Source organism: Ailuropoda melanoleuca, chromosome 1 (genome assembly GCF_002007445.2).
Source record: "Ailuropoda melanoleuca isolate Jingjing chromosome 1, ASM200744v2, whole genome shotgun sequence".
Classification (NCBI taxonomy): domain Eukaryota; kingdom Metazoa; phylum Chordata; class Mammalia; order Carnivora; family Ursidae; genus Ailuropoda; species Ailuropoda melanoleuca.
This window is the reverse complement of record NC_048218.1, coordinates 151,780,671-151,900,269: the sequence shown is the minus strand read 5'-3', so window position 1 is coordinate 151,900,269 and position 119,599 is coordinate 151,780,671. Positions and strand designations below refer to the sequence as shown.

General features: G+C 38.5%; 1 protein-coding gene across 1 annotated transcript; it reads right to left on the bottom strand.

Moving 5' to 3' along the window:
- Positions 1–26,552: 26,552 nt before the first annotated feature.
- Positions 26,553–102,767, bottom strand: SCIN (scinderin). The gene is made up of 16 exons (XM_002923815.4): positions 102,466–102,767; positions 95,872–96,026; positions 90,635–90,796; positions 76,501–76,650; positions 56,780–56,872; positions 52,977–53,109; positions 52,412–52,500; positions 51,374–51,589; positions 49,047–49,168; positions 43,130–43,220; positions 40,714–40,884; positions 34,647–34,824; positions 34,247–34,368; positions 31,045–31,122; positions 28,667–28,727; positions 26,553–27,400 (listed from the first exon to the last, which is right to left on the bottom strand). Exons 1-16 carry the CDS (start codon positions 102,662–102,664, stop codon positions 27,273–27,275), a joined length of 2,148 nt encoding a protein of 715 aa, XP_002923861.1. The 5' UTR covers positions 102,665–102,767; the 3' UTR covers positions 26,553–27,272.
- Between the last annotated feature and the right edge of the window lie 16,832 nt (positions 102,768–119,599).

The window sequence follows — 119,599 nt, the reverse complement described above, 5'->3', positions numbered from 1 at the left end:
ATATATATGTATATGTATATATATATGTATATATATATACACACACATTATAATATGTTGTATATAATCAACATTGTGTAAAGAGATCCAAAAAATTAGAAGATACTTGAAAATAAATATGGGGTGAATCATATGAGATGGATTAATTTTACTTGCAGTTACTAATATACCCCTCTGCTCCGACATGGTACTAGAATTATCCTTCTCTGGGCTACTTGCTTATTTTTCTCAGAGGTATCATACTCTGGTGTTAGTATATTTAAAACAGATCAACGAGATTCAAAAGAGCTAGTTACTTTGAAGACATGAACAACTAATATAAGGATCAGAATTAAAGACTATATCAGGTAATGGATCAAAAGGGGATTCTAACATTTCTCTGTCACTTGGGCAATGAAAGCTTCCTACCTAGGAGAAAATAAACTTATTTCCACTTTATAAATTCGTACTCATGTTTTAAACTATCAACATCAACTTTTGAATGTTATTATGCATCCTCTCACACTTGCCAATATCTTAGCAGATACTAAATAAGTATTTTTTGGATGAAATAGGTACCAGGAAAGTGGCCTTTCCCTCATATTAGGAGAAAAATAATGGAGCTTTGATAAAACTTAGCTTAGAAAATCTTGTCTAGGGATTTTCATATTGCATCGTGCAGAAGGCTAAGACTCCAGCAGGCTTTTTAGGCCTAATTTTTTCTCAGTGCAGAATTCTGTACTTCTTTGCTAATCACTCTCTTATGATCTGTACTGATGATTTAACACAGAAATCCTCCCTTTCGCTAAACATGGGCTCAAAATCTAGATAAATTACTTATGAATTAATGCTTTCTGAAAATTAAAGAAAAATTAAAATATAAACTGAAAAGTAAGATTCAGGACATGTTTATATTTGCTCACTTCATTCTAAGTGGGACAGCCAGCAGAGAATAGGCTTTGGAAACATGAGCCTTAGCTTCAAATCAAATAAACAATTTAACTCTAAACTTTCACTAATATGAACAATGTAAGGCATTAAGTGATGACATCGGAGGCAAAGCATTTGTATTTTCAGTGAGCTATCAGAAGGTCGGGAACACATGATGAAAACAATTAAATAAAGAATAACTTGAAGGTATAAGTGAAGTCAAAAGCCAACTCGTAAATAAACCATTACTTATGCATTTTATATATCTTCATCTAAATTTCTCACATGCTGTAATATGAGGGGTCTCCCGGATTTTTCTGGGCAAATGTTTGCTCCCAAACCTACAACCAATATTTCCCCATTTTTTTCTCTCATTTTGTTTTTCTCCTTTATTGAGGTATAACTGGCACCTAACATTGTGTAAGTTTAAGATGTGCATGTTGATTTGATACATTTATATATTGCAAAATGATTACTACCTTTTTTGTGGTGAGAACATTTAAGATCCACTCTCTTAGCAAAGTTCAAGTATATACTACAGTATTATAGCTATAATCCACATGTTAAATATTAGATCCTCTGAATTTTGTTTAGTTTCAAGTTATTTCAGTGGACTATCACCAAAGTGCTCAGAGCCCTTATTAGCTTCACTGGCCATTGGAAGGTCTACCTCCATGCACATCATTGCTTCCCCATAGAACTTGCCAGACTCTGCCTGGGGAATTATTTTTTGTGCTTTTATTGTTCTTTAATCAACTCTTTGCTTTGGATTCTGCTCATTCTCTTAGACTGTTTTCTACAGCTTTAATTCATTCTCTAATTATGCTTATGACACTTTCAACTCAACTTCTGAGCCAGGCTGTGCTTCTCAGCTGCAACCCGTTTTCTACTAGGGGTTAAGAACTGCAACTTCAGTTTCCTATCCTTATGCTATTATTTGCCTGGTGTCTTAAAAAGAGCGCAGAGGTTANTAGCTGCAACCCGTTTTCTACTAGGGGTTGAAGAACTGCAACTTCAGTTTCCTATCCTTATGCTATTATTTGCCTGGTGTCTTAAAAAGAGCGCAGAGGTTAGCAGAACCTTGCTCCATATTTGCTAACAGGAGACCAAACTATTGGTAGTTTCTCCCTCTCACTATCCAAAATGTTTTACTTCTTCTAGTCCAAATAAATTCATTCTCTTATAACTAAACCTCCCTCAAAAAAAAAAAAATCTGCCCACTGATAACACGCAAGAGCCTTCCTTTTCCCTCCCTTAGATGCTCTTGTGTCATAAATACATCACTCAGGCTTGTCTCTGGAGAAGTCAGAGTGATACGTGGTAGCCCTGCTTTGCCCAGGCTGATTACTGGTCAGCAACACCCTTGGCCTCTCAGAATCCCTGAAATATGTATTTGGGGACACATGGACTCTGGATGCCAAGCCATACTCACCCCTCACCTTGTCCAGTCTCTTTTCTTAGAAGGTTTCAAGGACATTTTTCATGTTGAGCTGTTACAAGGCCACAGTCTTCCTAACTTCTGAGAGATAAACATATAGATGGTCCACCGTTGATGTGCTCAGGATTTCTCAAGTTGTTGAAGCAAATCCCTTCCTCTCCTGACAAAGGCAGGGATGGGACAGTGGTACCAACTTAGTCCTGGCTGATTGAAACTATCTTGATATAGGAAGACACTCCCATCTTTGAACTCCTGCTCTGAACTATATTCTGTATTTCAACTACAGAAAAAGCGTTCCAAGTTCTCGTGTAGGTCTGGGTAGTGGAGAGTTTTAATTACCAGGTAGAGCACTTAGACAGTCACGGGTCTTGGCTAATGATGGGGCACGGAGGACAAAAATAGATGCTCTGAGTTCAAATCACAGCTCAGTCAATTTGACTAGCCTCCACCCTGGACATTTTTAGGGAAGATAACAGGGGAAGACATATATCCATCTAGGCTTTCACTCTGTGCATACAAGGAAATTTGAGTCGTAGTGTTCATTTGTACCTGTGAATGTGACCTCATTTCAAAAAAGGGTTCTTGTGGATGTAACTAGGCTCTTGACATTAGATCATCGTGCATTAATGGGGTGTGCCCTAAATCTAATGACAAGTGTCCTTATAAGAAGAAAAGACACAGTGAAGGAGGCCTTGTGAAAGACTGGTGATGAGCCAAGGAACACCTGGAGCTTCCAGAATTTGAAAAAGGAGGAAGCATTCTGCCCTAGATTCTTCATAGTGAGCATGACCCGGAGGACAACTTGATTTTGGGTTTCTGCTTCCAGAACTGTGAGAGAATAGATTTCTGTTGTTCTAAGCCACCAAGTTTGTGATAATTTGTGATGGTTGCCTTAGGAGACAATTTGTGAGAGTAATAAAATAAATACAATTAAATTATAAGATTTGCAATCCTCCCGATTCCCTTCCCTTCTAAGGAGGCAAGCATCTTGGTGTCAGCTCAGCTGACTATTGTTGCTTGTTTGTTTTTGTTGGTTTTGTGCTTGATCCTGTTGAAGGGTGAAAAGGAGAGTGGCATTAAGAGCAGGAATTGGGCTGGAGGCTGTGGACTGGGAGGGTGGGAAGAGAGTAAGTAAGAAATACAGCAGCTTCTGTGAAGAGCAGATTTTGGGGGTGGCCTGCTCTACGCTCTACTATATTAAACCCCCTTTTGTGGCCTTCTCAAGAGAGTGTCAACAAAGCCTGGAACTATTTCAGAGGCTTTCTGGAGCTGGGTCTCTGTCTCTTTAGGTTGCATTACTAGCTGAGATTAGTGTGGTGGTGAGGGGCACTTCAATTAGGTTACATTTTTATAACCAGAAAATAAAGGTAATTTCTCCTTGACAAAACAAAATGGTGTGTGTGTGTGTGTGTGTGTGTGTGTGTGTGTGAACACCAGGATACTCTTACCATCTTGTATTCAGAGACGTCTACAGATGTTCAGGAAAAGAAAAGATTCTTTCACTTCCGCCCTGACCAGGGGCACCCTGACCCATCCAGACAGACACCACCAGGATCAATACCTCCAATTGGACAACAGATGTTTTCTGCTAGTCTTGAGAGCTTCTATCCCTGCATGATTTGCCTGGGAAATTGGCTCTGAGTGTATTATTCCCTTATCTAAAAATGGAAATTACTGTCAAATCTGCCTTCTGGGCTCTGTAGCACTAATCCAGTTATCATCTGTTGTAGCCTAGAGCAGCTGCAGATAGCCACCAGACTCCTTCTTTGGCCCCATAGCTTGCATATATTAGCACTGCCAGTGGGCCATAATCTACAGGCAGGACGTCTCCCCAAAACAATAGCGGCAGCAATAGCTATATTATGGAACCCCTTAAATCCCAGCAGCCAATGTACCGATGAGGCCCAAACATGAGAATACCCGTGCTCTGAACAATCTGCTTTTGTTAATTCCCATTTGATTCTGAACGAGTGAGGCATCAAGCGTACCAAATACTCACATACAGCAGGCTGCATATGTAAAAATTCCAAGGCTAAGTGTGGTGTGACCTGTGTAAAGTGGGGGGCTGTACACTTTGCATGGGGCAACCTATGGCCAGGATTTGCCACAGTGCCATTTTAGCCAACGGCTGTATTAAACATATTAAACGTGGTTTAGAATAGGGACAATGGCTTGTATTATGTTTACTCGTGATATCTGTCTCCAGGTCAAGTAGTAGTAAAATGGATTATTTAAACCATTTTCTTCCCCTGGATGACCATAGAGACACTTATTCTGGATTTTCTCTCCTTCATTAATACAAAGCTATCATGGTGGTGCTATGTATTCACACCAAAATGGCTCTAGAACACTTCTCTCCACCCCAGACATCACCAGTTCAGCTAATCTCCTGACTCCACGGACAGGTCTAGCTATCCAACGTGTGGCTTCTGATTTTTAAAGGTGGTGTTCAGATACAGTCAAGTCCATATTTGCCTGTCTACTGTTTACCATCCATAGAGAAGTGGGTTCAGTCCATTGACAAATGGGTCAGTAAACGTGCTCTCAAAAAGCATATGCAGTGGTACTGAATTAAAAAATACAGCAGCTCCACCCAGAATGGGTTAAGCTCTCTAGCAACTACTATTTCTATTTCTCATATTCCATGAACTCTCTGACTTCATTGATACCGTGAGGCAATTTGTATCTAAAAGAAATGATAGGATTGATATGAATACCTCCAGGACTCCTTCCCATAGGCAAAGGGCAGGGAGAAGCAGCAAGCTAGAGACAGATCGTAGGAATAGCCTTGACATCAGCTTTCATCACAATCCCCCTTTCCAAGCATCTGATCCTTCTAAAATGAGGGAGACAGCCTCACTTCAATTGCCTGCCTGCCTTTTTTCATCTTATTCCCTGAATTCTATCTGACAAGAGCTCTGCGATGCATAACAAACACCTAAAATGTTAAGCAAGACCATTTTCCAGAAGATTTGTTACTGAAAACTCCATATTCAGTTACTATTTCCACTTTATTGGAAAAGGAAGAGGCAGGCGGGATTTCTACCTGTATAGCATCTTTGGTGGGTCAACGTTCCAGTGAAAACTTGTCCCTATTCATCTCTTCCTTTGACCATTCTAAGGAGTTGAGGGTCATCCCCTGCTGTTCTTGCTCCACTGAAGCCAGGGATCATCGGTCCCCTGGGAGGAAAGATTTTATAAATATATCCCAGCACAAGCTAAGGCCAATGTCAGATAATTAGGAAAATTGAAATGATCTCATTCTTGTTTATTAGTTTACTTAGGAGTTGTCATTAGCCAGAATAATTTGGATAGCATCAACTTTAATCTTAATTCATGAATTATTAAAATCTTAGACTGTGTCATAGTAAATTTGCAGGAATAATATTTTAATTCATTACTGTTCCCAATCAGTATGGAAATGCATTTTATGATCACACAGTTTTAATAAAGGTGTCATTTTTATCATAATATCATATCAAAGTCAAATGGACTTTGTCACAGTAACTACATCAAAAGACCTGTTTTTTCAGAGGTTCTAGAAAACATTATGACTACTGAATTCTCATTCCGGCATTAGGAGGAATATGTATTGGAAATCATCATTCCAAAGAGATGGAGACCAAATGAAATACATGCAAACATCGTAGTCCATTCTGTGCTGAAAATGACATTTTAATACAGGACTAATGTTGTCAAATAAGTCAGCTGCTGTTCACATCAATATGAAAGAGAAAAACACAAGTTGCAAAGCACAAAGCAAATAATACCTCTGATTTGCCTTCCACTGATTGCATTATACAAGGAAATTGCTAATCCGTATCTTCATTTCTTTGCCCGTGCAAAAAAATAAATTTATCATTTAAAAATTCAGTTATATTTTTTGGCGCACTTTTGTATGCATATCTGTTGGGTATATACCATGGAGTGAAATTTCTGGGTCCTGGGGTATGCATGGATATGTTCATTTTAATTGAAAGCGAAAGTTTTTCAAAACCAAGGTATCAGTTGAAACTTGAACCAGCAGTGATGAGAGTTCCAGATGCACTACATCCTTGCTAGTAGTTTTACTCAGTATTGCCAAGTAAAATACTTGATTTTAGCCATTCCCTAATGAACACTGAAGTGGAAGCACTTCTAATAGGTGTAACGGCTTCCTTTATCGTTTTTCATGACATGCATTTAAAGGCCTCTCGTCCCACTCCCAGGTTGCTTGTCTTTCTCAGGGACAACAGCCAACTGGAGTGAATGGTCATTCTACATAGGCTGGGCATAGGCAGGCCTTTGAATTCAAACCCTCTTCAAATGCATTAGGCTTAAAGTTTTGTTTTTTTTTTTCCTTCTAATTCAAAGTAAGTTTCCACTTACTAATTCTTAGTCGAAGGGCTGGTTGCTCCATACGACAGTATCCGTTCACAGCCTGGAGCTTTGGGAAATGGCTGGCAGAGGCGCTGCGTGCCTGAATGTTGAGCCTGGTGGACAGATGCTTAATGTTTGAATCTATAGTGGGCTTCTCACCACTACTGGAGGCCAAACGTTGCTAAAAATACAATATGGAGGCCATTCGCTTTACCGGGACTGTTAGAAGTAGGTGGTGTGAAGAATAATTTGCTAAACTACTGAGACAGGAGATAGGAATATCAAGAATTATGCTGGAATAAGTACAGACGATCTCTAAATGGCTCTCCAAGGCAGAGCACTTCTGACTGGCTGTATTTTCTTGTGGGAAAATGTATCATATTTTTTTCTTTTATGCTTTCTGAGAGCACATGTGTTTGCTGTGATGCATTCAGAAATCATATAGCTGTGCTTTCTTCTCTTCTTCTTTTGGGCAGGTAACAACTTTGCAACAAAACTGAATAATCATCTTAAGCTTTCACAACCTTATCATCTTGCCACCTATCCTGTCTGAGATCTTTCTATATGCCTAGAAATCAGAGATAAGAAAAAGCCATGAGATAAACTACAGAACCATAGTCAAACAGAATTTACACTGAGTCACTAATCTTGCTCTTTATTAATTTTGTAAAAAAAGTACTCTATTTCCTTCTCACCAGCCCTAAACAAGTATAACATTAAGCTTGCCTGATATTTATAAATATATTTTTATTATTTTTCATTCCATTATTATTCTTAGAAATAGTTAAATGCCTTCCTGTATCATTTTTGTCAAATGCTCAAATGCCATCTTCATTACTATACTGGTTAAGCCTCTGTAGCAAGATTACTTCTTAGGTAAACGTCTATTAGGTAAACGTGGCTACAGTGGGCTCCAAGTAAAGCTGAGAAATGTCAGTTCTACCTGGTCAGCCATGTATTTGCTAAAATTTTGGTCAGTTCTATGATTAGAAGGAATTAAGGAATACTGAATACTAGGGGACACTAAGTAGCTTCTACCATGACCTATTTGTATGGCAACCCAGTTATCTCCTGTCCTTTTCATCCCACACACATCTCTTCCAAGAGTGAACAATGTAGAGTCCAATCCAGTTTGGCTCAAAATCTAGAATGGCTACATTGCAGGATTTCTTTTCCTTTAGTGCCCGTGGTTCTTGGTCATGCTGTTGGGAAGAATGAAGAGGTAGACCAGATGAAGAGTTGTGGGCAGCAAAGCAAAGTTTATTGAGTGATAGTGCAAAGCTTCCGAAGACAGAGGGGACTTGAGAGGATTACCATTGGAGTTGCTAAATCTAGGGGTTTTTATGGGATTGTTAGCAGGCTGTTTTAATCTGATTAACTCTCCCTGCACATGTCACACAGTCGGGTTTTTGCCCACACGCTCATCTATCTATCAGGTAGTTGCTCACATAGGAAACGGTGGAGGGCTCCTTCCAGGGTGGAGTAGAATAACAGGATGGGGTCTTTTTCCTTTTAAGAGTAGTTTCTTCTTAGGATGGGATCCCTTGCCCCTGCCTGCCTTTCTTCCAACTATCCTCCATTATCTAGGTGATGCAAAATTATTTCCATGAACCCCAGTGAGATTTTGTCTGATTCCTGTGACCTATAAACTAGCAGATACTTTCCCTGCCATTCCCCCAGTCCCTAAGTCCCCACACAAGTGTAAATACCCTCACATACACTGATGAAATAGAACCAGAAAAACTGCAAGAAAAAAATCCTACTTGGACATGCAAAGAATGGGAAACATACAGAATCACTTGTCTAGAGCAGTGCTGAGATCTTGCTGGGCAGAAAGTGTGAAGACTACCCTCATAGTGGTGGAGAAAGTTCCTTAATGAAATCCTGCTCTGCTCTCTGAAAAAATCCCTTGTCCTTTTGGTCTCCAGACTTTGTTCTTTGCAAACTCTCCTCTGGCTATAATCCCCAGGGACACAGCTACTATGCATGCTGGAGGGCATACCTTCTTTTCCACTCTAGATGGAACGATAGACAAGGAGTTCTAGGTTTTGAGTAGAATGTAGCACGAGTTTCTCAGCTCTCTGCTGAGAGGCTCTCTGCTGAGAGGATCTCAGGAGGCGCTTTATGGTTAAATAATCGCAAATGTTTGTAGACTAGACTTGTTAAGTTCTTTAGTGGTATAATTGGCTCAAAACCAGAACTCACTCCTTGTCTACTTGGTTCCAGGTAGCTGTATATGAAAGAAACCACAATCAGAGTCTTCATCTGGATATCACCGTAACAATCATCCCTCTCTCCCTTAAATTAAGAGCAGCTATATTGAGTGGAAAAACACCCTTTATCTGATTTTGGATTGGCTCACATTCCTAGTTGAGAACACTTAAAGGAAGGCTCTTGAATAAGATCCTGAGTGACAACTTTATCTACTGTTATTTTGTTTATAGAAACAGTTGGCTTTTCCAAGTTACTAATCCCTTAGTCAATTTAGATTAAAGGCCACCTGCTGAGAAGAGAGCAGACTAAGATCCCCTTTCATCTCTGCTCTAAACTGATTAATTCTTGCCTGACTTCATCTCTCTCTTAGAGAACACCACTAAAAGCTGCAAGGAACAGCCCACACATATTAACATTCTGCATTTTCTCCACCTTAGCAGGCATCTGATCTGCCTTCTTAGTTACTACTGGTAACAGTTTTATTTAATGTTTTACCACATAAAGGATTATGGGCATCTCAGCCTACAATATCTATTTATTCACTCTTCACAAGTGTGTCATTAAGGCAGGATGCCATATATTAAGACATTTTTAGGAAAAACTCTACTTCTGATATCAGTTTTTATATTAATGAGGGTACAGGCTGAACTGCTCTAAAGAGACTCCACAATACAGCGGCTCAAATATGACAATGTTCTTTCTTTTTATCCCTCAATCTTAAAATAAGCAGATCCAAGTCATAGTGGACAAAGTCTGTCATCTACTAAACGTGGCTTCTGTCTTTGGGCCCACGGTAGCCATTCAAGCTCTCATCACTTTCTAGCTAGTAGGAAAGGGAATAGAAAAGTAGAGGACAGAGAATTTCTTTTTTAAGGAATTGAGTAGAAACCTGCCCTAATAACTCAAAGAACTTCTGTTCATATGTCATTGGCCAGAATTTAGTCAGATGACCATAGAAGAATATGGACTATGAAAGCACGTAGGTGGGTTTCTATTACTGAAAGGAAAAAGGGTAGAATGGATAATACAGACTGATTAGCGGATACATATACCACATTAGTATGTTTTGTTTCTCCCTTGCTTGTGTTTTTCGCATCACTTTGAGGGAAATAGCACACATATTTAGAAACAGTATTTTTATCTCCCAAGTTACATACAAAATTACATATTTACAATCTAGATTTCATCTTTTGAATATTCAGACTGTTTATCAGCACCAAGTCACTATTAATAAAAATATGTATTTGCAATACATTCTGATTTTTTATTGCTTTGTCCTTTCAGTTACACTCCGTGTTTTTCAGAGCTAGAGAGAATACCTCTCTAAACTTCTTCTGAATGTTCAACATAACTGCAAAATCTTACTCATGTGCTTGTTGGTAGAAGACTGTATCTGGTAAATGCAAAAAGTGAGTGGATATATAAAATGGTTAATAACATTTCTGTATGAGATGGATATTTTTCTTCCAACAAATACTTTCCCCAAAAATTTCTTCCATAAATGAAGGAATTTTCCCTACCTTCTGCATAGGTGTTGTTTATTTAATTTTTTACTTCTTACCTTTGCATACATAAAAAATCTCATTGAGCACAAAGTACTTCAAGTCAGTAAGAGAGTTTCTGGTGCTCAGTTTTCTTCATCATCGCCCCACCCTCACCATCATTATTGTTTTATTTACTCTACTTAATCCTTGAGCTTCTCCCAACACCCCGTCCTTTTCTTGCCAAGGTTTCTGTGAGTCGTGAGTAATCAATCATGTTTATAACTCCATTCCTCAGCATATCCACTTTTTGACATGTCTGTTAATTTTGGTTTTGTACACAGTTTATCTTGTCTTCTCTATATTCTGTACATGGGAGACTGGCCACGCTCTCATTCATTGTCTCCTTTTCTTGTCATTTGGCTTAGCCTGGGGCTGCAGCACAATGACCTCTGACTTTCCAGAGTTTCTTCCCCCGCATCCCCACTCCACAGTGAAGGCTATCTTATATGCGGATTGTAAGGTCAGTAGGCAAGCAAGTGCATGCTTACCTATTAGAGAACCCGAGGTTAAAAAGTAATTAAGCGATTTACCTAATATACCCGTCCCAGCTAGTAATGATAGAGCCAGGGTTCTTCCTAAGGTCTCTTTTAGTTAAAGGGCCTATCAAGACACTATGTAGTGTTCTTTAGTGTGGTGTTGGTCTCATAACCAACCACAATGCTTTCTGACAAAGCAAAGGCAGTCCAATAGATCAGTAATCCGTCCATTATATTTGTATTAGGTGTCATCATAGGGATGCCCAGGAGGGAAACTGGTTCTCCTGAGAAGGAATAGTTTTCTTTCTGTGGGAAAAACTATGCCTGGAATGAAATTACACCCTTTCCTTTTCAGTCTATGTAACTATCAACCTGAAAGTCAACAAGTACTAAATACACTAAAAAAATAAAAACCCATAGAGCTAGAAACTTTAGGAGCATGAAATATTTTGACTAACTACAGAGTACCTGTAATCCTTACCAGGAAATAGAACATATAACTTTGCTATTAATGTTTTTCCATTAAAAGCTGTGGAATCATTCTTCTGTGGCTATTTTTGCCTACACATTCTTCTAAGCTTGTGGCAGTTTTGGTACTAGAATATGAAATGATTTGCTCCTATGGATCATTTATAAAATTCCTTGAGAAAAATATGGTATTTGGCAGCAGCCTCTATTCTGAAGGAATATCATCATGGGAACAGAAAGCAGAGGATTGTGCGGATTCTGTATGGACAGTTAAGCATTATATAAATTTTCCGCTTTGAGGAACTGATGACCTCTTGGGGCCTAAAACATTACAAGGCAAGTATAAAATACAGACTTAAATGAGCAGCTGATTCAAGGATTGTAAAACCAGATGCTATCTGTAGGGCCCTCATAAAGGTTCATGTAAAATAATACTTGACCTAATAAAAAGATGACTTTTTCTGAAGTACTTCTATATTCCAAAGTCAAAATTTCAAATAATGATTCTTCTCATTCAAACCCGGGTTGAATATTAGGTACCATTAGAAGCCTGTTGGCTAACCTCACTGATGACCTGCTGAGACTATTATCATTCTAGCAATGCCTCTACTGTATCTTCAAATACAGGGAATGTGCAGATAGCCTGTGCCTGAGAATAGAAATATGCCACTCTCAAAAACTAAAGCTCAAAAATCTCTTATTAAATTGGATCCTTAGTTGTTCAAAATATTTTGTTTTTGACTAAAGCCCAGTGAAATATTGTATCTACTCCTTGGTCCCCAAAATTGTCCCCTATTTACTCTTGTCTTTTCAAGTAGTATTACTATAATCACACAGGCAGTGACTACCTTATGGAAGCCCAGGGTGAGGGATTTTTTCTGCCTCCATAGAAGATTCTCAGGTTGGAGCAAGAACAGCAACTTGGCAAGAATTAGGAAAGAGATGAAAGACTGATTAGATATCATGCTAGCTACAATTATATTTATTTTCTATTTTGGAAATGAGGGTCTAAGGCTGAAGGTGGAATAGATGGAAGAGAGTCAGAAAATCTATCAGTTTCTCAGCTTTCCCCCAATATGCCAACCACAAGCATACTGATTTCATTGTATACCTTTCTACTCAGTGTGGGAGGTGGAATAACCAAACCCTCAAAGATGACCACAACTTGCCTGGAATCTGTGGATATATTACCTTACGTGGCAAAGGAACTGTATAGATGTGATTATATTAAGGATCTTGAAGTGGGGAGATTATTCAGGAGGACCCAATGTAATTAGAACAGTCCTTACAACCGAAGGAAGAGGGGAGGTAGGAAAGTCAGTCAGACAAGGAGACGTTACTTACGGTCACATAGCAGAGGTCAGCTAGGCAGAGAGAGAAAGATTTTTGAAGATGCTACACTGCTAGCTTTAAATATGGAAGAAGTGGCCACAGGCCAAGGAATGCAGGAGGCCACTGGGAGCTGGAAAAGGCAAGGAGAGGGATTCTCCCCCCAGAACCTCTGGAAGGATCATAACACTGATGATCCATTTTATAATTCTGAGCTCTAGAACTGGAAGACAACATATTTGTGTAGTTCTAGGTCACTAAATTTGGGATAACTTGTCACAGCAGCAATAGGAAATGAATATACCATGATTCAACATCAATTTTAAATATAGAATCTCAAAATTGTAGTGTTTTAAAAAAATGTATCTATACACATGCTTGTGTTCATGTATTTTAGTATCTGCTAAATAACTAAGTCTTAGGTATAGGGTGTCCATTTCATGATGATAAGAATATGACAAATTTTAGTTAATTAATTTGAAGATCTTATTTGTCCTTTATGTGAAATATGTTAAAAAAAGAACGCAGCTGTCCTATCATGGGGTAACATCTCATTTTAGCTTTCCTCCTTAAAATTTCTCTGTGGTAACTCACTACTTTTTTTCCATTTTGAAATACAGTTCCTCTAGGTTTGGGATTCTTGGCCTTGGTGATGTTGATGTGTTGGACTAAATAATCCTTTGTTTCGAGGGGCTCCTCTGTGCTGTAGGAGGCGGGGTGCCATCCTGGGTCCCACCCACTAGATGCCAGTAACACTTGATGTTCCCTAGCTGTGACAACCAAAAATGTCACCAGACATTGCCAAGTGTCCTCTGGGGAGCAAAATTAGCTCTGGTAATGCACAATTTGGTGATAAATGCCCCTTAAGCATCCACTACAACATTCACAAGAATATGATTATATTGTGGGAATATTATCAGAAAGGCATGGGTTGTTGTGTGATAAAAGGAGGCCGACATCCTCACCATCATGGACACCCTTGGATTTCTTGCCTCGCTGAGATCTTTTTCTCATCCTCTTTGCTGCTCCCCCCCACCTCGCGTGCCTCTCCATGATGGAACATCCTGGGACTCAGTTATCCTGTCAGATGCCTTCTTTATCTACACTCACACCCCATGTCAGCATGTCTGCTCTCACGTCCTTAAATGTATCCATGCGCTGACTCATAGCAACTGTATGTCCCTGGCCATGAATTCTCTATTGAACTTGAATAGCCTACCTGACAACTTCCATTGACAGTCCAGTAGGATAAGCATCTCAAAAAGGAACATTCTCAACTCCTGTTTCCCAAACTTCTCCTCCCACAGCATTTCCCAGCTCTGTAAATGGCAACTTCTCTGAGAGTCAATTGCTCTCATTTTCTCACACCCATTATCAAATCCATTATCCTCTTATTGGCTTCATATTCCAAACATATCAGAATCCAGATTCTCCTCGCCACCACCATCAGCTCTGGTCTGGATTATAATCAAAGCTACTCGCCTGCCTCTCCTTCCAGACTTGCTATCCTCAGTCTCTTCTTGACTCAGCAGCCAAAGCAATCCTCTTAAAATGCGAGACAAATCATGTCACTCTACCACAGCTCACCCAGAGGGAAATGAAAACTCCACAATTTCTATGTGATCTATGCTTCTACTACTTTTCTGCCTCATCTCCCACACTTCTCCATCCCTCTCAATCCTCTCTAGTAACACGGGCCTCCTCACAGTGCCTCGAACAAGCCAAGCAGCTTCTTTTCCCTCTGCTTGAAAGACTCTGCTGGATCTGCCCAGAGATATGTCCAGGGCATTAGTCATTAGTCATGATTCTCCAGAGAAACAAATCCAATAGGAGATGTGTGTGTGTGTGTGTGTGTGTGTGTGTGTATAATTGGGAATTACTTTTAAGAAATTTGCTCACGTGATTATGAAGGCCGAGAAGTCCCACGATGCTGTCTACAACCTGGGGACCCAGGACAATTGCTGGTGTAAATTCCCATCTGAGCACCAAGACCCAAGAGAGCCAGCCGATAGTATAAATCATAGTCCTAGGACAGGGGCACCTGGGTGGCTCAGTTGTCAAGCATCTGCCTTCAGCTCAGGGCATGATCCTGGTGTTCTGGGATGGAACCCCACGTCCGGCTCCTCCGCTGGGAGCCTGCTTCTTCCTCTCCCACTCCCCCTGCTCAAGTTCCCTCTCTCGCTGGCTGTCTCTCTGTGTCAAATAAATAAATAAAACCTTTAAAAAAATAGAATAAAATAAAAATAAAATAAATAAATCATAGTCCTAGGACAGAAAACTGGTACTTCAATTCAAGCAGTTAGAGAGAGCCACTTCAACCTGCTGCCACATTTTTGTTCTATTAGGGCCCTCCACAGATTGGATGAGGCCAACCCATACTGGGGAAGGCCATCTGCTTTACTCAGTCTACCAGTTCAAATGCTAATTCCTTTGAGAAACACCTCCACAGGGGTACCTGCATGGTTCAGTCAGTTAAGCTCCTGCCTTCAGCTCAGGTGATGATCTCAGGGTCGTGGGATCAAGCCCTGCATCAGGTTCCTTGCTCAGCAAGGAATCTGCTTCTCCCTCTCCTCCTGCTATTTGCCCTGATTGTGCTCTCTTACTTGGGCTCTCTCTCTCTCAAACAAATAGATAAAATCAAGAAAGAAAGAAAGAAAAAGAAGGAAAAGGAAAGGAAGGAAAGGAAGGAAAGAAAGGAAAGACCTCCACAGACACACCCAGAAACAATGTTTAACCAGATATCTAGGCATCTCATGGCCGGGTCAAGGTGACACAAAGCTAACCATGACAAACTCTCCCCTCACTTTACTTCTCTGATCAAATGTCACCTTAGAGAGACCTTTCCTATTCACTCCATCTAAAATAGAATCCCTCATTCCACAAATGCTATCCTCTCTGGCCTGACTTTTTTTTATAACACTTACTGCTATACAGCAAAATATGTATTTGAGTATTTGCTTCTTTTCTGTCTCTATCCACTCAACGGGAGCTCCACTGAGGACAGGGCATCCTTAACTATCTGCCGTCTGCTGTATCACCAGGTCAACAATATATACCAGGATCGATCGATTGATTTATCTATCTAGACATCTATCTATCTGGACATCTATCTATATCTATATTACATAGACATATTATACTATATAGATATAGATTGGTATCCTATATATATATATACACACACACACACACACACACACACACACATATATCTATATCAGATAGATAAATACATACATACATAGATAGATATAATAGGATATACATGCCAGGCTATATTGGCATGTAGTAAATACACTTTAAAATCAATATATGATTGCACTCTGTTGAACCTCAAATTTAGAAGATAGTATAACGTATTTTTAGAGTGAGAAGACAGCCACATTTGACCTGCCTAGAAACACTATTCTTTTTCAATCTAAAACAAAAGTAAATATGACTGTATTTCTCAGTGTTTTGACCACCTAGGCGTCTGTCTTTATTAACATGGAGAAAGAGTGCCCTCTACTGTGCAGTTTAGATGTACACCATTCTGAAAGTTTTTAAAAAATGTCTTAATTTTTGTTTTAATCAGGCAGAACATTGTTTTAACGAATATGAGGAGAGTTACAAATAGATAATTTCCATTCTTATTGCTTTAAAGTAAAAATCTATTTCTAGAGTAAACAGAGAATAAATCTTATGCTGTTGGGGTGTAGATTTCTTACGGAGTACTCACTGCCTCAGATTTGATTCGAGGCTAGAGTAGGACATGCACAGAAATTTTAAGTCAAAGGGCTGTTTGGCAGTTATCAAATACTGTGTTTGAAAGATAAATAATTATTATTTTTGCTGTTCCTGCATACGAAAATAATAAAAGTATGCTCCCTGGTTAATGAAGAGGGAGGGCTCTAGAGCTGCAGAGAGCTGTGTTTGATTTGCGGAAGGTTCTACTAGGTCTCTACACTAGATGCATATTATAATCACCTGGGAACATTTAAAGACTACTAATGCTCAGATCACTTTCACCAAGAATACTTCTTTTTCAATATTTAAGCCTTTTAGTTCTTTCTCTTATTAAAGTGGTACTGTCGGTGGAAGAGGTGAGTGCTACTGGTATCGGGTAAACAGAGGCCAGAGATGCTACTAATTATCCTGGAATGCACAGCACAGCCCCCCCGCCAATCCCCTTAAAACAAAGAATTATCAAAATGTCAACAGTGCCAAGGTTTAGAAGCCCTGTGTCATCAGACTGCTTGTAACCTCCAGTAAAATATGGAATAGAAAAGAAGAGAGCAAACAACTGTATTTTGCTCCAGATCTTACTGGGAAACATTTGTTTTCCTCTCTCAGGATGTACATTTTTTGCAGATATCCCTTTCAAAATCGAGGAACCTCCATTCTATTCCTACTTTGTTGAGAGTTTTTATTATGAATGGTTACTGAATTTTATTAAATGCTTTGCTGCATCTATTCAGATGTTCATATGGTTTTCCTTTTTAGTCTGTTAATACGGAGAATTCTTGACACATTTTTAAATGTTAAGATGGGTTCCATGATAAACTCCTTTAATTTTTATGTATTGTTGGATTCAATTTGATGTATTTTAAAGGTTTTGATATCTGTTTTAAGAAATGCTGGTATGTAGTTTTTCTTTCTTATAATCTGCTTCTTTTTGACAGCAGGGTAATACTGGCCTCATCAATGAATCAGGAAATGTTCTCTCCTTTTTCTTATTGTCTTCTAGTATGTGGAAGACTTCGTACAGAACTGGTTTTATTGCTTTCTTAAATGTCTGATAGACGTTACCAGTGAAGTCCAACTAAGTCTAGGCTTTTCTCTGCTAGGAGGTGTAACTATGAATTCAAGGTGGCTATGCTCCTTTGAGTTAGCCTTACTAGTCTGTCTCCCAAGGAATTTGCCTATAAATGGGTGTCAAATCTATAAGCATAAAATTATGTTTCTTATTTTTTTAGTGTCCATAGTTTCTACAGACTCATTTTTTTCTGATATTAGTAATTAATATTTCTCCCCTTTTCTGGAGGAGTCTGTATTAGTCATTCCCGTCTCCCTACTTTCTTTGGGCTTAGTTTGCTCTTCCAGTTTCTTAAGGCGGAAGCCTACATCATTGACTGAAAGTCTTTCCATTTATCTTATGTTAACATTTAATGTTATAAATTTCCTTTTGAATACTGAGTTAGCCATACTTTCGATAGGCTGCATTCCAATTTTCACTGAAATAAAAATATTTTCTCATTTCCCTTTCATCCAAAGGTTTGGAGATTAGCCAGATATCTCCCTGTCATTCATATCTAGCTTAATTCCACTGTGGTTAGAGACCATTGTATGATTTTTCAATACCTTAAATTTGTTGAAATTTGTTTTCTGGCCCAGAGTATTATTTTCTCTCTTGGTGAATATTTTAAATGCCCTTACAAAGCAAATATGCATGCTGCTATTACTGGTGGAGTGTTCAGTATGTATCAGTCAGTTTAAGCTGGTTGAGAATGTTGTTTGAGACCTCTAGGTCCTTACTGATTTTCTTCTCACTCTATCAGCTATTGAGAGATGATTTCCCCATTGAAATATAATTTGGTGTTTTCTTCTGTTTTTTTCATAGTTTCCTTTTCAGTTTATCTTTTTGAACCATATGAACTTTATCTAGGCACATGCACTAAAAGGTAGATACCACCTTTTCTTTTTCTTCTCCCAGCACCAAAGTAGCTCATCATCAATATTTTAGGTAGCACGGTAAGGATGGTATTTGAGAGAAAATTATTTTAGATAATTTGTAAAATACATAGCATACTTTAAAAATATCTAATGTAAGTCTTTAAAAGGGAAGAAATCATAGTGCAGAAAAAAATAAGAACAAGAAAAAAGTTTCGATAACACATTTTTGAACTACAACATATGCATCCTGTATATATAAAATGAATATTGTTATTCTTTTCTTTATTTTGACTAGAATTCCTTCCCTCTGAATAACTTGTGCAATGTGGAAATTATTCTGAAGCCAATTCTCTAGAGGTCTTGCAAAATAAAACAAACAAACGGTAAGACAAAACAATAGTTCATTCTCCATAGGTTCCGTGTTTCCTGGTCTTTTGCTCAAAGTTAATGTCACAATCTGATTTCTTATTTAAAATTTCTGATATTGGGGGGCGCCTGGGTGGCACCGCGGTTGGGCGTCTGCCTTCGGCTCAGGGCGTGATCCCTGCATTGTGGGATCGAGCCCCAACATCAGGCTCTTCTGCTGTGAGCCTGCTTCTTCCTCTCCCACTCCCCCTGCTTGTGTTCCCTCTCTCGCTGGCTGTCTCTATCTCTGTTGAATAAATAAATAAAAATTAAAAAAAAAAAATTTCTGATATTGGGGCGCCTGGGTGGCTCAGTTGGTTAAGCGTCTGCCTTCAGCTCAGGTAATGATATCAGGGTCCTGGGATTGAGCCCCGAGTCAGGGGACTCCCTCTTTCCTTGTGCCCCTACTTCCCCCCGTCGTGTTCTCTCTCTCTCAAATAAATAAAATCTTTTTTTTTATTATATTATGTTAATCACCATACAGTACATCCCCGGATTCCGATGTAAAGTTCGATGCTTCATTAGTTGCGTATAACACCCAGTGCACCATGCAATACGTGCCCTCCTTACTACCCATCACCAGTCTATCCCATTCCCCCACCCCCTCCCCTCTGAAGTCTTCAGTTTGTTTCTCATAGTCCATAGTCTCTCATGTTTCATTCCCCCTTCTGATTACCCCCCTTTTCTTTATCCCTTTCTTCCCCTACCGATCATCCTAGTTCTTATGTTCCATAGATGAGAGAAATCATATGATAATTGTCTTTCTCTGCTTGACTTATTTCACTTAGCATTATCTCCTCCAGTGCCGTCCATGTTGCAGCAAATGTTGAGAATTCGTTCTTTCTGATAGCTGAGTAATATTCCATTGTATATATGGACCACAGCTTCTTAATCCAGTCATCTGTTGAAGGGCATCTCGGCTCCTTCCATGATTTGGCTATTGTGGACAATGCAGCTATGAACATTGGGGTGCATATGGCCCTTCTCTTTACTACGTCTGTATCTTTGGGGTAAACACCCAGTAGTGCAATGGCTGGGTCATAGGGTAGTTCAATTTTTAACTTTTTAAGGGACCTCCACACTGTTTTCCAGAGTGGCTGTACCAACTTGCATTCCCACCAACAATGTAGGAGGGATCCCCTTTCTCCACATCCTCTCCAACAATTGTTGTTTCTTGCCTTGTCTATCTTTGCCATTCTAACTGGCGTAAGGTGGTATCTCAGTGTGGTTTTGATTTGAATTTCCCTGATGGCTAATGATTTTGAACATTTTTTCATGTGTCTGTTAGCCATTTGTATGTCTTCATTGGAAAAGTGTCTGTTCATATCTTCTGCCCATTTTATGATTTGTTTATTTGTTTCTCGTGTATTGAGTTTGAGAAGTTCTTTGTAGATCTTGGATACCAGTCCTTTATCTGTGGTGTCCTTTGCAAATATATTCTCCCATTCCGTGGGCTGTCTCTTAGTTTTTTTGACTGTTTCCTTGGCTGTGCAGAAGCTCTTTATCCTGATAAAGTCCCATAAGTTCATTTTATCTTTTATTTCTCTTGCCTTTGGAGATGTGTCGTGAAAAAGGTTGCTCTGGCCGATGTCATAGAAGTTGTTGCCTATGTTCTCCTCTAGAATTTTGATGGATTCCTGTCTCACATTGAGGTCTTTCATCCATTTGGAGTTTATTTTTGTGTATGGTGTGAGAGAGTGGTCAAGTTTCATTCTTTTGCATGTAGCTGTCCAATTTTCCCAGCACCATTTATTGAAGAGACTGTCTTTTTTCCACCGGATGTTTTTTCCTGCTTTATCAAAGATTAGTTGCCCAAAGAGCCGAGGGTCCATTTCTGGGTTCTCTATTCTGTTCCATTGGTCGATGTGTCTGTTTTTGTGCCAGTACCATGCTGTCTTTGTGATCACAGCTTTGTAGTACAGCTCGAAATCCGGCATTGTGATGCCCCCAGCTTTGTTTTTCCTTTTCAACAGTTCCTTGGAGATTCGGGGCCTTTTCTGGTTCCATACAAATTTAAGGACTATTTGTTCCAGTTCTTTGAAAAATGTCCTCGGTATTTTGATCGGGATAGCATTGAAAGTGTAGATTGCTCTGGGTAGTATGGACATTTTAACTATGTTAATTCTTCCAATCCATGAGCATGGAATATTTTTCCATCTTTTTATGTCTTCCTCAATATCTTTCAAAAGTGATCTATAGTTTCTAGCATATAGGTCCTTTACGTCTCTGGTTAAGTTAATTCCAAGGTAACGCATGGTTTTTGGTGTTATTGTAAATGGGATGGATTCCCTAATTTCTCTTTCTTCAGTCTCGTTATTCGTGTATAGAAATGCAACTGATTTCTGGGCATTGATTTTGTATCCTGCCACCTTACTGAATTGTTCTATAACTTCTAATAGTTTGGGAGTGGATTCCTTTGGGTTTTCCATATAGAGTATCATGTCATCTGCAAAGAGAGACAGTTTGACTTCTTCTTTGCCGATTTGGATACCTTTGATCCCTTTTTGTCTTCTGATTGCTGTTGCAAGGACTTCTAGTACTATGTTGAATAATAGTGGCGAGAGTGGGCATCCTTGTCGTGTTCCTGATCTTAAGGGAAAGGCTTCCAGCTTTTCCCCATTGAGAATAATGCTTGCAGTAGGCTTTTCATAGATGGCTTTTATGAGATTGAGAAATGTACCCTCTATTCCTACACTCTGAAGGGTTTTAATCAGGAAAGGATGCTGTATTTTGTCAAATGCTTTTTCTGCATCAATTGAGAGGATCATATGGTTCTTGAGTCTTTTCTTGTTGATATGATGTATCACATTGATTGATTTGCGAGTGTTGAACCATGCTTGCATCCCAGGTATGAATCCCACTTGGTCATGATGGATAATCCTTTTAATGTACTGTTGGATTCTATTAGCAAGGATCTTGTTGAGGATTTTGGCATCCATATTCATTAGAGAAATCGGTCTGTAATTCTCCTTTTTGAGGGGGTCTTTGCCTGGTTTGGGGATCAAGGTAATATTAGCCTCATAGAATGAGTTTGGTAGCTTTCCTTCTGTTTCTATTTTTTGAAATAGCTTTAGGAGAATAGGTATTATTTCTTCTTTGAATGTTTGGTAGAATTCCCCAGGAAAACCGTCTGGGCCTGGAGTTTTATTATTTGGAAGGTTGTTTATCACTGACTCAATTTCTTCATAGTTAATTGGCCTATTTAAGAAATCTATTTCTTCCTGTTTCAGTCTTGGTAGTTTATAGGTTTCCAGGAAGGCCTCCATCTCTTCCAGATTGTTTAGTTTTTTGGCATATAGCTGTTGATAAAAGTTTCTAATAATCCTTGCAATTTCAATGGTGCTGGTCGTGACCTCTCCCTTTTCAGTCATAATTTTAATAATCTCAGTCCTTTCTCTTTGTTTTTGGACAAGTTTTGCCAGTGGTCTATCAATTTTATGGATTCTCTCAAAGAACCAGCTTCTAGTCCTGTTGATCTGCTCTACTGTGGTTCTGGTCTCTAATTCATTGATTTCTGCTCTAATCTTGGTCAACTCCTTCCTTGTCAGTGGGTTAGGCCTGTCCCTCTGTTGCTGTTCCAGTTTCTTGAGGTGAGAATATAGAAACTGCATTTTAGATTTTTCTATTCTTTTGAGTGAGGCTTGGATGGCTATGTATTTCCCCCTTAGGACTGCCTTTGCAGTATCCCATAGGTTTTGGACCGTTGTGTATTCATTCTCGTTGGTCTCCATAAATTGTTTAATTTGTTTTTTGATTTCCTGGTTTATCGAGTCATTCTTGAGCAGGATGGTTCTTAGCCTCCAAGTGTTTGAGTTTCTTCCAGGTTTTTCCTTGTGGTTGAGTTCCAATTTCAGAGCGTTGTGGTCTGAGAATATGCAGGGGATAATTTCAATCTTTTGGTATTGGCTGAGACCTGTTTTGTGTCCCAGAGCATGATCTATTCTTGAGAATGTTCCATGGGCATTTGAATAGAATGAGTATTCTTTGGTTCTGGGGTGTAGTGTTCTATATATATCTATGAGGTCCAACTCGTCGAGTATGGCATTCAAAGCCTTTGATTCTTTGCTTAGTTTTTGCCAGGGTGTTCTGTCTATTTCTGATAGTGGGGTGTTGAGGTCCCCTACTATTACTGTGTTCTTATCTATATGTCTCTTTATTTTGGTTAAGAGTTGGCTTGTGTATCTTGCTGCTCCCCTGTTGGGGGCATATATATTAATAATTGTCATATCCACTTGTTGAATACTTCCTTTAAGAATAATATAGTGCCCTTCTGTATCTCTCTCTATGGCCTCTAGTTTAAAATCCAGTCTATCTGATATGAGAATTGCTACTCCAGCTTTCTTTTGAGGTCCATTTGCGTGGAAGATGGTACTCCATCCCCTTACTCTAAGTCTGAATGCATCTTTGGGTTCAAAATGAGTCTCTTGTAGACAGCAAATGGATGGGTCATGTCTTTTTATCCAATCTGCAACCCTGTGGCGTTTTATGGGAGAGTTTAAGCCATTTAGATTGATAGAGATTATTGACAGATATGATTTTAATGATGCCATTTCTCTTTAAAGTCTTTGTATCGGTTGTGACTTGCTGCTCTGTATCACTCTTGGGGCCTTTTTACCTTTATAGAGCCCCCCTTAATATCTCCTGTAGGGCTGGTTTCGTGGTTACGAAATTGGTTAATGATTGGCGATTTTGGAACGTCTTTATTTCTCCATCAATTCTGAATGACAGCTTTGCTGGATAAAGGATCCTTGGCTGCATGTTTTTCTCTGAAAGAGCTTTAAAAATGCCCCCCCAAGCCTTTCTCTCATTCCAGGTCTCTGTAGACAGGTCTGACGTAATTCTGATACCTTTGCCTTGGTACGTGAGAAAAATAAATAAAATCTTTAAAAAATAAAATAAAATTCCTGATATGTGTTACTTCTGACTAGAATGCTTATATCCGGTTAGCACTTGGTTTTCCTGGATTCACTAAATTTTGTTTGTTTTCTAGTCATACATTTTACAGAAAAAGGATGTGCTATATTATTTGAAGCAAGGAAAAGTCTGTAAAAGCGCTAGTCACTTAGGACCAACTGTGTTTGTTTTGGTTTTTCCTCCCAAAAATCTTTGAGGAAAATCCAAGAGAAGAAAGAAATCTAAGGTTCATATTAAAAATTAATAAGCAATAGCTCCATTCGAGAAAAAATAGAAAGTTATGGAACTTTTATATCTATCTATTAGGCTGTATGAAACTGCATTTTAAATCCAGAAGACTAGGGGCGCCTGGGTGGCACAGCGGTTAAGCGTCTGCCTTCAGCTCAGGGCGTGATCCCGGCGTTGTGGGATCAAGCCCCACATCAGGCTCCTCCGCTATAAGCCTGCTTCTTCCTCTCCCACTCCCCCTGCTTGTGTTCCCTCTCTCGCTGGCTGTCTCTATCTCTGTCAAACAAACAAACAAATAAATAAAAAAATAATAAATCCAGAAGACTAATCTCTATGAGGGTTTACATATAATTGGAATTTTAAGACTACACAGTATCATAGAATAACCACCCTTCCATAATCCACCAATCACCTTTTTTAGAAGTAGACGGTTCCCCGCTCCTCATAATGATTTTGCGTGATTTGCAGGTGTTTCTTCAAGCCATCGCAGTTTTGGGTGTGAAACTCAAAAGCAGCAACTCCCTAGCTCACCCTTTCCAGGTAATTTTTATAAATCCTATTTTTTCCATCCCTCCACCAGCTGCCCTCCACTTACTAAAGGTAGGGCTTATACGTCGTCTTGATACAGCAGCTGTAGTTGCGGGTAACGTCTGTGGCCACCTCCGTGTTCGAGCTGGGCACTGCTGCCCAGGAGACCCGTCCTCCCCACAGCGCCTGCGCTGACGACGCGGCTGCTGCTTCCGTGTCACCACGTCTGCCTCTGAGTACTTGGGTTTCGCGTTTAGGAAGGCAGTCTTTTCATAGCTCAGGCTTAAAACAGCAGTTCCGCTTAAGATGAATTTGTTCTAGTCCACTGGCGATAGGAGAGAACCGTAAGGGATCTCCCCGCTTCTTCAGAACTCAGGCATGACGGAACGAAGGCCATTTTATCAGGCACGCTCCCACCCCTGCGCGCGTGTACTTGGGATTCCTTCCCCCTCAAGTCCGGGTTTCCTTATCAATCTACCCAACAAGACCTTCCGTAACCACCCTATTAAAATTGTACTCCGCCCCACTCTCACCTATTTCCTGTCCTCCTTCCCTACATATTTTTCTTCCATAGAACTTATATTCTAATATATTTTATAATACACAGTAGTCCCCACTTATCCGCCGGGGATACATTCCAGGATCCCCACTGGATGCCTGAAACTAAGGTTAGTGCAGAGCCCTATATATGCTATTTTTTCCTATACATACATAGGTCTTGATGAGGTTTAATTTATAAATTAGCTCTTAGGAGCGCTTAACAACAGTAACAACAAAATAAAACAATTATACTGTAATAAAAACTGTTTGTGTGGGCTTTCTCTCTCTCAAGACCTCGTATTGCACAGCACTCACCCTTCTTCCCGTGGTGATGTGAGATGATAAAATTCCCGTGTGACACAAGGAAGTGAAGCTAACGGCAGACCGTTGTGTTGCAGCCTTAGGCTACTATGGGCCTTCTGAATATACATCCAAAGGACGATCATCTGCTTCCAGAACACAGCTGACCACCGTTAACAGAAACCACAGAAAGCAAGGCCTAGCGTAAGTGGGGATGGCTGTATCTACTTACTGGCTTTGTTTTTGTTAGTTTCTTCCCTGGAATATAAACTGCATGACAGTTTGGATTTTGTCTGTTTCGTTCATGTTGGATCCAAAGTGCCTAGAATAGTGCCCGAAAGCCAGCAGATACCTAATAAAAATACTTACTGACTGAATGAACAGTCTCGGGAAGTGCAGCTTCTCGCTGCTTCCTCACCACTCACACAAGCTGCAGATCCCCACGAGACCACTCACTTTTCCACCATATTGGTACTGGGAATATGGATGCCATATTCTCCACGCCAGGACCCATGCCAGCACCTAGGCTGAAACACATCCACCATTCATCTCCCCCAGAGACAGTGTGCGAGTTCCTCAGATCACTCCTTGGCTCTGATTGCCCATTCACGGAAATGTGGCTCCACTCCTCCACCAGCACCTCCTAGAAACCAAAGTTGGTTTCTGCTTTTCTGGCACTCCACCTTCTGCCCTGACTCCTGTTTACTGGGGTCTGCTGAATTGTTTAAGCAAGAAGGCCAGTAGACTGATGTGGCTCTAATGCTGTGGAGACCTATGTAAGCAAACCATAAGCCTATAAATTCCTCAAGGTCACAAAATCAAAACCTGAGCACAACGAAGTACAAACAGCCAACTGGACTTTCAGCCTAGCCAATCAAGAATTTCTGTACTTTGCTTTACTTTTCCTCTAGAAAAGTCTTGCTCTGCCCTCCTGCTGGTAGAGTGCTCCTAACCACTTCTAGTTTGGCATTGCCCAATCCAAAATGATTTTTGCTCAACTAAACTCTTGAAATATTTGATACGCCTCAGTTTATCTTTTAACAGGGCCCAGATTTCATATGCACTGATATTTAAAATCTTTCATAATTATGTAACCTTGGAAAAGTTGTTTAATTTTGACTACTTAATGAGGATGAATTAAGAAATATTAAATTCATATTTATTTATGCATAAAAGTATTTAACCTTAAAACTAATTGTGTAATTAACTCGCATGTCATATTTAAATAAAATGTCACAACAAAAAACCTTTCCAAAAGAGATGCATTTTAATGATGAAAGACAGCATTAGTGAATTTTTTTGTACATAACCTTTATGGTATTAAACTTGTACTGTCAAATACATATATCCAACCGGATAAGACTATAATTATTTTGTCATGAAAAAGCTGTGATTTCAAAGGCTTTTAAAAATTTAAGGCAAAAATGGTAGTTACTCTTAGAAAATGATCCTTAGCAGTGAATGGTAGCAGAGTCACATTGGCTGAAGGTGGCAAATAACAACAAAGTTTTAAACCATCTTAACATAAACGTTACTGCAAACATACAATTCTTTTGAACACAGCACATGGAAAGGAGAATAACCTCAAAGGCATTATGGCTTACTTCTCTGGCATATTAAAGAACAAGTTTGGCTAAACACTCCTGAATTACAAAATTCCCTGCTAAACTCCCCTAGATTATGTGTGGCTTTTCAAACTTTTAAAAGGTCGTATGAAAAGATAAAAATCAGTGTCCAGCAGAGCGAATATTGGTCCATAATAGAAATTTACTTTAGGTTATTTAAAAATACTAACATAAAAAAATTCTAGTTTAAAATGAATTTCACACCAAACCTAGGCGTTAAAAAATAGTCATAGGGCCGAGCTTAATTTTCTAATCAAATAAAGAAGAAAACCTTTCTTCCCCTCAAAACAGCAATGGGACAGTGGCTCCAAATATTTGTTTGTTTTTTCCTACAAAAACCAGTTTACCACCTTCCAGAATCCCAGCCCAGGAACCAGCCTGTGAATGTGGGTGGCTCATGGCCCTGCTTTACGATGACAATTGGTGTCCTCTTGTCTCTTCCGGAAGGGTCTGTCTCAAGATACATTTTGGCTATACAGAATTGAAAGACAAACACATTCAGTTAGTTGTATTTTTAAAAATTTTTTTATTTAAATTCAATTTAATTAACATATAGTGTATTATTAGTTTCATGAGTAGAATTCAGTGATTGATCAGTTTCATACAACACCTAGTGCCATTACTTCTAGTGCCCTCCTTCATGCCCATCACCCAATTATCCCATCCCCCCACCCACCCCTCCTCCAGCAACTCTCAGTTTGTTATGAGTCTCTCTTATGGTTTGCCTCCCTCTCTGTTTTCCTCTTACTTTATTTTTCTTTCCCTTCCCCTATATTCATCTGTTTTGTTTCTTAAATTCCACATATGAGTTAAATTTTATGGTATTTGTCTTCCTCTGACTGACTTATTTCACTTAGCAGAATACACTCTAGCTCCCTCCATATTGCTGCAAATAGCAAGATTTCATTCTTTTTGATGGCTGAGTAGTATTCCATTGTGTGTGTGTGTGTGTGTGTGTGTGTGTGTGTGCGCACACACACATCTTTATCCATTCATCTGTCAATGGACATCTGGGCTCTTTCCATAATTTGGCTATTGTGGACATTGCTGCTATAAACATTGGGGTGCATGTGCCCCTTCAAATCACTGTTTGTATCCTTTGAACAAATTCCTAGTAGTGCAATTTCTGGGTCATAGGGTCAGTTAGTTTTGATTAAACTAAAATAACTATGGAATGAAAAGTCTCCCAATAAAAATAATGAATCAAATTTTCATTGCCCCTGAAGTAGCCAAATGCTGTTCCATCTGAACAATTCCTTATTGATTTCTCTCATCTGCATGAATTGCACATGAGACTCTAATGATTGCTCCCCAAGATTTCAAACTTTATAGAATTATCCTTATGGCATAATTAGTCTTATATTTTTCAAAAATTAAAAAAAACTGTGCCAGAAAGAACAGCATTACTCAAAAAGAATTTTAAAAAATCTAGTTTATCATAGTGATACAGGTTTTACTATTTCTATAATAAAATATTGTTTAAGTGAATTTAAAGTTTTCAGAATAAATTGATGTAATTATGTTCTAAATTAGGTAACAAAACATTTTTCTTATTCTTATTCTGAAATTCTTCAGTTAAAAAAAATTCCATTACACTTTAGTTCTGAAAGTGAAAGCTTATTAGATTCAGCTCTGTTTTAATATGTGGTTTTGAAGAATGTGGTGAAAAGAGCAGTCAGGAACTTCGTAATAAGCACTCAGGGTAAATGCCATCAGTGTCCATGGGATCCCACTTACCCGACTTCAGAGATTCTGTTCTCTCAACTTCGTTGGCATCTTTGCCAACCCAAATAAATATCTGAAAAATGAAACAACAATATGTACTGTTTGGGGAGTATTGGCTCAGTGCAAGCCCTGTGTCAAGTGCTTCTCACACATTGCTCATTTCATCTTCCCAGCAAGTCCCCAAGTTAGGGATGTGGGGAAGGAGGTGCAGAGAAGTTCTATCACTTTCCCAATGTTTGCACTTACTAGGAGATACTCTAAACTGATATCCAGCCAGTTTGATTCCAGAATCCACATTCTGAGATTTCAGGCTTATAGTATTTTCTAGTTTATACACTTTCTCAAAACAACATATTGGCTGTTTTCTGCAGCTGCCCCTTTAGGGTATGGAAGGCAGTCATTATCCCCATATTATTATCATCATCCTGAGGGGACCTCAGCCTCCCTTGCAAAGCCTCTGCCTTAAGCCTGTAGTGTACACCTAAAACTGTATTTTCTAACACTGTGGTAAAAGTGCTACAATGTTTAGTATTTAAATACTGAGTGGTTTTTTTTTTAAGATTTATTTATTTATTTATTTGACAGAGAGAGAGAGACAGCCAGCGAGAGAGGGAACACAAACGGGGAGTGGGAGAGGAAGAAGCAGGCTCCCAGCAGAGGATCCTGATGCGGGGCTCTATCCCAGAATGCTGGGATCACGCCCTGAGCCGAAGGCAGATGCTTAACGACTGTGCCACCCAGGCGCCCCAATATTGAGTTTTTTTAACTGATATAATTATATATTCTGTATGTATCCTTCTTGTTAGATGTATAGGCTAGGAACTTCAATGCTGAAACATTCTCTTGAATTACCTTATATTTATTTATTTTAAATATTTTACTTATTGATTGATTTGAGACAGAGAGAGAGAGAGGGAGCAGGCACATGCAAGTGTGAGTGCACGCACGAGCTGGGGGAGGGAGAAGCAGGCTCCCTGGGGCTCAAACCTAGGACCCTGGAATCATGACCTGAGCAGAAGGCAGACGCTTAACCAACTGAGCCACCCAGGTGCCCTTGAATTACCTTACATTCAAATCATTTTAAAATAACTTGTTGACAGAGAAATTCTGGCCAGATTAGTTTTGATTGTATTCTAATTCATACCAAAAGTACTGAAATATTTGCTTGCAGGGCACAGAACAAACCATGACAGCTTGGTCATGTAAATGAAAAATATGACTTAGAAAAATAAAATGTAGCAAGGGAAATATTTCAAGTATCCATGACTATAGAATTGACTACAAATGGAAATAATTAAATTGTTCTGAATAAGGAAATGCCATTCTTATTTTACAATTTTTTTTAAAGATTTTATTTATTTAAGAGAGTGAGACCGAGCAGGGGGAGGGGGAAGAGGCAGAGGGAGACGGAGAAGCAGACTCCTTGCTGAGCAGGGAGCGCAATGCGGAACCTGATCCCAGGACCTGAGATTACGACCCGAGCCGAAGGCAGACATTTAACCGTCTGAGCCACCCAGCGCCCCTTATTTTATAATTCTTAATACACAAAGATGTTTTATTGACATGACGTTTTAAATTTCACATCTACAAATAACTGTTCCATTCACCTGGGGAGAATCTGTGACTAGATTCCAAATTCAAATATGGTAATTCTAGACTAAGAAGCTAACATGTAATATAACCAAATGACTTTAGCAACTAAGAACAGACCTAGAAGTAACAATTACTGGGGTTGACTCTAAGAGTAGGCCTAATTCAGATACAGGTTTCATAATTGTTCTATACATTTTAGTTCCAAATATATTTATTTTCCCTTCCACTCTTATCAATTTACACAAAGGCTAAAAAACAACAATAAAAAATATAACCAACTATCAGATATGGCATTCCAAAGCCCCATTCATTTTCTCACAAAAAAAGATATACATAACAGCAACGTATTTTCCGTGTATATTCAAAACTATTCTGTGTCTGTTTCTTCCCCAGGGGAAAGGCTCCCTATGGAGACTTCTTGTCAGATTTCAAGAAGAATTCCGAATCTTTGACTTCCCCATGGCACTGTACCCCCACGGCATTGTACCCGCTAATGCATTTACTAGTTAAATGAATGGATGAATACATGAAGAAATTAGGAGTGAATAAATTTTACACATAAATGAAAAATAGAAGTTTTTCGCCTGAAACTATACAGCCACAGACGGTAGCATGGAATTTTTTTTCCACATTAAGAAATCAATTTGCTACACGTACCAGTTTTATTTTTTGCCAAACTGTGTTGAGTCTTTTTAAAATACAGCCTAAATCCATAGGTCCATTTATTATTAGACTTGCCATTTTACAAAGCAGGTTTTGCCAGCTCCCAAGTATAAGTGCACCAAATACAGTTTTACCTGTTCCCAAGCATCCAGTAACATGACATCATCTTCTGCTAAATCATCCTGGGTGAACTCTCCTGGAACTTCTTCAATCTGAAATGCATGAAAAAGCCTTAGGATCAAAGAGTAAAGCAATCATTTTTCTAAAATATAGGATACCAATGCATTGTATTATTTTAGAGCACCACAAAAGTAAAGTTTGGTAGTCATTTTTTTGTTCTTTCTGGGTAATAAGGATTTAGATAATTGCTGGGCGCCCAGGTGGCTCAGTCAGTTAAGCATTTTCCTTTGGCTGAGATCATGATCCCAGGGCCCTGGTATCGAGCCCCACTTCTGGCTCCCTGCTCAGTGGGGAGTCTGCTCCTCACCCTGCTCTCATCCTCTCTCTCACTCTCTCTCGCTCTCTCTCTCATAAATAAAGTTTCAAAAAAAAAAAAAGATTTAGATAATTGTTTCTTTGTTTAATCGTCTATCACAAGCTGATGGAATCTTCTCTGGGAAGCACTGTGCTGACTACGAACACGACGCCTGAACGCCTCAGGGAGGCTACAGGCAGTTGGACCACAGTTCCTCTTCCAGTCCCTTGGGACAAGCTGCTTCATAGATTTCCATTATCTTCCTCAACCCTAAAGACGTTTCAGTGTATGGTCTAAGTATTCGGGTGTCTTTTATTTTGTAGGTCAAGACTATTTTAATAAAATCAATAGTCATTGGTCATTTTCTAAATCAACAATTTTTGACAAGATGATATAACATAATATTCCATATGCAAAGTTTTATTTTTATTATTATTTTTATTATTTTAAATGTGTTAAATCATGTTCTCTGTAGTTAACTTTAAAAGATATGTTTCTTTTTTTAAAATTTTATTTATTTATTTGACAGAGAGAGAGACAGCAAGAGGGGGAACACAAGCAGGGGGAGTGGGAGAGGGAGAAGCAGGCTTCCCGTTGAGGAACCCAGGACCCCAGGATCATGACCTGAGCCGAAGGCAGATGCTTAACGAATAAGCCACCCAGGCGCCCCTCTGTAGTTAACTTTGAAGTTGACTAGGGAGGGTTAGTTTAATGCACCCATTACCAGTGGGCAGGTATTAATCCGAAGTTCCAAATTTTTAAAGGATTCTGGATAAGGAATCCCCTGAGCCTTAGGAAGGTGTGGTAGATGGGGCTATAGTTCCTAGTACTTCACTCCTTCCCTCTGCTGTGTGACTTTGTAGTACAGTTGATTAAGTGGAGGTGGCCTTGGCCTTGGCCATGTCATATTAACAAATGTGACTCATCAGGGGCCCTCCTGTGTTCCTGGGCTCAGTTGTGGGAAAAACAGGCATGAATCCAACCTGCAGCCCAAAGGAGAACCTCCCAGCTGGGCTGGGCCTAGATAAACTTGGTCCCAGGCAACCTGCAGCCTTCTGAGCATAACACGTATTTACTGTAACCTGATGAAATTTTGAGACTGTTAAACAAAAAACAGTCAAAAACTACTTATAGAAGGCAAAAACTTAGTTTGTATTATCTTTTTTTACATTATATTTACCAATCACATAATGATTTTAAAAAGCAAGAAATTTAAATATCACTCCATGTCAGGCACTGTTCTAAATCCTTTGTATGAACAACTAATTTAATATTCACACAATTCTATGAAGCGGGTACTAGGATTATCCCCATTTTACAGGTGAGAATGTTGCAGCACAGAGAGGATAAGTAAGCAGCCTAAGGTCACACAGTTAGTAAGTAATATCACAAGTGAGTGATATTGCACAGGCAGATTGGTTCCAAAACCTGTGCTTTTAACCCATAGTCTCTGCTGTCTTGTGTGAATCTATATGTCTAAAGTCTGCTTTTTGATTATGATAACTAGATCAAATACTTGTCAGTGACATTTCTTTTCCTTAAATTGTGAAGGGAATAGTTGGAGTTCCAAATATCAAACAAGAAAATGAATAGGTGTAGGATAAAAGTATATTTCCCTTAAATATGTTCATGACAAAAACAAGACTAACAGATTTTTTTTAAACCTAAGAACAAAGCCTAGGTATTATTTTTGTAAAATACATCTTCATTGGAGACAAGCATGTTATTTACAGCAATATTAGCAATTAATACTAATTAGAAATTACAGAAGCATTCATTGAAAAAGAAGTTGGTTGGATGCCATATCAAATTAACAGGCAAAAGAGTAAAATAACAGATTTTTTCTGACAAGTTTCTAAAATACAAGGATTTCCTAGAAAGTAGGTGAGCAGTTGTGGTGCCCAACAACCAAATATTTATTACAATTCAAATCTTTAATTTGAACCTTAAATTTTTAGGTCAAATCACTTAAAGTCTTCAAGTGTGGTTTGAACATGAGCAGTTTCCTCCTCAAAGCATTTTCTTTCTACCAAGTACTGTAGCTGGGAAAAGACTTAGATAATTTTCGTGTGTGTGTGTGTGTGTGTGTGTGTGTGTGTGTGTGTTGAAAAATAAAGCTTGTATTCACCAGGACATGGTGACCAAATCTTTAGATAGAATTTTACATAGGAAAGAAGCTTGTCCTTTAAACAAAAAATTTACTCAAAAACCTACATGTCAAACAGAGAAAACAGAATTTTTATGCTTAAACTGAGATGAGGGGCACTCCCAGATATTTTGGAGCCCAATATGAAATCAGTCTTGTACACCAGATACTTCAAAATGTGTGGAACTCAAAGCCTGTGAGTGACTATAAAATAAAAGTTTCTTGCTGATTTCAGTCCATTTGCAGGTGCATATGTAGCTTTCTACGATTCTGCGCAGTAATCATAATATTTTCATAATATTTCTAGTCAGTCAATATGGTGAAACTTTTTATTCCCTTGTAATTTAAGTGTAAAACTGACACAGTTTGATCAGAAACCACCATGGTTTCCCACAGAAAGTGTCAAATTATTAAATTAGTAAATTCAACCATATGCATATTCATATAGCAACAACCTCATGCTGACACAGGTGCAAAGTAGTTGATATTTTTAAAAGCGGCTTGATTTATAGAGTACGGTATTCCTATGCTTTCACATCCATTATGTCGACTCTTAAAAGGAGACTGTGTAGAGCTAAGATGATCATCTGTTTGCAGATAAGCAAGCTAACACTGAGAATCAGAGCACCGACATGGCTGCAAAGTGTTAGAGCCACACGAGAATGCCTCTCCCAGTGCTGTTCCATTCTACCCCCGTGTTCTGCAAGACACTCACGATGAATCGTCCAGTTTTGTTAGAGCAGCCATAAAGCCGAGGTGGATGGTCTTCAGCCTGGGTTTCTAGCAGTGGAGAGGTCTGGTAGTGTTTCTTTCCTCCAAGGGAATTCCAAAACTCCTCTGTGAAAAACACAATGAGTTACCCAATGCATTTCCAGGAGCACAGAGCTGGTCTTGCCTTACATTAACAAATGATATTAATTCACCTTGACTTTAATGTTAAGAAATCACTTAAATATAGCAGGTACCATCACCTACTTTTGCAACTAATGGAAGGATTTGTAATGCCCTCTAACTGTTACGAAGGTCCTATTTATGAAATAAATAAATAAATTACATGATTAGCAATTATATCAAATACAAGTCCTGGCTAGTGTCCCTGACCCCATGGTACACACCTGGTTCCTCGCCCTCCTGAATCCTTGTGGTTTTGCATTTGAGGACACTTGCCACATACTCTGCTCCTTTCTCCTCCTCCTGGCTAGCACCTTTCCCAATCCAGATGTAGCCATTGTTTTGTCGCAGTTTCAAGACAAAAACATCATTGGAATTCAAAGAATATGCATCGACATCTACCTAAAGTATAAAGAAGAATAACACAGTAATTCAAATTCATTGCTACTCCCTCAACAAACACATCTGAGAAGCTGTGACAGGGACAAACCATCCGTTGCCTTCTGTCCTGATCCCAGGGTGGCACTAGGACACACTCTGGCATTAGAAACAACAGTCGCACTTCGCTCTTTATCACTTGAATGCTCAACTGCCCACAGACAGCAGCACGAGGCTCTACGAATAAAATTAGCCAAACCTAAGTGAGCAGTAACAAAGATAATATTCAGAGAAACCATAAGAACAAGTATGGGCTGTAATCGAAGTTTGGAAAGTGGGTGTGATAGACACAAACGACACGCATAAAGCAAAGACGCTGTTTTTCTCTCCCCACTAATGAGGTTTCCAAGTAGTCAAAGGGACACCTACCCAAAGCAATCCACAGATCTAATGCAATCCTTGTGAAAGCACCAACAGCATTTTTCCACCGAGCTAGAACAAACAATCCTAAAATTTGTATAGAACCACAAAAGAGCCTGAAGAGCCAAAGGAATCTTGAAAAAGAAAAACAAGACTAGAGGCATCACAATTCCAGGCTCCCAAGGTATATTGCAAAGCTGTAGTGACCAAAACAGCATGGTACTGGCACAAAAACAGACACAGATTGGTGGAACAAAATAGAAAGCCCAGTAATACAGCCACACTTATATGGTCAATTAATCTTTGACCAAGGAGGCAAGAATATGCAAGGGGAAAAATACAGTCTCATCAACACATGGTGTCAGGAAAACTGACAGCTACATGCAAAAGAATGAAACTGGACTACTTTCAGGTGCCTGGATGGCTCAGGTCATGATCCCAGGGTCCTGGGATTGAGTTCTACATGGGGCTCCCTGCTCCATGGGTAGCCTCTCTCTCTCTCTCATGAATAAATGAAATCTTAAAAAAAAATTAAAAAAATTAACTGGACCACTTTCTTATACCATACACAAAAACTAACTCAAAATGGATTAAGGACCTAAATGTGAGACCTGGAACTACAAAAATGCCAGGAAAGAGCACAGGCAGTCATTTCTCTGACATTGGCAATAAGAATGTCTTTCTAGATATGTCTCCTGAGGCAAGCAAAACAAAAGCAAAACTAAACTATTGGCACTACATCAAACAAACAAACAAACAAACAAATAAACTTCTGCAGAGCAAAGGAAACAATCAACAAAACTAAAAGACACCCTACTGATTGGGAGAAGATATTTGCAAGTGACATATCCAGTTAAGGGTTAGTATCCAAAATATATAAAGACCTTAACTCCACACCAAAAGTACAAATAATCCAATTAAAAGTGCGCAGAAGACATGAATAGACATTTCTCCAAAGAAGACATCCAGATGGCCAAAAGACACATGAAAAGATGCTCAACATCACTCAGCATCAGGGAAATGCAAATCAAAACCACAACGAGGTATCATCTTACACCTGTCAGAATGGCTAAAATCAAAAACACAAATGTTGGTGAGGATGTGGAGAAAAAGGAACCCTCATGCACTGTTGGTGGGCATGCAAACTGGTGCAGCCACTGTGGAAGACAGTATGGAGGTTCTTCAAAAAGCTAAAAACAGAACTACTCTTGATCCAGTGATGGCACTACTGGGTATTTACTGAAAGAATCTGAGAACACAAATTCGAAAGGACACGCACACCTATGTTTATTGAGGCATTATTTACAATAGCCAAATATGGAAGCAGGCCAAGTGTCCACTGATAGATGAGTGGATAAAGAAGAAGCAGTATATATATTATTCAGCCATAAAAAGCAATGAGATCTTGCCATTTGTAACAACATAGATGGATCTACATAGTGTGATGCTAAGTGAAACAAGCCAGAGACAAATACCATATAATTTCACTCATATGTGGAATTTAAGAAACAAAACAAACAAAAGAAAAAAAAAAGAGACAAACCAAAAAATAGACCCTTAACTATAGAGAACAAACAGGTTACCAGGATTAAGAGTGCACTTATCTTGATGAACACTGAGTAATATATGGAAGTGTTTAATCACTATATTGTACACCTGAAACTAATATAACACTGCATATTAACTACACTGAAATTAAAACAAAAAGCCTCACAAAGGGACAGCTAAAAATCATAAAACAGGGACTGGAGTCCAATGTTGGCAAAAAAATAACAATGAAAATTCACTAAAGCATTCTCCAGGCTCAGATAAATGATAACTCAAATTGTAAAAGACAGCGCTGACATGCCCCTTCCTTTCAACCAAGAAGCTGTGGCCACCGTCTGGGATCAGCCAGGTGAGCACAGTTGTGCTCCCTGTGGCCACAGAGGAATGAGGACCACCCACCTGCACTCGGACTCTGGCCTGAAGAGGAGGCTGAAGGCGGAACATCAGGGCAGGACAAGCAGGTGCAGTCTCAGGCCTGGGAGTGAGTCCGAGGGTCCAATGATGGGCGTGTGCCTTCATGCCTATGATCCTGTGATTCTGTGACTCTTGTCAGACTCTGTGAGAACCTCTGTCTGACCATATGACTACGTGACTATGACAGGATGTGTATGACTTTCGGCACCACCATGGGACTCAATGTGCTGAAGAAGAACCAGTGGGCAAGTCTGAGATGAAGCAGCCGTTGAGAGAGGAAGGAAATACCAGTGTGGTGTTCTGAGGGCCAAGAGCAGAGGACATTTCAAGAAGTTTGTGCTCAGCTGCCCAAAGATGGCGTTTGACCAGCTGGGTCGAGCTGCCATCAACTACGTGGAGAGCAGAATTTCACCAGGTTCACCAGGACCCTGTCTCCAGAGACACCACTAGAGGAGGAAGAAGTAGTTGTTGGAACTTTAATTTTTTATTTTTTTAATTAAAGTACAGTCGACAATCTGTTGGAAATGTTAAAGATGTGTCCCAGGGGCTGGTAACATTCAGGAAAGTAGGTATCATCCTTTTGCAGTAGGAATAATGCCTCTTGGACCAAGATTCAAAGGAATCTACCAGATATGATGATGGAGACTGATAGGAACCAGGACTGCCAATTTCTCATCCAAATATTTCCTTATTGATACAGAAGGAAGAGCTTGGATGATAGGGTACAGTAGACCCACACACAGACTAGTGTGGCATCACGGAAGTAGTTCCAAAATAGAACATTATAAAGCTTTAGCCTCCCAGGAAATGAAAACAGAAAGCCTTACAAACAATGATTTTGATGAGCGCCTTTCAGAGAGGCTGGGAATGAAAAGGCCAGTTTAAGAGGCTGCAAGCAAACAAAGGAACCACAGCGCATACAGCTCACATGTCTCGTAAAGATGTGCCTGCTGGGAAGAGACCAGGAATGCAAGGATTCTCGACTCTTCCACCTGAAATCAGCTGAGAGTGCCTGAGGAGGAGAGCTGAATGGTTAACTTGACAGATTTTTTTTAAAAATTAGTCATAATCGAACACATGAGAATCCATGTACAGAATGTTCTAGATGAGGTCAGTCAATACATCTGCTAGCCTTTAAATGATATGACTGAATTAGATCGCCATGGAAAGAGCCAAGACTGAGCCTTGGGGGTTTGGAGGACACGCAGAGGAAGAGAAGCAGAAACTGAATTGGTGTGAGAAGTGGAGTGAAAACACTCTTCAGAAGCTTCTTAGAAATCTTGGTAAGTGTGGTTGTTTCAGAGGCCCTAGTGAAAAAAAAATAGCATTTCAAGAAGCTAGGGAAGGATGACTGTGGCAAAGGCCCGTGGAAAGTTAAAGGGGTTAGAAAAGATACTTTTGACTCTGTGAAAGGCCGGCACTAGATAAGAGGCTGGGAGTGGCTGGAACGTTGCCCGAGAGTGGCTTTACAAAGAGGTTTAACCATGTAGGGACAGGGAGTGAGTGAGGGCACTGCTTTTGAAGATCTGTGCTCTTAAGGATGGCAGAGAAAGGATATGGCAGCTGGGAGGATAGGGGTTACGAAATAGTTTTTAATGGAAAACTAGAGTGTTTTGAAGGCATGCTTGTATTCCGAAGTAAGTGATCCAGAAGAGAAGAATACCCTGAAGTCAGGGAAGAGAAAGGAGATTACCGCCCGCCATAATAATGAACTGGAGGTGAGGTAAGAACGTGGGACAGAGGGAAATCCAGAAAGTCGGTAGGAAGTCAAGAGGGTGGGGGGTTCTGGACATAAGTCGGGGGTGGTGGTGGTGGTGGTGGTAGAAATTTGGCCTTAGGATGGGAGTCACATTTTATTTGTTTATGTAATAAATATGTATTAATCTATTTACCAATATATTACTTTTTACAAACATTGCTTTGTAATATTAATTTATGGATAAGGGTATATTGGTATTGATTTATAAAATAATTTAGTATTTATATGTAAGTATTATAAAATATTTATAAATTGTTAAATATAAATAAATTACCTTTATTTCATCAAAGAGGCAGGAAGGAGAATATATATGTACAGACAGGGGCACATTGGTGACACCAAAGGGGAGTAGATACGGTGACTCCTGTGTGATTACATTTATGTTCTCTGAGAACTCTGACTCAGTGCTCAGCAGAGAGCAGGCATGTTGGAGGTTTGGAGAGGGAAGACACGAAGAGTGTGACAGATGGAGAGGGTTCATGGATTCAGGTTTGAAACGAAATTGCTGGAATGTGCATCCTAGAGCAAAGGGGTCAAACAACAGGAGAGGGTGGTCAGAGATTAGATGTCGGAAACAGATTTCTGAGGTGCTAAAATTATAGCAAGGTTTAGTACAGGACCAGGTGAGTGTGAGATAAGGGGTCAAGGACAAAACTGTTGGATGAGAGAGGCCAGGGGGATGTTAGTGAGACAACGGCCAAAGCCACCAAAGAATAAGAGGGGAAGGTCTGGCAGTTCCATGGGTGATGGCACAAGGACACTGAAGGAGGGAGAGTCTGTAAGAAAGACAAAAGTCAAAGAGGCAAGAGTGATCAAGGAGGGTACCCCACCCACCCCCCTACCTGGTAAGAGGGCATTGAGGAAAAACAACGTCTGCACGTGAGGGCTGTATGGGAATCTGTGTCCTAAAGGATAGCCACAGAGCAAGAAGGTAAAGGGGGAGTCTGGTTTAGAGGAGAGATTGCAGGTGGAGGGTATGCCATGACCCAGCTGGTTTCAAGGGCTCAGCCGAATGGCTTCTGTGAAGGGGAAGGGTTGGCAGGTGGGTCCAGGTGTAGTGATTACAAAATGTGTTGGGCAGTTTAAGGGTGACTGGGGAGACTTGGATTTCAATAGTGATGGTGATGTATGGATTATGAAATGTGATGGATGGTCCTGAAGGTCAAAACACTCAGCCATTTAAACACCTGGGCCTGCTGGCTTGTCTGTACCTAGTGGTCTTCTTGTCTTCTGACCTGTGACATAGGGTTTGATTTCTTTCTCAGCTGCTGTCAGAGACAGCTTATTTGGCTGGTTGAGTTATGGTTCTGGCCTGATATGGTGAAGCTTGCTTTCCACATTTGTTACACTTGTACAAACAAGGGCTTTCCCTCTAGAGTTTCCCCTGTGTGACCACCTGACCATCACCTGCCATCCATCTTTCTCCAGGCCTTTCAGTGATAAAGCTTCGGGCCTTTGACCATTTGATTTGTTACATGACTCTTGAAATTCTTTCTTTCTTCTTCTTCTTCTTCTTTTTTTTTTGGTACAATGCAGTTGAAAAGTGTGATATCCGGAGTTAACTTTTTACTTGGTTCTCCTGCTTTTGTTTTTTGGTTTTTTGTTTTTTTTTTTTTTTGGTTTTGTTTTGGTTTTGTTTTGTGGACAATGGATTAATTATCGAAATAGAGGGGATTTGCTTGCCAATTTTTTGAAGACTAATATTTGTTGATGGCTCAGGTCCACTGGGAAGTCCATCAACAGGGCACGTTTTATTGAACGCATGACATTACCTCCATGATTCTGGTGATAGATGCCAGGTTTCTCCGGACTTGAAAGAGGCGTGTAGGGGGAGCGGGTGCCTGACCTCCTTTCTTTGATGTTCCATTCTTGTAAATAATGAGCGGTTTGTCTTTGAACAAACTCAGCAGGTGAGCAGGCTCTTTGCCTTGGGAGACCCGGATCTGGGGGAGTGGATAAAAGAAATGTAATGAAGGGTGCAATGAAGGAGGGTTGTATTTCCATATGTGTTATTTTCCTTTTTGAAAACAAAACTAAAAATAAATAAGAAATCAAGAGCAGAAGGCATGATGATTAACAGACAATATAGGTTAATGCTCCTCACGCAGTTTTCTGGCTGACCTAAGAGCCTTTGACACAGCTCGCTGAGCCACTTCTTCTAGGGGAAACATCACCGTATAGCAGCGCTTCCTGCTTCCAGAACGTATACAGCTGTAAGCATGTCCATATACATCTCCCCAAGAGAAAAAACACCAAAGTGCTGATGTACGCCATCGTTGGTAAAAATTACTCTTTTTTCAAGAGCACCAACCCTTCACAGCTGTGTAGTGACACACTTGTTTCTGAAATGTTTTGGATCTTGTTCGGAAGGTAAAGAGATGTGCATTTAAATGCTTCCAAAAATAAGATGACACCAAAGCATACTCATTATTTCTACATCTCTCTAACTATGAGATGAAAAAATGATGACAATCTGGCCTCCGAACATCAAAAATCTGGCAAAAATAAATAGAATGTATTTTCTACTTTTTATTCATAGAAATGGTAATAGATTTGCTGAATATAAGCACTTTAAAAATATGTAATTTAAGGACTTTTCAGGATAAGGAAATTGAAGAAAGTAAATGGTAAATTATTTAATTTCACCTACTAGTTTAACACCACATACTGGATTAGAAACGAGTTTCTTATTTCTTACATAAATTATTGATGCAATTTTTTACATAAAGAGTTCAACTTTGGTGTCAGCTCTCTATTTTTTTTCAATTATTTTGCCCTATGTTAAAATTGAACTGTCTTATGCACCCTGGTGTGTCTTTTTCTAGAAGCCAAGTAAATGGGACTGCTGATGCACATACCATAGCAGGGAGGCCTAGGGAGCACTGAAAATAATTAACTTCACAGGTATCTTTCTTCTTCATTTTATTTAAAAAAAATTTTGAGTAAGTTCTCTGCCCAACGTGAGGCTTGAACTTCAAGATCAAGAGTCACATGCTCTACTGACCAAAACTGCCAGGCGTCCCCCACAGATATCTTCCAATTAGTAGACATTCAAATAAGCAAGTAGCAACTTATAGAAATGTCTTTTAAGTCGGAACCCCAAAGCTTGAGGTGAAGTTAGCTACGATTACCTAAAACTGTTGCTGGCTTGGCATTTCCCATAACAGTGAGAAAACCTCAATTGCCAACATAAAAAAAACCACAAAAAACAAAAACAAAAAAACAATGATTAAGCCCCATTTTCCACTGTTAAATTAAAATAAAAGAGATAAAGGGTAAGTTGAAAATTTTTCACTATTGTTAACATACTCCGCAAAGGAATTTAGAAGAGCAATACAGGACTGGAGCGGTTTATACATTATTGTAAACTACTGCCATCTAGTGATTAAACTAAACATTACCATTTCATTGTGAATTTAGGATTTGACAGGCTAACAACAATGGAAATTCATTCATAGGGTATATCAAATATTTTATTACAAAATACAGAATTTATAAATCACAATGTATGTCCTCAAAGGTTTTGCATAATTTGGTAAGGAACACTTTACAGATCAATTAAATGACACTATGTCAGTTCTTAACTAGAAATATTTCATTCAAGAAGTGAATATAATAGTTCATGGGAAAGTAGAGTTCAGTGCATTTAAAGAATTCAGTCATCTTGCTAATTGGTAAAAAAATAAAAAAGTTAATACGAACCCTTAAATTTAGATCTAACTTGCTTTATATATCGACTAACAAGTACAAGACGGGAGAGAAACCAGCTAGAAGACCAAATCTGGCATCCACATCTTAGATGTTATGTACTGAAGTATCTTACTTACCTCTCTGTTTAATTATTATCTTTTAAGAAGTAATTACACACTTACAAAGATCTGAAAACTGGAAAGTGATCAGCTGGAAGTAATAACTTGGGCAGAACAGTTTTATGTCAAATAACTGTCAATTCTTTTGGCTCCTTAGATCTGTTAATAGTTTTTTGTTTTTTGTTGTTTTCTTTTTCAATTTTGTTTGCTCCCTCTTTTCCAGAATCTGTGAGAACTAGTATGGCATGAGAGTAGGAACATTTAAGTTACAAAATGAAAAAAATGTAATATTTAGAAAATGTCAAATTCCCATCCCAACTAGTCATTGGGTTAGCAAAACTTTAATGTGTGTGAGTTCTGGGAGTGAAACTATCCCCACCTGCACAGCCTGTCCTCCGAGGGACCTGTCCAACTGAACGGTCAGGAATGCAGATGTTGTCAGCTCGTCTCTTGTGGCATTTGCTCCTTGCCTGGAGGAACCAAAGTAAAGTAAATTAGCTTGTATTTAAGTTTTAAGACTTTCTAGTGTAGGCATTTCAGAGACTTCCGTCATTAGGAAAGATCAAGATGAAACTGTTGTGACATGATACGGCCACAGAAGATATCATTTTTTGAAAGCACTAACATTGAGCCATGAATTGCCCTGTGTATTGCCTAGAATGACACACGATAATTATATTTTTATCCTCATTTTATAGGTAAAGAAATTGAGGCTTAGCTCCTTACATAGCTTAGCGAAGTAATCAGGTCTGTCTCATTTCAAGTTGGAGCTGCCTATTTTGGGAAACCATCTCCACAGTAGAAATAATCCATTTGAGTAGAATATGAGCCTCATCTATTAGGCTGGATATTAGAAGCAGCCTATCTTTACATGAACATTCGGTGACCATAGTAACAAATGTCTGGACCCAGAAAAATCAAGGAAAGAATCATCAGAAGTAGGTGATGGAGTGGCCCCATTTTGTCATTCTAGCAATTCCTTAAAGTAATTATCCATAAAACCGTAGGAGTACCTGAACTACCAGAGACCCAGATACGGGTCAATAAATCAGTTCGTCCAGTTCATTTGCAATTTCTCTTTCTAAGGTAGCTTGTGGCTATAACCCTAGTCACTAGCTTAACCTGTTAAGCAACCTTTGGGAGATCTGCTTGTTTGATGAGTTTGTGGGTGGAAAAGCCGAAGCACTGGGCATGGTTTGTTTCTAGCCAATTCTCCCATCTCTGTCTGACTAGGGGTTAGCAGGAAAAAGACTAATCCTGGAATCGGATTTCAGAAGGTAACCATATCAGGGCATCTGGGTGGCTCAGTCGGTTAGGTGTCTGACTCCCAAGTTTGGCTCGGGTCATGATCTTGAAGTCGTGAGACTGAGCCCTGAGTTGGGCTCTCTGCTCAGTGGGGAATCTGCTGGAGCGTCTCTCTCTCCCTCTCCCTCTGCCCTTCCCCCCAACTCGAACACACAGGTTCACTTGCTCTCTCTTTCTAAAACAATAAATCTTAAAAAAAAAGTTAACCATATCTTTTCTTCTGAAACCTTAAGAGTGACCTACTTGTCCAATACCCAGAATAGATTAGCAATAACCTCCCATCTTGGGCAATACACAAATACACATTACCCCAAAACACTGGGTACAGGAAACATATTTTGCTTATTTCAGAATATTTCATTGCACCAACAGAATCAAATGATATACAAATGTTCTACAAAGGGGGGCAAGAAAAGAAAGAAAGAAAGGAAGAAAGAAAGAAAGAAAGAAAGAAAGAAAGAAAGAAAGAAAGAAAGAAAGAAAGAAAGAAAGAAAAAGAAAGGAAGAAAGAAAGAAAGAAAGGACACGCTCATGTTAGGCACACATTTAAAAGAAAATAAAAAATATTTTCCCTAATAAAGACACTCATAAAAATATAGTCTTTTAAAGCCAATAGCCTAAATTTTTCAGGAGCCTATAATGTTAACAAACACTTCTGTGAGCCACTGGGAGCACAGAGTGGGGAGTAACACAGAGCTGAGGATGACCGCTGGGTCTGTCACCACCTGTCCTTTCTCGGTCACATCCGCAGTTCCCTGCCTATTTCTCTACTTCCTTTTTTTATTCTGTAGGAAAACATTCAACTGACTATAGACAATATCACCAAACTTTTGTCTCTATTTCCGTTTTTTTCCCCTGATGTATTTCAACCAGCAAACCTGGAAAGCCTCACCAAACTCCTGCCTTCTGGCGCTCTCAATAAATTTTTCACTACTTACCTCCAGCCTCTCTTCCACTTCACGTCAAAGTGACCCTTGCTCCCATCCACACAGATTCAGACTAATTTGCTTTATGGATCTATGACCCAGGGGGTCGAATACTCCACTACAACTAAGACATAATAAAGTTGCTCTTTGCTTCTAGTTTTGAAAACCTATGCTTAGGGGTGGCGGGGGGGGGTGGTATTAGGGTGGGGAGCAATCTACTCTGACATGATTTCTTCTTTATAAACCTTTGGCAGTTGTTACTCATTAAAAATAAATGCTGCAGGAAAATAGAATTTACTGCTTTAAGAGATTCATCATTGCCACTGTTCAATGTTTGTTCAATTTCAATTACCTGACATTCCAGAGAAAAGATCACTGCTGAAATTATTTTTCTCCTACCATTCTAGAATGTAAGTGGTTTCAGAAATTAAAAAAAAAAAAAACAGGGGCGCCTGGGTGGCACAGTGGTTAAGCGTCTGCCTTCGGCTCAGGGCGTGATCCCGGCGTTATGAGATCGAGCCCCACATCAGGCTCCTCTGCTGTGAGCCTGCTTCTTCCTCTCCCACTCCCCCTGCTTGTGTTCCCTCTCTCGCTGGCTGTCTCTATCTCTGTCGAATAAATAAATAAAATCTTTTAAAAAAATAAAAATAAAAAAAAACAACACAACAAATATGTGTATTCAGTAGTCAATTTAATTCTAGTCCTTCATCTTTTACTGTGCCTCTGGACTTAACTATTTACATCCGTGCATCAAAATTATCACATAAACTGAGGAGTTGTTTAATTTGAAAGCTAATCTTCAAGAGATCTAATTATTTTCTAAATGTCTCTTTGCTGCCTTTACAGAAGCTTTTGAAGTCCTGCAAACCATACTTTGACAAACTTACATAACATCCAGGATATTAAATGGCAAAGACTCTCAAAAGACTTTCAAGTATCTAACTTATATTCTTGATATCTCACAAGAAATGATAAATTCTCATCATAGAAACCCTGAACACGTAAAATTGGAAAGAACTAAATGACTTCTTCCTCCACCCCAGTCCCATTCCAAAGAAAGTAAGTATTAAGAGTGTGGCATATTCTCACCTTTTCCCTTTGAATTTTTTACAGTGAGGGCCAAACCTGCCCTCCTCCTAAGTTTCTTATCTCAGTGAATGAAACACTACCCTCGTGTGCCTGGACAAGAAATCTGGGGTCATCCTTGATTTGGTCACCTTCCTGTTTCCCACAGCCAGTCTTTCAGATGACAAGGCCTTAATACTACAAACGATCTTATCCGTTCCCTCCCTGTTGCTCTAACACTGAGTTCTGGCCACATTATCCTTCAGCTGGATTACTGCAACACATTCCCGATGGCCACTGATCTTCTCCCATCAGCCCATTCTTGTCAACCGAGTAGTTTCTGTAGAGGAAAAGCCAATCATACTGCTCCCCCGAGCAAACTCTTTGACTGGGTCCCAATGCCCTGAAAATAAAGTTCATCCTCCCCAGGATAGTTACAAACCAATTCATAGGTTGGCTCCTTCTGATTTCTCTGATTTTATCTTTTGCTCTCTAACTTGGCTCCAGCCATATGTCCTTACTAGTAAGTTAGAACACACTTTCCCTGCATTGCTTTAGAACAATTTCTCAATTCGCTTGCCCACCTATCTGTTACTTCTGCTCCCACTTAGATGTCACTTCTAGGCACCCTACGAGTGGGTGTGGTGTCTTATCTAGAATTCCCCAAAGATCAGCTTGGTTTTATCTTAAAATCCTTCACACTTCATTGAAATGCCTGTTAATCACCTGCTTCTTTTTAAAGTATAAAATCTTGGCACACGGGTCATATTTTTTTTTTTTCACCACTGTATCTTTAGTGTATCTATCTAGCACGTATCTTGGCACATAGAAAGTGCTCGATGAATACTTTCAAACGATTTGAGAAATAGTAACTGCATTTAACATTTATCATCTGATTCAGTGTTTTAGTTACAGACACATAGTTATTTATGTAGATTGCAAACTGTTAATTTTTCAAAATAGTCTCTTGAATTGCTTGTTTAGTCTTTCTTGTTTGCTCTAAGTGCCACAATCAATGATATTTTTTATATACAAAAGAGAGTTAAGAGGAAGACCAAGAAACAGAAGGTAAAAGAAAAGCTGACTGAGAACGTCTGATTTATCCCTATGACTGCCATACTTTGCACACACACTTCTCTGAATTAAAATTTTGGAAGAGGAAATTGCAAAAGAAGAACATAGCTTATACCACAGTATAGCTGCACTCAGCTTTAGATTTAAAGAGAGCTGTGCATCAAGGTGTGACATGTTGCTTCACCAGTTACCACAGCTGTGAATTTGGGTTAAGTTATTTAATCTGTCTGATTCTCCCCTCCCTTTTTGTCTTTTGAAAATAACCTGGTTGTGAGGAAGACACATAATACATGGAAACATCTAGCACTTTGCTGGCACAAACATGCTGCTCAAAAAAATGGTTGCTATAAAGATGACATCATAAACACAGAGTTAAGTGGCTAAATACATTAATCTTTGACAGGATATGATGGGAACCGTTGCCTAAGGCAGTGCAGTGCCTGTTAACCATGAAAGTTCGTGTGAATCATCTGGGGATCTTGTTAAAATGCATGTTCTGCATTAGTGGGCCAAAAGTGGGTACTGGAATTCTACATTTCTAACTAGCTCCCAGGTGATGGTGATGTTTCTTGTTCCCGGACCACCCTCTGGGTACCAACACCCTCTAGGATAAAGACGATCATCCCATCTCCTGAACTTGGTTGGGCTCAAGGTACTGGTCAGTGTAAGTGATAAGTGGTCACATACATGTGTGACTTTACATCCTTATAAGAGGATGGAGGTGACTCTGTCATCTGGTAGGACATTCACCATAGAGAAATGTCACCATATCAGCAAAAACCTGTGTCCATGTACACTCAGGACACCCACTGAAGATTGCCATCACCATGTAGGAAAAAGTAGGATCCTGCTTCACCCTTGCACCTTCCACCCACACCTCTCAGTTTTAAGATCTTTTCTGAAAATTTTTTTCTTTTTTCCAGTCTCCTCAGAACTATTTTATTTTACCTGATTTCACTTAATAAAAAGTTTGAGAATCCCACACTATATGATTTGTTGCAAAATCCCCATCCCTTTGGAATAGCCCAGCATGGTATGTATACTTGACTTACCAGATTGGACATTCCCCATTGATCAGGGTCTTGACACTGGACTCTTAAGTAAATTTAACCTTCAATTAAATCATTATGCAAAACCATATAAGATGTGGATACACTGGCATTTTTTTCTCCTTTATTGCCACAAATTTCATGAGGACCAAGGGTAAAAATGCATCAATTTGAGGTCTCCAGAGTATGAAACAGAATCATAAATGACATATATCCCTTAGAGGGTTTGCCTCATTTCAACTTTGCAGCTCCAATTAGGATGGACTTCTGTGCATTTTAATAATAAGAATACGTGGTAGCCAGTGCTGGCCAACTGGAGTTAGCTTGCATAGGAGGTGAGATATTCAACTACACATTCATTAAAAGAACACTATGTTTGGGTACCAAAATCTTTTTCCTAGACTAGAAAAGGTGATTTTTTAAAAATAGATTTATTTATTTATTTATTTATATGAGAGAGACAGTCTGAATATACATGAGTGGGGGGAGGGACAGAAGGAGAGCGAGAGAGAATCTCCAGTAGAATCCCCACTGAGCTGGGAGCCTGAACCAGGGCTTGATCTCACCATCCTGAGATCTTGACCCTGAGATCATGACCTGAGCTGAAATTAAGAGTTGGAGGCTTAACCAACTGAGTCACCCAGGTGCCCCTACAAAGGCTGATTTTTAACTAACCCTTCCTGCTTGTGGACAAGAGCTACAAAATACAGTCAGAAGTCATAACTGAAAAAAAATACCACATGCATGCTATACAAATCTCACTGGGGTAACTATCGGATAATTCTACCCCATATCCCACGGAATTTAATGAAATGTAACTTTGGAGCAAAATCTGTCCTCCTTGGAACTTGAGATCTTAAGAAAGAGGAAAACTTACCACGTGTAGATAATCTGTCCTCTGGGATAAGTGTAGAGTATAATGTAGCAGTCACCACCATAGAACTCACCATATGAGTTCTGGTCAATTTCGATCCTACCATTATTTTCTACACGCCAAATCTGAAAGGAACGGAATGTGTGTACCAAAATTAAAATTTTCTTGATCTAATAGTACTTTTCAGAAGTTAATTTTTTTTTTTTTTTGGTTTACATCGATTGTTAAACAACTTTTAAATTACTTTTCTAACTAGCTTAAAAATTAAGCAATGAGAAGAAATTTTATCAGTTTGACAGTTTGTTCACTGATTTTTTAAGTGCATATATATATATATACACTATATATATATACACTATATATACACACAATGTATATAATACGCTATATATATATATACACACTATATTATATATATATATATGTATATATATGTATATAGTAACCTCCATAGTACTTAACTCAGTCCTGAGCGTATTAATACATACCTACCTTTTGATTGATTAGTGAAAATAACATGAGACTCCAGTGGAACAATGAACTAAAATATTTAGCTCAGAAATATGTTTCTTAACTTGCATAAAATATTTCATCCAATGGGAGATAACTTGTTTATTAAAACAATTTTTTACCCTGCACAGTAAGGCATGAAACTATTATTTCCTCAGGCAAGAGTGGCAGATTGGGACCAAATAATCAAGATGCCAGTTGCTTGACCATTTTCAAGGGGCACCACCTAGGCATAAGACTGAAATGATAAAAGTAGGCAGAACCAGTTTTTTTTTTTTTTAGTTTCTAATCTTCATCACAGATTAAAGACCCTTCAAGTTGGAGAGATGAGAGCTATAGATGGACCAGGAAAGTAACATGGGAGAGCCTGCCAAGCACTGTGCGCCTGCCCCTCCTGGGGCGGCCGGGGGGGGGCCGAATACACCCCTTGCTTTGAAATTTGGAGATGAAGGAACGACAGTGCTTTCCGAGAGAAGCACAACATCCTGGTGAGCAGGGGAGAACCAATAGCACTGCCGGGCTAAACCCAAAAGCCTAGAGAAAGCCCCCAAGCTTCCGAAGTCCTGGGATGACTCAGGACTTCTCAGAGACAACATGACCTGACAAAAGGAGACTACAGCTGGGACATGGTGCTGGGGAGCCAAATCTGCCACGAGGCTGTCCTGTTTTGCTGAGCTGCAGAAAAGCATATGTGAGCAGAAGACAGACCCAGACCAGAAGCTGATATCCCTTGGACAATGGCCAGGAGGGCCATTTCCCCCTTTGCACTTCCCACAACCCCTGGATGGCTTAGATGCACACTTCACGTCTTTGAAAAGAGGCAAAACTACTTCTTTAAATCTCTTTCCCATATACTTTGTTCCAAACATTGTAGTAAGCTTTGGGAATATAAAGATAAAATATTCAATTCCTGCCCTCAAGGAACTAACGAGAGGGCTAGGAAGAAAAATAAACAGTTTTGCAGTCCTTAGATGATGGTTCTGTGAAAAATATTACTTGTGGTTTGAGCACAGAAAAAGGCTGCTCCAGGGCAGAGGGAAGGCTTCTCAAAGAGGTGCAGCTTGTGACTGAACTGAATTACAAAGGAGCACGAGTGGAAACTTTAGCCAGAGGGAGGAGGGGAAAGAGCCCTCAGGCAGTGGAAGGTTGAGACAGTGAGGAGAGCAAGGATCAAATCCTGGCAGACCTTGCAGGTCCAGCTGAAGATGGACATTCTCAGGAAGACTATGGAGAGCCATTAAAATATTTCATAATAAGATGTAACATTACCCAGTTAACTCATTAAGTTAGATGACTCAAGAGTACAGGGTGAAGAGAGTTGAATTAGGGAGAATTATTAGGGGGTTGTTAGCAATTTTTTTTTTTAAAAGGGAATGATCAACAAAAATTTGAATGCTCTAAAAATATCTGTGCTTTTAGCACTTGCCCAATTTGCTTCTGTGAATAATGGTCGTTGGTACATTCAGAGCAACTTGCCCTCACTGGACAATCCCAGTTCCAGGAGCCGGAGCAATTCTGGACCAGGCAACAAGATGGCTGGGTTCCACATCACGTCTCTAAGATGATGATGAGGTGATCTTGCACAAATCACCTAACTTCTTGGAATCTCAACACACACATTGTAAAATAGGATTGAAGGTCAAAGAGTATCTCTTCTGGCTTTAAATTCCCTGATTTAATATACAGTCATGGACCACCTTTATTAATAAGTAAAAGTAACAAGTAAAATGACAGAGTTTGTAGTCTTCTGAAGTTACATTTCCAGGTGTACCAGCATAAGTGGGCTTGATGAAAACAAACACAAACAAATAGCCAAATACCTCTACTGTGCCAGAACCATCATCCACCATATTGTGCTGGGCGGCCATCTGCGGAGAAGTATGTAGTTTTGAGGCATCAAATGGAATTTGTTTTATTTGAGCCACTTTCTCGGTGACATAGACTTTCCCAAAGCCATCACTCTGATCTTTGTCTCTCCAGTCCTTAAAGAACTGTTTGAAGATTGGTGTTTCCCCTCCTTCTGGAAGAACTTGAATCTAAAATCGAAAACAACAAAAATTATTATAAAAAGAAAATAGATTGAGGAAAAACATTCATCCAGGAGTGGAGAAAAAGCTAAGGAAATGAAAAGACTGTCTTGGTTTCTGTGATGACAGGTGTAAACTTAGAAGATGGGATCCACAAGTGAATGTAAAATGGAAGATTATCAGATATGAAGGTCAAACAATCCAACTCTGCTTTTTGTCACAACTAAAGTGATTGCCACTGAATTTGGGTGTTTGAAGTAAGAACAAAGTTCTTTCATGTTCTCATAATAGTAAAATACGTATGACTTTTTTTCTGCATTAGGTTTATAAGAGATCTGTGACCTGGAAGAAATGATCTCATTGTGTTCCTTGTGCCAGGACACAAAACTGAAGAGAAAGGATGAGGGTGAAAGACTCAGAAAAGGAAGAGTAACTAGTCAGGTGTCTAAGCTGTTGTTGATGAAGCCAAATATTATCTGGGTATTAGCCCACGTCTGCACAGCTTGCTCCAAGGACTAACTGGAAAGTGCTCTCAGTTCATTCAACCGTGGTTGATTATCTTAACTGAAATGCTGTGGAGGAAGCAGATGAGGTCTTTTTTCATCATGCAGCCCCATGGAAGGTCTGATCTCCAGTTTCTGCAAAATTCCATCATCTACAAAACTATAGTTCTAGGGACACGGGACACAATGTGGCACACACATAAGGGAAGCATGACTTCCATGCATATGTTACTTTGAACCAAATTCTCTCATGAAATTTGTGGAGATAGAATGAGCTCCCACATTTAAATTTTTTTTTTCTAGCCAGCTCATTTCCACACACACTTACTTGGGTATTGGTGGAATAATTCATTTGCTTTAGGAATTCTTCAGCCGTCTTCATTGCAGCCTTTCTCTCCTGGGAATTAGCATCTTTACCTAAAATGGAAGATAAATGAAAGACAGAATCTCAGAGAGGGAACATATTACATGATTACAAAACATTCGCAAACCAAGCAATAAACATAATTATAATTTAATTTTAATACGGCACTGAGAATGGCAAAAATTTCCTGGTATGTTAAATATATTTAATAATATCATAATGACCACTATATATATATATATATGTATATATATATATATACACACATATATATATACATATATATATATAAATAAAAGATTGTTTTTATATTGCCCTAATGCTTTCTTTAACCCCATCATTCCCGACAAATGATACTAGTAGGAATAAAACATGGTTTTGATGTCTGCATTTTATATGAGCTATTTACAGATCAAGTCTCAAAATGATAGGCTTTGTTTTTTTTAATCAGAAAAGATGTTTTCTTTACCTTTTCAAAGAAATAGTTGTAAATCTGAAGCACAGCTACACTGTCAATGGCATTTTTTACCTTTCCATACGAAAATTTGTTTTGCAGCACCATGGTCCAAAATAAAGCATTCCTCAGAAAGCAGCATTGCCATGGAGAAGGGGTTTTCTTCTGCAACCACAGTCACTCTCATAGATCCACTGGCATCTGAAACCTAATATAAAAACCATGAGCTTGTTTGCAGGTAATAAAAATGTTCGAAAATTACATTATGGTGATGGCTATATAACTCTGTAAATGTAATAACAACCATAGAATTGTATACTTTAAATGGGTAGGGTATGTAAATTATATCTCAACAAAGCTATTAAAAAACAACAAAAACAAAGATCCATGAGCCAAATTATACCCTAAAAGGCTTTTTAAAAGGCCTTTGGACAATCAACAAAACTAAAAAACAATCTATGGAATAAAATGGGAGAAGATATTTTTGAATGACATATCTGATAAAGGGTTAGTATCCTAAATGTACAAAGAACTTATATAACTCAACACCAAAAAAACCTAAATAGTCCAAATAAAAATGGGCAAAAGACATGAACAGACATTCCTCCAAAGAGGACATACAGATGGACAACAGACAAACAAAAAGATGCTCATCGTCACTTATCATCAGGGAGATAAAAATCAAAACCATAATGTGATATCATTTAAACCTGTCAGATCGGCTAAAATCAAAAACACAAGAAAAAACAAGTGTTGGCAAGGAGAAAAAGAAACCTTCATGCACTGTTGGTGGCAATGCAAACTGGGGCAGCCACTGTGGAAAACAGTGGAAGTTCTTCAAAAAATTAAAACTAGAACTACCATATAATGCAGTAATTCCACTACTGGATATTTACCCAAGAATATGAAAACACTAATTCAAAAAGATGTACATGCACCCCTATGTTTATAGCAGCACCCTCTACAATAACCAAATTATGGAACTAGCCCAAGTGTCCATTGACTGATGAATGGATAAAGAAGATACTGTGTGTATATAAACAATGGAGTATTACTCAGCCGTAAAAAGAATGAAGTTTTGCCATTTGCAGCAACATGGATAGATATAGAGAGTATAATGCTAAGTGAAATAAGTCAGAGAAAGACATGTACCATATGATTTCACTCATATGTGGAATTTAAGAAACAAAACAAATGAACAAAGGAAAAAGAGAGAGAAAGAAACCAAGAAACAGACTTTTAACTATAGAGAACACACTGATGGTTACCAGAGGGGAGGTGGGGGGGATGGGTGAAACACGTGAAGGGGTTTAAGAGCACACTTATCACGATGAGTGCTGAGTAATGTATAGAATTGTTGAATCACTGTATTGTACAACTGAAACTAAGGTAACACTATATGTTAAATATATGGAATTAAAAAAAAGTCTTTTGGGGTAAAAGAACCATTAATAAAAAGTTAAGTTTCAACACTGGACCTAAAGCATCAGAAAATAATAATGATAATAGTAATGGCAAAGGTTTGTTGAGATATCTACATAATAGGCACCAAGCGATGAACTTTACATGATTATTTACTAGTTTTTATAGCAATCTTTTCAACTAGGTAATAATCTTACACTCACTGCACACACACAAAAGCTAAAGCTTAAACATTTATTCGTTGAACATTTACTGAGTGCCTACCATATACCCAGCACTATGCTAAGAAGGTACTGGCACATTACAGTCTATGTTTATAGACTATTTTCAAATTAGGTCCTGTAATTTAAGTATACTTTGTGTAAACTGTCAAAGTAAATTCCTTCTGTCACAAATATTTATTTATTTAGACTCTTGAAGTTTGGAAATAACCACAGAACATTTTTTTTTTTTTTTAGGGGCACCTGGGTGGCTCAGTCAGTTAAGTGTCTACCTTTGGTTCAGGTCATGATATCAGGGTCCTGGGATCAAGCCCCGCAGGGGGCTCCCCGCTCAGCAGGGAGTCGGCTTCTCCTGCTCCCTCTGCCCCTCCCCCTGCTTGTGTGCACTCTCTCTCTCTGTCTCAAATAAATAAAATATAAAAATGAAAACATTTTTTAAAAGGAACAATTTTTTGAAGTTGAAGGTGGTATTGCAAAATTGAAAGTGATATTAATGCCCAGGTTAGAATTCCCTGTTTTTCAAAGGCCAGCTTGTAGGCTGCAAGGTACCTGAGCACCTGATAAATATGCAGATTCCAGGACTCTCCCTAGATCAGTGCTGGAGTTTTGCAGCATTGTGGTGGAGCTTGAATTCGGTTGTTGTTTTTTTTTGTTTGTTTGTTTGTTTGTTGATTTTTTTTTTTTTTTAGAAATTGCCTAGGTGACTCTGCTTCCCAGCTTTGTTCTGCAATCCCAAATTAAAGTATTTTCAGATTTTGTATTTTACATATATGCAATACATTATATATCCACCAGAGGGAGCAATGATGCAGGGTTAACATCTTCACATTTTAAAAAATTTCTTTGATTGCTAATGCTGTCCAAGAGGGAGAATGGTTTTATTTGATGATGTGGCATAAAAGATACTTGTTACGCTGTTGAAAATGGGTTTTAGAAGCAGTAATGGAAAAGAAGGGTACCATGAAATCTTTATTTTTTAATTTTTATTTATTTATTTATTTCAGAGAGAGAGCGAGAGAGAGAGAGAGAGAGAGAGAGAGAGAGAGCGAGCGCGCGCACATATGCAGGGGGAGGGGCAGAAGGAAAGGGAAGAGAGAATTCCAATCAGACTCCACACTGAGCTCTCAGCTGGGGAGGTGCAGATCCCTTGACCCTGAGATCACCACCTGAGCTGAAATCAAGAGTCCCACGCTCCACTAACTGTGCCACCGAGGCGCCCCCTCGAAGTCTTTAGAATAACAATTTCTGTGCAGCTTATATTAAAATCATCAGTATTTAGCAGAAGTCATAACCATATTTTCCTTTGCCGTCTAGGAAGAAAATAATCCACTTCCCCTTTACAAAACGCGAGTTATTAGACACAAATCAGTAACCTGATCTTCTTTCACAATCAGTTTCTGAGCTAGAAGTTCCCTTAAAGAACAGCAAACGTAACTCCTTCCTGTGATGACTGATGACTACGAAGTTCTGCAGGGAGATTAATGGTCTGCTCCAAATCACGTGCTTGGGAAGTTACAGGGGAGGGAACTCTTGAGGATCCCATTTGAGCAGTCTCCTCAACGGGAATATCTGTGACTTCTGGTACCTTCACCAGCAATAAAACCTTAAAATTCTGGAGTTGTAAGGAGCCTGAATAATCTTCTAATGGCATCTGTCTCTCTCTCTCTTTTTCAGGTAAGGAAACTGAGACCCAGCATGGTCATATCTTGCCCCAGGTCATCCAGTGGGTCATCACCACGGAGGTGACACGGAACTAGGTGTCCAATGCCCAGGACAGGGTTGTTTTTGCCCTGTTTCTTCCCAGCTGTTTGGTTTGATAGCTTTGCCCTCCTGTAACAAAGAAAGCCTTCATCATGGCTAAACAGGATATTTCAGATAATTATCAAAATTTTATAAGAAAAAACTTACTGAGTATTTTTATTCCATGAAGGAAACATTTTCTTGAATGTCATATATCAAAACATAGTATTGCAAACTAGCACAGCAACATCATATAATTATATTTAAGTTGTAGCAATAATTTCACTGATTATTTGACATTTTTAATAAAAATAACAAAAAATAATAAAAAGAGGAATTTTAACAAACAGACTAGAGCAAAGAATGGATTCCACCTACATACTGCTCTTTGAGAGCAACGAGAATTATCAACGGTAGCAGAGTCCCTTCCAGATCAGGTCTCCCGGTTGTATCCAGACTAATAAAAACAATAGAACTCACTACCAGTGAACTCACCATGTACAGTTTAGCCATTTTCCTGTTGGTTATGTCTGCCACAGTGTCATCATCGTCGTCTCCATCCCTAAGCTCCGGCTTTGTCCCTAAAACCTGGAAAAAAGTGAACAGATAAAAGACACGGACCTCTCATTAAAGGACGCAGAGTTTAAAAAAAAAAAGTAAACTATCTTATTTCTAAAGACATAGATTATAAAATATTTGCAATTAAAATGACCAGGCTCAAACATTTCTCACCAATCATACTGCATGGATCAAACGAATCAATTGCATTAACACTGAGTTTGCTCATGATGTGAACTTCCAAGAAAGTAAAATCCTACACTTGAAAGCATAGATGTTCATATTATTGAAGACTAGCAGGAATCAATTAAAATATGAGTTCTAAATTCACTTCTGTAACAGATTTCTTCTTGTAACCTCTGCTTCTAGAAGCAATCTATAGGTTTAATTACAAAAATCTTGGATCAAATTTCTATTTGGGGGTAGAGTACCATTAACATTAGATAAAGGGCAAATTCTTGACTGCATGATGCTATATTTCCTACTGTATATTGGCACTAGGAACAGTATCTGGAGCATAAGAGATGCTCCATAAGTAACTATCAGATGAATAAATGAATGTATTTGTTTTCTGCATATATGATACAATCCCAAAGTTCAAGTACATAAAGCATTAGTAGAAAGTACATTTAAATCTGTTTTGATTTTCTACACACTACAATCACAAAAAGAGAGATATATATAGCAACTTGATTAAATTAAATGACACAAATATAGAATGTTAAGGACAGGAAAAAAATAAAAACTTACGCTAAACAATGTGACTTTTATAATAACATAAGCACAAATTCAAGTTTAGAACATGCAAAGAAGGTATTCATTTAGACTCAATAAATATTTCATATACAATGAAATTCTTTGCATAACGTGTTTTATGTTCACTATAATACATTGTGTGAAAATACATACTGCCAAATACCAGGCAACAATAAAAATGTATATAAATTCTAATCCTTGTTCAAGTATGGGTACCGCCTAGAGTTTCAAAACCCTTTAAAGAAGTTATTTTCTCTGGGAACGTGCTCATCTTTTTGTTAACACAGTGATCAATAAAACATTTTAATTATTGTACATACGAAATTATTATAAAATACAGTTTTTCTTTTTTATTAAAGTAGGACCAAGACAAAAATTAAAACACTTGGAATCAAAGGTGTGTTTTTAAAACAGCTTTACTGTGCTAGAAGTATGTATATCTTCTAAGGGCAGCAAAAGTTGCCTTATATACCCTTTTGTGATTCTACTCTAACCAAGACAGTAGTTTGGAATCAACAATTTGGGTTGAGGATTTATCTAGCACTTGGCAGATTCCCAGTGGGCCAAGTGAGTCTGAGATTTGGGGCACACTCTAACTTTTAATTTTCAGACAATTCCCATAGGATCCAAGGCGCTTAATTAGCCTCTCAAAGGACTGTAGCACAGTTGGGAATTGAACCCACGGAATTCACCAGAAACAGGCTTAACTGTGGGGGTAGGGGGATGCTGTATATTGTCCGGTATTCCCGAGAATCATTTTAAAATTCAGTTCAACAAATAAGCATTTACCAAATACCTCACTGGGGTATGCAAATGAGTTTCTAAATATCTTCCCAAACCTTAAGGACTTTACATCTTGTCTAGAAAGAGGAAAATAACTAAACATATTCTCTTTGTGAACTATGCCATACATTTCGATTTTTTTTTAAAGATTTTATTTATTTATTTGACAAAGAGAGACAGCCAGGGAGAGAGGGAACACAAGCAGGGGGAGTGGGAGAGGAAGAAGCAGGCTCTCAGCGGAGGAGCCTGACTCGGGGCTCGATCCCAGAGCACTGGGATCACGCCCTGAGCCAAAGGCAGATGCTTAACGACTGCGCCACCCAGGGGCCCTGTCAATCTTTGAAATAAACCATAAATACAGCTTTTCTTTTCTTTTCTTTTTTTTTTACAGGTAGGATAATGCCTAAATTTTAAACACTCATTTTAGGTTTGTCAAGTGATTAGCATTTAACTCATGTAATCCTTGGTGTGTGAAAGAACATATATTTTGGCAATTTAAAGAGGAAGGGAGTGGCGCCTGGGTGGCTGACTTCGGTAAGTGTTTGCCTTCTGCTCAGGTTATGATATCAGGGTCCTGGGATTGAGCCCTGCATCAGGCTCCCTGCTCAGCTGGGAGCCTGCTTTTCTACCTCTGCCTCTGCTTGTTCCCGGACTTGTGCTCTTTCTCTCTCTCTCTCAAATAAATAAAATCTTAAAAAATTAAATAAACTTTAAAGAGGAAGGGAAACAGAGAAGGCTTATCTGAGGATGTTTCTTAAAAATTTCATCTATTGTTCTAGCCAAGACCTGTCACTCAAGCTTAGAGTCTCCCCACCCCTCCCCTTCCTTCAATTACTCTCTGTAAATTTCCACTTAAAAGTATCATCATCCTTTAACATGCTACAAACTGAACCTAGCTTTCCACAAACCTGACCATTCTCAATTTTCCATTTGTGTCAGTGAATTTCTATTCTATTCACCTGGACTTAAAGTCAGGAGGTCAGTTCTGAATACTGCCCGTCCTCCATATTGAATCTCCTACCGACGTGGTCATTAAATTCTACTTCTTTATAATAATGTTCGTAGTCACCTTAATTCCCACCTTAGTGAAGTCCCTTATCACCTGAGCGATGGGTTACACCTACTCTTGTCGGCTCCCTCCTGCCTTCAGGCTCACCTCATTTTTTCATCCAGAAAAGTTATCCTGTACACTGGCTGGAAGGCCCCTCATTTCACTTTACTCCTAAGTTTCAAGACTATGACTCCAGAAAAAGGCTTATATCCTATATCTGCTCCAGCGACTCTTCAAGTTCAACATACTTAAGCAACATCTGGGTAACCCGATAAAATAAACCATCTCAACGGCCAGCTACTAAGTCATTAGGTCTGGGGTGAGGCCCAGGAAATTGCATTCCAGATGATGCTGAACTGGCTGCTTACTGACAGACCCAAACCTTCTGTCTGGATTTCAAAGCCCCTTCAGAGGCTGGATGTTACCGACCCTGCACTATTTCTCAGCATTCTCTACCACCTCCCTTCTCTCACCAAGCTGATGTTTTTAGTGTCCCTTGTGGGAGGCACACCCTTGCCTTCTGCAGAGCTCTCCTGAGTGCTGTATGTAACTTCTATCTAGGTTGACTGCCTGTGGTAGAAGAAAATGGAGCAATGATTCTTTGGTTGGTTCAGCTATTTATAATTAGCCCAGGAATAGTTGCTTATTGAATGTCTGCTATGAGTCACATGCTGTGTCAGGAGCTTTGGACACATATTGTTTCATCTTTATATGAGATCCCATGAGGGAGATACTGTTATCCTCATTTTACAGAAAAGCTCACTGATGTTCAAAGAGGAGAACTGCAAAATGTTGAGGCTTAAATTCTTAGATTCTTAAATTCACAGATCCCTTCAATGCCATAATTTCAGTAATTTTTTTAATTTTTGTATTTTGTATTTTTATTTTTTATTTTTTTAGGGAGTGGGAGAATGGGGTGGGAGGAGCGGAGGGAGCAGTAGAGGGAGAAAGAAAGAGAATCTTCAGCAGGCTCCATGCCCAGCATAGAGCCCAACCCAGGACTTGATCTCATGACCCTGAGATCATGATGTGGGCCAAAATCAAGAGTTGGCTGCCTAGCCGACTGAGCCACCCAGGTGCCCTTTGGTAATTTTCAGAATAATTATTCTGAAATATTCTGAAATATTCCCTAAATCAAGGCAAACTAGGAAAGTCTTGGAAACAGACAAAAAGATTCTTTCCGAGGATAGTGTCTAGGGGCCCCTTTGGTGATCTGATACCATTAAGTTATTTTCTTTCCCTTTCTTTGAGTTGTTTTATAATTCAGTAGAAGATTGATAGCAGCAAATGATTTTATCCACAGAGATGCACAGGAATTTTGTCTGGTGGAGATAAAACTAATTTCTGCCCTGGAGAAGACACCAGCTCTGCATTTATCAGCAAATTCATCTCAACACTGATCACCTATTCACTTGTCTGTTCTTTGGATTCTTCTTCAAACCAATTATATTACTAGTTCTCTTATTTTTTAAAAAGATTTTACTTACTTATTTGAGAGATAGAGAGAAAGAGAGCATGAGCAGGGAAGAGGGGCAGAAAAAGAGGGAGAAGCAGACTCCCCACTGAGCAGGGAGCCTGACGTAGAGCTTGACCCCAGGACCCGGCATCATGACCTGAGACACCCAGGTGCCTTTTACTAGTTTTCTTATTAATGAATGACTTAAATAAAATCTTCGATATGGTTATTTTATATTGGTATGAGAGTCATGATTGTATTTGTTTGAAAACACCTTTTGACGCCTAGTACCCTCTTGTCTAAACCACATGTATTGAACTCTGTTTACATATTTATTGCCTTTTATTGTGTATTACATGTGTTCAGCTAACCCTTCTCAAGTGCTACTGTGTGCCATGCCAGGGACTTTATAAATTTTGTGTAAAAGATGCTTCCAGAGGCGCCTGGGTGGCTCAGTTGGTTAAGCGGCTATCTCTTGCTTTCCCCTCAGGTCATGATCTCAGGGTTGTGAGACTGAGTGTTGCATTGGCCTCCACCCTGAGTGTGGAGTCTGCTTTGGATTCTCTCTCTCCCTCTGCCCCTCCCCCCACTCTTGTGTGCTCTCTCTCAAAAAATAGAAATTAAAATAAATAAAAAAATAAAATATGCTTACATATCCCTACTTACCAGATACAAGTCTAAGAACACTAGATTTATTAAGTCATTTCTTCGTCATGTCAACTGGGCACTGTTACTATTCCATTTTATGCCTCAAGAAACAGACTAAGTAACTTCCCCACTCAGCTTACAACAACTGACAAAGTCAAGATTTGAACTCTGGCTCCAGAGTGGGTGCCCTTAACTAGCATGCTGTGTGCGTCTGTGGGCACTTCAAAAAGGTCTTAATTGTGTAGGCCTTGTCTCTGGAGATAAAGCAGAAGGTGTCTCGCAGCAAAGATTATACAGGGAACACTCTTAGTTCTCCCTTTCTGATGACAGCAATACTAGCATGTCTACTGCACCTCACACAAACTAGTTAATACAGTGATAGCGTTTCGCCCTCTTCCCTCCACAGCTGTTCTCATCTCTCCCCAAATCCTCTCTCCACTCCCCTTCCTAGCGGCTCTGCCCATGCTGTGGGCATCAAAGGCTGACGGAGGGAAGGTCTCCCATCACATCAGGGTGTCATGTGAGCAAACAGCCCTTCAAATAAGATATGACAGTGTTCAACCAACCTGAGAGCGCTACCAAGGAATGTAAAATTAAGCAATAATACTTCTTTACCCATAAAATTGTTGCAAGTTAGGAGACAACTGACAACATCCAATGCTGGAAAAGATTATGCTTTCTACCAAGCACTCTCTGGTGAGAAGGCAAATTCTTGGAAGTGCCTAGAAGTAGGTAATAGAAACCCAATAATTCTATTCTAGCAGTTTATTCCAAGGAAATGATTAAAATGCATGCGAAGAGTCAACCTAATAAATACATCACAGCATTTTATAATATTAAAAAATGCAAACCACGTAAATGTCTAACATGAAAGGGACTCATTAAATAAATGAGGCTGTATTGACAAAAGGGAAAACTATACAGACATTAAAATATTATAAAAATTATGTGATGGTCAGGAAAATGTTCATAATATTTAAGTATAAATTTAGCTTGCAAGGCATTATCTACAATATGAACTCTTTCTTGTGAAAGCAGAGATACATACAGGAAAACAAAGATTAGAAAGTATTTAGTTATTTTTTCCTCAAAAGGTGGGACTTGGGGATATATTTTTTCTCTATTGTGACTATGTATATTTCACAAAATTTCAATAACAAACAGATATTTGTCTTTTTTAAATAAAACTGTAAAAGCTTTTATTAAATAAAAAATACTGACCTCTTGTTTTTGTATTTATTTTCTCTCCCCAATGGAAACAGCTGGCATTTCATTACTTCAAATGGAGTAATTATAACTCCCTTTTAACTTAAAATCTACCTTAGGCTTCTCCCTTAGGCTTCCCTGTTCACTTCATCAAAGCATAGTAACTATTCTTGATGGATTCCTAAATGCTCTAGGCATTTTGATCAGAGAAACTTTTGTTAATGTAAAGACCTAGAAGTGGCCACCAGTGACAAAGGGGCCTTAATTTTTCAGCTAGAAATTAAGTGATTCCAAAGGTCATAGGTGCTATTTTGTTACAGGTGTGATATGGGTAGAAAAATGAGAATATCTCTATCTTCTCTCTGTTTGTCGGTAACATAATGGAAATGTTTAACAACTTAAGACACTAAGTACATTAGAGGGGTTGGAAATTTGTGGAAATATAATTTTGTTCCATGCCAAAGTAGACCTTCTGTTCTCTGATCAAAATGCCTAGTAAGAAAAGAAAGGATAATATGTGTTCTGGACGAAGGACAATACCTAACTCAAGACTCCAGATCACTCTGGATGAAAACGTTCCAAGTTGGTGTCAAGTCCCCAAAGCATTTAACATAGAGGGTCTTATATGGTTCTCAACTGTGATTTCAGCTTGACAGATCAGGAAAATGAGGATGAGAGAAGTTAGGAGTTTTGCCTGAAGTGCAAGTCTTATAAAGAATAAAGCAAGGACACAAACCCCAAGCCTTCCAACTCCCACCGCAGTGCTCCCCACAGCAAAGGAGACCTCACAGTCTTCTTACCCGCATCACTTTAGTATGCATGGCTCTTTCCACTCTCACCAAAAACAAAGGAAACTCTCAGGTCCTAAGGGCTAGCATTTTAATTACCTAGAAATTCTTCTGTCTTATTTCCTTTCCCTAACTGGAAAAAAAAAATCTGTCAATTGTTAACATATGGTGAATAGATACAAATTATAAAGGTGAAATATAGCTCTGTTATGGTTTATTTTCTTGCTTCCAGGAATTTTATGGCCTAGGTCAGACAAATATTTGATATCAGGAAAGACATACAGAGATATAAAATTACAGGCAATTCTGAGAAAACCTGTGACCCCATTTAGCTAGTTCCACCTAATCTTCCAACATTTGCTCTCCTGATCTCAGTGTGTGCTTCCCCGCCTTTGAAATACCTCTATCCCATTACTGATAAATCAAATAAAAAGGGTAACTTAATATATCAAATAGTGGGTAAAGATATTTTAGACTGAGAGAAAACATGTCAAGTCCATGTTTGGATAAAAGGATAAAGTGAATACGAGTCTGCAAGAGAGGTTTGGTTATTTAATAATCTGGGCCAGGACTGTCCAATAGAATCTTCTGTAACTGAAATATTCCATCTCTGTCTCGCCCAATATGGTAGTCATTAGCTACCTGCAACTACTGAGCACCTGATATGTGGCTAGTGTAACACAGTAACCAGATTTTTCATTTAATTAATTTTAACTAACTTAAATCAGAATTTAAATAGCCATTGTGTCTGACAATGCTGTATTTGACAGTGTAGCTATAGAGGGCTCAGGGACCACTGTGGCCTTGGAGAACTCACCATGATGCAGGTCTGATCCTCAGTGTGACAGTAACATCACCATATTAGAGATTAGATTTAGAGGGTCCAACTCACAAGAAAGTCAACTCCTAAGTTATTATAATATGGAGAATAAATTTACAAGTTATTTTATTATGGAAAGCTAACTTACAAGATACTATAACATGGAAAAGGCTAACTCACACATTATTAAAATACATAAGCCAGAATGCCAACTTATTAAATTAAAGCAGTTGTCTTAACTGGCTACATGTTAGAACCCTCTGGGAAGTTATGATAATGACTACTAAAGTCTGAATCTGAGCCCCAAATTCTGATTGAGGCCCTGCCACTTTTGTATTTTCAAAGCCCTCTGGGCCTGGTTCTGCGATATATTCAAGTTTTTGGTGGCATCAGCTATATTAACCTGGTTCATCCTTTTCAACCATCAGGACAGGTCTGCCAAACATTTCTGATGTTCAAATAGCTTCTCAGGGAACCCCTCCCTAGAACAAATTGTCATGGCCTGGCAGTCAGGAGGCTGCCCCAGAGCAAATCTCAGGTAAAGATTTTACCTGCCTTTTCTGGAAATCATTCATTTTTTTTTGTAAGGCCACAAACCCATTTGGACATTTCTACCTGATTAGTGCTTGAATAGACACTCCCATTGTTTGCCTCTGGAGTTTCTAATCTGTATGTTTCACAATGACCATCACCCCTTTCTTCTTCACAGTCCTCATTTGGTAGGATCTGGCACTCTGAGCTGGATGGACCTACTATTGGGTGACTCTGTGACCTTGTTTCCACACTTAAAATGGTCTAATAATTAATACCATTCACAATCATCATGATGATTAAGTGAAATAATGTATGTGAAGTGACTGTCACTATACCCGGCACATTGTGAGAACTCCAGAAAAGTCAGGTCTAATCCTTTCTCCACCCTTATATACATTGAATGAAACTTGCCTTGTTTAAAGGGTCATTCTCTCTCCTTGGTATGACCTTGCCAATCACTCCTCTGATACTTTGCATGATGATTTAACCACTGAACTTCTTGCCACACACCTTCCTGTGGACTTACGTTTACTTATTCACTAATTACTTGTTAATGTCTCAATCTAGTAATGTCATTAAGTAGTTTCTATGTCTTGATAGTGTACCCTTGTCAAAGTCTTATATCTTAGACTTAAAACTACAAGACGAAGACAAATCTAATATCCCTCTTCAAGCAAAACCTGAAGAAAAATCTCCTTGAATCAGCAAGGGAATAATTAATAATGCTGAGAAGGAAAATAAGAGAGTAATCTCTTCTCTTCTTTGAAGTTTCTCCACAATTGAGGTATGTAGGATGCCATTAGTCCTTGGTTATAAAGCAGATTCTCTGGTCTACCCATGTGTTTCAATCATATCTCCTCATTTAGTCCTGTACGTATGACCTGATCTTGGTGAGTCAGCACACATCGGTTACAGTTTATCGATCAGTAAGGTTGATGTATGGAGTGTCTATGATATATCAACACCATAGGAAAGAGTTGGGGCTATAATGATTAATAAGTAAGCTGTGGCCCCTGTCCTCAGTGAGCTGACTTTCAGTGCAGAGATGCTAAATAGGTTTCACCCGTCCTTGCTAAATATGGGAGGCTGCTGGGGCAGTCTGCAGGGAGATTCTGAGGTTGCTTCCAAATTCAGTGAGGAAGTTTAACGTGATCCGCCAGTTATTACACTCATGGACAGGTAGAGGAAGTGGGAGGACACATTCCATTTGTTTTCAACCCTAAATACATGAAAATAGCGTTAAGGATTCTCAAATTCCGGGATGTGTAGAGAGTGTATCTTGTCCAGAGAGGAGCACCCTCCTTCTCTCAAGACTGGCTCTCTAACAATGCCTCTGGGCCTCTCCCCTCATCACTTACTGCTCATTTTCACCAACTTTGGAGATTACCAGAAGAAAACTACTATTGGTTGGGTGAGGGGAGGAATGGAGAAAAAGAAACTGCCTTTCTTCTCCAGGTTCTTCTTTTGAGATGACAAGAAGACTAAGACCTACAGAGGGCACCCCTACTGTGAGAACATGAGCTAAACAAACCTCTAGGAGTAGTTTCTCATTGTCCCTTATCACCATATACACATATGCACATATTTACACAGATTTATTTCATTTTATCTCCTTCTATCCCTTTAGGGAGGGGTAAACAAACCTGATTTATAAATTTCCTTTAATCAGATTAAGCCAAGTTTTATGGCAGGAGAGTTATGCTCTCCATCTACATAATTCAGAAAATTTCCCAACACCAAAATTTAACCGCGCAAACTCAAAATGGCTTTCATATACTCTGGAAGGTGCTTGAAAAATATTTCCATACTTTTTATACTCACATTAAAAAATGTATTTTCCTTCCAAGAAAATGTCTACCCCAATTACCCTGTATTACCCTCCATAGTCAGGATGAAAGGTTTTATGCCGACAGTGAGAGATATGAAACAAAGGGACAAGCCAGGCTGAGTACAAACATTACTAAAGGTATTATGATATGGAATACAGAAAATTGGTATGATCGTCAAAAGCATGTGGCGTAATTCTTGAAGTTCTAAGATAACTTCACAGCAAATGGGATTCCCATCTCTCTGTATGCTTAAGATGGTTGCCCTGTAATGAAGACTGCCTGGGGAGTCGCCACTCTCCCATCCCCATTTTCCACTGGGCAAGCTAGGCAACTTCTCCATGACTGACTTCCTTCATCTGTAAAATGACGGTATACGAACCCCATCGGTGCTCTGCCCACCTCACCTTGGTCTACCTCAGAGGTCATCTGGGGATAATTTCTTCAAGGTCTGATGGCCTTATCTGGCCACCGAGCTGTACTGTATCCACACACAGGGAAGGCTGGAAATCTGGGGAGTTAACACCCAAGGAGTGACCCTCAACCCATGAAGGATGAGAATTATTGGCTAAATCCTGCAGCAACCTTAACCACCTATGGGCTGATTCTGAAAGGGTGTTCCAGAGTTTCTCATAGGGTCCCTCCGGCACTAATCCCTAGTGCCCCATAGCAGTAAACTACTTATTTACAAAGTGTTGCCTCACTTTACTCCTATTTGCTGCTTCCAGGATCATCTTCCAAACAAACACGTGCCCCCCAAGTCCTCGTATAGAGTTGGCTTTTGGAGGAACACAAACCAAGACAGGGGGTAACAGATGTATCCACTTCCTGGGGCTGTGGTAAGAACTAAATGAGCTCATTCTTGTAAAGCCCAGAGAAGAATGCCCGTCACATGGTAGGCACTGGCTGGTTGCCATGACAGTGGCTGTTGTTACCGCCTCTACGGCAAAAAACAAAACAAAAAACAACTGTCACAAATTTTTTCTTAGGTGATGGAATTTCTGGTTTAATGATAAGAAGTACTTGTATGATATAAAGAAAGTGCAACTAGAAAGATTAAAAGAACACAAGGAAAATTCAGCCTGCCAGTGAGCCACTTGACTTTACGCCTGCTGGACAGCAAGATGAGAGAAATTAAGTCACCACATAGCAATAGAGCTTCACGACAGTGAATACCACAGCAACTGATATTTAATTGTAGTGCATCTGCTGCTTGCTTTGAAGTGGTTTCAGCTGACATATTTGTCTTGTCCACATGCACTTTGTCAGACTTCGTTAAAATCTATATTCAGTTTTGGTTTGCTTTTCAGTTGCCAGCATTCATTGACATTGAGCACAGATATTTAATTTCTCCACTATGCATGGCATAAGACTTCATTTCCCTGTATATTTGCATGGCTCTTGTTTGTCTCCATGCAGGTACTTAAATATTTTAATATTTTTTAACAGTATGTTAGTACTTTTTTCCTGATTAGTAGAATGTTATACACAGAACTGAGGATAGCCTCTTGGTTTCCCCTGAAAATATACTGTATTTACCTGAATGAACCATGCTTTCCTGACAAAGTCACCTTAAAATCATTTTTATAAATAAATATGTATATGCGTATTTATAGAGATTACACATATATGTTTATATATTCACACACATATATTTACATCTATATATCAGGATAAGATGAAATTGTCCTAAAATTCCTGAAAGAAAATATACTTGTACTGTTAGTTCTTTTATTATACAGTATCACTAATATTGTAACAAACATGAGGAATAATAAAAGAAAATGAAACTTGCCATTCTAGTTTAATGTTTAAACTAGTTTATCAATTCCAATATGGACTTTGTGGGGACAAAGATCTATCCTTCTATATAGTCCATCTGTCCTAGAATTGTACTATCTATCTTATATACAGGTCTTATCACACTATTCCCTCACTTCAGCCACAAACTAAAGGAAAAATTACCGCATTCAGAAATGACTGCCATGTGGTATTAATTTGGGTTCATTAAATAAAAGTGACACCTGATCAGTAAGGTCGCAAGTCTTCGTGTTGAACTTTGGTGTGACAAAGGGGAAAATTATTTGAAATACTATATCACAGCATATGGTTAACTATACTGTTACTGTATTTCTTATCTTTGTTCAGAATACTTCAACTTCCTGGGATGCCTGGGTGGCTCAGACAGTTGAGCACTCAATTGCTGGTTTCGGCTCGGGTCACAATCTCAGGGTCCTGGGATGAAGCCCCACATCAGGCTCCATGCTCAGTGGGGAGTCAGCTTGAGGTTCATCCTCTCCCTCTGCCCCTCCCCCTACTCATGCACATGTGTGTGCGGGCTCTCCCTCTCTCTCTCTCTCAAATAAATAAATCTTAAAAAAAAAAAAAGAATATTTGAACTTCCCCCACTCGATGAACTGGCAAAGAACAAAATGAGTACCTGAATTAAATACTAGAAATACAAATAAAAGATTCAATAAAATAAATGACAACGATGAATGCTGCCTCAAACAGTGCCTAGCATGTAGTGAACTATCAGTAAATGGTAGATAAAATTAGCTATACCACACAAAAAAAGAAAAGAGCTATAGCAATGGTCTTGAAAGCGTTATAACCATGTGGCATGTGCTACTTGTCACTGTAATTCTTTGGATTTTGAGAATCCTGGTTGTAAAACAAAATGGAGAAAATGATTTAATTATAATGCAACAGAGAGAAGGAAAGGAAAGATTCCTATTTTCTGATCCTCTGATACTTTCTAGGCAGGACTAAACTAGAGAGAGTGGCAAATAGTTTGAATCCTTTTAACTTAAAAGTCTTTGAATGGGTAAGCCCATAAATGGACCTCTTCTCTCTCTATGGCTGGCATAATAATGTTATTTCAGACAATGAATACTGATGAGCACCTATGTCCCAGATACCACGCTCCAAGAATGGGAAATTACAAATTAAGACATTGTTCAATTTCCCAAGAATTTACAAAAAGACCCTGGCAAATAAAGGAGGGATAAACAAGGAAGCTAAAGCTACTCGGACAGCACACAGGAGAAGTGTTTTCTCTGACAAAATCTTTGTCCCTTAGTGTCAAAGTGTTTACTGTGTCTATTGACTGAATTAATATCTCAAGCTACTCAAATTTCTGCCCTTACGAAGTACAGAGTTGTGCCTAACAATGAAATCAATAAGAAGGCAACAGAAAATAGTTTACTGAGTCATTTGTATGTGTGTGTGTAGCTATTACAAACCTACAAAACAACCCTAGGTCTTACATTTACCCCAGGTCTCACAATACCCATGCTTGCTCCCAGATGCTAAAAAGCAATGTGATTTTTATTCTTGCGTTATTTTCTATAAATTTTTAGACCCGTTAAAAAATACTGTATACTCATTGTTCCAAAATGGTCATGAGGGGGATTTTCAAAACAGCTCTCCATTTCTGTTTTTGGAACTTCTAAGATTCATTTGATATTATTCTATAAGAAATGGGGATTGATTTATCTAATCAAAGATTATCCCCAGAAAATAGTCTCTCCCACTCGCTAGAGCATCATGGTCAAAATGATCATCTTGGTTTAGCATACAATAATATTTAAGTTAAAAGATTAAAATGCAATCCCATATAAATCCAATAAACCCAAGATTATGCTGTGAAACAAGCATTTCCACAAAGAAACGTTAAAGAATGTTGACAGACTTCTAAATTTCCAAATTCCAATTTTTTTCTTTCTTAATCTTACTTTACATGATGAAGTATGACTATTTCAATGCTTAGGTTGTTAAATGTTCAAAATCACTTCTGGTTTGACTCTTCTGTAAATGTAAATTATATTAGAACTTGGGAAGCATTAGTAATGTGCACAGCCTTTTGATGTTAAGTTTGGGGGGAAGAATAAGACAAATATATTAGGTGATTTCAAAAATGAAGCTCTACACTGTGTAGTTCCTTGGAGTCCATGGGGCATGTTCACTTTTAATCTAGTGATGAGAAGGGGGGCAGCGCCGGGACTGCGGGTCACAGCCAAGCAAAATGGTCAAGACCAGTGGACAGCACTGTTGTGTGCTAGACAGCGAGAGAAGTGGGTTTTTGTGGTCGCTGGACACTAAGTGGGGCAGTGACCCGACCTGGGAGGGAGGATTCTACAGATACGGGTATCCAACTACAGCTCTGGCAAGCATGCATTTTTATCATAGAATGAAAAGTTTTAGACACCAGTTACCTATTTCTTACTGTGCTATATGCTTTCACCTGGAGTACATGCAGCCTAATCTGTGGGAAGGTATTGCAGTAAATATAAATAAGCCCAAGATTCAGTTACGACTTTCCAAAAGGTTAGTTGTAGCTATCTGCCTGCAGATAGAAGACTAGCAGAAGATATGAATTGTCCTTATCTCCACACCAACTGCTCTTATATAAATGCAGTTGATTTTAAAGCAATCAATAGTATGGCTCTTTTTTTTTTTTTTAATCTTCACCAACACTATTATCTAAAAAATAGGAAAGTTTTTTAAGAGGTCCTACTATCCTCTAGAAAACAGAGAAACAAATGTAATGGGTTTCTGGTACCATGTAGCTCACAGTTAATTGTATCAATTATCCAAATATGAATGAGCAATGAGTTAGAGCTGTAAAGGTGACACAGATATAAAGGCAGTGTAGTGCCTTCTCTCAAGGAACTTAGCATGGTAGTGATAACATATAAATTTTATTTAATTTATTTTTTATTAAAGATTTTTATTTATTATTTATTTGAGGGAGAGAGAGAGCACAAGCAGGGGGAGGGACAGAGGGAGAGGAAGAAGCAGACTCCCCGATGAGCAAGGAGCCTGATGTGGGGCTCAATCCTAGGACCCTGGGATCACGACCTGAGCCAAAGGCAGATGCTTAACTGACTGAGCCACCCAGATACCCCAAAACATAAATGTTATTTTTAGCCTAAATAGACATCTCTAAAGAGTAATTTAAAAAATATTTTTGGGGGCGCCTGGGTGGCACAGCGGTTAAGCATCTGCCTTCGGCTCAGGGTGTGATCCCGGGGTTATGGGATCGAGCCCCACATCAGGCTCCTCTGCTATGAGCCTGCTTCTTTCTCTCCCATTCCCCCTGCTTGTGTTCCCTCTCTCACTGGCTGTCTCTATCTCTGTCAAATAAATAAATAAAATCTTTAAAAAAAATATTTTTGCTATTCAACTCTAGATTTTACTTACAAGATACCCAGATAGGCACATCGTACATATCCAATCAACTTGCCAAGAGAATGACTAAAAGGATTATTTTATTTTCAAGGTGTCCATTATGACTTATAATAAGATGAATACAAGTCCTATGTTGGGATTAACCTTTGGGGGTTAATCTAGCCAAATGCTATTGTCATACAGTCTAAAATACATGAATTTCATCGTGAGAAGGCTTTCAATAATGGTGGTATCCAACTAAGCTTTCTGGTGTTTGTGCATCCTCACTACCTGCTCCCACTTTCTCTGTCTTGATCTAGTGTGTGCTTATCTCAATCAGACGATAAAATAAGCAGTTTCTGAGCTTCATTGGGAACGAACCCAGTGCACAATAACCACTTATTAACTGAGATGTAACATGATATTCCAACTTTCCTTCCATTTTTTTTTCTTTGTGTCCAGATTCCTAAACAATGATTGTGCATGACTTTCCAGGGAGCCTTAGTGTTTTGATAAAAGCGAGAAAGCTAACAACAGTTCAGCAATATAGCATTTGCTTACAAACTCCCTGTAATATTTTTACTCCCTTTTCTGCCATCTCCCTGCGGGCAGTGGATTATTAACTTCCATGACTAGCCAGGTCCAACTGCCTCCTCTTCCTCACTTGTATCCCTCCTCCTCATTCTGCAGGTTAATTCTCTCCTCCAAGTTCTGCTGCTACCATTCTCTGGGCCTGGAATGCCTTTCCTCTCCCCCCGCCCCTCTGTTGGCTGTACCCACCTCCTCTGTGCAGGGCCAACCGTTCCCAACCTTGGCCATCTGCATTGCTCATTGGACCCTGGACTGACGTCATTCTGTGTATGTGTGCAGATAGCAAGGGCACAGAGCCTGTGTGTTATCAACTGACCTGGGTACTTCCTCACCTACAGAATCAAATGATGGGGTCCTGAAAGAACCCAGGCCGTAGAGGCCGTCCTACTTAGGGACCTGGTGTTGGGGGGGGGGGATTCCAGTCCCTCCTTTACAATACTCCTATCCAGATTTCTGGTCACCTGCCTACCCCAGTCCTTCAGCCTCTCCATGCCCTGAGTGTCCCAAACAGTCTCTACCTTCCAAGACCTAAGGCCCGTGGAAAATCCTAGCCTCACCAGAAGTATAGAATGCAGCATCAGCACGGAGCCTGGTGTCAGGGCTGCCCTAGCTGCTTTTCGCCCTGACCTATGTTCCAGCCCTGCAGAATGGTGCCCCCAGAAACCCAGAATCTGCTAGCCTAAATCACAACAATAAATCCCGACTTTGGCGTCCTGTGGGAAAAAAAAAAAACTTATAAAGTCTATAATAATTGTAAATGCTAGTGTAGGAAGTTTTTGAAGATAAATAACTTTAAAAGAGTCTTATTAAAAATGAATCACCTAAAAGGACAGTTTTAAAAGATATTTTAAGAGAATTTTAGATTTTTGGAGTCCTTCTCTAGCAATATCAATCGTTGCATTAGAGTCTCAGAAAAAGAAATGACATTCCATTGTCTTCAACAAGGAAATCTTTTGTGAATGTGTAATAGAAACCACTTGGGATAACTTCGAAGTCTATGTGCCCCTTCTAAGATAAATACTTTCTTTTTTTTTTTTTTTTTTTAAAGATTTTATTTATTTATTCGACAGAGATAGAGACAGCCAGCGAGAGAGGGAACACAAGCAGGGGGAGTGGGAGAGGAAGAAGCAGGCTCATAGCGGAGGAGCCTGATGTGGGGCTCGATCCCAGAATGCCGGGATCACGCCCTGAGCTGAAGGCAGACGCTTAACCGCTGTGCCACCCAGGCGCCCCTAAGATAAATACTTTCTAATGCATAAAATAAAATACAAAGTATTAAAATGGAAACCTGTTATATTGGAATATAGCTATCAAAATGTATTTTCTAAATGTGATAAAGTACCATAAGAGCTTCTTCATTTACTCATTATATAATATTATTGAACAGCAGATCTAATAGCTACCATAACTACCAAGCAGTGATAAACACAAATAACATTTTAAAGTTATGTATAAATAACTATAATGTGATCTGAAAAGTCACGGATTCTGCTCATGCTACTGGTTTGTCAACTATATTCATAACTGGAGAAAATTTTCATTAAGAGTTGGTGAAAATAAAGTAATTTTTTCCAAACAAGTTCATGACCTCTTTGAATTTTATCATTTTGGGTACAATACTAAGAGAGCCTAGAAAGTCAAACCAGTTTATTATAAGTACATAATTAATTCATCAAACAACTATTTAAATAATTATTTAACCAGGCTACAAAACATTTGTGAAAACAAAGAGCCCAACAAATGCTTTTTAAAAGAAAGAAAAGTGAAAAGTCACTGTGTAAATGAGAGCTGTCAAATATAATGCACTATACACTGAATACTCTGAAAAGAAAGCAAGGTAGGTGTTTCCTAGAACATTTTAAAAACCAAAAAAATGATAATCCCCTAACACATAAACATCACATTTGACATTAAGCATCATGTCCCTTATCTCTATCACTAATATTTTAAAATTGAAATTATATTTAAAAATTTTTCTCTTCAGGTTTACATTTTCTTTTTACCTTTAACAGTGTAATGTAATAATTAAAGTATTAATTCACTGCTTAACCTTTTTTCCCCTCAAAACTCTAAATGAAATCCAATAAGCAAGCAAATGTATACACGCACAGTTTGGGCCCTCAGCCTGTGGCTTCACTTCCTGGTACAGACTACAGACTATGTGGTAATTAAACACAGAAACTGCCCGAGAGACAAGGTGGGATCACAGACCATTGGAAACTAAAGGAAACTTAGAAGCCACTCTGTCTAACCCTGAGACAACAGAGGTTAAGGGACTTACTTGGGACCCAAGATGACAGAAGAGAAGCTAGTCTGATAGTTAACAGAGCACCCCCTTCACTACTCCACCAGGACAAATCCTGGTCCTGGGTCCACTCGCAGCAAAGCACAGTTATTGAAACGAGACATTACAATCAATTAGAAATACATCTTATTTATAGATTTTTGCTTCCAAATATGAAATCTGGAAGACTTAAATGATGATTACATCTCTAGAACAGAGGCCTTGAGAAAATATTAAAAGTTCAAGAAATTGTTTTGAATAGTTTTCAAAGTCTAATTTATTAGCAATGTCATTATGACTATTGAAAACCAAGTTAATCCCTAATTTTACTTTGTTTGTTTCTAGTTGGCCTTTCCCCTCGATTATAATAGGAAAACACATGAAAAAATAAAAAATAATAATAAAAGGAATACACACCTATTATAATAAATTTTGAAAATGCAAGGACAAATGAAGAAAAAAATAATGAGGAGCCATATCCCAAGAGTCAAAGACAATATTGGTAATATTGGCAATATTTCATATACAAATATATAGCTAGATACCTACATATAAACTTATACATTAAGATATTATTGTATATAAAATTTTATATCCTGCCTTTTTTCTCAGGATTTGACCATGAACATTTTCCCACTGAATAAAAGACATTTCTAAAACATCATTAACATGAAAGTCTGTGTTCGGTGGTTATTAAAATAATAAAGTTTAAAGACATTATGACAATAAAATTATCCCATATAATTTTTGATCACTGGACTATGTAGGCTATTATTACATCAAGTAACTCTAATGCGTGAAACTGCTCTAAATCAAAATTATTAAAAACATGTTTACAAGACAGTTGTTAGAAAAACTTGAGTGCAGATAGCTAACATTATTGAGGAAAATGTGTACTATCCCAAGAAATAAAAACTCACAGAGATACCACCTGCTACTATTAAATGCAGGAAGATTCAAAATGGTATTATTACAACAGTAAATCTTGATAGGGTTCTCCAAAGTCATGAGGGAACAAACATTGGTATAAACATTTAGTGCCTGACATACCATAGGGGTTCAATAAATATTGTGGATTGAACTTATGGGAATCAATGTATCAACATGTATCAAGACACCTGAATATGATTATACCCTTGACTCATAATCTTAAGGGAAAATACAAAATATATATACTTAGGCACTCACTGCAGTTTTCTTAAAGGGGAAAAACTGGTCACAACTAAATGTCCAAGACTGCTATAATTGTTAAGTAAATAACAAAGGTATAAAGAGCTGTGGAGATAATTTTTAAATTAATTTAACAACTATACTAAAATCATAAGGGTCTTGCCAAGAATTCTTTGTTTAAAATGATTAAAATATTTAAAATATTGATATATTTTTCTTTTGGTATATATATATATATATATATTCAGAATCCCACATGAATAAACTATTATTTTCCTTCCAAAATACATTCTTACAGTCAATGCCTAAGTGTTACCCATCTGTCCGCCTATACAACAGAAGATGGAGTCAGAGCTTCCTCTGGTAGTCATACCAATGGTGAAAGAAAAGAGTCATGACTTTCCATTTTCTCTGTATCTTACAGACTTAGATAACCCTGGTGTTTTCTCTTAGCTAATCTTAGCCTAGGCCCAGTATTAGAGAATTTGTTAAAACTAACAGACACACACACACACACACACACACACGCCACTTACAGTAGGTAAACCTTTAAAAACAACACAATCACAATACCTTTGCGAGCTCTGATGGCTCACTTCCTTCTTCCACCACAATTAGTTGAGATCTTCCTTTTCTTTCATTGTCCCGAATGCCAATGGCAACCTGGCTTGCCTTCAGACGTTCATATTTGTTGCACGAGGAACCACACCATTGGTAAATTTCCTAAAAGAAAGAGACAGATCTTTTGACCCAGAAATATGTGGAGAACATTTAGCCCTGTTGTAATACTCACTCTAAGTATTAGGAAAAAACAAAAAGATATAAAAAATAAAATGGAACTTATATATTCTTGAGGTATATATAATTTTACATACTTTTTTTTAAAGATTTTATTTATTTATTTGACAGAGAGAGAGACAGCCAGCAAGAGAGGGAACACAAGCAGGGGGAACGGGAGAGGAAGAAGCAGGCTCCCAGCAGAGCAGGGAGCCCGATGCAGGGCTCAATTCAGGACCCTGGGATCACGCCCTGGGCCAAAGGCAGACGCTTGGCAACTGAGCCACCCAGGCGCCCCTAATTTTACATTCTTATGCCTCATTTTGTATCCTGTTGCTTTCAGTTAGCATTATAAAGTAGCCATTTTTTAAAAATGGAAAATATAAGTATATATCTCACCATACTTTGTGTATATCCACTAATTACAATTTATGAAACTTGTATTACCTAAATATAAAATAATAATTTTACCATATTTCAGAAAGGTAATAAAGAATCTGTTTAGTAATGTGCTCTTGATGGTTATAAAATTGATCTAATGCTTTTGTAAAGCAATTCAATGAATCTTATCAAAAGCCATAAAAAGAATTAAAACCTTTGACCCAGTAATATCACTATCTGGAATTCATCCTAATAAATTATTCATAAAGATTAGGAAGAAACCATATGTACAAGGGTTTTTATTGCTATATAATTATATTAGTGAGGCATTGGGAAGACATTAAATGTTCTATAATAGGATAATAGTTATATATAATTATGATATAGAGAAAAAAACAGATACTTAATATCAAAGTTATATTTTAACATAGAAATTTATAAAAATACATATAGAATGACAGTTTGATGTATTCTAAAGTCAACAGATTATATTAGCTGCTACTTAGATTAAAATATTGTATATTTTAGGGGCGCCTGAGTGGCACAGCGGTTAAGCGTCTGCCTTCGGCTCAGGGCGTGATCCCGACGTTATGGGATCGAGCCCCACATCAGGCTCCTCCGCTATGAGCCTGCTTCTTCCTCTCCCACTCCCCTTGCTTGTGTTCCCTCTCTCGCTGGCTGTCTCTATCTCTGTTGAATAAATAAATAAAATCTTTAAAAAAAAATAAAATAAAATATTGTATATTTTAGACTTGGGTACAGTGTTCAAAAGATATAGATACAAATGTAAACTAATAATAAAATATCATTTTCTCCATTAAGTATGGTTTTAATGAAAGAAAGAAAAATTTAATGGTGCCTAGGCTTGGTGGGGGTGTGGGAATAGGCATTATCACATTCTATTTGGGTTGTATAAACTGACAGTCTTTTTCTGAGGGAAGTTTGGGATCGTATCAAGAAATTACATGTGCTTTTAGGATCAGGAAATTCTATTTCTAGGAATCCATACTAGTCAAATATGGTTTACAAAAACAAAGAAAACAAAAAAGTCACAAATGTCCATCAGTAGGTCAATGGCTGTGTAAATGTTGTTATATGGAGATTGCAGACTATTCTTCAATGCCTGAAAACTGAGAAAAGTGTTTAAATACCGACACAGAAAATCATTCAAGGTACACCATCAAGAATAAAATAAAGCTACAGAATAATATAGGTCCATTTAGGTGGAAACAGAAACATAAGTTCCGTTTCTGTGTTTGCAAAAAAAGATTTTTAAAGATACACAGTTATAACAGATGGAGAGAGGCAAATATACGCAGAAAGAGAGCCTTCAATTTTTATCTAGTAGTTTTTTTTTTCTTTTTTTTTTTTTTAATGTCACATTTATTAAGTGCCTGTGATGAGCTAGATGTTGGGGATAGAGAAAAGAATAAGAGAAAGCTGGCAAGGAGAGACTGACATGTAGACATCCAATGATAATAATGTATTTGCTCTACACTTGCTTTCAAAATGGTTCCACACACAGTTCGTGCAGTCCGTCTTGGAGAGGTGGTTAGTGTAGTGGTTAAGTGTGAAGGAGACAGACCCAGGCTGCAACTTAACGACCATATGACCTTGTGTTTGCAATGTTTAAAAGAGCACATCAATTAACAACAGCAAAATAAAAGAGTACCCAAGCATCCATAGAGAGAATGGCTCTTTTCTCTGATGATAAAACATTTCCAGTCCAGAGTCATTTCTTCATTCACAAATAGTTTACTGATGGCCCAAAATGGGCTCTCTTCCAGGCCCTGGAGGCCCAACTTTGAATCACACAAGCCTGGGGTAGACTCTCTGGCCCCTCACCCCCGCCCCAGGTTCCTGATTCCCTTATTCCATATTCCTCTTCGAGAATAAAATATATGTTTTAGAAATTCAAGGCTTTATAAGAAGTAAAATAAAAAGGACTATGCCTTGCAACTCCTTTCACTCTAGAATCTGAACTAGTCTACGTGGTCAAGGGGCATTTCTTTTCCGTTTTTAGAATGGTGCACTGCTGCTGTTTCCTCTCTAATTTCTTTTCTACATCTGGGCATCTGACTATGAGACTCACATTTGGAATCAATTTGAATACTATGCTTAGGTCAGCAATTACACAGAGCGAAAACAAATGGACCCCAACAATTAGTCAACGCCGATCACTGTGCATTAAAATCAGGTGGTGGCACAGAAAAGTGATATTTAAAAATACAGAAACCTGAGCACTACCCTTAGGGACAGTCAGGTGTGTTCTGAGCAGCGCTGTTTTTTGAATGCTCCCTGGATGATTCTAGCATTCAACTCAGGATGAGAACCCCTGATGGCGGCCTTGCGCACAGCGCAGTTGGCAGGCATTCGCAGAGAATCTGAAACATCTAATTACCCAGGGCAGCCCAGCATGCTCCTCTGCTAAGTACAGCTAGGCTCTTGGCTCAGACGTCTGTCCTATCTTATCCCGTGAGATTTTGCCAATGATTCTTTTCTCAGTGGGTCTGAGAAAGCAAACTTCTAATATTTACATTACAGCGAAATACAGGAAGTAGATCAGAAGATTATATCTCTAGATTTCTCACTTATTAGCAACTTTCACTACTGACTTGCTCTACATTTATGTAACTGTCCAACAGATGTTAATGTTCTCCGTGTAAGTGACCTCTCACCAACTTCAAAGAGATTATATAAAATCATACTAAATTTTATTAGCTTCTGTAAAGTATTATGAAAGCTTGGTAAAGTGTGTTTAGAAGGAACTGTAGATAATAATTTGACTAACATAATTAGTATTTAATGTAGAATTTTACAGTATTCCATAGATCCCCAAACATTTTCTATGACATTACCTTGGGTTGGGAGTTTTTATGTGCAGTATCAGTTCACAGATAAATTTAGTGGTAGAAAATATTCCTCACCATTACTGACAGACCTCAGTTTCTACTTCTAAAATAGCAAAAAGAGCAAAGCTGGAGATATCACGATCCATGATTTCAAGATAGACTACAAAGCTACAGTAATCAAAATAGCATGGTGCAGGTGCAAAAATAGACACATAGGACAGAACAGAGAGCCCAGAAATAAACCCATGCTTATATAGTCAATAATCTATGACAAAAGAGGCAAGAAGATGCATTGGGGAAAAGATAGTCTCTTCAATTTGTTGGAAAGACTGGATAGCTACATGCAAAAGAGTAAAACTGGACTACTTTCTTAGACCATACACAAAACTGAGCTCAAAATAGATTAAAGACCTAAATGTAAGACCTGAAACCATTATATTCCTAAAGGAAATCACAGGCGGTAATCTCTTGGACATCAGCCTTAGCAACATTGTTCTGGATGCGTCTCTTCAGGCAAAGGGAAAAAAAGCAAAAATGAACAATTGGGACAACATCAAACTAAATAGCTCCTGCACAGTGAAGGAAACTATCAACAAAATGAAAAGACTAGTACCACATGATTTCACTTAAATGTGGACTCTAAAAAATAAAGCACACAAAAATCAGAAATAGAATCATAAATACAGAGAACTAATTAGTGGTTGCCAGAGGGGAGAGTGGTGGGTGAAATAGATGAAAGAAATTAAGAGGTACAAACTTTCAGTTATAAATAAATCACAGGAATGAAAAGTACAGCATAGGAAATATACTTAATAATATTTCAGGGGCGCCTGGGTGGCAAAGCGGTTAAGCGTCTGCCTTCGGCTCAGGGCGTGATCCCGGCGTTATGGGATCGAGCCCCACATCAGGCTCCTCTGCTATGAGCCTGCTTCTTCCTCTCCCACTCTCCCTGCTTGTGTTCCCTCTCTCTCTGGCTGTCTCTATCTCTGTCAAGTAAATAAATAAAATATTTAAAAAAAAAATAATAATAATATTTCAATAACGTTGTATGATGACAGAGGGCAACTACACTTATCGTGGTGAAGACTGTTTAATGTATAGAGCTGTCAAATCACTATGCTGTACACCTGAAACTAATATAACATTATATGTCAACTACACTTTAATAAAAAAATTTTCAAATAGCAAAAACATATCTAGGAAATGCTCATAAAAATAATAAAGCTGTTAAAAGTAAAATTTTCCTTTCTAACTCAAAGATGACCCAATCACTAAAAGTGTTACAGAAAATTTCTTATTGGGCAGGAAAATGAATGCTTTGTGTTACCCTTACTCTTTTATTATTTTCACTTAATTTTGTGCTACTATTTCTATAAAAGTGACATACTCTCTTATTTCCTAGACTTAATTTTCAGTGGTGAATTCAGACAAGAAATACAATAAAATACGGACTTTAATTATAAATTGCCAAAAGCCAGAATTGTTTAAAGGGGTCTATTAATTTAAAAAACCCTTGTCTTTCAATGCTACTTAAGTTTTTCTGCAAATATATTTCATTCAATCACGGCAGCAACACATTAAAACATGCTTTAGATTTTAAATAGCAATTCATTAAATTTAAGCAATTTAAATTCTATCATGGATGGATAATGTGGTTAGGACTTCTCATTTAACAAAGCTCTACTGTGCTAAATAAATGTGTATAGCATTATTAATAAGCTGCAGTGCCAACACTTACTCTATTCAGAGGTAGTTGGGTAAGACCACTTCTCTACTCTGTGCACAAGGAAACTCTGTACTCAATTGGCCCTGTGGTTGAAAAGCGCTCCTATAATTCAACTTACCCTGTTTTTTGGTGGGTGTGAGCTAAAAAAAAAACCCCAAGAATGCTACACACAGGGCTAAAAAATGCCCAAACTAATGTAACAGGTTGATACGTATTATTACAACAAAAAGTTTTCATAACTTAAATTGTTTTATTTATAATACTTTGATGGGATTTAGATAATTCTTTTGTAAATCTGATTTAAGCAGGTGAGATACTGAAAATGATAAAGCAAACACAGTTTCAGAGGCAACTATTTACACTCTCAGAGTCTAAAGAATTTAACAATCCAACACTAAATGTTATACTTCTTCGGGGGAAGGGACATAAAGCCCCCTGTCAATATGGAAGTATCCATTCAATTCAGAATGGAATGCACTTAAATTTTGGCCAAAATTTGCTGATGTACTATTGCCCATGAATACCCTGTAGTTGAAGTTTGCCAAATTATAACTAACTCTTAGGATACAAGCTCTTAAAGGAGTACAAATTATTCTGGATAACTGGAAAAGTAAATAAGGGAGTAAAGACAAATCTGTTATGGGCAATTTGTTTGGAGCACCAATAATAAGAAATAATAAGAAATAATAGCCAGTGAGTGATATTTATGGAAACAACCATACTGTGGACAGACTAGAGGTTTAAAATTTCCTTTAAACTATGTGGTCAGAGTTAACAAGTAAAACATCAAAGTACAGCCAAACCTCATTTGGGGGCAGGAAATAAGAGGAGAAATAACAATACTCAATGATGCCGTTGAAGGGAAGCGAGATTTCAGAAGCAGAGTTTAAAGGAGCACCCAGAACAGCCCATGTGATGTTGACTCATAACATGTGTGAAGAATTCAGCATAGACTTGTTACTCTCTCCTCCTTTGCTAAGTTATTTATTCTAAATACATCTACAATTTTATAAAAGGAGAAGGGTGGCCAGACCTCTTGCTCTCCCTTGCCCCTACTGGCTTTATTTTTACTGTGCTTACTTTTCCCTTAGATCAAGTTAACAAAATATAAAAGCGCATTTAGATATCCTCTTTGCCTGAGGCTAAGCATAACTTAAACACCATAATGACTTGTGAGATAACGTCCAGGAATCTACTTTTTCTATTTTTAAACTTTAAACCATGACTTTTTTTTTAGTTTTTAGATGAACAAGTGTTTATTTACATCCCATCTTGTTGTTGTTCAAAGCCAGCCAACTCAATATCATTCAATGACACATATATGTATTTTAAAAACACCTCTGATTGAAGAATGGGAGATGGAGTGGGTATGCATGGCCACTGAGGGCTTGGTGACCGGAAGGAAGGGATTGCATGTAAGTTAGGGCAGAGCAGTGGCTGTGGAGAAGAGAAGAATCCAGGGATCTAAACTGGAGGACAAGGAGAGGGGGACATGAGTTGGACCCTTCTAGCTTGGCTGCTGGTAGTGATGTCACTTACTGGGACCAGGTGACAGCTTTTGGAGCATTCTTTTCACAGCAATAAGCAGAGTTGGTGAAATTACGTTCTCTATACTCTGCAGAGTATTTGGCAAATCAAAGAAGTTTTATAGCCACATTTCATCAAAAATAATTTCTGCCAGCCACACATACTGGTGACTTAACTATTTTTAACTAATCTACTCTTTTTTCAGACATGTAACCCTGAATTTTCCAGCACCTTTAGACATTTACCATTTTGAGATGGTTCTCAACGTTAACTGTACAATAAAATGACCTGAGGCAAGGCCGAAAAAGTACATACCCCAGAGGCCCATCCCAAAGCTAAAATCAGATTCTTTAGGGGTCATATCACACAGGCATCAGTATTTTAAAAACTTCTTCCTCATGATTCTAATGTGAAACTGTGAGAATGAAAACCTAAATCCTAATACCTCAAGAGATGTCTTTCCCAGTGCCCTCATTTATTCTCTTATCCTCTAATGTGTCTGTGTCTCCATTCCAGCCCTTCCTACCTTCTGCCTCGTCATACTCCAAGCTGTGCATGTGTCTGTGCCTCTCACCATTTCACAGCACTTGGAGTCAAAGACTATCTGGTTTCCGTCTTTATACTCCAGCACGCAGCACACACCAAGTGCACGGTAAATACCATTCATCCCTACTTCTGTTGAAGGGTAAATTTTAGAGATTTAACATTAAGTTTATTTTTCCCATTATCTTTTCTTATTGCCTCAAGGCTTTCCCCTTATAAAACTAGTGGAATGGATTACTTTCAGATAAGGAAAAACTTATCCAGAACAAAGAAGACTTTATTCAGTTCTTTTGTTCTAAAATAAACATTTTTAAGTCATAGTAGAGACAAAAGTCCAAAAGCCAACATAGGTTTAATTTTAAAAATCTTGATTTTTTGAGAGTAAAGTTTTCTGAGGGAAGGAGTGAGGATGCAGCAATTTACAGAAAATTGGTTTTGCATATGAAGCATCAGAGTCTTGGCCTTAGGGACTAAAGTGCATTGCAGGAACCACACAGTAGGCAACACTGAAATGGTATAAGAATGGTTGGTCAGGTCCAAGAAGAGAAAAGTATGGGGATTACAAGAGAACTAGGAAACTTGATCAGATGCAGTGAATCTCTGAGAAGAGCTCAGTACATTTCCCTCCAACACAGTTGTCATATATTCATCCATGACCCTGAGCATTAGAGTAGAAACAACTGTGGGCAGTATCCAGGCAGTTGGACCAATGGGCACTGGTGCAATGTGGGTACAGTGTCCCCACGCAGCATGTGGTATGGGAAAAATAAGGCAGAATCCCAGAGGGGCTACTATAATGGCTGACACAACCAGAAAGGGTGGACATATCAAAAAACCATGAATATTTTCCAGCAAAAGTCTTGGGACGGAGGCCAAAGTCCAAAGTCCAAAGCTCAAGAATGAATGAAATGATGAAGACTCAATGAATGTTAGAGAGGAGTGAGGGCTAAACACTATAAACCAGACTCACTTCCATTCTCAACCTGACCCCCATCGTCAGGCCATAATATCACACACACAATCCCCTATACCTGAGGGGTAGAGAAGGGGATGGGTGAGATAAGTTTGATTTGCTTTCATGATAAACAAGGTTCACCTTAATAGGGCAAGATTATTTTATTTTTAACCCTTCTGTGGAAATAGAAGCTTGACTATGAACTCAGGTTGAGCTATAGGTGAAAAAAGAAAATTACATCTCTATCTGCATGACTGCATGAGACTGTATGCTTTGTGTTGGACACGTGTACATTTGTTAAGTGACTGTAAGTTCTGGGCCTTCTACTAAGGAAAAAGTGAGTGAGTGGGGTTAATAAATGAATGGACAGGCAATGTGGAAAATGCTCAAGGCAAGTCTGCAAGGTGATAGAAAATATGAGATAAAGGCTTGCCTAATTCTACAGGGGTGCAACGTGGGACAGGGGAAGGAGAGAGGAAGAGGCCAAGGAACACGACATAAAAAAAGCAGTATCAGAAAGCAATATCGAAGGGGCACCTGGGTGGCTCAGTCATTAAGCATCTGCCTTTGGCTCAGGTCATGATACCAGGGTCCTGGGATTGAGCCCCTCATTGGGCTCCCTGCTCGGTGGGAAGCCTGCTTCTCCCTCTCCCACTCCCCCTGCTTGTGTTCCCTCTCTCGCTGTCTCTCCCTCTCTGTCAAATAAATAAATAAAATCTTTAAAAAAAAAAAAAGAAAGCAATATCGAAGTTGAATATTTAAGGATGAGATGACATCGGATTGCTTACCAAAGAAAAGTGATGCAAGCAAGAGTGGATTCTGGGCAATGGAAACAATGTGTGCAAAGCAAAAGCATGGTGACTTGAGGGAAAGTGTCATGCACAGGACACCGAGACAGTATCATGGTGATAAAGAGCCCAGGAAGGATTCAGGAGACACTCAGGAGGTAGAAGAGAGTAGGCCCAGTGACCAATTGAACGTAAAGTCCCTAGGTGAAGCCATCTGGATGACTTCTATATTTGGAGTTTGAGGTCTGAATGATGGGTAGCTCCATTCAACATTATAAGACAAATAAGAGGAGAAATCATTCTGGAATGAGAGGGTGAAGTTGATGAGTTCCATTTTTAGACTTGTCCAGTTTGAGGTTCTTGTGATACAAGAAATATCTGGGAGGTAGTCTGAAATACTGACATAGATCTCAGGTAAGAGTTCTGAATGAGACTATAACATTGAGATTTACCAGTGGGTGAGTAGTTGAAGTTTGGGTGAGGGCAAGTTTGCTCAGGAAGAATGTATAAAGAGACAATGATCAAAAGTGGAATCCTAAAAACAAACAAACAAACTTGAGTTGGCTGGGCAGACCATGTGAAGAAGAATGAGAAAGAATGGTTTCAAAGGGAGGAAAAGCAGGAAGCCAGGGGAGGAGTGAGGCTGAAATAAAAGGGAGTAATCAACAGGGTCAGTTGCAGCTCAGGGATGGAGTGGATAATGAACAAAGTGTCCACTGGAGTTAGCAGAAGCCGTTGCTGCCGTAGGATGAACAGATTCAAAGAAACGGTGGGAGTGAAAGTCAGGAAACGTGGGTTGCGGACCAACTGGTAAATGAGGAAGTCTAGACTGCTGTTTCAAAGCAGCAGGAGGGAACAATGAGAGAGGGGACCATAGGTTATAAATAGCAAGGCGAGTGGGGCAAAGCTGCATAACTGACCAAACTAGTTAACAAGGACAAGGAACATGCCCAATAGCACAATTAGTAACTCACCACAGAAATTCCTCCTCCTGTGAAATCCAGCTCTCCACTAGTGGCTGGCTCTGACAAGTATTTCCAAAAGCGTTAGCTCCAGATCCCAAACTTTGAAATTATGGACTCTTCCCGTTATCATTCACATTCTGTAGTTACTGATGGCTTTGTTGCAATATATTTAGATGTGATTTTATTAGTCATTTCTACAACTACCTCAGCTACCTCATAGCTTTAAGAATGGTGGGAAAAAGATGATTGATAAATTCACCAGCATTAAAATACACAGTTCAAAAGTACTTCTCCAAAGATTCAGTAAATTCCAAATTGCTAAGATCTAGCCACGTTCCATATTATTTTCTGAGAATACACTAAAATATAAGATAGCTTATCCAAATCATCCTCTAAAATGTTGATGATTTCTTAACGTTCAATGTGATTAAATGGGAATTTTATAATTTCATGCTTTTGATTGAGGTGGTTACATGGTCCTATCTAGGAAATATTTACTATAGTCTCAAAAATCCTATAAGAGCACATGTTTCGAAGGTACATGACATATCATGTTAATAATAGTAATAGTTGATCAAAAAAGTTGACTTCCTCAAACAAAATCAAAATATAGTATTTAGGTTATGTCCATAACCTTAGTTTTAGCCAACTGGCTCTAGCTGGAGGAGAATGTTAGAGGTCCAATCTACTTTTTTCATACCTGGATAATAAAACAAACTTGAAGAAATTGCACTGGCTTCTTTTTGTACTCTCTAATGCAGAAAGTCGTTATGAAATCGTGAACTCATTAAGATTTTATGGTAGAGAAAATTTTGGTCCCATGTCCTTCTTTGTTTACTGTGACACACCCCAAAAATAAAGTCTCCAAGGTAATTTCAAGATCTTATCACCATTCAGAAATTGTTGGCAACATACCAACTAGTTAAAGGGTAGTCACATAAAAAGAGGTCATGCGAATGAACGAGAGTGTATGTAGGACTGCTTGATTCCTATCAGGGCATCCCTCTGGGGTAAAGTATACTTCTACGACATAAGAGATCAACAACTGTCTCCACAACAAAATCATTCCAAATGTCTCTAACCAGGAATGAGAGCAGGAGACAACCTAAAAGTCATTCAAGGTAATTAACTCTATAAAATAAAGATGATTTACTATTAAACAGATACATGTCCTTGAATCTCATAATAGATGCTCTGTGTGTATTATATGACCCTGTACTTGTGGGTCATACTCCCATGGCAGACATTACCCACCAGAAGACAGAATATGTCACTGGAACTACCATCTGCCTACCACAGCACCCAAGTATCTAACCCATGAGGAAGCTCAGTACTTGCTCAACAAAATAATAAATGATTTCTTTAACAATACTACTGTTAGAAGATTCTAAACTAGATTAGACATAATTCTGAATGGAGTAGATTCGGAAACTGTTGCAAGATACTCTGTTATAGAGCCACACCATCTTATATCCCACCTAGTTAGCTTAGGGGAGTGAAAAGAATGTAAACTAAGAAGAGAAAACCCCAGGTCACCACTCAACGTGTATTAATGCAAATGACTCGCTCCTTCCCTCTCTGGCTTTTTTTCTCTTGTGAAACCACGATACAACGGTCATTTCCAGATGTGACTCCGTGTCAGGGGAGACTGAATCATAGTCAGCGAAGGTTAGAAGTACCATCAGAAAGCAGAGTCAAGACAAAAACAATAAATGAGGAAGTTAAGGCTTTGGAGAGGTGAATGACTCGCTCAAGATTAAAGAGTTCATAGTTGGAAAGCTGAACTGGAAGCCATGGGTGGTAATTAAAGAGATTACTGCATGTGTGGGGCAATTACAGTACACATGAAAAGGTATTTCAAGAAAGAAGTGTGTCCAAGTAATTGCAGTGATGAATTACATTATCAACGAGAAGTGTCTCTACTGTTTAGGGGCCCCAGAGATCTTCTAATCAAATACCCGACTTTTAGAGATGAGAATCTAAGATTAAAGTCAGCTTGGATGAAAACTGAGGTCTCTTTTTTCTATGAAAAAATACTATCTTATATGTTAAAACACTTCATAAATTATCAAGGGATAAAGGGCTATAAAAACGTTAGGAGAAGCCAGTTAGGAGAATGGGTTAGCATTTAAAGTTGAAAAGGGCTTTCTAGGGCTCCTGGGTGGCTCAGTCAGTCGGTTAAGCAGCTGCCTTTGGCTCAGGTCATGATCCTGGGGTCCTGGGATCAAGCCCCGCATCGGGCTGCCTGCTCTGTGGGGAGCCTGCTTCTCCCTCTCCCTTTGCCTGCCGCTCTGCCTACTTGTGTTCTCTCTCTCTCTCTGTCAAATACATAAATACAATCTTTTTTAAAGGGGGCAGGGGTTTTCCAAGAAATTCAGGGTGAGGTTCATGACAGTGGGACTGCCATTTTGGGTGCAGATGTCTAAGTGTGACACTGAGAACTGTACTTTGGACATTATAATACGATGCTCTCAACTGGGCACACAAGCTGGTGTGATCCAAGATAGTCGAATTAGACATTAGCAGTAATAAAACTATAGGTGTATCCTAACTGAGAGAAATCCATGAAGTTTATAGGTTGGGGCCATTTTCCCAATGATTTATAACCTCAGCACACTTCATCTCTGTGCTGTTGTTAAGTGAGTATTGCCTTAACAGAACCTTGACTGTGTGGCTCCATTTTCAAAATCCTTAAGGTCCCTTCTCCATGCATGTGGAATAAACTCTTTTGGCTGTGGTCTGATGCTTTTCCCCAAACTACTGCCCATGAAGAGGCAGTAAAATAAGATGCTCAGGTGGGAATCAGACATCCCCAGGGTTGGATCCTGCCTTCCCCATTCACGGGCTGTGCAGCCGGAAGCAAACTGCACAGCTGGTGCGAGCTTCAGGCTAACTGAAGCCACAAAGGTCACAGCAAGTCTCCGGACGATTCTGAGTGCAGAAGTGTTTGCGCCAAGAAGTGGGATGCGGATGTACATGGGGCAATGAGAAGAATGACCATGAGGAGGAGAAGGGCGTCATAAATGCTCTGCTCGAGTGCCTTCTCTGCTTTGCCCATGGCTTTTCAATGGTAGAGAATGCCTTTTATTTCAACTTTATTTTATTTCTACCTTACAAAGTTTAAAAGACCTAAGTCAAATCCCACCATCTAGAGTCTAGCACAAGATCTTGCAATAATTCTTCTTTTCTTTTTTTTTTTTTTTAAAATTTTATTTATTTGACAGAGACAGCCAGCGAGAGAGGGAACACAAGCAGGGGGAGTGGGAGAGGAAGAAGCAGGCTCCTAGCAGAAGAGCCTGATGTGGGGCTCGATCCCATAACACAGATGCTTAACAGCTGCGCCACCCAGGCGCCCCTCTTCTTTTCAAGATAATAATGATTCGGGGCATCTGGGTGGTTCAGTCAGTTAAGCATCTGCCTTCAGCTCAGGTCATGATCGCAGAGTCCTGGGATTGAGCCCCACATCGGGCTCCCTGCTCAGCAGGGAGTCGCCTTCTCCCTCTCCCTCTGCCCATCCCCCTCATCTGTGCTCTCTTTCTCTCTCAAAATAAATAACTAAAAATTTTAAAAAGATAATTATTATTAAGTATACCTGAACTTAGAGAGGCCTCTTTTCCTGGAAGAAAATATAAGTCAGATATTGCCCATCCCATTGAGATGATACTTAATATCTGTACTTGTGCCTTTCCTTTTAATACCCAAAAATAATTAAAAAGTCTGAAATAGTATGGTGTAGTATATGTGTGATATACATACCAAAATAACTCCTAAAAACTCCGGGCCAGCTGTTTAGACTCACGTCCATTTGAAATCCTAGAAACTTTGCTTTCAGGGGGAATCAATTTGTCCCTCAAATAATGTTTTCCCACAACCAATTAAGGACAAAAATAATTAACGGAAGCTCTGTTCAGACAGAAGGGTAAATATATTAAAAATTATTCAATGTGTGTTCTATGGTAGGAAGAACTAAATCACTACTCCATTCTAAACCCATCAAAGAAAATAAAAACTTTGAAGTCTCACTTTGTGCGATTTAAATACTTGCCAATTCGTCATATGATATGATTGCCTCTCACATAAACATGACCTCTCCCCATGTGCAGAAAACATGATTATCTTCCACAGCACATACATCTGATTTGATCTGACAATTCACTTTCCTTTAGACGTCTGCACGTGTATGTAACACTTACAGTGCCAAGGTCAATGATGAAGCAGTCACCCTTGTTGAAACTGTCCCAGCTAAGGGGAACTTCCGTGGCCCTGACCACTCTCCGACCCTTCACATGCAGGAGCCTCTCAGCGGTCAAGTCATTTGTGAGAACATGATTTAGTCCAGATGCCACACCTCCAGCCTGATCAGTGGGAGGAAGACAGAAAACAAAACAAAACCAGATGAGGCTTCTAACTAGATACAAAAACATATAAAACCACAGGTGTACGTGCCAAAAGTGCCTGTCAGCCCAAGACAAAATAGCCACCTAAGAGCATGTGAAACATTAAGTATGCAGAAGAGAATGCCTTGGCAAATCAACACTTTTTTTTCTTTTAAGGCCTTTTGCCCATCCTGTTTTAATCATTCAATTTAACATTGAAAGTATTTACTAAGAACGTTCCGTGGATAAAACCTGTGACATAAATGAAAAGAAGCAGTAGCTGATGTCCTTCAGGAATGAATGATTCTAAAACCATCAAGTGAGAGGCAGACAAGATTTCAGGGAAGGAGAAGACAGGAGGATAGAGGAGAGTCAGAGGTAACAAGAGCAAGTGAGGAGAGAACTAGACACCCCAAAACACCCATGCCCCACACAGTGTTAGGACAGAGAAGGGGAGTTGAGTCCTGGTCAGGTATGGGTGGATCCCATTTATGATTGTTTTAACATTATAAAGAATTTTTTTTCTTTCTTTCTTCCTTCTTTCCTTTCTCTTTTTCTTTCTTTCTCTCCCTTTCTTTCCCTTTCTTTCCTTCTTTCTTTCCTTCCGTCTCTCTCTTTCTCTCTTTTTTTTCTTTCTATGCCAAGCCTGAGTATTTATATCCTAAATTTGGTTGCACATCCCAAAACAAAACAAAATTATATTCAATTTAAAAATGCTAAGCAAAATAATGAACCATATCAAGTACATCTTGTCTTTTTTGAAATTGGCTTTTACCTTTTCACTTTTTCCTTTAATTAAATGCTAGAAGTGATAATCTTTATTTATTTCCATAATTAATTATGAGATAATGTGCATAATAAAGATGCAGTGTAAGCAAATCACTTTTATTGCTCAAAGGCCTCCTAAAATAATATGGTAAGAAAATTAGCGGTATAGGAAACCTATAAAATGATCCAATTTTAAAATTTATTCATAGGGGCCCCTGGGTGGCTCAGTTGCTTAAGCATCTGACTCTTAATTTCAGCTCAGGTCATGGTCTCAGGGTCACGAGATGGAGCCTTACATTGGACTCCATGCTCAGTGCGGGGTCTGCTTTTCCCTCTCCCTCTGCTCCTTCCCTGTGCATGCTCTCTCTCTCTCAATAAATAAATAAAATAATTTTTAAAAGTTTATTCATAAACATGTACAAATCCAAAGAAAGAAGTTAAGCTGCCTATGTAATAATCATTAGCACATTCTTGAAATTTCCACTGACTTTTTTTTAAACTTTTTTACTTATTTATTTGCCAGAGAGAGAAAGCACACAAGCAGGGGCAGCAGCAGGCAGGGCGAGCAGCAGGCAGAGGGAGAAGCAGCCCCCCACCCTCCCCGCCCCGCCACCACGGCAAGGAGCCTGATGCGGCACTCAATCCCAGGACTCTGGGATCATGACCAGAGCTGAAGGCAGAAACTTAATGAACTGAGCCACCCAGGTGCCCCAAAATTTCCACTGACTTTAAATTTCCACCATTCTCCAGGAAAAGACCCTCATGAATCCAAAGGTTTTATTACTATAGGCTAAAAGTTGACTTCAGGACAATTGTAACCACAAATTTTATGAAATACGTAATAATTTCTCAGTCCATAATTTTTATCAAGTTTGCCATAAATGAACAAACTAAGTATTATACAATAAAAATAAACACAAGTTTCCATCTATATATTATTGTTCTTGGCCATTTCACTTTAAAAAAAAATAAGTACACTGTGATCTGATAAGCAGTGTAGGAATGCTGTGATCTGAAAAAAAGTTATAAAATATAAAACCGACTGAGGATATTTACATAACATTTAAGCTACTGTCATATAATGAACCATCAGAGTGATAAATAGTCTGTGAACATTTAATAGTATTTTAAAAACTAATTTTGTCTTAATATTTGATGTGAAAAAGGTACAAAAGAAAAACTATCATTTTCATATATGATGGTGTCTGATAGTATTTCTGGACTAGTGTTTGAATTAACCCTAGAAACTCCCAGTCTCTTTCTACCTTCACAAAACAGGAGAGCAAGGTGGACGACCCTCTGTCAGTGACACTACAAACACGGTTTTGCTGGCTGATGGATGTTTGACGGCCGCTATTTACAGTCATGGCTCAGAGCCGGGTCTTGTTGAGTTTGGGAAAGAGATTAAATATAAGGAAGTAGTGGTGAGGGACGTCCGCGCGGCTCAGTTACGCATCTACCTCCGGCTCAGGTCATGCGCCCACATGAACGCATCAGGCTCCCTGCACGGGAGGAGCCTGCTTCCCCCTCCGCCTGCAGCTACCCCTGCTCCTGTGCGTACTCTCTCTCACTCTCGCTCTCTCTCTCTGGCAAGTAAATAAATAAGATCTTTAAAAAGAAAAAAACAAAAGGAAGAACTCCCCCAGCCTAAAAAGGCTCATAAAAAAGAAACCTCAGGTCAACTAAATGACATGAGAAGATGGTCTTAACGTTGCCTTGCTGAATCTTTACCTTACACATGGCAACGAAATATGGCTGTTGCTGGCTTGGTAATGGTAGGCTTTGACAAACTGTGTCCATTCCAAACAGACACGAGACGCTGTTTCATAGAGTAATCTTAAATAAAAAATTCATCCTGATATTTGGACCTTTTATTTATATTGAGAGCATCATAGTATAATGATTACCAGCTTAGGTACTGAAGTCAGATGGTCACCCAGTCACATATCCACTGTTAGACCTTGTTAAGTTACACAGTTTCTCAAAGCTTTTGTTTACTTAATAGGGTGATAATGACAGAAACTGCACCATGGGGGTGCTATTTGGATGAAATGAGGTAATATACACGAAGTATTTAGCACTTAGTATGAAATTAAGAACAACATAATAGTCTTTGCTATTCCAGGGCACCTGGGTTGCTTAGTTGGTAAAGCATCTGACACTTGATTTCAGCTGAGGTCATGATTATAGGGTCGTGAGATTGAGCCCCATGTTAAGCTCTGAGCTCAGCATGGAGTTTGGTTGAGATTCTCTCTCCCTGTGCCTCTGCCTCCCCCCCTGTACTTTCTCTCTCTCCTTCTCTCTCAAAATAAATAAATAAAATCTTTTTTAAAAATTAGTCTTTGCTATTCTGGGTGGCAAATTATATTTGCTTCCACATTTCTTATCAAGTATTTTGCAACTGCACACATTGTCGTCTGCTCAATGTCACTAATGATAAGACGGTGAACGACAGTGAACAGATTTTTTTGCTGATAAATTTGACCTCCATTTGCAAATATCCTCTTTCTAAACTGTAAAATTGCTTTTTCATATCCCCCCTTTTTTTTTTTAAAGATTTTATTTATTTATTCGACAGAGATAGAGACAGCCAGCGAGAGAGGGAACACAAGCAGGGGGAGTGGGAGAGGAAGAAGCAGGCTCACAGCAGAGGAGCCTGATGTGGGGCTCGATCCCATAACGCCGGGATCACGCCCTGAGCCGAAGGCAGACGCTTAACCGCTGTGCCACCCAGGCACNCGTGCCACCCAGGCACCCCTTTCATGTCCCCTTTTAAATATATATCCAGAAGTTTGATTTCAGAGGTCCTGCTAATAGCCAGAGGGATTAATAAGTTCCCACTGACTGTATATGCACTGTATACATATTTTATTATTTAATTTGATCCTTAATCCTTACAACACCTATATGAGGAAGCTGTTGTTATAACCATTCTGTGTTTGAGGAGACTGAGAACAGAAAGCTTACATACTTGCCCTGAGGTAAACAAGTCATATGTAGCAGAAATGGGTTCATAACCAGGATGATGTCATATCAGATGCTTTTAATAACTACAAGACCCAGCTTATTCAAAATGTGGGTTTCACTGACTTAAAGAAACTTCCAGGATCATCTGACATAAACTGTAGGCACTCATGTGAATTAAACAAAATGAGAAATCATACATTGTTTCATATTTAGGGTTGTTCATAACCTAGAGTGAAGAAATGGTTTCAAGAAAGAAGAGAATTTGCAAGTGTTTACCCTCATCTCAATGGCATCACAACATATTCACTAAGGCTCTGATCAGGTAAAAGTAGAAATAAACCCTGGCATTGTAGATAAATTTAATATATATTCAGAATTCTAGTTTAGTGCTGAGGCTTTAGGTTTTTAGTAAGCTAATAGGCTCAAAGGGTACGGTGTGGGGTCTGCAGAAGCCCCGTTGGAGCGTATCTGATTCTGAAATGTGGGTGTAGGGAGGTATTTGTCACACTGTAACTGAACACTCCTGAGGGCAGGGGAGATTGTGAGGGGTGGCCAGTCCACAGGGGTCATGGAGGGAATTCTAAAAAAAAAAAAAAAAAAAAAAAAAAAAAAAAAAAAAGGCTGTCTTTCACTGAAGGTTGCCTTAAAAGAAGAGGACTACTTAACTTGTTTTTGTTTCTTTTTCCCCCAAAAGAAAAGCCAGTTGATGATTAGTGTTTCAGGTCAAAACACATAAATACGTTCATGTGTGCGTGAGGCTGAACCACAGTCAACTCCATGGTTTGTTTCATTTTTATCATCTCCAAGATCAAACCACACTAGTTGGGAAATGTGTGTATAGTTCTTTCTAGTAACTGGAATTATAATTGTTACAAATATTGCATTATGACATTCCAGAACAATTGAGATTCCCAAGTCTTCGGTTATTTGAGGCAAATTCAAAGGCTCTCTAAAATAGCATAAACAAAAACTGCGAATACGCAAATTGCCAATTTTTAATTACTGAAGTAACTCCACAAAACTTAAAAGGGCTTTCTTGTGACAACATTACTGAAAGCTCTTAACTTTATTAAAAATGAACCTATTAAATGAAGTCAATCCAGAATATTTCACATATTACAGCCATGGTCCACAAACATTTATTGAGCACCTACTATGTAACCAGCAGGTACTGGTATATATCAGTAAATAAGACAGATTGAAACAAAAACAAAACAAAAAACACTGCCCTCAATGAACTTTCATTCTCTGAAGACATGAGGTGTGGATGGATAGGAAGAGGAAGGGGGTCACAATGGAAAGAGTTCAGAGAGGCTTACCCTGTATTTCAGGCCTCCTTTGAAATAGCCAACAAAATCAGTAGACTCGTAGCCTTGAAGCTCTCTACTCTGCACTGGCTTGCCACCCAAATAGTCATCCATCTGAACAGTAAAGATGGCAGCTGCCGTGCTTTCATCCTGAGTACACTCTTTTCCTGAAACAGCGAAGGACAGCACTTCAATGATCAAGCCAGGAAAACGACTAAGGCAGAATTTTTGATAAGAAAAGCTCAGAAATTTTCTTTCAATTGTACATACATCAATACAACAAATAGTCTTCAGCAGAACAATCTTTTGACAGAAATGGTGTAATATAAAAATACTATTTTGTTAATAGTTACAATTGTTTTGTTCTTGCTTTTCTTTTTAAAAACTGTTTAAAAGAAGCACTGCTGGGGGCCCCTGGGTGGCACAGTCGGTTAAGTGTCCCAACTCTTGGTTTCGGCTCAGGTCCTGATCTCGGGGTGGTGGGATGGAGCCCCATGTTGGGGTCCATGCACTGTGCAGGGTCTGCTTGGGACCCTCTCTCCCCTTCTGCCTCTGCCCTTCCTGTTCATGCTCTCTCTCCCTCCCCCCTCTCTAAAATAAATAAATACATCTTAAAAAAAAACCCCACAAAACTGCTGTCTATATATGCTCAAGGAGATACAGCACTATATTCTAGTAGGATTCAGATTCATTTGCTAATCAGATCAGACTATGAGAACATTTTCCAATTGTTTTTAGCCTTTATTAGCATCAACCTTAAGGCTTCCAACGTGCCAATATGTTAATACTTGTAAGGAAAATGAACATCATAGGCCATAGACAAATAGCTTTAGAAAAGAAAGTGGTTTTTAGAATGGGAAAATGAGTATCACTTGACCTTATCCCTATTTTTAAGTCCTAGTACCCCCACTTCATTATCTTACTGGTGTAAAATCATATTCTCTAAGTGGAAAGGGAGAGTAAAAGAAAGAGATGCCAACATCTATTGAATGTGAATGTAGGCATTATCAACCCATGAATTTAACACACAACACACATTTACTTTTCACTAATTCTAGTATAAATCCTATCCGGGCAACGTCACTGAGGTCAATACACCAATTCTTCAGCACCATTGTCTTCCATGCGCACAAGGATCAGAGCCAGTCCTGACGGAAACTCAAATTTTAGAAAACACACTTCAAAACCCTTATTACATCTGAGCTGTGTAAAAATCATAAGTGATTCTAGAAATAATAACAGCGAACATTTATACATTTATAATACCCCTGATATGGGTCAGATACTGAGCTAGTGGTTTACATGGACGATCTCATTTAATCTTCAAGACACTGCATGCAGCAAAAATATTTTCTACCAAGTTACAACAGAAGCAGTAAAGGCTTCAAGAGTCCACGTAACTTCCTTGAGGTCATAAAGTTGACCTTTGGTAGAACACGACACAGAGGCAGGTTTCTGTAGCTCTGAGCACAGGCTCTTAGAAACTACAATACCAGTCGATAGTTTTTCATACTCAGACTCTCATTAGCAGTCACATTTTGTGGTGATTGGGTTAGGTTATTTTCCTCCGCGGATAACTGATGTAGAATATTTAGAAGCCGTAACAATACCACAGTTCACAGGAAACCCCAATTGCGAGTATTCACCAAAGCTGGAGAAAGGGAAACAGTCAGCTATGTTGATGAAAGAATTGTATTTTTCTACATTCCTCCTTTACTCTGAAAGGGAACCTGCATAGCAACTTCTTTTCTCAGGAAAAGAATCCACTAGCTGTAAGGGTATTGACGTGGTATCAGTTTTGTAAATTTGTCGTGTCAAAGGAAAAAAAATATGCAATTTTGCAGTCCGAAAGAACACTGCGCACTTTCCCATCCATAAATGAGAATACTAATAAAGACACAGATGTAGATTTGCACAGAGATGTTTTAAAAGAGAAGTTTAAATCATGGTTAATATCAAAAGTGTTAAAGATAATGTGTTTGACATAAACATCCTTACTTAAGCACAAGTTGAAACACGAATTTCTTAAGATGTAAATGGACAGGCATGCAATTAATGAATGAACTGGAAGTAAGTTAATTAAATTATGCTATCATTTGTTGATCCTTGTGTACTGTGCTGGGCCAAGGAGTATCAGTATGAATAAACTAGAATCCTTGCTCTAAAGAAGTTGAAAGATTCTAAAGAAGCCAATACCAGCCTTTGAATGTGAGAACTAGAATCCAATTCGGTGATATCATGATGCAATTTTAGCAATGTTCAGGAACATAGGAACGTACTCCATGAATTGTGCTTATGACCTCATTTATTTTCCCTTTTCTGATGCTTTTACCAAAGTCTTTCAAGTTATGATATGTTCTTTTGTGTTATGTTCTTTTATATTTTATGGCCTTACATTATATGTGTCCATATGCAGCAAACTTCCTAAAATTGTTTTGGGGATGTGATGACAGGTACATGATCTCTATGCTAAAAATTATAGAATGTTAATGAAAAAAATCAAAGACCTTAATAAATATATACTGTTTATGAACCGTAAGACCCAATACAATAAAGATGTTAATTTTCCCCAAGATGATCTACAAGCTTAACGTTATTCCTATAAAAATCATAGGAAGGTTTATTATGGATTGCATAAGTTTATTGTAAAACTTATATGAAAAGGCACAGGTCCTGAAAGAGTTAAAACACCTTGACAAAGAAAAATAAGATCGGAGGAATAACTCTATCTGATATTAAAGTTTACTATACAGGTACAGTAATTAAGAGAGTGTGGTATTGGTAGGAGGAGAGACATAGATCAACGGACCAAATTTCCCCCAATGGTAGCAGTTTTCAAACTAGAGTACAGTTTGGTATACCACAGTATACTAAAGCACAACCATGTAAACACAGTATGCACAGAATGCAAAAACCAGGATATTGAGACTGATACAATCCACTTATCTTTCTCATATTTCCCCAATTTTACTGTACTCATCTATGTGTGTTTAGTTCTCTACATCACCTGTAAATTCATGTATTCATCATCCCAGTCAAGATACTGTATAGTTATAGCATCAAAAAATCCCTTATGTTGTCCTGATATAACTAACCCTATCTCCCACCTGCATTACCCCCTCCCCACCCCATCCCTAACCTCTGATAACAACAAATCTCAACTTTTCTATAAATGGAATCATACAGTAAGGAATCTTTTGGCATTTTTTTTCCACTCAGAATAATTTACCGGGGACTCGTCTGAGTTGTATGTATCAATAGTTTGTTCTTTTTTATTGTTGAGTAATATTCTCTGTTATAGATATGCCAAAATTTGATTAATCAGTCATGGTGGAAGGATATCTGGGCTGATTCAAGTTTTGTCTATTCAAATAAAGCGGCTATGGACATTCATGTGTAGGTTTTTACCTGAGTATAAATTTTCATTTCTCTGGACTAAATGCCCATAAACGCAATTACTGGGTCATATGGTAATTGCAGGTTTAGTTTTGTAAGAAACTGTCAAACTCTTCTTCGTAATGGTTGGACCATTTTCTATTCCCCTCTAAGCAATATATAAAAATCCAGTTTCTCAGCGTCCTCACCGCCCTTGTATATTATAAGTTCCTTGAATTGTACACTGTATATTGTAATCCATTTCTTTGGATTTCCATTGCCTTGCATAAAGCCTAGCACAGAATAGATATATCACAAATGTTTACTGCTCTCGAATACATTAAAACTGAAAAAGAGAAACGATGAGGGTGGGATTTTGCGACATAGGTCCAGGATGGGACTGACTCGCTTTATCATCCAGCTGTGCTTACAGACATGATGCTCTAAGTAAAGAGAAGCAGAAGGCGGGTACATTTAAACTGCTAGCTACAAAGCTGAAATACTTTCTATGGAAGGACCAGTGGAACAACTTTTAACTTATATGCAACAAATTCTTACTTTGTAAGGTAAATAAAAGAAAAAATAATAAAAGGAAATAATCTGAAATATGTGAGGGTATCATGGAAAGCCTCAGAGAGCAGGAAAGATGACTCTTCCTCTCATCTTCTATTTTATGTCCTGCTGCTTCTTGCTTCCCCTTTCTTCCTCTTACATGGCCTGTTCTTTGACTTTCATCATATGTACCTTTCCATCCCTATCTGAGTCCAACTTCACTCCCCTTCATCTTCCTTCCGACTGATTTCCTTTAGTTAAACTTCCTTTCCCCCTGAACTTTCAGCTTTCCCTCTTGGAACTTTTTCTCAGTCTGTCTCTCTGATGAATCCTCATGAATTCCTCCAAATTTAGGTCTTAGGGTAGAAGTTTTTGGATGAAATCCAGCTTGCTTCAGAGAACTGAAGTAGGAAGAGGGGCTGAACAATTCCATCTACAGGCCCAATGGACCATTTTACTCTAAACTTTTCCATGTTCCCCATGATTGTCTCTAGGACAAGACCCCTGCCAATCACCCTCATTTTCCTTTTTTCTGTCAAAGTGTCTCTCCCTCCCTGCTTCCCCATAACTATAGACACTGCCTCTCTCACAGTGTTTAGCTGTTGTACCTGTGTTATATCGCTTTTTGTCTTATTGTATCTGAGATTATAAACTTTCAGAGAAGTTTCATAAATTATTCACATGCAGAAATGCCTTACACAATGCTGGGCACGTTGAATAATTATTGAATGAATTAACTCATTAATTAACACACTGTTAACTTTAGTTTTAGTAGATCTTTACAATCATGAAGTGTTTTTGTCCAAAGTGTTTTCTATTACAGTTTTCGAAATTGGTGAGCACTAAATGAATAATTGAGTTAATGTGAATCTGTAAACCCTAAAAAACAATTTGTTTAATGAGCAAGCTTCTTTGGATAAGAAAGAACCCAGACAATAACCACCCCCTCCTCCCCCCAAAAAAAAAACAAAAACAAAAAAAGAAAAAGAAAAAACCCCCCACAAACTGTGTTCAAAGCCTCTTGCCGTCTTCTGACAAAGACAAGTTTAACTGCTGTCTACAGCAAAATATGAAGTCCCTTCACATCTTAATTCACCAAAATTACAAATGTGGCATTTCAGACACTTATTCATTCTAGATCCAAGTTCTGAATAGAAAGACCAAGATGAGGACATTACTATTCTATCTGGCATCATTCATTCATGAACACGGTTTTATATTAAGGTTTCAGTGATTTCTAGTATAAAATATAAATAGATCACTGTCTATTTATTACAAGGAATAGTGACACTATCTTGGGAAATCAAAATGTGTTTGGAACTCAGCTTCAGCTTTGTCAAGCAAGCACAAAATTTTAATATCAAATGCTATAATAAAAACAATCCTTTTCCCTCTTTGTATTTCCCACTTGGAGTGTCTGTTTCAGGTGTTCACTAGCGTTGAGAACATCACTTCCTAATGTTTTCTTCCATTTTATTTCTTAAAATCTTCAAATGTTAGAAATAAAAACGATGGCTTTTCAAGGGCTTCAAAATGCATATGTGGTTTTGTGTGGTCTCCCCACAGGCTCAGGAATAAAGCTAAAAATAAAGAAACAGAAGTCCAGGAGAAGCAAGCTAGTTGTAAAAGAAGGCCATAAGTCTCAGATAATCGGCACGTTGTTTGATGGGGTGTGCCCACTGGCACAGGATCTTACAGGGAGAGGTTGGACATTCAGGATGTTTACGAGTAAAAGTAGAAGGTGGAAAAAGTAGAACACACAAGGCCCAGTATTCTGACGACCTGGCGCGAGTGCAGCCCAAAATAATTACTACTGCTGAAGGAGCTGTTTGCTTTCACACTGTGTCCTTGTTCAAATGGATAAATAATAATAATAAAAGTACCTATTATAACAGGGCAACTCATTTAAATAATACATATGCCATATAAAGCTATTTATTTATATTGATAATATCTGTATTTTTTTCTCTTTTTCATCCAGGGTAGCCAACATCCTGATCAGCAGGAATTTCTGTTAGCTGAGCAGGGCGGAGCAAGTGGATTCTGATTTAAAGTCGCCCAGAGCACTCATTACCGAAATGTGTGGAGAAATATAAGCTGGGGCCCAAGGGCAAAAAATAAAAATAAATTAACTAGAGAAAAGGGCGGCGGAGGTGGTTTTGGGGGCGGGGGGTGTTACTTCTCTCCAGCTGCGGCGGATGCCTACAAACTTGTTTGACTTCATCTCGTCCCTGACAGGGAAGCCAGGACTGAACTTGTCGGAAGGTGAGCGCGACTTGGCCAGAGCCAGGGTGCGCTAAGCAGCGGCCCTGGGCGGGAGCGGGGTTTCCAAACTGGGAGGTGCAAGGGGGAGAAGCTAGAGGAACCAGCCTCCAAGCCCGGGAGACCCGCCTGACAGAAGGCAAGCCGGAGCGGTTAAGACACTCCCCGACGTCTCTGTGCCCGGCGTTTGCAGGCGCGTTCGCAAGAGCGGACTCTGGTGTGGAGAAGGAGGCCAGCTCCAAGGAGGGCCGCCCGGAGCGGACGCGACAGGCGCGACGGGTCTTCAGGCCCTTCCCGTTTGCGGTTCCCCTCTCCCCCCAGACCACCCCCATCTCCACCCTGCCAGTCTCAGCCTCCCGCGGCCTCGGCCCTCCCCGACCTGGGCGCGTCGGGGTCCCGTTGCCGGCAGCCCCTTACCCAGCCAGAAGTGCAGGCGGTAGGTGAAGCCCCGGCTCGCCTCGGTCGTGTGCAGCACCAGGTAGGCGTCCCCGACGTAGAAGTCGCCGTAGGCGCTCTCAGGCACCGGCACGAGCTCGAGCTTCTCGACCCGCCAGACCTGCAGCCCCGCCTGCTTGCCCGCTCGGGCGAACTCCTCGTGGTACAGCCCCTGGGACATGGCTCCGACGGGCACTGCTCCGGGAAAGGGGCGCGGGATCAAGTCGGTCTTGAAGTCGGACTAAGCCGAGACCTGCAAGGAACGACACCCCGTTCGCCGGGACTTTATAGGACTCGCCCCGCGGAGAGGCGGGGCTCGGGAGCGGGAGGGGCTAAGTGCCAGAGCACCAGGCGCTCCGGGAGCAGGGGATCCCTTCCCGCTCCCACGGCTGCGCCTAGTACCAAACTCCGACGCCCTGCGCCGAGTTAGCAGGACGTATTCCTTTTCCCTCTTTGTATTTCTGAGATCCGGAGGGCATTTACAGAAATTCCTGAAAATGCCTCCTAGTCTGAGGGAAGGACGTTTCTTTCTGGTAACACGTGGAGGAGATGAACAATTTAAACTGGTGGGCGCATCCTTCTTTAAAAAAAAAAAAAAGGCTGTCCAGGTAACAGTCATCTTCATCACCAACTCCTTCATTTCACTGGCCAGTCTCTCCATTCCTGATAGCCGAAATTTCTGTCTTGATCTTTCCAATTTGAAAATGCCGTGAAAAACGGAAATGGCAGGTTCCTTGGAAAGTATGAAAATCTGGAAGGCTGATGGTCCTATCCCCTGGGGTTCAGGAGCTGTGTTTTGGCCACCTGCTTCCTTTGGCCAGGAAAGTTACTGAAAAAAATAGCCCTCCTCCTGGGGTGTTCTCACGCTGTGTTGTTTATGTCTGTGGTATTATGCGCAGTTTGCCTTCTGAGTTGCCTGGTACCTGGCTTCAAGGGGCGGATTTCTCATTGTTTACCCTACAGTTTTTGCTTTTGCTGCACTGTACCATGCACGTGGAAGTCTACTTTTCATTTTTGCATTCTTTTAACCACAGCTAGTATGGCAAAGGATTTTGTTATTGAAAAAGCAAATCACTCAGGATCTGAAGATTAAGAAAACTGATTTTTATGCACGTGCATTTTCTTTTTAGAAAATAGCCTACTTAAAAAAAAAGAACAATTTCTGGGATTTTCCTATTTTGTGTCATGTGCTTATAGGTTGAGATGCTGATTGGTAAATATTATTAGCTACATTCTCTTTTTTCCCTCTCCTAACCAAAACAATAAAAGGTATAATGAGGCTAATTTTATAGAAGAGAAAACTAAGTAAGGCTTTGCAACTTGTCAAAGGTTGCCCAGCTGTAAATGGCTGAGGAGGAATTCAAGGCCACTATGTCTCATTCAGAAGCACACGCTGTTTACCAAAACTCTTTCTTTCAGTCCAATTACTTAGCTAAGATTTGCTCACGTAAATATACTTCATATTTTTATTTCTTTTTAAAAAGATTTTATTTATTTGCCAGAGAGAGAGCACAAGTAGGGAGAGGGAGAGGGAGAAGCAGGCTCCCCGCTGAGCAGGGAGCCCGATCCAGGGCTTGATCCCATGACCCTGGGATCATGACCTGAGCTGAAGGCAGATGCCTAATCAACTGAGCTACCCAGGCATCCCTAATTTTTATTTCTTCCCATTTATCCCCAGAGAAGCTTCTGATCTAGTATGTCCATGCAACACCAAGAAATTTAGTTTTAACTTTGTCAATGAGTCATTATATGCCTTGGTTTCCTTGTCTGTAAAGGAGAAATTGTTCTCTTCCTTCTTCTTGTGAAAAATTATGAGAACTGGTGATCTGGACACTAGATAACTTAAAAATCAGAGTTATCACTTAAGTTCCGTTTCATTTTTAGTAATAATTTCTTTCCTGTTAGTGAAGGAATTCCTTTCAATGAAGAAATAAAAAATAAAAGGAAATAATTTCTTTTTAGTGAAGAAATAAAAAAGAATTTTGGTATAGATAAGTGGGATTTCCTCTTTCTTAGGCCAAAACTAGAGTAAGACAAATGAAGCACCCTCCTGGGATACAAAATTTAGGGGTGCAACAAAAAAGTTTGGTAATCAAGATCAATTTTCTCTTTTTTTTTTTTTTTTTTTTTTTTTTTTTTGGAGAGAGAGAGAGAGAAAGAGAGAGGGGAAGGGCAGAGGGAGAGGGAGAAAAAGAATCGTAAGCAGACTCCATGCCCAGTGTGGAGCCTGACATAGGGCTCGAATATCACAACCCTGAAATCATGACCTAAGCTGAAATCAATATTTAACTGACAGCCAGCCAGGCACCCCAAGATCAATTCTCTTTTAAGGCAGTATTTTAACAAATCAAAATTGATGCAAAAATCATGATAAAAATCAAAGATTTTCAAATAAAGGTAGAATTGTTAATAATGCTATCTGAGGCCATACTGGAGACTAAGACAAGGAAAAATACTGATTTTTCTTTACTTAAAATGTTGATATTTGGGTTGTCATTTTTTTTTGCATTAATTTTGATGTTTTTACAAGTATCACATTGAAACATTATTGATCTTGATTACATTTTTTCCATTCCCCTTAAATTTTATGCCTGAGGCAAGTAACTCATATCACACCAGGTCTGTCCTGGCTAAGCAGCCTCCAGACTTAAATTTGCAGCTTCCTGCTCAACAAACCTCCCTAAATTGATCCTGCCAGGTTCAAGTTCAGCATGTTCAAAACAATCTCATCATTCCCTCCAAACATGCTTCTCCTCTTCTTCCTAATTTCATTAATATGATGTAATTTTGACTCAGCATTCTCATTTTATCTCCCTATTTAATCAACTGGGGTATCCAAAATGTTTCTCAGTCCATCCCAGCTGCCCACTTTCTTGCTATGACTCTTGAGTCCCATCTTCAGGAGAGGCATGCCTCGAAGTGAGTGGCCTATTTTATAGTAGGGCCTTGACTGAGGCTGAGTAATGGCCCCTGCACTTTTCAACTGATTGAGCTTGGAGACATTACCTAACATTACTGTGTCTCATTTTTCTCACCTGTGGAATGGGAATACCAATTAAAAAAAAATACCTTGTAGGATTGTCATGAATATTAAATGGATGAATAAATATAAACCTAGACTAGCACCTGGCATATAAGAAGGGACCATAAATTCAACTGAAATTGATAGTGGCTAATCTACCTCTCTAAATCCACTCCTATAAGAATAATGTCTCTAAGTCTAACTGAGATAAGGACTGCCCATTTCCCATACAAAGAAGTTTCCTAAAACCAGATAACAAATTCCTTTCCATGCCTATATTTTCTCTCATATCTTAGGTTCTTAAAAGTGGATTCTTTTCTCCCCTTTGTCTTATAGCCCTTCTTCCATATCTGTCTTACCAATTCTTTAAGTTTGAATTAAAGATACACAGACTCAACATCATTATGACCCTGGCTCCACTGAATTTCAGCATCCTGCGCACTCCCAGGGCCCTTGATATGCAGTTACCACACTGGAAAGTGTGTTTTTTCTCACAAGATTGTAGGCTCGCTCCGTGACTTGTGCCTCATCCTTTTCTTCCCTGGCCTTATGGTAATACATGCTCATCGGTGTGGTTGAATAGTTGATTTTGTATGAAATTACTTTTTATTTTTTTATCAATTTACCAATACTCTCTTAGTTCAGGTCTAAACTGGCAAGGTAATTAAGTCTTTTACCAAGAATCAGGGGATTTGAGGTGTGAAGACTGTGGTTAAATTCAAGACAGGTGTTCTTCTGGAAGGCTAATGCTCAAGGGGAAATGTTGCACAGTTTAATCCTTGAATAAATAACAATGTTAAAGAATATAATTGATTCTTTGTGCAATTAATTGGAATGAGTTGATAAAACAAAAATAAAAACACACAAACAAAAAAAAATTGTTTCCCAGTGATCTTCATTCCTCAAGTTGCAGAATCTTAGCACTCAGAGGATCATATTTTATTTCCATCACTGAATTGTGACCACAGAATTGTTGAAATTAAATACATGCAGAAGACAGGAAGTGTATATATATTTTTCCCCAGGAGAGGGAAATGCTTCAAGGTTGGCATTTACTTGCTTTCTTTTGTCTATAAATAGTGAAATAATGTAATTAAAAATATATTTGTTTTATTGGTAGTCCTGCTCAATAGCAATCACTTTTGTTTGATTTACCAAATGACTTTTGAGAGTTTAAGTACGGAACCTAGAGTTAGAAGAGTTGAGTGTTGTGAGGATTAAAAGCAATAACGTATGCTAAAGCTGTGAGAACAAAATCAATAAACACAGTTAATAATTAGCAAGGGTCCTTAGCCCCAGTACCTATCAAAACTGTGTGATTACTAAAAGTGAAAATGCACTCTAGGGAAGTCGTAATTAAATTGTTCCTGACCTTACTAGACAAACTAGAACTTAAAAAAAAAATTCACCTTTTTTTTTAGCTTCTTTAGATTCTTAGTCAGAATCTACAACTTTCGCTTTCATTAATTGATTAATTTAAGATTATACATAACACTATGAAAACGTGGTCATAGCTTGGCACTATGGTGAAGGTTTTATTGGTCTTGAATGTCTGCTGTTTTGATAAATAATTCATTTCTTGTAAACCTACTTATTACAGCAGGTTGATTCAGCAACTTTCTTTTTACTATCTTCATTATATATAGAAAATCACTTATTGTTTTTATCATATAGCAAATAGTTAACCCCTGCAATACTATTGAGAGAAAACACCATCATTATTTCAGGAGTTCACATATTAGGGAATGCTTATGACAAAGGGAAAGGTTGAGGATCCAAAGTCTCACGGAGATTTAGGATTTATGATAATTTTTGGTTTAAGGTTGTGTTTATGCAGATAGAGATCTAAAGATAATTCTGGTTTTAAAATATGACAAAATTGAGGCTAAAGTGCTTGAGACTATAGCAGCGGGGTTTTTTTGCCTGATTTTTCTAAATATATCTATTTACTAATTATCACAATTAACATTTCATTGAGTTTTGTGTCTAGCCCTGACTTTACCAGCCTGTGAGAAATAACTTCGGATTTCCAAGGACTATGTCAACAACTACTTAGAATATTTGAATGTCAGAACTGTATGAATATAGAGAATGATGGAAATCAAACATGATCAGAGCATCATTTTGTGTGCAGGTGCATACAAAATAAGGTTAATTAATTCACCTAAACCAAATGGCAGGTTGTTTAAAAGAGTTAAGGCATGAAGATCTGCTTCTCACCTACCAAAAATCACTTCCTTTAGCAAATTCTCTTCTTGACTCAATATCTCTTTGTATGAGTTTAAATTAAGCAATTGGGTATTCCTTTTACTATTAACTTCCTCTTACCTCACTATTTTATGTCTTCCCTAAAATTACAGCGTTCTATGAACTATTCAAATTGATTGGAAGGATTTTTGAAGAATTTTTTTGTTTTCTTTTTTATGTATTTCAGAGAACACTGCTCTGAAACCTGGCAAAGGGAGCCTCATCACTTCCAGATCCACTCAGTCCCTCTCCTGAAGTGGCAAAGATTAAAAGTAAGCCATTTAATAATTACCCCCTAGACACTCGGTGCTCATGCTTCCAACTGAGGCCCACTGAGGAAAAAAAGGAAGGCAGTTTATTTCACCAAAGGAATTGTGGGGCACTGAGATACTTGGGAGACTTCTGAAAGGCAAGAATCTTTTTAATTTTTTCCCACTATTTTTTTATTTTAATATTTATTGTGAATTTTTCTCATTACAATAGTTATGTTTGCTGAAGACGATTTTTGAAGTACCAGCTATGAATAGATTCAAGTTAGATCTAATCACACAATCCACAGATAAGTCCTGGTAACATTTTTAAACAAAATTAAGATCACGATCTGAAACTTTACCTTTTGATTTGTAATTTGTTTTGTCCCCTGTAGTACAGAAGTAAGTCTTTTCACTGGGTTGGGGGGGGTGGGGCTGCAGACAATGTAGAATTTCCAAAAGACCCATCCTCTCCACTGGGAAACCCTGACTTGTTAGGATTGAACAAATCACAGGTCGTTTTAGCGTCTTTGAAAGTATGCCGTAATTTTAACTTTTATTTTTATTTGAAAAATGATAAGGGAATTACACTCACACATAACTGTATCTTTCCTACTCCCCATTTTGACAAACATTTTATTAATTAAGAAGTGAATGCCTAATCTTGGCCCATGGAAGTCTGCCTCTTAGAGGTTGCAACATTTTAACAATTTGACGCATACCCTTTTCAAATGTTTGAGTTGATACAGACATATTCATGCATCATCTTTCTGTCTGTCCATCTGTCTACCTCTGTTCATCCATCCATCCACCTCTCTCTGTGTTGGTGCTTAAGAGCACAGGCTTTGGAGCCGACTGTCCTGGGTTCGGTTTCCTGCTCTGCCAGTTCTAGCTGTGTAGCTGTGCCAGGTCCCTTGGCTACACAGTTTTCTTGTCTCTCAAGGGGAGACATTTGATATGGTAGAACCATTGTGTCAATTAAATGAGTTCATACAGATAAGATGCTTGAAAGAATTCTTGCCAGAAGTAAAATTCTCAATAAATGTGTATTATTATCTACACACAAATACATGTGTACATACTTACACACATTTCAAACTAAATGGAGAGCAGATTCATATATGGCTTGCTTTTACTTATTTTTTAAATAAAGATATTTATTTATCTATTTATTTGAGAGAGAGCAAGAGAGAGAGTGCGTGGGGTGGGGAAGGTAGTGTGGGAGGGAGAGGGAGAGAATCTCAAGTAGACCACGGCAATCACAGAGTCCATCCTGGGGCTTGACCAAGACCCTGAGATCATGACCTGAGGCAAAAACAAGAGTTAGACACTTAACCAACTAAACCACCCAGGCACCCCTCATATGTGGCTTGCTTTTAAAAAAATTAATAGATTATGAACAACTTACAGGTAAGTATGCATAGATTTACCTCATTAAAATAATAATAACTTCGTTGTGTTAATATACTGTTTTTCTAATTAAATAATTTTAGTTGTTGTTTTAAAAATTTTTTTGAACATTTTAAATGTACATGTCACTGTTCTGTAGGAGAGATTTCTAAAAGTGGAATTTCTGGGTCAAATGATTTCTATACTTTAAAAAATGTTAAAATATTATCAAATTACATTCTCTAAAACAGTATATAAGAATATCTGTTTCCCCAGTTGACAAAACCAAAAGACAATTGACAGAATGGGAGAAGATATTTGCAAATGACATATCAGATAAAGGGCTAGTATCCAAAATCTATAAAGAACTTATTAAACTCAACACCCAAAGAACAAATAATCAAGAAATGGGCAGAAGACGTGAACATTTCTGCAAAGAAGACATCCAAATGGCCAACAGACACATGAAAAAATGCTTAACATCACTTGGCATCAGGGAAATACAAATCAAAACCACAATGCGATACCACCTCACACCGGTCAGAATCACTAAAATTAACGAGTCAGGAAACGACAGATGTTGGCAAGGATGTGGAGAAAGGGGAAGCCTCCTACACTGTTTGCGGGAATGCAAACTGGGGCAGCCACTCTGGAAAACGGTATGGAGGTTCCTCAAAAAGTTGAAAATACAGCTACCCTACAACCCAGCAATTGCACTACTGGGTAGTTACCCTAAAGATACAAATGTAGTGATCCGAAGGGGCACCTGCACCCCAATGTTTATAGCAACAATGTCCACGATAGCCAAACTATGGAAAGAGCCCAGATGTCCATTAACAGATGATTGTATAAAGGAGGTGTGGTGTGTATACACACACACACACACACACACACACACACACACACACACACGGAATATTACGCAGTCATCAAAAAAGGAAATCTTGCCATTTGTGATGATGTGGATGGAACTAGAGGGTATTATGCTAAGCAAAATAAGTCAATCAGAGAAAGAGAATTATCATATGATCTCACTGATATGTGGAATTTAAGAAACAAAACAAAGGATCATAGGGGAAGAGAGGAAAAAATAAAACAAGACGAAACCAGAGAGGGAGACAAACCATAAGAAACTCTTAATCATAGGAAACAAACTGAGGGTTGTTGGAAGGGAAGAGGGTCGAGGGATGGGGTAACTGGGTGATGGGCATTAAGGAGGGCATGTGATGTAATGAGCTGGGTGTTATATAAGATTAATGAATCACAGGCCTGTACCTCTGAAACCAATAATACATTATATGTTAATTAATGGAATTTAAATTAAGAAAATGTTTTTAAAAAATGACCACCATAATAAAAAAAAAGAATATCCATTTCCTGTACCTTAGCACTTAATGTTAATCTTTCAGTGAAAAACAAGTTGCTTCCATTCTGATGCATGAATATTTTATCTCATTTTTTGAAAATTTGTATATTTGATTATTAGTGAGGTTGAGCACCTTTCTATGTATTTGTAACCTATTTATATATCTTATGGGAATTTCATATTTATATTTTTTGCATATATATCTACTGAATTACAAATTTTTTAATATTTTGTAGGTGAAGACTATTTTTCCTCTCACATGAGTTACAAATATATAATTTATTTTCCTCCTTTATTTTCTCCTTAGGAAGTCCTTTCTAACCTCATGTTAACCATCTAAGCCACCCAGGCGCCCCTCAATCACATTTGTCTAATCATTTGATAATCTTTCTGGATTTTCTTATTGGTTCTATTAGTATGCATGTACATATAACTGTATATATAGTTTATATATGTATATAACTATACATATAGTTTTATTTTCACATATTGCTATTCCGATAATAGAGTCATCTTCAAAATTAAAGGAATAAAACTACACAATTACATCAATAGATGATTAAAAAAACTGATTAAGTTTGGAAGTTACTGAAAGTTACATTTTAGGAAAATATGGAGTTATTGGAAAGTTTTTCGTAATAACATTGAATGAAAGAAAAAATGCAAGATACAGAGTGGTATGATTTGGTTAAATTGTAAATAAACAGAACACTTTTGAATATTTTATGTGCCATATACTGTGTACATGTTTTCATATGCATAACCAGTTTGTTGACAAATAAACGTCGATAAATTTGAAATTCAAAACAAATAGATGTATTTCTAGAAAATGTAAAATGCCAAAATTAACACAAGAAGAAATTGAAAATCTTAATTGACCAATGTATTTTGAATAAACAACATTGCTTTAAAACACTTTCCTTCCAGAAGTTTTTTACACGTGAGTTTTACCATGTATGTTTCTATTATATACTAGTTTGTCTAGAAAACAGAAAAAGAAGAAAAGCTGCTAAAATTATTTTAATGAGGTTATTATAGCATACAAATCCCAATAAAGACAGTTCAAGAAAATAAAATTATGGTTCAGTTTCATTTATGAACATCAACATTAATATTATAAATAAAATTTTATCCAACCAAATAAAAATGGTTTTCTTTAAAATAATAATTTCAATAGATTAAAAAGAAATAAAATCCCCACATGTTCAATATTCTTTGTTAAAAAACTAGGTAGAAAGGGATTTTCTTACTCTAATGACAAAATAATAAAGTATAGCAATAACATATCAAATGAAAAAATTTTAGAAGGATTTCATTTAAGGTTGGGAAAAAAAAATAGGAAACCAAGTATTTCACTCTTCTTCAACAGGACACAAAGTCTTAGACAATACAAGAAGACCAAAAAAAGAAATAAAACTATTAGGAATTTCTAGGAAGAATTAAAACTCATTACTTGCTGATGATAATCTGAAAATCTAAGAGTCTCAAAGAATCTACTAACAAACTAATAGAACCAATAAGAAAATCCAAAAAGATTATCAAATGATTGGAAGAATGTGATTGAGGGGTGACTGGGTGGCTCAGTCGATAAGCGTCTACCTTCAGCTCAGGTCACGATCCCAGAGTCCTGGGATCGAGCCCCTCATCAGGCTCCCTGCTCAGTGGGGAGTCTGCCTCTCCATCTCCTTCTACTGCCTCCCCTGCTTGTGCTCTCTCGCTCTGTCAAATAAAGAAAGAAAATCTTAAAAAAAAAGAATGTAATTGATATAAAATTAAATATAAATTCAAAAGAAATAAAATAATGTGATTATTATAATTAATTTTATAAGTGTTTTAATAAACTTTGTAAATAATAGGGATGTGTGTATAACTTCAGAATTGAGACTTTTTAAACAATACTAAAAATTGCATGAAATATAAAGGGGAAAATTGATAGCTTTACTACACTGAACTAAAGATGTGCCCTCAAAAAAGGATGACAAATACACAATTAAATCTCTAGCAGTAGAGTGTGAAAATCTTTCAATTTCTATAAAAAAATAATGATGTTAAGACTGTATACAAAGAAAAAGGACTCAGCAAAAATAATGTCAAAGAACCTTACAGAAAAGTAATTCAAAGCTGTGGAATAATTTGAATGGCTGCGAAATATATGAAGAGTGCACATTGAATTGGGCCTTATGTTCACCGGAGGAACTACATAAACAGCCAATATTTGAGTGCTTGTTATGGCCAGGCACTATTCTAAGTGCTTTTAAAATATAAATGCCCCGATTCTTACAGCAACTCTATGAACTAGATATTATTATGATCTCATTTTACAGATTAGGAATCAGGAGCAGAACTTTACACAAGTATTCAATGGTTACGAGCTAGGATCTGAATCCAGCCAGGATGGCTTTGAGTCCATGCACCTAATCTCTACCACCACTGTGACTCTGCTGCTGTTGTTACATAACGTAGAGCCATCAGCTTGCTGAAAATTTGAGAGAGAACATCAAAGGCTGCTGTAGATGTGGGGAAATGAGAAATTTTATACAGTATTGAGAGGCACAGCTCTAACACAATGTAGACATATAGAAAACAATCTGGCAATATTTAGTAAACATCGTAGGCACACACTTTATGCCCCAAACTCTCACTCTTGGGTCTACACTCCAGTGATGCTCTTCACAGATGTACCAGAAGACATGTACAATGATGCCCTCCAAAGCATATTGTGGTAGAAAGCAGTTGAAGGCAACCCAGGAGTTCACAAATAGGCATCTGTATACATAAAATGTGGTGTATAGCTATGCATGAGAGGAATACTGTAGCGTCAGAGCCAATGAGCAACACAGAAGAACGAGCTGTGCAACCATATTTCAAAACTATACAATTGAATAAAATAATAAACAGAATGTGACACCATTTATGCCATTAAAAACATACCTATGTTAGAAATAAATTTCAGAGGTGCTTGGGTGGTGCATTCAGTTGAGCAACTGACTCTCTTTCGGCTTAGGTCATGATCTCATGGTTGTGAGATCGAGCCCCATGTGGGGCTCCATACTCAGTGCAGAGTCTGCTTGAGATTCTTTGCCCCTCCCGCTTGTGCCCCCTCTCTCTCTGAAACAGAAAGAAAGAAAGAGAAAGAAAGAAAGAAAGACAGAAAGAAAGAAAGAAAGAAAGAAGAAAAAGAAAGGAAGGAAGGAAGAGAGAGAAAGAGAGAAAGAAAGGGAGAAATTTCAAGGATGCACATATTTACAAATGACCACAAACTATGTGGATTGTTGCTTGGAAGAGTGCAAATTAACTGCATGTGGGTGGATGCCAGGTGGGTGTGGGAAGGGGATTGATGATGGAGGAATGAATGGGAAGAATCATGAAATAAAACGCTGGTTGACAGTAAAAATTTGCCATGACCCAAGGAGTTCAATTCTGTGCACCTGAGATCCAAAATCCCAAGGCAAATAAAATAAATAAATAAAATAAAAATAGCAACAAAATTTTAAGATCTGATATATATATATATATATTTTAAATGTTGGTGTATCAATACATAAAAGTTATATAGAACCTAGACCTATTATAATAAAAAATTACATAGGGATTTAAAGAAATTAAGGAGACCTATAGAATAGCAGAGAGAGACTTATTGGAGATGAATATAGTGGTTCTTTTTTTTTTTTTAATATAGTGGTTCTAATTCCTTTTATCCCGGTATATTCTTTTAACCGTGTGACAAAAAGGAAAACCTTTAACTCAGGAAGTGTTTCACATGAATTGTAAAACCTGGGTTACTAATTTACTATTTTATTACTATCTGGCTTAAGAATGCATAGAAAAATACTTCTTTCTTTGACCTGAAATCTTGCAGCCTTACAAACTATGATTACAAAAAGATCCAATGATTGTTAAGGAAAATATGCCTTATGTTGCATGTATTGGCCTTTCTTTTGCTCTAGTTCCAAAACTGATAATGACCCCACAATGTATTTACTTACTGAATCAAGGAAATAGCAAAGAGGAAGAAGCTTAGTGAGTACTTAAAGTAAGAAAAGGAAAAAAAAAGCAGGAAAATATTTCTTCTCTTTCAGCTATATTCTAATGGTCTTAATTACTGTCCTCTTACATAAATGGCCTTTATTATGTGACTGCTATATTTATTTAAACAATGGCAAAAATTCAATGTATATATTCCTTAAAGACAAAAGGTAAAAAGGGTAAAAATGTCCCATTCTCATTCACAGATATAGTTAAATATTATGAATAAAATGACACAATGTTACTTTAAAATCCTCCAGGAAAGTTGGGGAGAGAGAGATAAAAATGAAATTGGTAAAGTGATAATAGTTGTTAATACTAAGTGATAAGCATATAGGAGTTCACTATTCTCTTAGGCCAACTTTTGTGTAAGGTTACAATTCTCCATTATAAAACATTTTTCTGGGTGCTTGGGCGGCTCAGCCTGTTAAGCATCTGCCTTTGGCCCAAGTCATGATCCCAGGGTCCCGGGATCGAGTCCCACATCAGGCTCCCTGCTCAGCGTGGTGTCTGCTTCTCCCTCTGACCCTCCCCCATCTCGTGCTCTTTTTCTCTCTCTCTCCCTGAAATAAATAAAATCTTTTAAAAAAATAAAATATTTTTCTTAAAATAATAAGATTGGGCTTTGTGTGGTTTTAAAAATGATTTTGCTATAAATGCCTTCTGAAATATTTATGAGATGAATAAAGCTCCTAGAGCTACATGGCTGGATACATTTGGAAGAGTTTATGATGCCATCCAAAAGGCCAGCCACATTCAGGATGAGGTATGGCCGGACACATCTCTCATTTCCAAAACACCTGGCAGGGCTGGGCTGCTTTTTCTTATGTTTGGTAATCGCTGGTGAGTTTTCTTCCTCTCTTGAGTGTGTGTGGGGCAGTTTCTGTCTACGGACACTGCTTTCCCTCTCATTGAGCAATTTCCAAATTAAACCAGGAAATAATGAATGTTTATTATAATCAAGTAACCTTGTAAAGGAAGAGAAAGGGTTTTTGTTTTGGTTTGGTTTGTGTTGGGTTGGGTTTGTTTGTTTGTTTGTTTGCAATTTCCCAAACACACTGCAGAAAAACAATCACGGAAAAGAGATTAGTGAGGGAAATTGTTAATGTTATTGGCGCAGTTTAAACTGCATCATTTGTTTTAAGGAGAATTTTCTACGTTAAAATACTAGTTGGAAATTAGTAACATGTATTGTTAAGGTTTGTGACAATTTTATTTCATTTTATTTTTTTTAAGATTTTATTTATTTATTTGACAGAGATAGAGACAGCCAGTGAGAGAGGGAACACAAGCAGGGGGAGTGGGAGAGGAAGAAGCAGGCTCACAGCAGAGGAGCCTGATGTGGGGCTCGATCCCAGGACCCCCGGGATCATGGCCTGAACCAAAGGCAGACGCTTAACCGCTGTGCCACCCAGGCGCCCCTCAGTTTGTGACAATTTTAAACATTTCAAGCTATGAGTACTAAAATCTGGGGGAGAATGAGGAGGACTGCTCTGGAGGTCTGTGCTGAGCAGGCCTCCCAATAGGACCATGGAACCACCTGGCTTTTTTCACTTGTCATGTCAAGTAAACCAAACTCATTCTTTAGAAAAGGGTCACATCTTTCAAAAGGTCATGAGGAGGTTAACTTTTTTGTGTCATTTGGATGACCAGGACAGGTTTTCAATTTTTCTCGCTTTCAACTTTCCCTCTTGGAATTATGAGACTGTAAAAGTCAATCTTTTCTGCAGAATGCACTCAACCCGTCTGCTAAGAGAAGTTGAAAAGTTTTAAGATGAAATTAGAATTCCAAAGTTTAGAGTTCTATTTTGCTAAAAGGAAAATAGTTTGACATTTGAGTATTTTTGCTTTGTATACAAGAAAAAATGGAATGTTCCTCCACAGTCGTTAAAAAATATGGCAGTTATCTTGGCTTTGACGTTTTATTTCCCATCCTGGAAAACATGGAAAAGACATTCTTCAACCACAAAGAAAAATAAAAAGCCGTTTTTGTGTGTGTGTCAAATTTTATAGAAAACAAGTATGTCAAATACTTAGTAGTTTAGGAGATACAGTTTAGCAAAGTCAGTTTTCCAGTGATAAAATTAGAGATGAAAAGATACTTGAGGGGCGCCTGGGTGGCTCAGTCATTAAGCAACTGCCTTCGGCTCAGGTCATGATCCCAGGGGCCTGGGATTGAGCCCCACATCAGGCTCCCTGCTCGGCGGGAAGCCTGCTTCTCCCTCTCCCTCTGCTGTTCCCCCTGCTTGTGCTCTCTCTCTCTCTCTCTCTGCCAAATAAATCAACAAAATCTTAAAAAAAAAAAAAAGAAAGAAAGAAAGAAAGAAAGATACTTGAAAGCTGTTTGCTGCCCCCTGCATGATTATGAGTCTTAGAGGCACTGAGTATAATAGTTAGGAATCTGGACTTTGCATTACAAAAGAAACAAACTACTTAGATTTTATTTTCAGACGCTGCTTTTATAAGCAGTGTGGCCTTTGGCAAATTAGTATCCTCAACATCTCCATCTGGTCACATACATATAAAAACATAGGCACACTGTTGTACAGGTTAAATTAGATTGTACATAAGAGATACATAACAAGTAACTAGCACGTTTATAGAATGTGCTCAGTAAACATTAATTATTATTGGCTCTGGGATAGCATTTACATTTAAGTAAATGATTAAAATACACAGCAATAGATATGTATGACTGGCAAAATAACTGCTTTGAAAAGAAGTTTAAAAAACACATTTGTTGTAAAGAATAAGACAAAAATGCAGCATGGATCTGCACAGTTGAATGATTCTGAATTGCCCTGAAATTCCCTGGAAGAGATGGTTTTCTCACTGGAAAATATTTTGACTTTCAAACTGCATCTGGTTTGAATTAACCTTGGAAATTGCTGCTCTTTTTTTCTAAAATAAGTGCTTGATAATCTCCACATAATCCTGACAAAAATGTCATTTAATGTGTTTTTTTGTTTCTGTTTTTGTTTTTTTGGATAGTCTCTTGATTGCGCAAAATTTTCACAAAGAGAAATACAAGCAGCAGGTTATGCACCTGGGCCTTTATTGACCGTTAACGCAATTGTCTGACCGCGAGAACGTGAACAGGCTCATCCCGGTTCACCACTGTTGTACAACTGCACTCAAAAGTAGAACATTTCTCCTCACTGCTTTCAGTTCTTAATTATTAATATTCTTAGATTGATACCACTGTGGCTCCGATAAAAAAGCTTCTCACCCAATAGGTGCCCATATTTCCCCCCAAAACTCTTCCTTATCTAATAGGGACCTTAGTATATTCATTAACTTTCCATTTCATGCCCTAGAGGTGTTAACTGAGACATCAAAGAGGCAATCCAACTACTTATTGTTGGATACCAAGAGGAACCCAGGCCTTTAAAAAATCACAAGGGCTGTCCAAATGTTCCTGGCTGGCTCACTGCGGAATCCAGCATCTGTGCGACTGAGCGCTTGACAACACCAACCAGGCTGTGCGGTCTGCTGTCCAGTTTCAGGCTGGACCTGTTCACGGCATTTCACTGAAAGGTTTAAGAGATACACATTCTGGAGACAAACTGTTGAAATCATTCCCAGTTCCGTCACCTACTCTGTGTCTTAGGTATAATTGTTTGTGGTCTTTCAAAAAGGGAGAAAACGAATTCCTAGCTGGTAGGGTAGTTTTAGAGGACTAGTTGAGTCAGTCCCTACAGAGGGCTTAGCACAAAGTAAGGACCAGTAGGTATTAGCTCTATCATCATCAATACCAACATAATCGTCATCATGATCATAAGCACACAGGCAAATATATGTATATACACATACATATAAATAGGCATATATGAACCAAAATGGTATGCCTTTTGGTTTTATCTTGCAATTTTTACTTACCATGCACTATGTTTTTTAGGGAAGTACATAAAGATTTATCTCATTTAAAAATTGCTGTCTCTGGCACATTACATTGCTGAACCTAACTTACGTTGGTATACCTTTCCGGGCTTTTTGCTTTACAAATAATACTTAAACCTACAGGATTTTATACCTAACTTTGCATATGAATACCACTCTTTCTGAAGAATAGATTTGTAGAAGTAAAACCAATGGATCAAATTATATTTCTATTTTAAAAATTTGATAGACCTAAAGTATTCTCCAAGTATATCATGCCCATTTTATTCTTCTAAAAACCGTGTAAGACTATTCATTTTCACAGGCCCTAGTCAGCACTTAGTGCTATCAGTTTAATTATTGCAAATCCAATGAGAATGAAATTGTATTACATTTGGTTTTAATTTGCATTTCCTGGCTAACAGTGAAGTTGAGCACATTTAAAAAAATTTTTTGGCTATCTATAGGTATTCTGTAACTTTTATTTTCATATTATTTTTATATTTATCTTTTGTGTGGTTTTTTCTTATATTTCTTTAATCATGGTGTATAGGAGTATTAATTCATTTTCTCATATATGTGTTACAAATAATTTGTCCCCAGCTATTGGTGGGGACAAAATGTCTAGATTTTTTTTAAGTGGGCCTTTCCAAACTGACAATATTCTCTCGTATTGTCTTCTAACCATTTTATAGCTTTGTTTTTGCTCCTCAGATATTTAATCTACATATACAATACTTTGGCATAGGGTGGCTGCAAAAATGTAGCTTTATATAAATTGGGTAGCCAATTTCCTCATAGTGAAATACATGTGAAGTCAGAGCTAGAAATTGAGAGATGGATAAGACTTTAAATATTATTTGGACATTTTTTTCATGTGTCTGTTAGCCATTTGTATGTCTTCACTGGAAAAGTGTCTGTTCATATCTTCTGCCC

What these genes read in the sequence shown, in the direction of transcription:
- SCIN (XM_002923815.4), bottom strand. Translation starts at nt 102,664, where the DNA reads ATGTCCCAGGGGCTGTACCACGAGGAGTTCGCCCGAGCGGGCAAGCAG. An exon ending in ATGGTTCTGGCACAGTAGAG is followed by an intron (nt 49,169 to 51,373) that starts GTATTTGGCTAT and finishes CGTTCCTTTCAG; the next exon opens with ATTTGGCGTGTAGAAAATAA. An exon ending in TCAGGAGGGCGAGGAACCAG is followed by an intron (nt 34,369 to 34,646) that starts GTGTGTACCATG and finishes TGTTTTTCACAG; the next exon opens with AGGAGTTTTGGAATTCCCTT.